Genomic DNA, 122714 nt, shown 5'->3' with positions numbered 1-122714 from the left:
TTTGTTTTATTTATTTATTTTTTTGAGGAAGATTAGCCCTGAGCTAACATCTGCTGCCAATCCTCCTCTTTTTGCTGAGGAAGACTGGCCCTGTGCTGACATCCGTGCCCATCTTCTTCCACTTTATATGTGGGACCCTCGCCACAGCATGGCCCGACAAGCAGTGTGTAGGTCCACACCCAGGATCCAAACCTGCGAACCCCAGGCCACCGAAGCGGAATGTGTGAACTTAACCACTGCGCCACCGGGCCGGCCCCCCATTCACCCATTTAAAGTGAACATTTCAATGGCTTTTGTTTTTCACAGAGTTGTGTGTCCATCCCCACACTTTCAGCACATTTCATTACCTCAAACAGAAACCCCGCACCCCTTAACCATCATTCCCCAAGTCCTTCCCTACTCTGTCCTCCCCTCCAAGCCCTTGGCAACCACTCGTCCACTTCCTGTCTCCGTGGATGTGCCTCCTCGGGACACTTCCTCTAAACGGAACCATACAGTACATGGCCTTCTGCATCTGGCTTCCTTCACTTGGCATCATGTTTTCAAGGCTCATCCTTGCAGCCGGTGTCAGTACTGCATTCCTTCTTGTTGGTGAATAGTATCGCATTGCATGGGGATACCACATTTTGTTTCTTTGGCTGATGGACACGGGGTGTTTCCACTTTTTGGCTCTTATGCATAACGCTGCTGTGAGTACTTGTGTACAAGTTTTCGTGTGGACCTATGTTTTCGGTTCTCTTGGGTATGTACCTAGGAGTTGAATTGTTGGGTCATATGTTAACTCTACGTTTAATCTTTTGAGGAACTGCTGGTCTGTTTTCCAAAGTGGCCTCGCCATTTCACATTCCCAACAGTAGTGTATGAGGGCCCCAATTTCTCCACAACCTTGCCAACACATTATTATGTGTCTTTTTTTTTTTTTTTTTGCTGAGGAAGATTTGCCCTGAGCTAACATCTGTTGCCAGTCCTCCTCTATTTTGTACGTGGGTCACTGCCACAGCATGGCCACTGATGAGCAGTGTAGCTCTGTGCCTGGAACTGAACCCAGGGCGCGAAAGCAGACGGTGCTGAACTTAACTACTAGGCCACAGGCTGGCCCCTTTTATCTGTCTTTTTGATTATTGCCATCCTAGTGGGTGTGAAATGATATCTGATTATTGTAGTTTTGATTTGTGTTTCCCTGATGGCCAATGATGTTAAACATCGTTTAAAGCTCCTATTGAAAAGAGCTTCCTTTTAAAGTAACTGCCTAGTGTTCCCTTGTGTGGCTGTACCTTGATGCATTGAACGAGTCCTCGCTGTGGACACCGGGTGGTTCCCCAGTCTTTGTCCATCACGAACTGTGCCTCTGTGTGTACCCGTTTGCTCGTGTGTGAACAGACCCGCAGGGTGAATACCTGGGAGTGAAACTGCAGGTGCGAAGGGAATGCACCTATGTTTTACAAGTTTGAATTTATGCCATTTGTGTATTTAAGAGTAAATATTGAGAATATATAATCAGATTTGTCTGAGGAACATTCTGGTTTTTCCTCCAGTGTTAATGGCTAGCAGGTCGGTCACATCAGAATTAGCAGCCACTTTATTTCCCTATTTTATTTTGGTTAAACTTTGCCTAATTCAAGACTGGCTTTTGCGTAGACTTGAGTATCAAGTTGAGGCAGGGGATCAGAAAAGGTAAACCTACTTTCATGGTTCCAAAGTTTTCCCCTAAAGCTGCCTTTTCGCCCCCTCATATTTGGGACAGTGCTTGCTCCTAAATGCCAGTATCACCTATCTTGGCGATCATTTGGCCCTCCTGATGGTCCACTGTGATTCAGAGCTGGAGCTCTGTGGCTGTGTGTTCTTGGGCAAGTTACTCAACCTCTCTGTGCTTCAGTTTCCTCTTCACTAAGATGGGAGTGACAGTAGCACCTACCTCAAAGGCTGGTTGTGGGAATTAAATGAGTCGATTCGTGAAAAGGGCTTCCAACAGCCCCTGGCACAGTGTTGTCATCTACTTTTATCTCTGAAATCGATGATTTTCAGGGAAGGTTTTTAGGAGCAGCCTTAGCACCAGCACTTAAAGAACCCTCTAATGACATTTTCGTTGGCTACAGAAAAGAGCTTTTTGGGTAACTTTGAGTGTAATTGCCAACTTTTAGAAGAGTAGCAGAATGGTTCCATGGATTCCTGTGGACTTTGCCCGGACTTACCAGTTGCTGCTCCATTTCTCTTACCGTCCCCTCTTCTCCCTCCCTCTCCACGAGTATGTTCACATCCAGACACACACACGTGTGGTTGTGAACCATCTGGGGGTGAAGGTGGAGAGCATCATGCCCCTTTACCTAGGAGTCCTTCCGTGTGTATTTCCTGGGAACATTCTCTTTCATAAGCATTAGTACAACTATAAAAATCAGGGAATTGCACATGGAATCAGTGCTCCTATCTAAACCCCCTTCCATATTCTGATTCCATCAGTTTCCCCAATAATGTTCCTTATTGCCATTTTTCCTCGGGCTCAGAATCCAGCTCCGGCTCCCGCGTGGCCTTTGGGTGTCGTGTCAGAGCCTCCTGCTAAGCAGTGAATGTTTAGATAACACCGCCAAGGTCCCCCACCGGCTCCAGAAGGCTGGACGCCTGCAAGTCAGCGTCCCAGCAGGGATGGCAGCTCGGGTGGCGCCATCTTGTGGCCACAGCGCCAGTGGCGTTTATAAATCACTGTCGGCCGTTGTGAAATGATTCCCTTCTTGACCGAAAAAAAAATTAGGTGATATTCATATTCTCCCAATCTTTCTTAGTAATGGGGGAAACCACGTTTTAAGGATTTCGCTGTTTCAAACCCACATGCTTTAACTTAGCATCAAATGAGACGTTGCTGGATCTCCAATGTGGACCCACGGAGGTGGTGTCCGGGGCTGCTGGTGCAAGTGTGCGCCTGGCCTGGGACATCTTTGGGAGGGGACCTGCGTGCCACACCTTCTGGCTGTGTGATATTTGGCCAGAGGCGCCCCCTCTCTGGGCCTGTGTTTACATCTGCAAAGCAGGCCTTACAGAGACGTGTACCCGCAGGCACATTTAACAAGGTTGTGGAGATAGTCCTTGGCAGTATGTCCGATACTTGGGAATTCTTCGGTAAGGGTTAAGATTATTATTATTTGTTCAACTTATTTGTGAGTAGACAAGTTCCGACCTGGAGTTAAAGTCAGCCCGTACAGAGCTTTCACCTTCCGAATCAAAACCCATTCAGTCAGCAAATGTTTATTGATCCCCAAGCCCCAGCTAGGCAAGGTCTTTACCCTCCAGGAAAGTTTATATTCTGGTTTGGGGGAAGACAGTTACAAAATTAACAACAAAAATAGCCATTAGTGTCAAGCGCTAAGTAGGGAATTCAAGGATGCTACAGAGATAGTGAGAGCATGGATCTCTTGGATTTGGGGTGGCCAGGGAAGGCCTCTCTAAACAGGTGAGATTTGAACTGAGTTCTGGAAGACAAAGAAGGGGCCAGTCAGGCAAAGATCAGGATCAGAGCAGTGAATAGTTCAGGCAAAAGGAACAGCAAGTGCAAAGGCCCTGAGGTAGGAACAAGCTTGTCTTTTTGAAGGGGCAGAAAGAGGTTAATGTGTCTAGAACATGGTGGTCAAGGGCAAGAGCAGCTTGAGATGAAGTTAGAAAGACAGGCAGGGGCTTAGGGGATGGGAAGCCCTCCATGTGTTTGGAGCAGATCGATAAGGTGTTCAATCTTACTGAGTGAAAAAAGCTTTATCTCAAGGTCTGCACAAACGTGCAATAGCCTAGAATGACCATGCAAACGTTTTGGGAATCTCTGATGTCTTACAACGCACATGGTGCATGGCGTCTTCCATTGCAATTTTTGAAACAGAAACACACTTTATAAAAAGGAAATTGGAACCAACATTTACAGAATGCCTGAGGCTTATCTGTACCTTTGCCAAACACTTAAAATTACTCCAAAAGGATCTTCCCAACACAGCAGCATCTAGGGTGGGGAGGCTTGGTAACTTCTGGCTGCAGAATCAAAGATATTATTTCAACATTTCTGTATACCGTGGGAAACTCTTTTAAATAAAAACTGTTTTCTTTAACTGTTCCAGCCTCCTTTGAGAATCTGATCAATGCTATGGACTTTCTCCCTCGAAAATGCTCTGCTGCAGATGACGAAAGGGGGAATTTGGATTCCACCTGCTTTCACCTCCTGACTGCCCATGTGGCAGGGAGGGACCACCCATGGCCACCTCCACCACTGCCACGGATAGACCCCAGCCCTCGTGGGGATGAGTGGAAACCTTCCCATCTGGGGATGCTAAGAGCTGGTCCACGCAGCTTGTCCAGTCACCACTGGGAGCCCCATCTCTGTGAGAAGAGTTGAAATGGACTCAGGGGCTGATTTCTGCTCCCTGGGGACAGAGGGGGCTTCGAGGAGATGCCCTCTCCATTCCTTAGGGCAGGATTCTTTCTTTTTTTTTTTGAGGAAGATTAGCCCTGAGCTAACATCTGCTGCCAATCCTCCTCTTTTTGCTGAGGAAGACTGGCTCTGAGCTAATATCCATGCCCCTCCTCCTCTACTTTATATGTGGGACGCCTACCACAGCATGGCTTGCCAAGCAGTGCAGTGTCTGCATCCGGGATCGGAACCGGTGAACCCTGCGCCTCTGAAGCAGAACGTGCAAAATTAGCCGCTGGGCCATGGGGCAGGCCCCAAGGCAGGATTCTTAAATCATGCTTTGTTGTGAATCAAGAGGACTTCGAGCCGACTTCAGCTGAGAAGCCACTGGCCCTTCTCCCCGGAAAAATTCACGCACAGCCCACATTTATAGTCATGGGCGGGGAGTTCACAGAACAGATTAGAGGGGAGAGAACAATTTTGGGTTTTAGGGAATTTTCTCCTCAATCACCCTTCATGTGGAAATTTAGAGACTGAGGCCCCCAAATGATAATTAAGTGGTTTGCCAAAGCAACACAGGGGACAGAAGTAGGGCCAATACTTTCCATTTTCCAGCATGATGTGAGTTCAAAGGACAGGCTCTTGTATCAGACTGGCTGGCTTCAAATCGTGCCTCCACCGCAACTTATCCTGGGACCTTGAGCAAGCCCCTTACTGTCGAACCTGACCTCTAAGATTGTGTTGACAGCAACAGGATACCGCTGGGGATGTCTTAAGAACAGAACCTGGCCAGTAACGTTGCTAAATAAATCCTATTGATATTTTGCAATGAGGAAAGGCAGGTGCAGAGAAGTGAAGGGATTTTGACAAGGACGCAGGGAAGGCATGACTGGAAATAGCTCTGTCCATTTCCGAAGCCGGTGAGTGCTGTTCACCCCCAGACTCGTGTTTTTCAACCTGCAAGGCATGACCCATTAGCGGGTCAGAAAATCAGTCTCTAACAGCTCAGGAAAAAAAAAATCAGAGTGCATCATACATAAGGGTAAATATTGTTTGGTGACACTTGGTTTCATTATACTGTGAGTCCGTATATGTGTGTAGTAGGTCTTAAAGTCCTTTGAAAGCCATTCCCTTCACCACTAGTGCCCCAAGGAGTTTATACACAAGCAAATGGGAGGTTTCGGTGAGATAATCCATTGTGTGCCCTAGGAGGGGCAGGGACTGAGACAGCCCGGGATGATTTAGAGGGAGGGGGATGGGCTGAGCTGTTCAGCATGGAGAGGAACAGAGAGGGTGGGCCGCAGTGACCTTGAATCTAGATTAGAGCACAAGGGATAATTCTTGAAATAAACATTCCCCAAGAGCCCACTCTGTGCCAGGACTTTTGCTGGCCAGTGTTGGGTACACAGTGATGACAGTCCTGATCTCTTGCCTTGTGGAGCTCCCTGTGCAGCGGAGGAGACTGACGTCTCACCGGACAGGAAGGGACTAAAATGGTCAGGGCTGTGGTGGGGGAGGCATGGGTCAGAGTTACCAACACTGGGATGGGGGAAGACCATGAATTAGGAATACACAGCAGCGAGTTCCAAGCTGGAAACCCCTTAGCTAAGGGCCAGTTCCAACATTAGGTTTACCTCTGAGAAAGCCAAGATCCACCCCTGAGCAGGACTTGCCTGACACACTCTCAGACTTAGGTGGACCCAGGATTCTGCAACTCCCAGGCAAGACTTCTAGAAGTATGCACTAACCAACGCATACCTGACACGCTGTGGGGCATCCTGGGCCCCAAATTCAGAAGGTGGCAAGCCCCATCCAACCTATGACAGAGAAGGGACCGGGCACCAGATGTCCAATAGCTGTCTGGTACACTAATAAATGGGCCAGGATCTGTGCAAAGCTCTTTCCTTGCAGAGTGATCTTAAGGCCTTTCTAAGCCCAAATTACCCCATAAAAAAGCTATACCCCATACTTAATTAATATATACGATGAGCAGGTAGGATTCATTTCTTGGAGTCATAGAGTGTCTGATCGATATAAACTGTCCCGTGAACATAAAGTAGTCCAACAGCCCAGTGAGGCAGCTAGAGTTGTTGCCATTTTGCAGATGTGGATACTGAGGCACAGGAAACAGTGGAGCCTTCCGCCCACAGTCACCAGCAAGAAAATGCAAAGCTGGGTTTGTGTGGTTCCAGAGCCCAAGCGCAACCAGCAGGGACATACTGAAAGGCCACCCCTCGAAGCCCCGCTCCTGGGCTCTTACGGAGCCTCCGAACCGGGAGGAAAGGCGAGCGGCGAGGAAAGCGAGATCAAAGCGTATGTAAATGAGGACCGCGGGCTGCCGGGAAACAACTACAGCGGCCGGCCTCCAGGGAAAGCCGGCGTCAGAGGCCCACTGCGCCTGCGCCCTCCTAGCCCTTCTCTCCGTCCCGCGCCTGCGCGAGACATAGCCCGAACCCACACAGGCCCAAGCTCGCCTAATGTACGCAGGCGCCCTGCTCTGAGTCCGCCTCCTCTCCATCCTTGCGCTTGCGCCCTAGCGCTCTCCGAGTCCATAGCTCGCTCTTCTACGTCAGTTCCTGTTTGTGGCGGGAGAAGGCGGTATTTCCGGCCAGAGGGTGGGAGGGGGCGGTAAGCGGGGGCCGGGGGGAGGGGGCGGGGGGGCCGCGCCTCGCGAGCCGTTGGGCCTGGCTCGGAGAAGGCGTTGCCGCTGCTGCCGCCGTTGCCGCCGCCAGGAAACACAGGGAGCGGGACCAAGCGCAGCGTGGCGATGGGCGGGAGGAGAGCCCCGCCGGAGAGGCTGGGCGGCCGCCGGTGACAGGTGAGTGCGCCAGCGCGTGTTTCCGAGCGCGCCCCCCCTGCGATGGTCGCGTCCGGACCCCCCGCGATGCCGCGCTGGGCCGTACCACCCGTGCCCGCCGGGCGGGGGCCGCGGTCCTCGAGCCCCCCCTTCCGGGACTGAGTGGGGGTGCCTGCGCGGGGGCGGTAGGACTAGCCCTGCGGGGGCGGGGGCGGGGGCGGCGGGCCGTACCACTGAGGCCGCGGCGGGGGGGGGGGGGGCTGCCAAAGTGCGGGGACTGAACCACTGAAGGGTGGGGGGCTGAATCGGTGGGGCGGGAGGGCAGAGTGTGGCTGGTGTGCGGGAGCTGAGCCATGGAGGGGGCGCGCCTTACCTAGTGTAGGGGGCCGTCTCTCTCCGGGGCTGCGGGAGCCTTTCCTAGAGTGTGTTTAGAAAAGTGGGGGCATCTGGGGGGGGCCTGTCCCAAGTGTGGCCGGGAGAGCGCCGTCTGGGTTATACCCCCGAGGGGTTGGGGGAGCCCTCCTTAGGATGGGGAGCAGCGCCGTATCAATGCAGAGGAGCCGGGCTGCGATGTGTGTACTGTCCTCGGGACGGCCCAGGTCCAAGTGGGTGCTGAGGGGAGTATTTTGGGAGGGCCGTAACGCCGAGTGAGGAGGGGCTGCCGCCGCCTGTGTTTTGGTGGGTGGGGCTTGGGGTTTACACTGGGCTGGAGGGGGAGGATCACCCTTTATTGGACTTTTTAATGACTTTGGGGGGGACCTGGCCGGTCCCCGGGAGTTCTGTCTACCCCAGACTCCTTTCACAGTCTTAAACCTTATTTGAAGGTGTGTGGGACGCCTCTGTGGACAATTCTTTCTTTCCAGGGCCGGGGGCAGGGGTGGGGAGTGGGTGGGTAGATGTCTTGGAAGCCACGGTCTGAAGTTTTCTGAGCTTTCTTCGGCTCCGTATTAGTGCGGAAGGGGGTATCCAGCTTGGATTTGAGGAGCTGTGCCCCTGGACCTGCTTGTTAAGACTTGGGAGGGAGGAATGTTTAGAGGGATACCTCTCCACCAGGGCAAGGTGGCCCGGGACCTCTTGATCCTTGGGATTCTGAGGACCCCCTTTTCTCATTTAGAGGCTTTATGGGCTCAGCGATTCCTGTGCTGGAGCAACTGGGTCCTTCCATGGGCTTCCTTTCAACTTTGTCCACTCTTCCCCTCTTAGAGAAGCATCAGGCATTCAGTCCTGGCCTCACCTCGGTTGGAGGTGGGTGCGAAGGGGCTGGGCACCAACAGACCACGGCAGGCACCTCCATCCTGGCCATGAGGCTGTTTGTGGCCCCCAGGTTAGCAGTCCAGCGGCCCATCATGTTTACGCTCCCACCAGGCGATAACAGTTGGCCTCACCATTAGGCAGCAGTGAGGCCGAGCGCTGTTTTCCCAGCTGTTCAGGCCAAGGGGACTGAGGCGGGGGTGCCCCTGGCCCAGCCCAACGGGGGAGGAAGGCTGCTCTGAAGGACTCGGGCAGTCACATCCCTGACGGATCTGGTTTCTTGTTGTGGTCTCTGGGTCGGGGCTTGGAGCAGCCAGTCCTAGACATGAGGCCACTGCCCCTGCTCCCCAGGCCAGTGTGTGACCTTGGCTTGCCCCGTAACCTTTGTCCTGGGTCTGGAGTTTCCGGAGGGCTGGCCACAGTCCCTCATTGACCCAGCTAACGTGGCTGGTGATGTGGTCAAAGGGGGCAGATAGTCGCTTCTGGTCCGCAGCATCGGTGTCCAAGCTTACTGCCTTCCGAGGGTTGTGGTTCCTGAAGAGGGAGGTCCCTGAGCCTCTGCGAGGCGGTGGTGACTGTAGAATTTTTCTTCAGTAGGGGTTTGTTCCTCTGGTCTCCTCCTGCCAGCTTTTAGAGGGTTTGCCTGCTGGGGTTAACAGCAGCAATAAAAACAATAATCATGAGATTAATGGCTGACGTGTGTTGAGTGTGTGCTGTGCCGCACACTATTCAGAATGGTTCACGTGGGTTAACTTGCTGAGTACTCACATCCTGGAGCCGTAGGTACTCTTGTCATGATGTCCGTTTTATAAGGGGAAACTGAGGCAGAGAGAAGGCAGATCATTTCCAGAGCTAGTGAATAGCTAGTGTTTATTGAACATGCACTGTATGTCAGGCACATGACAGGCCTTGTACACACCTGTCCTCATTTAAATCTCAAAACACACCTATGGGGTAGACATGGTTATGCCTGTTTTACAGAGGTAGGGAGAAGTGTGATACCCATTTTACAGATGAGAAAAGTGAGACACCTGCTGTGAAGTGAAGTGATTTGCCCGCCATCTGCCAGCTGGAGTGGTAGAGCTGGCATGTGAACCCCTGACCCGGCTTGGCCTCAGAGCCACCCTGTCGTCGACGAGTAGCTGGAACAGTGGTTTAGTTGCCCCCATGTGGATATGGTGTTTCCGTCCATTTTGCAGTCACCGGTTGGGGCTCAGAGGAGGCGTGGCCTTGCCCTAGGTGTGTCAGACCCTAGGGGGCCAAGCTGGGGTTTGAACCCAGGTTGGCTTGCCCCTGGTGTCGCACACTCTTTGCTCACCAGGTCTCAAGCTGCAGTGGGTCTCTGTCACCTCAAAGCCCCTGCCCTGCGCCCTGCCAGCTGCGCCCTCGGGCAGTTCCTTTCCCTCATCCCCTGAGCCCAGGGCTGCTGGGAACACCTCTACCGGCAGCCGATCCAGCGGTTCTGGGCTTGTTGTTGAAATCTCGCCCCTTCTCAGAGTTGGACCAGGGTATCCTTGAACGTGGGGCAACGTGTGTACCGGGAACCAGGAGAGAACAGTAAGAGACACATGCAGGGGGTGACACAGCTACCAGGGGACCCGAGTTAGAGGTCCCTGCACAAGGATGGTGTAGCGGGCACGCGTGCCAGTTCTGGTGCTGTGTGACCTTGGGCCACAGTGTTCACCTCTGTCCAGTGATCTCAGAATGGCACCCACCTGGGGCTGTCATGATGATTAAATGAGTTGATCCACAAGAAGCTCCTAGAACGGTGCCTGGCACTGAAAACGCTCAGTCGGCAGTCCAGAGAGCATCCATCCTCCCTCGCCCCCATCTAGGTCCTCTTGAGTGTAGGGTATCCAGCCCCTGACCTTGGCCGAACCGGGATCCAGGAGTCCGGTGTCCTGCCCTCTGACCTCTGTAGTGGTCAGTGTAGCTCTGCACTGAAGTGATTCAGAGCCCAGGTTCAAATCCAGCCCCACCACTCGCTGGCTGTGTGACCTTAAGCAGGTTCTTCAACCCTTCTGAGCCCTTTTCCTCATTGGTATCATGGGATAATTCCCACCTGATGAGTTGTAGAGACAGTTACAGGGGTTAGTTTGTAGAAAGCATTTATAGCTGCTGGCATAGCAGTAAGCCAGTGGTGAACGGTTCTTGTGCCCACCGTTGAAGAGTGCGGGGTCGGTGGGGGGCCCTAAGGCTGTCTTAGCAGTTGATGTCCTCATTATTTCTGCTAGGATTTTGAAGGCCCTTCCCAGGTTACAGAGCCTTGTCGGATAACACTGGGTGGAGGGCAGGGCCCAAATTAGCATCTCCATTTTCCAGACAAGGAAACAGAGGTTCTGGGGGGCTCGGAACGGGAGGGACATAGAACCAAATAACAACTGGCAGATGCAGCGCCCAGGACCCCTCCCTCTCCCATGCGGCTGCTGCCCGGAGCCCCTCCAAGGTCGCTGTTCCAGCTCCTTTCCAGATGTCAGGCTCTGCTAACCCCCTTCCTCTAGTGCAGGGCCCCCAGAGTGGCGGGAGGGGCCTTGACCTTGGTGGGGATCAGCGCTTTTGAAGGCTGGGGGCGGAAGGGTGGGCAAGAGCAGGGAGAGGAACCGAAGTGCCGGTGGGAGGCCGGTCGACTGCGCAGGGCCTCGGGGGCCTGGGTGAGACGTGTGGATTAGATCCGAAGGCGTTGTGGAGCTGGGGAAAGGTTTTCCTTTGTCCACCGCCATTTATTGAGCACCTACTGCATGCCTGGCGTGGCCTCAGTTGCTGGGGTACAGCGGTGCCCTTAACAAAGGCTCTACCCCCATGGAGCTGAGGGACCATCCCTAAAGTGGGTCTGTAAACAAGGGGCAGGTTACAGGGAGGCGAATTGAAATCAGGTGTGACTGGCCTTCTTCAGCCAGGCCCTCCGAGGGCCTCTGAGCTGGTCCCAGGTTGCGGAGGTGAGGCAGTCACGTGGGGCAGCGGGAGAAGGGCTCGCCTTGGGGCGTGGGGGGGACCTCAGTGCAGAAGTGGCAGGGAGGACAGAGCTGGGTGAGGTGCAGGGGCAGGCCGTGCGTGCGCTGGGGCCGGGTGAGTAGGGAGGGGAGGGGAGAGGAGGGGAGGGGGCCGAGATGTGGGCAGGCGGGGGCTCATCACGCAGCTTGGGGGGGATGCAGCTCGGGGGATGGGGGATGCCGTGAGTAGGCGTTTGGTGGGATATAGGGCCGTGGAAGGTGCCTCTTGCCCTAAGCGAGGTTCTCAGGCTGCTGCCTGGGGTGGAGGTAGGTTCCAGAGCCGGTCAGGGAGTTTCACATGCCTCCCACTTCCCCCTTGAGTAGAGTCACTGCCCTAGAAACAGCCAGGCCCGCTGGTCGCCTCCCTGCTCTGTGGTTTTCACACCGCATTCCCCAGGGCCCAGGGCTGTTCCCTTTAGGGACAGACGGTGGGGGGGGGGGGTTCAGTGGGCAGATTTTCTGCCCACCCGGCCCCACCCCAAACAGCTGGGCTAATATCAGATAACAACGCAGAACAACAGCCATACCTGATAAAAGCCAGACTTGCTGACTGTGCCCTTCTCTCCGCTCCTGGGCTGGAGGTCCTGCAACATTCTTGGGGCCGCTCTGGAACTTGGAAGACCAGGCCCTGTGGGTCTACCGTCTGGTGGAGACAGGCCCCCAGCCATCACATCTGTGATGGTGATCGGTGTAACAAAGGCAGAGTGAACGGGGGTAGAGGAAAGAGCATGGGGAGAGTTTTATATTTTAGCGGAGATGATCAGGGAGGCCCTCCTGGAGGAGGTGATGTGTAGATAGGGACTGGAGTGCCGTGAAGGGGTCACGGAGGACCTGAGTGAAGACCCTTCGGTCTCAGAAGGAATCGGCTTGGATTCCCACATCACAATGGTGATATCTGAGGCCTGGGGAGCCCCCAACTAGGAAGCGTTGGGGATGGGCTGTGAATTTGGGCATTGTGACTCCACAGTCCGCCCTGCAGGCGGAGGTGCTTGGTAAGCGCAGGTGAGGGCGGCTTCTGATTCCGCACCTGAGCCTGGCACCTCCCTCGTAGTGCACTGAGCAGGGGCTTGGCCATGGTTTTCCCCAGGCTCCTTCTGGGGTGTCTTCCTAGAAGGAGTGGAGCCCCCTCAGAGCAAACCTGCCGTTTCCAGAAATCCCCGGGGATGGGGGGATAGAAAGGAGTGTCTTGCGCAGTGGATCTCTAAGCCTCTGGGGGACGCAAGGCCACCCCTCCCTGGGCCTCTCCGCCTTCCCAGAGCTCTCAGTGAAAGGCTCTCCACCACCAGGCCCCTGGGCTGCACGGTGGGGTGGCTCCGTGGCAGGCTCCTCTGGACAGCCAGCCAAGCAGCGAGAGGCCCAGCTCAGGGAGACAGCCCTGGGAGCAGGACCAGCAGGGAAGGAGGGCGGGAGCGGGCGTGGGAGGGGCAGCAGGGTGCGAGCTCGGCCTGGCCCCCAAGGGGGCAGGACCCACCGCCAGCTCAGCACCCATGGCAGGCCTCGGCTGTGCTGGGTGTGTGGAGCAGGGCACAGCAGGCCAGGGCTGGCCAAGGGGAGACTACATGTCAGAGGTCCCTGCAGGAAGTTCCTCGAGCCCTGCCGTCCTGCCCAGGAAGCTCGTCTGCAGATGTTGTTTCTAAGGGTGAGGCCAGAAATCCAAGCCTTTCTTGGTTTGCCACCTCGTGGGCCCTTTCCGAATAGACTGGGGTGCTCCCTCTCCTTTGCTCCCCTTCCCAGCCTGGTTTCAAGGCCTTCAGGGTCTGGGGGTGGTTGCATAGTGGTCCGGGCTGGGGGCAGCAGACCTGGGTGTGAACTGTGCTCCTGGCTTCTCCTTGGTTGCTGTGTAACCCTGGGGGCCTCATTTCATCACTCTGAGATGCATTTTGCTCTGCTGAAAATGGTAACATCCCCGCCGTTTGGGACCGTTGAGAGGATTCAGGGAGCTAATGTCTTAGCGAGTGCTGGGCCTGGGCCTCCTGAGAAGGTGCTCGATGGATCTGAGCTGCTGCTGCTGGAGATTGTCAGGATGGGCACCTGAGAGCAGAGCAGGGGCTCTGGGTGCAGCCAGCCTGGGCTTGCTGGGTGGCAGAGTGGGTTTGCATTTGGAGCCTTGGGAGGGAGTGGAGGGCCCATTAGCTGAGGTCCCCCTGCAGAGGGCTCCAGATGGGAGTATCCATCACGCCCATCGCTGAGCCCCTGCTCGGCCAGAGGGCACTCCATGCGTGTGAGCTAGGACACACAGCAGCCTGTGAGGTGGGTGGTGGTATCACCCCCATTTTGTTGATGGGAAACTGAGGCACAGAAAGCCCATGACCACCAGAGCGGCCTCTCTGTGTCGGGCCCACCCCGAGGCCCTGCGTGCCTGTGCTCGGCACTCCTGACCGCAGCCCGGGAGCTGGGCACAGCCGCTCTGCCATTGCACAAGTGAGGACACGAAGGCCCAAGGAGGTCATGGGATTTGCTGAAAATCAGTGTTAGTAGGTGACAGGCATGAAATTTGAACCCAGCCCTCCGTGGGGTGGAGTCTGCCTTTGTAAGGCTGGCTCTTCCTCTGACCAGGGCCACGGCCCCGCTTACTGGGGTCTTGTGATTGCTCTGTTACTTTCTCATCTGCTGGACGGGGCTGGCACAGTGTCGGCTTCAGTCGCCCTGGAAGAGACTGGATTAGCTCCATTTGATGCCTGCCGGGGAGATGGGGTGCGGCCGCGTCTCTCCACCCCGATGCCCAGGGATCCCTGCCTGGGGCCTGACTCCTCGCTGGCCTATGGAGCCAGCCCTTGGCTGTTTGTGGGCATTTGTGTCTTCCAGTCTCTCACCAGATAATTTGTGGAGGACCTACTGTGTGCCGCGTGCCCTTCTGGACACCAGGGAGCAGCACCTGGTCTAGTGGAGGAGGGGGAGAAAGAAGCCTGTGCCCTGTGAGTGCCGGTGTGGCCGAGGAGGGGATCGGCCTGCAGCTGGACTTGGCGGGAGTGGGGCCTGGGGAGGGCACCCGAGGCGAGGCGTTAGTGCAGGGACGTGAAAGCCCCAAGGAATGGGCCTGGTGGGTACATCCAGGTCAGGCCCTCAGGTGGGAGGTACCTCCATGTGGTGGTGACACTCAGAGCAGGCCACTGTGGCTGGAGCTGGGGAGTAGGGGGGAATGAGGAGGGTGGCAGGGCCCAGGGCCCGCAGGCAGGTCTGGGGTGCCTAGGGCCGTGCTTCTCAAACTGGTGTCCAGAGACCTGGAGGTTGGGGGTGGTGAGGGTAGGTGTCGAGCCTGTGTTTGGGGTCATGTGTGTGAGTTGTCTACTTTTTGTAGCTGTGTGTTTCCATTTAGATGGTATTTTCAAAAACTTAATAGAGGCATGTCATGAATCCTCTGGATGATTCCTTTTAACCGACTAGCGACAGGATTAATGTAGCTGCCATTTCCAAGCTCTGACTTGGGGAGGCTCAGGCTGGCCCTTGACGTGGGAGTTCGCCTTTGTGTAATTGCTGCCTGTCTTCCAAAGATACTGGCCTCCTCCTCCCCAGCTGTGCTGGAAAGATGTCTCATTGGGTTCCCACGACCACCCTGGGTTGTCAAAAGAAAGCATGTTTTGGAATAACATATGCTCGATCAGGTTGATACTAAGATGTAATTTTATAGACGAGGATGCTGAGGTGCAGAGAAACGGCCCGCGCAGCCTGGATGTGCGGTCAGGATTGGGGTCGCCCAGGGCTCCAGCTGCAGGTGTGGACCCCCGAGCCCTGCTCCAGCTCTCTGGGCTGAGTGGCTAAGGGCTCAGAGCGCTGGGGTCATGTGGCAGCTTCTCCTCGAGCTGGGACGACCTGTGAGCATCTGTGGTGGCCCACCCCTCCTCCTGCCTTCAGGCTCCCGAGCTTCCTTAGCAGAGGTTCTCTGGAGCTGTACCCCCAGTATGCTAGCCATGTGTGGCTATTTAAATTCTGATTAATTAAAATTAAATGAAAGTACAAATTCAGCTCCATCGTTCGAGAAAGTTCTGTTGGCTGGATCAGCCATCTCCTGCACTCAGCCGCTGTGTGATCTTGGGCTCATGATTCATTCTCCGTGGGTCTCAGCGTCCTCTTCTGGAGAATGGGATAGTGATAGCATCTATGTCTAGAGTTGCTGTGAGGATTAATGTTAATCCAGGCGTGGCCCGTTGTCAGCACTCAATAAGTGTTAGCCATGGTCAGGACCCTGCCTCTGTGCTCCTAGGTGCCCTCAGGATGAGACGGGGCTTCATCCCATCAGGCCGTGCCACGGAGCTCCTGGCCAGGGAGACGGGCAGAGGATGATGGTGCGGAGGAAGGCCTGTGAGGGAGGAAGCCCTCAGCCAGACTGGAGGGCCCTCATCTGTGCGCACGTCCTGGTGTGTGCAGCCCAGGTCTGCAGGGCGTCAGGGATGCTGGGCTGGGGGAGGGGCTGTGGCTCTTGGGAGCAAGGGCACAGGGGGGTGGCAGAGGCTCAAGGTGGGACCGCATGATCGTCTCCTCCACTGTGTCCCACTGCCTGGCCTTAGGTACTCAGTGACTCCTTCCCATCCTCAGTTTCCCCATCCGTAAAGTGTGAGTTCTCGTGGTCCTCAAGTGAGCCAGATGGTGGGAGTGTATGCCGCATCCCCATCCCCCCACAAGCCGACAGTTCCCCGTCTTTCTCCGAGAAGTAGCCACAGCCCTTACAGGGACCTCCCAGGCCCTGCCCAGCCAGGGGGCCCGCTTCCTCCTCAGCCACGGGGCCTCGCTCCCCTCCGTCACCTCCTGACCATCCCACACCGGCCAGCCCTCGCTCTTCCTCAGCCTGGAGCCCTCTCCCCAGGTCTCTCCGTGGCCCCCTCATCTCTCAGGTTTCTGCCCAGCTTCCCCCATGTCGCTGAGCCCTCCTCTGACCCCCCTGTGTGAAAGCGAAAACCCTCGCCCCCTCCCACACGCTGAGTCCTCCGTATGCTGCTTTTCTCCATAACATTGTCGCCTTCTGATGTACTCTGTAATTTGCCGGCTTATTTAACTCAGTCATTTTAATGTCTGTCCATGCTCCCCCGCCCCGCCCCCTATAAAACCCCAGGGCAGGGAGTTCTGTTTTGGTCCCTGCTGCCTCCTTGGCGACCCAGCAGCGCTGACACAGCGTGGCGGCCATATTTGTGGAATGAATGAATGCAGGCTTTTTGTTTCACCTTTGCTTGGTGGAACTAGGAGCTGCGGTTCTGTTAGCCACCCCCACCCTGAATTAGTGAAGGCTCTGGGCCTGGCCTGTGCTGGGTGGGGCTGGGGACACAGCGAGGACCAGGCCAGACTTTGAGCAGCTCCCAGTCCTGTGGGGAGGCACTCTCACCCAGGTCATTGTGCAGGTGACTGAGCACAGTAGAGGGGGGTGTTGTGAGAGGACAGGAGGGCCGAGCTCTGAGGGTCTGTGACATGCTGTGGGGCAGGGGACAGTCAGGGCAGGCTTCCCCAAGGAAGGAAGGATTTAGCAGGTGAAGATAGGTGAGCAGGGAGCCAGGCAGGGGACTGGCATGTGCAAAGGCCCTGGGGTGAGAGAAAGGAGGAGTGTTGAGGGACTGAGAGAAGGGGCAAGTGTGTGTGGTGGGGTTGCTGGCCAATGAGGCTGGAGAACAGGCAGGGGTCACCTTAGGTGGACACTTGTAGCCTCCATGAGGCCTTGGCCGTGATCCCTGAGCCGAGGAGGGACAGTCAGAGCTGTGTTTGGACAGTCCCTCTGGCTGTGGCCAGGCAGGCACGGCCTTTGCCGTGATTTCTGTGGGGGCTGTAAGGCCCTGCGTGGCAAGGGAGGGGGAAGGTGTGGGGGGCGGCGGGGAAGAGAAGGAGGTCTGCTCTGGTACTTTGTCGCCTCCCAGGATCTTTGGCAGCCTGCCCACATCTTCAGCCTGCCTCCAGCCCTGCCTGCTCCCAGGAGACAGATGGGGTAGCCGGGGGGAGTGTGGCCTTTAAGAGAGGAAAAGTATCTTTAATGCCACTTTCCTACCAAGGACGCGGAATAAGTAAAAATCGACGTGTTACAGAAATGTAGCACGTAGGAAGTGAGGGTCCCCATGTCCCCACCGAGCAGAGGAAGTAACGCCACCTGACAGGTGTGGAGCAGCTGCTGTACTGGCTCTCTCCCAAGGGCTGTCTGTGGATTAACTCATTTGGTTCTCACGACAGCCTTGGAGGGACATTCTGTTTTCTCTCTAATACCTGGGTGAGGAGACCGAGGTGAGGAAGGGGGAAGTGGCTCGCCCAGCGCCACACAGCAGCTGGCTGGGCTGAGATTGGCATGCCTGTGCTTCCCTAGGCCGCCTTGACTCCTCAGCCATTATGCGGCCTCTCTGGGCCCTTTGGCACAATTCCTCCTATGCATGTGGCGCGTAGACAGGTGCCTCCTCACGCCCTCCGCCTAAGAAGCCATCCCCCGTGAGGTCCGTTGTTGCGTGTGGAATTGCTTTTCTGAAAAGGATGCTGTTGGTGAGACTTACACATGGGTTGTGAGCTGCCTGTCGATCTCGGTCGTGTCAGCCTGTGAAGAAATAAGCGTGTCAGAATTGGCCACGTGGTGCGTGCTGGTGTGCGTGTCAGAGAAGGGGTCGGCCCGGGTGTTCTGTTGTGCCGTGAGCACGGTGAAGGCCGGCAGGCAGTGTCGGCCCGCGGAGGCTGGATCTGGCACGGAGGATGGCTGTGGCGTGTCTGTCGGGTGGACGGACCCTCAGTCAGGGCGGGACGCTGTGCTGAGCGCATCCCACTGCACAGAGAGGGAAACTGAGACGGGGGGAGGCTGTAAAGTCGGGGAGCAGGGACCCGAATCCAGGTCTGCCTGCCTCTGGAGGCCGTGTGGGGCGGTGTGGTGGTGAGGCCAGGCTGCCTGGGGCCCCAGCCCAGCTCCGTACCTCCTGATCGGGTGACTGGGGCAAGCCATTTCACTTTGTGACTTAGTTTCTTCCTTACAGTGGAGAGGGTGAAGGCGCCTGTACAGAGCGCTTAGGTGTGCCTGGCGGGTGCTGGGGCCGCGTGGGTGTTCCCTCCTCTTAGTCCTGTCACCGAGTTAGCCAGGACTGCAATGCCAGACCCCTACTGTGGGCATGTGGGTTGCTCCCAGGGTTTCACTGTTCCAGCCATAATACCCTCAGAACGGCGGTTCTCAACCTGGGGGTGGCTTTGCCCCCAGGGGACATTTGGTAATGTCTGGGGACACTTTTGATACTCACCTTGGTGGGGAGGATGTGCTGTTGGCTTGAGCAGTAGCGACCAGGGATGCGGCTAAGCCTCCTCCCGTGTGCAGAGCAGCCTCCACGACGAGAATCACGCACCCCAGGTAGCTCGGGTCTGAGGATGAGGCCCAGCACTTGGAAGCTCCGCGCCCAGCAGAAGGTTTCCTGCAGGAGAGCGTCCTCCGAGGACACGCGTTTCCACTGTCCGTGTCGCTGAGGTGCCTCCCACGACGCCAGCCTGAGGGGGCTGGTGCCTTCCGCCCACCCCAGCGCCCTTTCTCCCACACTCCCACTGGCAGGTGCTGCCTGTGCAACAGCGGGGTCCTGTCGCTTTTGACTTTGTCTCCTGAGCATGTCCTGCTGTAGGAGCTGTAGGTAAGGTGCAGATTACAGGGCAGGTGACAGAGGCTCCGGGGGGGGGGGTCGCAGTGCCAGAAGCCCCCCCCCCCCCCCCCGCCACGTCTGCCTTTACCAGACTTATCCTGTCTGTGCTGTCTGGCACCAAAGCCAGGTCAGGGATGGGGGCGAGAGAGGAAGAACCTGAGCATTGGGAGGAAGGGATTTGACTGGGAGCCTGCCGTGGGCACAGGGCTTCACTCCGTACACACTTATGAAGTGCTCCCTGTGTACCCAGCACAGTGCAGTCCTCCGAGGACCTGCAATGCCCTGCCCTTAGCAGGCTGACACCATAGTGGGGAGAGATCGACAATAAACTGGTAAATAAGTAAGTGTGTAATAATGTCAGTGACAAGCGCTCTTGGAGAATGTAAGAAACATAAAGAGTGAGGGGAGGTAGAGTGGGTGCACCTTTGTCTACAGAGGTTAGGAAGGCTTCTCAGAGAAAGTGACATGTGAGCAGAGGCTGAAGGAAGTGGGGTGGGCCCTAAGGATATCTGGAGAAGAGCACTCCTGATTCAAGGGGCAGCATGTGCAAGGGCCCTGAGGTAGCTGTGTCCCAGTATGATAGAGGCACCACTGACGTAGAGTGTGTTTGGAGGAGTAAAGTGGGGACGGTTCAGATTTTGTAGGATCCTGGGGCTCCTTTAAGGACTTTGCCTTTTACTCCTGGTGAGGTGGGCACACGGGAGGGTTTGAGCAGAGGGGGAATGGGATCTGACTCAGGTGGTCACGGGGTCCCGACTGTAGGAGGGGTGAGGACAGAAGCACTGGAACTCCTCGAGGCCTCACAACCCTCTAAGTGGCAGGAACCACCGTGACCCAAATTTTACAGATGAGGAAACAGGTTTGGAAGGACCCTCCCCAGGCCCCAGTCCATTCCAGGGCTGCCCGCTAGGACGAGACAGTCATCTGAGGGCCTCTCTCTGCCTGGCCCTGCGTCGTCCTGTCAGTCTCTCGTGGATCTGATCCCAGCACTGGGAGATGGAGCCTCTGGGGGAGCCATGGTTCCAAAACCATTGAAAAACAAGACCCACGAGTCAGGCAGATAGAAATAAGATAGAAATAAGAAATAATTGTCTTAAACAATTTTTAAATAATGTATTAGAGTGTTTGAGAGGTCAGGATAGGGTAAGTCAAGTGACACTCGTGTACTCAGCAGCTATTTTAGGAAATAAACCTTGCGAGGGTAGTCAGAGCCCTGTTGGGGACCCCTCTCCAATCGCCTCCCCGCTTCCTGCTCAGAGCTGGCTGCTGAGGGCGGTCATTTTTGTTCCCGTCCTGTTCTCTTCCGTGCAGGGTCAGGCGCACCCCAGGGTCTGCCCCAGCTCCCTCCGTGCCGCCCGCTCCCTCCTGGGTGCACGTCCCTGCTTCAGCTCATCCCTGAACGGCGCGGCACGGCAGGGCACACGAGGGTCTCACTTGCCTGCGGCCACATGGCCAAGAGGCTGCAGAGCACTGCGGGGTTGAAGTTCGGATCCTCCAGACCGCAGAGTCGTCGTCCTCCTTCATTGGCGAGCTGGCCTTCTTGCGGGGAAAACCCAGGCAGGCCAGCCTTGGGGGTGGGATGGGGTGGGGAAAGGCCCGGAAGCCAGGAGGCTTGATGTTGGCTTCCCTCTGTCCTCAGGACTCCCAGACCTGTGTTGTTTTTCATTGTTGCTTCTTTGGTCATAAAATACAGAAAACTGTTCAGCGCATTTTATATGGTACAGGATAACGAGTCACTCTGAGACCAGGCCCTGTGTAATCGCGGTAGAACACCCTTGGTCCCCAAAACCCTCGCAGAAAGGTGGCCCTCAACACACGAGGCCCGGCGCCCGTCCTGAAGGGGCTGTGAGTGGCCTCTTTCTGGCTGTGCCACCGCGCCTCTGGCTCTGCCGCTCAGTGTGCTGTGCTCACACGTCCTCCCTGTCGTGTACGTCACTAGTTGGGTCCTTCCTATTGTGAGCAGTGCCCCACTGGAGGCATTCACCTGTTTGTTTATCCGCTGTCCTGTCGGTGGACACCTGGTCTGTTTCCAGTTTGGAGGTTACTGTGAGTGTTGCTACTGAACATTCTAGTACGTGTCTTTTGGTAAACAAATAGACACGTTTCTTTTGGGGGGCTGTGGAATTGCTGGGTCATGGGATAGGCATGTGTTGGGTGTTAATTCTTAACTGTCAAATAGTTTTCCATAGAGGGTGAACCATTTTATGCTCCCACCAGTGGCGAGTCCTTTACGTCCTTGTCGACATTTGGCCGTATCAGTTTTAAAAATTTCAGCCCAGTCCAGTGGCGCAGCGGTTAAGTTCTCATGTTCCGCTTCGGCGGCCCAGGGTTTGCCGGTTCGGATCCCGGGTGTGGACATGGCACCGCTTGTCAGGCCATGCTGTGGCAGGCATCCCACATATAAAGTAGAGGAAGATGGGCACGGATGTTAGCTCAGGGCCAGTCTTCCTCAGCAAAAAAGAGGAGGATTGGTGGCAGAGTTAGCTCAGGGCTACACTTCCTCCAAAAAAAAAAAAAAGAAAGAAAGAAAAAATTTCAGCCATCCTGGTGGGTGGTTTTAATTTGCATTTCCTCATAACTAATGAGAGTGCGTGTGTTTCTTGGTTGTGTAGCTGTCCTCTCCCATGAGGTACTCTTGCTCTTTTCACTTTGCCTGCCAAGTGGGTCACCTCTAGCCTTTAGCTGCAGCTCTGGCCCCGGCCCTCAGCACACCCAGCCCCGGACACCCTAGGAAGCAGCGAGTGGGGCTGGGGCCGTGCGGGTACTCCCCGCGTGGGGTGTGCTGCCTGTGGGCAGGCGGCCAGGGCAGGCCCCTGCATGCTGCCACCCGGGTTCCAGAGGCTGGTCTCTGTCCTCCCGCCTGGGCGTCCTCCGTCGGCAGCTCCCCGGGGAGCAGGCCATCCTCTTGGCTACAGTGCCTGTGTTTCATCACCTCGGGACTGCGTCACGGACACCCCGCTGAGGCGCCACCCTCAGTGGGAGGACGGGACAGGATCCCGGCAGGACATGAGGGATCCTCCACTTCCTCCCGCTGCCCTCGCACAAGCTTCTGCTGGCCTGTGAGTTGCTGAAATGAGCATGTAACCAGCAGCTCTGTGTACCGAGCAGTGGCCAGGGCCCCGCCACTCAGCTGGGAGACCCGAGGTAAATGGCGTCCCCTCTCTGAGCCTCTCCCCGCCGCGGGCATGGTCACAGCCCCTCCGTGGGGTGGTTGGGAGTGTTCTGGAGACTGCGCGGGGGCTCCGGCACCTTCTCCAGGCCCCTGGCTGGCGGTGGCTCTTGGACTCTGCATCCCTGACTGCTCTCGGCCGCACCTGGCTGCCTTCACTTCTCTCTTTCTGATCGTGGCAGCCACATGTTTGGGTGTCCACTGGGAGCCAGGCAGGAGGCCAAACATCTGCACACAGTGGGTGCTTTAGCGCTGCTGCTGAATCGCGGAGGCTTGGAGAGGTGAAGTTGCCAGGCTGGGCAGGAGAAGGGAGCGGGGAGCTGAGGTTGGACCCTGGCCCCGTCCTTTCCTTCCACATCCGCCCTTCCTTTGACCTCGCGTTCTCCATCCCAGCCGTTGGGGGACTATCCCGAGCTGAGCTCCGACCGACGGGGCAGGTGCGGCATCGGCCCCTGTGCTGAGGAGGAATTCCCAGCTCCCCCGCAGCCTCCAGGCCCTGGGGTTCTCCCGCCCACCTCTCCTGGCTCCCAGCCCTTCGCCACAGCGGCCCCTTGGCAGTCTCAGGCTCCTTCCTGCCTCAGAGGCTTACACTTGCTGTTCCCCTGCCTGCAGTTCTTTTCCCCCCATGTCGGCATGGCTCCCTCCCTGCTCCCGTCTGCCCACACCACGTGCTAACAGCTCCCGTGCTCCGTCCATTTCCCCAGCTTGCTTTTTCTCCCCAGCGCCTCTCCACCTCCTGATGTTGCTGTCTGGCCTTGTGACTGTCTGCCTCACCCACCGGGATGGGAGCTTCGTGAAGGCAGGGCCGTGTCTCACTGACACCCTGTCTCTGGGCCCCAGGCTAGTGTCTGGAGCTTAGGACACACTCAGAAAAGCCGGTGGCCTGAGTAGACTCTGGCAGTGTTTCCGTGGCTGTGTCTGGTCCTGGGACTCCGCTGGGGACACCTGGGGTCATTCATCGTATACTTAACAGACATCGGGTGCTGTGCTGGTCTCCTGAGGTGACACTTGGAGGTGTGGGGGGAATTGGCCAAGGACGTGCACAGAGCGTACCCTCTGAGCTCAGGAAGGCTTCCTGGAGGAGGCATTGGTTCAGCTGAGGCCTCAAGGAGGAGGGAGAGCTCCCAGAAGGTATAGAGATGGAGGCCAGAGGGAAGGGCCTGAGTGACAGAAGCCTGGCAGAGAGTAGGGGTGGGGAGGGGGGTGCTGGAGAGGTGGGTTGTGCCAGGTGCCATCATTGTCATGCCGTTAGCCTTTCTCGAGGGCTTTCCAGGTGCCTCTTGGCTCAGGCGGGGCCTTCTGTGTTCTGAGTGCACTGGGGAGCCACAGAAGGGATTTGAATGGGTCGGGCCAGGGCCAGGTGTAGATGGGGTGCAGGGGTTGAGAGCAGAGGCTGGGAGCCCAGGGAGAAGGCCGGTGAGGGGCATGGTTGGGGGGCAGGGGTAGGGGCTGTGGAAGCCTGCCAGGCTGAGCAGCGGCGGGAGGCAGCTGGAAGGGAGGTCGGCGGAGGCCGGGTTCGAAGGGCTTTGAGTCCCAAGCCGGGAAGCCTGGCTCTTTCCCGGGGCCCGAGGGCATCCACGGAAGGGTTTGGAGTAGGAGACAGACTGGGTTGGGTTTGAGAGTCCCTCTAGCTGCTGAAAGGGGGACACCTTGGAGGGGGGAGGCCAGGGAGGAGGCGGGATGGGACCCTTGTTGGGGAGGACAGTGCGGCACCTGAGCCAGGCCTAGGGAGGGTGGGAGGAGGAGGGTAGGGAGCCTGGTCGCCTTAGAGGTTGAAGCTCAGACTGGTGGGATACTTAGGAGGAGGTTTCTGGCGGTCCTGGGGTTCGGTCCGTGGGGTATGAGCCCCCTGGGGCGCCGGTCTTACCTGGTGGGGACGGAGCCCCTGTCACTGCTCCGGGCCCTGCCTTTGCAGCTCAGAGTGCAGGCCGTGGGTCCTCAGCCCGCCGGCTCCTTCCCCGTCCCTGTCCATCTTGTCTTTCCTCCGCCGCCTCCCACCCCCCTCCCTTCCCTGCTGGGGCCGGGCAGCCGGCCACTGTCACATGCCAGGCAGTAGTGTGTCCGGCCCACCAGCTCCCCTGGGGCACGAGAGAAAGCTGATGCCCACGCTGTCCCTCGAGCCAGCTGCCGCTTCTCTGGAGGCTGCCACGGCTCCTGACCTGCTGTCCACAAATAACCCCAGGCCAGGAAAGGCAGAAGGCGCCTCGGGCTCCGTGGCCCCTGTCCAGGCCCGCGGCTCCAGGTAGGCCCAGCTGGTGGCTGCCTCCCGCCCTTTTCCCCTCCGCCCCGGGAACCTGAGACGGAGCAGCGGCCTCGGCGTCCGTCAGTCTGTCGGCCGCTGGCCCTTGAGGACAGAAGCGGAGGTCTCGGGGAAGGGACCAGGGCCTCCCTTGAGCCCTGAGGACTGGCTCCTGGGCCCAGACAAGTGCATACGCAGTAGGTTGCTTTCTTGCTCAAGAACCGGAGCGCCCGAGACCTGTCCTTCCTCTGTCCCCTGGTGGGGACAAGGAGGGACTGAGGCTGAGGGAGTGACTTGGGGTGGCCTGACACAGGGGTGGGGGTGCTTGGTTTACTAAAGGTGGCAGGTTGGTGGCTCCCTGGTTTAGAAAGGAGAGCAAGAGAGTGTGTGTGTGTGTTTGGGGGGTGGCAGGCACATGCTGGTGGCTGTAAGCGCTCCTTCAGGTGCCCAGGGCTGTCTGATTCATCCCAGTTACCTCAGCGTTGGGGCATGGGAGTGACGCAGGGGGCGGAGCCTGTCAGGCGTGAGGTGGGTGGAGGGGCTGGGTGTCCCCAGCACAGGGCCTGGCCTGCACGTTGGCCAGGGAGCTCTGCTCTCTCCAGAGAGTAGGACTCTGAGGACAGGGGCTTGGGGCCTCCCCCCTCCAGATTAGGGTCCCTGGGGACTCAACCACATGTCCCCCTTCAGACTGGGCCCCCAGGGCAGGGCTCTGCCCCCGTCGCTGGCTCCACCCTGATCAGGACAAGCACAGCAGCCAGAGGCCTCGGAGCCTGGCTGGCCTGCGGGAGGGGCCGCCCGAGTCCCCCTGTTCTCTGATAAGCTCCTCTCTTGTTTTGCAGACTGCTCTGTCCACTGCACCTCCTGCATGTCCTGCTGCCCTGAGCTGTCCCGAGCTAGGTGACAGCGTGTCACGCTGCCACCATGAACGAGGTGTCTGTCATCAAAGAAGGCTGGCTCCACAAGCGCGGTAAGGGTGGTCCTGCCCGCTGGGTTGGGCGTCTCCCCCTCCCTGGTGGTCCCCCGGCAGCTGCTGCCACGGGAGGCAGAGGTGCAGGGTCCTTACCACCGCAGGAGCTGGCATCCCGAGCCCCGCCTACTTGCCCCAGGTCACTCGCTCCTTCCAGGCCCAGCTTGTGGGGTCCTTCACGCTGGTCTGGGCAGGGGAGTCGTGGATCTGCCTGGGGCTCAGGCTCCAGTCCTCCCTGGACACTGTGCATGAGCTCACGGGCCAGGCCTCGAGTTGTGCCTCTGCAGTAGTGATCTCATTCATAGCCCCACTTTATAGATGAAGAAACTGAGGCTCAGAGAGGGCAAGTCAGTTCACTGAAGTAACACAGCGAGGCGATATTTAGCATTCATTCATTCAGCAAATGCTCATTACGTGTGTGTGGGGTGCCAGGCCGTCACAGGCTCTGGGCACACCGTGGTGCCCTCATAGAGTTTATATTGCACTGGGAGGTGGGAACAAATAATAAACAAATAAGCAGACGCGATATCAGGTGGTGGTAAGTGCTGTTGTAAGAAGTAGGAACTCTGAGGGCGAAGAGACTGGAGAGAGATAGGGTGGTCGGGGAAGCTGCTTTGAGGAGGTGACAGCGAATAGAGGCCTGGAGGAGGTGAGGGAGTGAGCCCCACACACAGCTGAGTAAGGGCGACAGCAAGGACAAAGGTCAGAGTGTGCCTGGAACAGCGGCTAGTTGGCCAGAATGGCTGGAGCAGAGCGAGCGAGGGTGAGGGTGAGGAGGTAAGGTGGACAGTGATGTGGCATCCGGCTGCTGTGGCCCTGCAGACCGCGGAGGGGCCTGGGCCTTAGCTCTCCAGGCGACTGGAAGCCCAGGATGTCGTGAGCCAGGGTGTGACCTGATCCGGTTGTGCTGGTGGGCAGCTGGGCCCAGAGAGATGAAGTCACTCACAGGGCAGAGACGAAGAGACTAGGCCCTCAGACCCCAGGCCGCCTGTCCCCAGAGCCACGTGCTTAAGGACCTTGCTGCCATGAGGAGGAGGGGACCTTCCCCGAGGGAGGGAGGGAGGGTGCCGGGCCTGCGGTGGCCGCTCTCTGCGCTTTCATTAACTCAGCCCACATGGATACGGCAGCTCCTGTCCCAGGCACTTTCTGGGCACAGGGGACCCGGCCACAAACCAGACAGGCAAAATCCCACATTCGTGTTGAGTTGACACATGGTGGGCAGGTGGGAGGCGCCCGAGCAGGCGCGCGTGTCCGGGGTGCTCGTGCCGAGGAGAGGGACTGAGGGGGCTGGGGTGGGGGGCCGACTGAGAAGGGGCGTTTGAATAAGGTCTGAGGGTGGCATGGGGGTGAGCCTGGGAGAAGGGCGGTTGGGCCTGTTGAAGAGGGCCGGGAGGCTGATGGGCTGGCCCGCGGGGACTGCGAGAAGCGCCCCCTCCATCCTGCCCTGACCCAGCTGCAGACGGAGCAGTGACAAGGAACGGAGGGGACTCCCCAAGCCAGGCTCCCCCATCAGACTGAGCCGGGGAGACGCGTTTTCCACTCCCCATTCCAGACAGGGGTGACGTTCGGGGCACCGCGGCCTAGACCCCCACCCTGATCGGGCCCTGAGTCTGGGGCTGTCTGTGGAGCTTTCTGAACCTTGGCAGATGTCAAGGTTCTAACCCTGGCTCTGCCACTTCCTCTTGGTGTGACTGCGCAAGCTGTGTCACCTCTCTGAGCCCTGGTTTCACATCTGTAAAATGGGTTGGCAGCCCAGGCCTATGGCCTTGTCAGCTCCTTGAGGCCAGAGGTTTTATCTGCCTTGTTCACTGTGGTATCCCCAGTGCCTAGAAAAGTGCTTGGCACGCAGTAGGCGCTCAAGAACTGATTGTTGAATGAATGATTGGGATTGTTTGTGTGGGTGGTGGAAGTGTCTTAGGCCATGTCAGGATCTCGGGCTCCTGAGGTTCCCCAGGCCCGTGGCTCCCTGGGCTGGAGGGCAGGGGCTGGGAGGTGGCCGGAGGACTCTTGCGGGGCTGAGGGTCTGTCTGGTCCAGGGCTGCTGATAGCCTCAGATGGACCTCAGCCCCTCCTAGGCTTCAGTGTCTCCATTCATGTTGTGGGGGCAGGGCAGACGCCCTGCTGGGATGCCCTAGGTGCGACACACTTGCCTTGGGTTTGCAGCACAGATGCACGCACACACACGGTGCTCCTGGGCCTCCCGGTGCCCGTCACTCTGAGCAGCGGCCCGACAGAGACAGGCCAGGCCAGGTGGGCCCTGCTCACGGCTGCTGTTTTGGCACCTACTCCACCCCACCGCTGGTGGTTGAAGCAGCAGCAGCCCCAGCTCACTGTGTGCCAGGCACGGGGCTCTGCACTAGGCAAGCTTGATTTTGCCGCGCTTCCATAGCTGCCCTGTGGGGCGGGCAGCTTACAGACCAGAAACTGAGGCTTGGTGAGAAGACTGACTTGCCCCAGGTTTCAGCGACAAGGAGACAGCACTGGGGTTTGAACCTGGGCCCTCTGACTCCTGGACCAGTGCTCTGAAGGCCTGGCCCACAGGCTGTCTCTCACCCAGCAAGTTCTGCTCCAGGAATGGGTGAAGTGAGGAACACTGCTGGAGTCGCTCCTGCCACGTGCTGGTCACGTTTCTGACACAGCCTCAGCACGCCCTCTGCCAGCCCCGCCTGCCAGTTTAGAGGCCGACAGCATAGTGGGCAAGAGCGTGGACTCTGGACAGAGCGAACTCGGGTTCCAATCCTAGCCCTCCCAGTTAACAGCCGTGAGCCTTGGGCAAGTGACGGAGCCTCTCTGTGCCTCAGTTTCCTCATCTGTAAAATGAGATTGTTGTGAGGACGATTTTCCTTTCCTTCTATGTTTCTTTTTTTTCTTGGCTTCTTGGCGATGTATAAAACACCACAGGTAAGTGCCTGGGTTGTAAAGTCACCCCCAAACCAGTGTCCAGATCAAGAGCTGGAACAAGACAGTCCCCAGAAGCCCCCCACCCCCCCAAGCAGTAACCACTCCCCTAACTTCCAATAGCATAGGTGAGTTTTTCAAGTTTTATTTTGCTTTTTTCAATTGAGGTGAAATTTACATGACACAACACTAACCATTTTGAAGTGTTAATTCAGTGGCCTTCTGTACCTTCACGGTGTTGTAACCACTGCCTCTGTCTAGTTCCACAACGTTCTCTCCACCCTAAAAGAAAACCCTGTGTTGATTAAGTGGTCAGTCCCCATTCCTGCCGCCTCCCAGCCCCTGGCAGCCACCAGTTTGTTTTCTGTCTTTATGAGTTTACTTATTTTGGACCTTTCATATAAATAAATCCTGCGATGTGTGGCCTTTCTTGTCTGGCTTCTTTCACTTAGTGTAGTGTTTTGGGGGCTCATCTGTGTCATGGCGTGTATCAGTACTTGGTTCCTTTTTATGGCCAAACCACATTCCACTGTATGGATGCACCACATTTGGTTTTTCCACATGTCTGTTGCTGGACATATGAGTTTTTTCTGCCTTTTGGCTCTTGTGAGTAGTGCTGCCATGAACATTTGTGTACAAGAATTTGAGTACTTGTTTTCGGTTCTTTTGGGTATACACTTAGGAATGGAATCCCAGGTCATGTGTTTCATGTTTATAATCTGTATTTATATAGATTTTATAAATTGGGTCATATATTCTATATTTATGATCTGATACATGTATATATTTTTTTAAGATTGGCACCTGAGCTAACAACTGTTGTCAATCTTCTTTTTTTTTTCTTCTGCTTTTTCTCCCCAAATCCCCCCAGTACATAGTTGTATATTATTTAGTTGTGGGTCCCTCTGGTTGTGGCATGTGGGACGCCACCTCAACATGGCCTGATGAGTGGTGCCATGTCTGCACCCAAGATCTGAACCAGCGAAACCCTGGGCCGCCGAAGTGGAGCACATGAACTTAACCACTCGGCCATGGGGCCGACCCCCTGATCTAATACATTTTATATAATTAGATCATATATGTATTCTATATATATGTAAAATCCAGCCATATATTCCATATTGATAATCTATGATGTATTCTATATTTAACTTTTTGCGAAAATGCCAAACTTTCCCAAAGGGCTGCACCATTTTCCTTTGTCACCAGCACTGCACAAGGGTTTCAGTTTCTCCACATCCTCTCCAACCGTGTTCTTTTTCTTTTTTAAAATTACAGCCTTTCTACCTGAGCGTGAAGTGGTATCTCATGGTTTTGATTTGCGTTTCCCTAGTGACTGATGGCGTTGAGCATCTTTTCATGGGCTCGTTGGCCTTTGTATATCTTTGGAGAAATGTCTATTCAGGTCCTTCGCCCACTTTTTAATTGGGCTGTTTGTCTTTTTCTTATTGAGTTGTAAGAGTTCTTTATATATTCTGGATACTAGATGCTTATCAGATACATGCTTCGTAAATATATTTGCCTGTTCTATTGGTTATATTTTTATTTTCTTGATAATGTCCTTTGCACCAAAGTTTTAAATTTTAATGATGTCCACTCTATTTTTTTCTTTTGTTGCTTCTACTTTTGGTGTCATATCTAAGAATCCATCACCAAATCCATGGTCATGAAGATTTACCTCTATGTACTCTTCTGAGAGTTTTATAGTTTTAGCTCTTATATTTAAGTAGATCTCTTCTGAGTTAATTTTTGTGTATGGTGTGAGGTAGGGGGCTAACTCTGTTCTCTGGCATGAAGATACCCAGTTGTCCCAGCACCATTTGTTGAAGATACTAGTCTTTGCCCATTGAGTGGTCCTGGCACTCTTGGTGGAAATCAGTTGACCATTGGTGTGCGAGTTTACTTTTTGAGTCTCGGTTCTGTTCTGTTGGCTTGTGTGTCTATGCTCATACCACACTGTTTGATTACTGTAGCTTTTTGATAAAGTTTTGAAGTCGGGAAGTATAAGTCCTTTTACTTGGTTCTTCTTTTTCAATATGGTTTTGGCAGTTTGGGACCCCTTGCTGTATCAGTTTGAATTCCATGTAAGTTTGAGAATTGGCTTTTCCATTTCTGCAGAAAAGGCTGTTGGAATTTTGATATGAGATGCGTTGAATCTGTAGGTTGCTTTGGGTGTGTTGGCATCTTAAATATATCAAGTCTTCCATCCGTGAATACAGGATGTCTTTGTGTTAAGTCTTTACTTTCTTTAAGCAATGTTTTATAATTTTTAGACTAAAATCTTTTGTCTCCTTATGCTACTGTAAACAGAATTGTTTTCTTAATTTTTTTCATTGCTGGTGTACAGAAACAACTGATTTTTGTGTGTTGATCTTGCTGAGTTTGTTTATTAGCTCTAGTAATTATTTTGTGGATTCTTTGTGATTGTCTATAGGATCATGCTATCTGCAAATAAAAATAGTTATCCTTCTTTTTCAAGTTGAATGCCTTTTATCTCTTTTTATTTTTCTTTTCCTCTCCCTAGAACTTCCAGTGCAGTGTTGAAAGCAGTGGTGAAAGTGGGCGTCTTTGTCTTGTCCTGGTCTTGGGGGAGAACTTTCAGTCCTTCGTCGTCGAGTGTGATGTTAGTTGTGGGTTTTCATAGATGCCCCTTATCATGTGGAGGAAATTCCCTTCTCTTCCTAGATTGCTGAGTATTTTTATCGTGAAAGGGTGTTGGATTTTGTCAAATGCTATTTCTGCATTGATTGAGATGATCATGTGTTTTTTTCCCTTTGTTCTATTAATGTGGTGTATCACATTGATTTTTCGTTTATTGAACCACCCTTGCATTCCTGGGATAAAACCCGTTTCATCATGGTGTATGTTCCTTTTAATATGCTGTTGAATTGGAGGGTTTGCTGGTTTTTGAACTTTATATGCATGGAGTAATTTAATATCTACATTTGGAAGAATTTAATAAGTTAAAACCTACAAGATACTTAGGACAGTGCCTGGTGCAAAGTACCGCTGTAGTATTATCTAATCATCATCCTTACCATCTTCCTCTTCAATTAATGCATGTCCCCATAAGAGGAAACAGACTCAGAGAAGACAAGCCACTTCCTGGTGGCTGCCCTGCCATCCTGCCTCCCCTTGTGCTGTGTGGATTAAGGGCCTGGCACAGTCTGCACAATGGGCTGATGATAAAGAGCATTTATTGAGTGCCTGCAGTGTGCTGGGCCCTAAGCTGGATGCCTATGGTGACCATCTCTTTTTTTTTTTTAACAGCTTGAGATATAATTCACATACCACTCAACTCAACCATTTAAAGTGTACCATTCAGGGGTTTTTCGTGTATTCAGAGTTCTGCATCCATCACCACAGTCAATGTTAGAACATTTTCACTGCCCTAAAAAGCAACCCGCTCTCCCCATTGGCCATCACCCTCCCGTCTTCCCCTAGACAACCCACCCTCCCCAGCCTTAGGCAACCACTGATCCACTTTTTTTTATAGATTTACCTGGTCTGAACATTTTATATAAATGGAGCCATATGATTTGTGGTCTTTGTGGCAAGCTTCTTTCACTCAGCAGACGATACGGTTCACCCATGTTGTAGCACATGTCCATACTTCATTTCCTTTTACCACCGAATAATACTCCATTGTATGGATATGCCACGTTTTATTTATCCATTCATTAGTTGGTGGACTTTTGGGTTGTTTTCCCTTTTTACTGTTATGAATAATCTTGCTATAGACATTTACATACAGGTTTTCGTGTGGCTATCCCTAGCAGCCCTCTGAGGAGCGAGTCCTTGTAGTGTATGTGTGTGTGTGTATACACACGGGGTGCTTGGGTATTCGTGGTTAGAACAAATGGAAGGGGTCAAGGGGCACTCAGAGGGCGCAGCAACAGTTACCCCCTGCCTGGCACAGTGTTGTGACATTTGATCCACCCGCACGGCTGTCCTGGCGGATCCCGGCCCATGGGATTTGGCCTTACAGGGCCACAGGGCATGTGTGTTTGGAAGCCTGGGCCTCCCCTGGGACAAGGCCACGGCTGGCAGGGGTGACTTGCTGCTGGCCACACGCTGAGGCAGCTGCTGCCCTGGGGCACTGCCGCAGGCGCCTTCCTGCCAGGCGTGACCTCTGGGTCCCTGGGCCCAGCCCAGCCAGCCTGCGTCAGCAGGGCCGCCCTGAGGGTTTCTCTGGGAGAGGCCCTCTCCTGCCCGCCCTCCTGTCCACCCTCCCCCACCCCCCCACCAGGCTGCCCCTTGGGAAGGCGCCTGGCGCCCTGGGCTGCCTGCCCTGACCTCTCCCTGCCCCCGCCTTGGTTCAGGTGAATACATCAAGACCTGGAGGCCCCGGTACTTCCTGCTGAAGAGTGACGGCTCCTTCATTGGCTACAAGGAGCGGCCCGAGGCCCCCGACCAGACCCTGCCCCCCCTAAACAACTTCTCTGTCGCAGGTGCGTCTCCTGGCGGGCGGGCGGGTGGGCCAGAGTTTGGGTGTTCAGAGAATGGCTAGCAGGTCTTGAGAGCACATGGGGGTCCGCACAGTGGGGCTGTGGGTCTGACAGGGCCTCTTTGTCCTCAGATCTGTTTCCCACCTTTCCCTGTGCCACCTCTGTGTCAGCTGAGCCCAGGGGCTGTATGGTGGGCGATGTCGAGCGGGAAGAAGGGAGAAGCTAGGCACTTCCCCAGCCCTCTGCCCCAGGCAGCGCCCCCTCTGTGACTCTGGCTCCTGCTGGCCAGGCCCCGTGGCTCTGGCTGGTGTCAGGGGTCTCTGCTCTCTCGTACCAGCCTGCTCCCCTGTCCCTCTAACCTGGAGGCAGCCGTGGCCGCCTCTTCAACCGATGGCAGGGCTCACCTCATGTCCTCCGTCCCCTCTGTGTATCCGAAGTGGTGCCTTCCAGTTGGACTCTGGCCACTGAAAGTTTGGCAGGCCCAGAACCCTTGCCTGGCCGTGTAGAACCGTGGTCCTGCCCCCTGCTTCCTTCCTTCCCTGCTGACCTGATCGGTCACCATGTCCTCGTTGTCCCACTTCCTAAGAACATTTCAGACAAGGCCATCTTTACTGTCACTTCTTGGCCCAGACCACTGTCCTCTCCTGCCCAGCTCCCTGCTCCTCCTCTTTCCCAGTCTCACCCCTCGAGAGTGCCCCCACTCACTCTCTCTGGAGTCCAGCCTCAGTCCCCTCTCTGTCCTGCTGAAAGCCTTGTCTTGGTGGCTTTCCCCGTGTACTAGTGACCGTGACATGGCTGTTCCCAGCCTCGTTTGTCACCTGAACTGCCAGCCTGTCCGGAGCATCTTCCTGCACTTTTCTTCCTGGGTGTCTGTCCTCTGGGTCCCTCACGCCCACCGTGTCTCAAATGGGCCTCCGCTCCTCCCTTCTACTCCCTGTCTCCATCTCGAGAGGGCCCTGCTGCCCCTGGTCCTCATGTTGGGGACCTCTCCCCACCTCCCCTGTGGCCTGTCTAGCTGCCCTCTCCTCCTCTGCCCACGGCCCCAATCTGGTGCAGTCCCGGCCTCCTCCCTGGGCTCCCAGCCTCTGTTCTGTCCTGCCCTCTGCATGGCAGCCCGAGGGATCTGTCTAAATCTGTTCGTGTCCCTTCCCTGTTTAAAGCCTTCTGCAGCTCCCGGTTGCCCTCAGGACGAAGTCCAGGTTCCTCGCCCCCTGAGCCCTGGGGCTGGCCCCTGCCCGCCTCTCCACCCGTCTCCCCTCTCGCCTCCTCACGCCTGAAGCAGGACGTCCTGTGCCCTCCTGCACCTCTGGGCCTCTGTCCATGATGCCCCCTTCAGTCTGACTGCATTCCCTGTTCCTTCAGGTCTCAGTGCAGAGATGCCCCTGCCTCTGGGAAGCCCTGAGCCCCGGGCTGGCTTGGCAGCCTCCTAGGCTTCCTCGCATCACAGCCCTGACCACTGAGTCCTCATCGCTTAGTGGTCTGTCCCCCTTGCGCGCGCACACACACACACACACACACAGGACCTTGAGCCCTGTGGGGCAAGTCCAGGGCTGTTTTGGTCACTAAAGTGTCTCAGCATCATCTGGCATGGGGCTGGCGCTCAGGAGGTGGCTCGCGGGCTGCAGGCTGGCACGGTTGTCCCCTCACCGTCCTGGCTGTGTCTTCTCTCTGCCTGCAGAGTGCCAGCTGATGAAGACCGAGAGACCACGGCCCAACACCTTTGTCATACGCTGCCTGCAGTGGACCACGGTCATCGAGAGGACCTTCCACGTAGACTCTCCGGACGAGAGGCGAGTCTGGGCCTCCGTGCGGCTGCCCTTGGAGAGTGGCCAGGCCCAGTGAGGAGAGGGACGCAGATGGACAGACTCCTGGGGGCCCTACTTGGGAGTTTTCCATTTCAGCCCTTCTGTGGGGTGGGGGAGTGTCTCCCTAGCTGGAGCTGGGAAGCAGGGGTTCTCAGTCTGCAGACCCCCGCTGTGCCATCAGACTGCAGGCTGCCTTGGACGCACAGTGAGGGGGAGCTTGTTAACAGTACAGAGCTCTGGGCCCCTGATTGTCTGGAGATCTGTGCAAGGGCCCCGGAGCTACATTTTCAGTGAACGTCTCCATTGACTTTGAGGCAGGAGGTCCAGAGATGCAATTTTAAAAAGATCGATTTAATAATCAGATCACATAGATTCTCCTAGCGCAAAAATCAGACAGTATAAGGAGGCGTCTGGTGGAAGCTTCCCTCTCACTTCTGCTCCCCTCCCCCGCCACCTGCCCCCGAGGTCACCACTGTCTCCTGCGTCCGATAGAGCTGCTTCTGGGCGGACAGGCTGCTCAGGTGGAGACTTTTGCCTTACAGCCCTTGTTTTCTCCTTTTACACAAGAGGTAGCATTGTCCACGGGCTGTTCTGAACTTTTCTACTTCTCGTATCCTGGGGAATCTTTCTGCTTCAATATAGAGAGAGCTGCTGCTGCTTTTTTCTTTTCAACCAGCTGGACGTGTATGTCCCCATGTTTAGCAGTTCTTTATTAATGATGAGGGAGGGCGTTTCCCGCCTTTGGCTCGTTACGAGCCATGCCACAGTGGAGTACCTCGTGTATGTCTCCTTTGCCACATGTGCAGGTAAATGTGTAAGGTGAATTCTCAGATGTAGGATTGCTGGGTTACAGGGAATGTGTATTTGGAAATTTGAGAACTGTTTCTGTTGGGCCCTGAGAGTGTCCACATAGCCACGTGTTTTCAAACATTTGGATTTTTACCAGTCTGATCAGTGGGAAATGGTACCTTATTTTAGCTGGCATCTCATGGGTTCAGCTGGCGTTTTCTCTCCGTTGGTGAGTTTGAGTGTCTTTTCATATATTCAAGGGCTGTGCGAGTTTCCTTTTCCGAACAGTCTGTTCTTATCCTTTGCCTGTTTTTCTCTTGGATAGTCTGTTTCTTATATATTAGGGAGCTTAGTCCTTTGGGATGAGTGGCAAATGTCCTTTCCTCACTTTAGCCCTTTAGGTGTCTCTTTGAGAAATACTCCTCTCACTTGTCTGTGGGGTGAGGATTCAGCTGACCCTCTGGAGAACCCTAAAACAGTGGCAAGAGAATTTTCTGCCCTGGTAGAAATGTTCTATACCTGCAGTGCCCGGAAGGGTAGCCATTGGTCACATGTGCCTGTTGAGCATTTGAACTGTGGTTAGTTCAACTGAGGAATGGAGTTCTTTTATTTAATTTAAATTTAAATAGCCACCTATGGCTAGTGGCTCCCTTGTTAAAGGGTGGGTTTCTAGAGTGAACACAAAACAATATCACAAAACTTCTTACCACAATCTGTACTGTAATTATCGTTGCATACCTTTGCAAGGGTAAAAATATACTCGCCCCACCAAGGGGAACAGAATTACCCTCTCAGGCCAGCCGAGGTGTTAATTAAAGCCTGGGGACCAAACCGTGGACGGCCAGTAAAAGCACATTGAAACCAGTCAGTGCCCAGGACCCGGGTGTGTTGGGCTGAGTTTTGAAGAACGGGTAGGAGCTGGCCATGGAGATAGGAAGGAGAAAGTGACTCCAGGAAAAGGGACCAGCATCACAAAGGCCTGGAGGTGAGGCAGCGTGACATTCCAGGGCCCAGAGGATCAAGGGCCAGGGGCCTGGAAAGGGGAAGTGCAGACCTTGGAGCTGGCAGCTCAGCCAGGGCCTGGCCTCCAGATGGAGATCCCCACAGGGCTTGGCAGGCGGTGAATCAATTGGGGTTTGTCACAGGGTTGCTAGAAGATTCAGGGGGATGATAAACAGGAAGCCCTTGGTTCAGCAGTACCTGGCACGCAGTGTGCAAGCCTGGAAAAGGAGCCGTGGGGAGCCGGCAAAGCAGACGGTTAGTGAGCAACACGCCGCTCTGGTTTCCATTTTAGTAAGATTACCATGCCCTTCAGTCAGGGGCAGAATCCCTTTCCTGAGCCTGTGGGGGCTGGAGGGCCCCGCCTCCCTCCATTGCTTGCACCTGCCGCTGCCACTGCTGGGAGAGCTGCTGGGACTGCTCTCAGAGCAGACCCCGGGTTCCTGACCTCAGCCCCGGGGAGGTGTGAGCCAGAGCCCACCAAGAGGGAGGCAGCTCTGCCCACGGCTGTTGTCACTGCCCCGCCGCACGTAGGCCTGAGCTTGGGGAGAGCGGGGGAGCCGGGGGTGTAGTGGAGGGCCAGCAGGGCCACTCTGGGGACTGGCTGATGCTTAGCTGCTGTAGCGGCCCGCTGACTGGGCTTCCTGTTGCCTCTCTGCCTTCCCCAGTCAGCTCTCCCCGGGGCAGCTGGAGGGATGGCCCGCCCGCTGCCCACTTGTTGTTTCGGCCAAACGTTTAGTGTAATGAATGGATGTCCAGGTACCCCGTGCCTCGGTTCAGCAGCTCAGCCTCTGCCACGTCTGCCTCATCTGGCTGTGTTTTCTGCTGAGTCTTGAACTTCTCTTCATACTTGGTGACTCTTTCCTCCTCAGTGCTCCAGGCGTCTCCTCAGAATAAGGGCTTTCTCCCGTAGAATCATAGTGCCAGGATCACAGCGGAGATGATTATTTATGACCTATGTTAGTAACATCCTCTCCGTATCATGCCGTACTGGAATTTCCCCAGTTGTCCACAAAATGTTGTTTTGCAAACCAGAATTCAATGAAGGTACATGTTGTCACTTGGGCCCATTTTAATCTAGTTCAGCCCTTCGTCTTTCTCCCCCCACCACATTGACTTTGTTTTGACAAGCCAGGCTGGTTGTCCTGTAGAAGGTCCTACACTGGATGTGCCTCATTATTGCCTTTTGGGACCGTTTACTTGTTCCTCTGTGCCTGTATTTCCTGTGAACCGGAAATTAGGTCTGGAGCAGGCCTGGCAAACCAGGGCCTGCCTCTTGTTTTTGCAGATAAAGTTTTATTGGAATGTGACCATGCCTGTTCGCTTACAAATGGCCTGTGGCTGCTTTTGCCTCACTGTGACTGAGGTGAGGAGTTGTCACAGAGACCGCATGGCCTGCAAAGCCTGAAATAGTTGCAATTTAGCTCTTTATAGAAGTCTGCAGACCCCTGGGCTTGGCAGGTGTACTCAATAGTTCTTCACGTTGCTATGATCTTTTTAATGTAAATCTAATGTCGTAATTTCTCTGCTTCGAACTCTGAGTGGCCTCCAGTCCCTCTTGGAGTGAACTTCTGAGTCTGTGCCATATTCTACAAAGTCCTGCATGATCTGGCCTCCTCTCCAGAGTCATTGCCTACTGCCATTTCCCTCACTTTAGCCACACTCCTTGCTGGTCTCCTTGCTGTTCTGTAGACCTGCCAAGCACACTTCTGATCTCAGGACCTTTGCACTTGCTATTCCCTTTGCTTAGAACCTTCTTACCCCAGATATCATTGTGGTTCTCTCCTTAACTTCCTGAGGTCTCTGCCCAAGTGCTACCTTCTCAGAGTGTCCTGCCGTGCCCCTCTTGTCTCTGTTACCCTTACTGTGCTTTGTCTTCATAGCACCTATCTACTGCATGTGACATTTTCTGTTTATTTGTGCAGGGAACATAAATAGGTGCTCAGTAAATGTTTGTCGAATGAATAAAAGAATGATTAAAACATTCTCTGTTGAGCCAGACCCTGTTCTAAGGTTTTTATGTATGTTAACTCATTTGACCCTCACAACATTTCTAGGAGGTAGTGAAACGGCTCGTGGTGGTGAGACAGCATGGGGAGTTACAGTGTAAAAGAAAGAAGGTCTGAAGGGCCTAGGTTTTCCCCATCAGGCGGGGCTGGGCCTGGATCAGCCAGCAGACCCCGTGAGGGTGTCTGTGAACAGCGGGGGACCCCCGATACTCTCCAGCTGTAAACACCCCTCTGGGTTGGAGGACGGCCCTGGCTAGGGAGCAAGGCCCCATCTGCCCTCAGACCAGCAGTCAGCTGTTAGTCCTGAGGCCGCGAGGAGGACGGGCCTATGCGCTGAGGACAGCTCTGCCACCTCCGCTGCACCAGGCTTCCTGCCGGGGCCCGGGCTCCGGAATCGGCCTGGTTGCTGTGCCCTTGCTCAGTGGGGCAGAGTTCCCTGGCTGTCCGGAGGAAGAGGAGGGGGGACGTGTGAAGGCGTGCCCCCTGGATCGCGCTCGCCGGTGCCTGCGCTTCTCTGTCTCGTCTGCCACGGCATCTCTGGCCCAGAGCTCTGCCACGGTCTCCTCATGCTTCCTCTCGCTGCCCCGAGCCGTACGCCACAGCAGCTGCTGCCTTAGAACAGGAATCAGATCTTGTCGGCCCTCGCGTAAACCTTTAGCGACTTCCCGTGAGGTTAGGGATTAGGATGTAAGTCCCTAACTTAGTGGCCCAAGGAGCCCGGTGTGGTCTGGGCCTCGCCTCCTTCCTACCCTCATCTCCATTCCCCTCTGTCGGGTCCAGCCACTGGTACCTGCTGGGCCTTCCACAGGACGCTGGCTCCCTTCTGCTCAGGCCTTCGCCACGCTGTCCGCTCCGCCTGGATTCCTTTCCCTCCAGCCACTTTGCACGGCCACCTCCTTCCCTCCGCTTCGTGTGATTCTCAGCCATGTGCTGAGGGCCTGGTCTCTGTGCCGGTGATGGTCCACTTCCAGGGGCATCTTTCAGGTCCTGGCTTAACGAGCCGCTCGCTCAGAGAGGCCTTCCCTGAGCGCTGTCTGAGAAGGAGCTTCCCTCTGGTCCCTGCCTGGGACCCTCGCACCTTTGTCTCCTCTGTTAGCCCGGGAGCTCTCACGGAGCTCGTTCCCTGCTGCGCCCTCAGCGCAGGATGAGGCCTGGCGCTCACAGGGCCCCAGGAAGCACTGCCGGCTGGGGGAGTTCTCCCAGCAGCCCTCTGAGGCACTCCCTCTGTGCCAGGCGCTGCCCCGAGCGCTGTATCTCTAGTGTTTCGTTTCACCCTTACACGCCCCTCTAGTCCCGGCTCGATGTGTCAGCCAACTGAGGCAAAGCAGAGTCAGATGACCTGCCCCCTGTGGCCTCCCGGAGGGGCCGAGCTAGGACTCGCGCCAGGCCAGCTGGTGCTCTCTGTGCTCTCACCGCTGTGTGTGCCCAGGGCACGTGGGAGGAGGACAGAGGCTGGAGAAGCGAGGCTGCTCAGGGTCCCCTGGCCCGTTCCCGGCGGAGCTGGGCTCCAGGCCCTGCCCTGGGCTCCCGGCTCCTGGACCCGTGCTGTGCTCTGCCTGGTGCTGCCTCCCCCGCCCCGGAGCCCAGTGAGGGATGGGAAGGCTCCTGCAGGTTCCCCTGAGAGGAGAAGTGCTTTGCAGTGGTAGAGATGCCAGGGTCCCTGGGCCTTTGCTTGGTGGTTGTGCAGCTGGGCAGACGTCAGCCTCTGTGCCTCCGTCTCCTGGTTTGTAGAGGTCGGTGAAGAACAGCGCCTGCTTCACAGAGGTGTGGGGAGGACTCCAGGAGGCCGCTCCCGTCTGGCCCATGCGCTCCGCGAGCAGAGGGCCTTTGGGTTCCTCTTTAGTGGGGGGCCCTCTCGAAGGGGGTCCAGGTCAGAACTCCCAAGGGGCAGCACTCCTTCACTCTGCTCCTTGTCCCCGTGGCGTGGTGTCCCTTATTCCCTGAGCCTTCCTGTGAGAGCGCCCTGCTTGGCCCTCCTGGGCCTTGTAAGCTGTGGCTTTCACCAGAGAATGGCGGCGTGGGGCCAGGAGCGGGGCAGGCCTGGATGCTAGCCTCGGCTCTGCCACCTCCTGGCTGTGCAGCCTCCACAGGCGACGCCACCTCTGAGTGCCTCACTTTCCGCATCAGAAACACGCCCCCTACCCGTCTCCTGCTCTAGAGAAGAACAGACCAAGGTGGTGTCTGAGGAGCCGTTATTTTTCTCATCGTGTCTCTTGGGGGGAAGGAGGTGGGTTCCCCTGAGGGCTCTCCTTTGAGGGGTGGCAGGCATGGGAGCCCCGGCTCCAGGTGGGCACTCCCCTCTGCCCCAGACACCATGTCGCAAACGCTTGCGGAGTAGCCTGGACGGAGGCCCTTGCTTTGCCTCTGGGATTCCAGTGCTGCAGCCTTGCAACCTCGGTCCAGTTGGAACTGAATCAGGGGCTTGTCAGGCGTGGGAGAGCCCCAGTGACCCCCAGCCAACCCCCAGCATCCCTGTGGGTTCTGCAGCTCCCTGTGGGGCTGGGCACCTCGGCCAGGGTGATGGGACACGTCTGGGCCCCACCCAGTGTGTTTAGCACCTTCCTGGAGTTGCGCATCCTCTGTGCGCGAGGTCTGCGCACAGCAGCCCCCCAGCAGCTCAGCACATCCCCTGTCTACCGTGGAGCAGGCTGGCCACGAAGGGGAGCTTGCCCAGGTGCCAGAGTTGCCGTTTGAGACCAGCTGGCGTGGCCCCGGAGCCCATGGCCCTGATCGCCACTCTGCGGCCCCAAGAGCCCCTCCAGAGCAGCCCCTCGGAGCTGCCGTGGGTGCGCGTGGGGTGCACTCAGCATCCCTCATTCACGCAGCTACTGCTCATGGACTGTGGCCTCCGCCCTCCCAGGCAGAGAGGAGAGCACCCTGTGCATCTTAGTCTGCTGCTCGCTGTCTCACGTGACAGCCCCTCAGGAGCTCTCTAGGAGATAGGTTCCTATCTTTTCTTCTTTAATATATTCACCACGTCTTAGGAGATTGGCAATTTTTCTTCAATCCCTGGACTTACACCCAAAGTGAGCATTTTAAAGTTTCTAAGAGGTCAGTTAGGATCTGACAAGCATATCGTGCGATGTGCCTCCCCCCGTTTTTGGAAGAACAGGAATATTCATGTAGGAATAGGGATTTATACTGTGATTTCTTCCAAACAGGGCGCGGGTTAAGGCAAGTTGAGAAATGCCAGCCTGAGGGTTGGTCAGGGACGGAAGAGGCCACTGCTGCCCTGCCTGGGTGTGCACCAGGTCTCAGTGTGAGCCCTGCCTGGGTGTGCACCACGCCTCAGTGTGTGCTCTGCCTGGGTATGCACTGGGTCTCACTGTGTGCCCTGCCTGGGTGTGCACTGAGCCTCAGTGTGAGCCCTTCCTGGGTGTGTACTGGGTCTCAGTATATGCTCTGTCTGGATGTGCACCGGGTCTCAGTGCGAGCCCTGCCTGGGTGTGCACCAAGCCTCAGTGTATGCTCTGTCTGGGTGTGCACCAGGTCTCAGTGTGTGCCCTGCCTGGGTATGCACGGAACCTCATTGTGCACCCTGCCTGGGTGTGCCCCAGACCTGTATACTGTCTGGGTGTGCACTGAACCTCAGTGTGCGCCCTGCCTGGGTGTGCCCCAGGCCTATATACTGTCTGGGTATGCACCAAGCCTTGGTGTGCACCAGGCCCGGGAGCTGCCGTGCTCACTCACTCCCCAGATACCCCCCTGGTACCTGCCCAGGCGTATGAGCAGACGGCATCCCTGCCCTCGTGGGGTGGACGCACATGGCTTTTAGGCCCCAGACTTGCCTAGGCTTGGGGAGGGCCAGCGTGCCGCCACTCGATGTTCGTGCTCACGATACTCACCCGTCTGTCTAGGAAGCACAGTCTTGTGTGAGCGAGGCCACTTGGAGAGGCAGAGCTCCGGGTGAGAAGGGCACTCCTGGGCTTGGTTGCAGCAAGCTTCAGCCAGTGGGGAGCTAGGCAGGAACCGCCCTGCCCGTTGGGCCCGGAAGGTCCCAGGCCCTCCGCGATTCTAGTTGCCAGGCTTGGAGCAGTCACTGTGCTTTTCTGGAATTTTGTTTGCTAATTCATGCCTCAGTTTCCCCATCTGTAATGCAAGAGGAGGGGTGAGTGCTCTGTACATGTGTGTTATTAGAGGACAGTGTAATGGGACTCGTCTTCACTCCTGACTCCCAGTTCTCCCTGGAGGCAGCCAGAGCCCGTGTCAAGCGTGCGCTTCCAGAGGTGTTTGTGCTGACGTGAGCGCATGTCTGTGTGTAAATTCCTTTTGCTTCTGACTCCAACAGTGTGATACTCTGCGCCGTTCCGCCCCTTCCTTTTTCCACTTCAGATGTCTCAGGTCATTCCACGACCACATACAGACCTGCCTCGTTTGTTCTCTCTGCCTCGGAACGGCTCCTTGCACACATGCTTCAGATGTCTGTCCATCTCACGACCCCATCAGCTCAGTGCCGTTGCCAGGCTTCAGCGGGTCTAAGACAGCTCGGCCTGAGGTCACACCATTGTTTTATGTCATGTCGAGAGAGCAATACCCAGTTAAGTGAAGGCAGGCTGCCAACTGTGGGGTGCATGCGGACTCCAGCCATGTCAGCACATGGGAGAATGGGCTTGGTCTAGGACTGGTGGACTCCCAAATCAGTGCTCCTTGGTACATGAGGAAGTGGAGACTCAGAGGAGGGCACAACAGCAGGGTGGCCCAGGCTCAGCTTTGGGATCCCAGCCTTGTGTGACCTTGGGCAGGGGCCTCAGTACCCCCTGGGGCCAGGGGACGAGTCCAGAAGATGTGTGGCTGGCCACACTCACCGGCCTCGTTGCACTTGCTGTGATTTGGGAGGTGATTTGGGAGGTACTCTGAGTTTTCTCATTCCTAGTGGACGTTTTGTTTTTCCCACCGTTCGTGTGGCTGTTGTGTAGACGTAAGCCATGTCCATGGCGGGGTTCAACATATCTTGGGTTGAGCCACCTAAAATCGTGTAGTGGGTGAAAAATGGGGGAAAGGACAGTTAGTATCATTCAGCCTCGTATTTTTTTCTTTGTGGTCTCTGGTCATTTTTATTTCTTTCTTCTAGATACATTTTCCTTCTCTACAGATAGAACAGTTTGCAAGTATCAAAAGAAAATTCTTTCCCAGCAAGTTCCACGTCATGAGTGACACAATTAGTTTATTGTTCTTAAACTCGGCTCCCTTCGGCTGGGACCTGCTTCTCTGTCCCCCTGCCACCTTCTGTTCCACGTCTCTGCCCCCCAGGACCCTCTGTCCCTGACGCAGCCTCCAGGCAGACAGCCCCGGCCTTGTAAGAGCCTCAGCTTTTTGGCTAATGGGTGCTGCCATTTACTCTCGGTTTTCTCTTACGAACCACTGGTGGCTCGTACACTTGAGCTCGTCCTTAGTTCCAGAGGAACTCGGAGGAGCGCAGTCTCTCGCTCCTTCAAGGCTCAGGGTGGTGGTCCATTTCCAAGTGGCTTGAAGAGAGCTGGTCTCCCCTCTGATCATTAATCGTTGCCTGACTTCAACATGGTGCTTCAAGTGGCACTCAGGCCAGGCCACTCCTGGGACCGAGGTGGTCTCTGTCCTTATCCCAGTCTTGCTCACTCCCGCCCACTGCAGCCAGGGGTCTGTAAAGTCTCCGTCCGGTCCCGTCCACTCTCCCCAGCTGAGACGGAGGTCGCCAGAATGCCCAAAGGTGTTTGCTCAGTTGCCTGTTGGAGGGCGTGGGGCTCAGCCCTTCCCACCCCGAGGCCCAGGCTCCCCGGGGCTCACGGCTCCTGTGACGTGTCCCCACACAGGGAAGAGTGGATGCGGGCCATCCAGATGGTCGCCAACAGCCTGAAGCAGCGGGGCCCCGGGGAGGACCCCATGGACTACAAGTGTGGCTCCCCCAGCGACTCTTCGGCAGCCGAGGAGATGGAGGTGGCGGTTAGCAAGGCGCGGGCCAAGGTGGTAAGTGCTGGGGGCGGGCGGCCGAGGGTGGGGGCTGCCAGTCTGTGAGGAGCCTGCTTCCCCGGCGCTGGCCCTGCTCCCCTTGGTTTCCATACAGAGTGTGCAGGGGCCACCAGGACACTTTCTGACTGCCCTGGAGGGTGGACGATTGTGGTGTAGATGCCCCAGGGCTGCCCTGTGCCCAGGGGCTGAGGGCAGCGTCACCCTGAGAGGTCGTGAAGACCTGTCTCCCCACCTCAGAGTCCTCCCAGGGCCGCGTGCCTGGGAGCACCCAGTGGTGGGAGCGCCTTGGTCCGAAGGCCACTGCAGAGCAAGCAGTGGCTGCACATCCTCCCTTCCTGCTCACGCCTGAGCATCTTGGCAATAGGCTCTCCGAGTTTTCTTTCTTTGTTAAAATTTCCTCCCGTGGGCCGGGTGCCAGGCACTGACTGCCCTGCTCTCCCCATGCCCGGCAGACCATGAACGACTTCGACTATCTCAAACTCCTGGGCAAGGGCACCTTTGGCAAAGTCATCCTGGTGCGGGAGAAGGCCACTGGCCGCTACTACGCCATGAAGATCCTGCGGAAGGAGGTGATCATCGCCAAGGTGGGTGCTCCCAGGGCTGCTGTTGGCTGGCCTCTGTGGGGGCACAGTCTGGAGCCAGATTGCAGTGGGGAGCACGCATGGGGCCAGGACACTCACCGTGCCTTCTGCTGCTGAACTGTCCTTTCCCGCACCCAGACCCATCCCCTGGGCTCCGTCCCATAAGTCCCCAGTCAGAGAGGGGGAGCCTGAGGCCCAGGGAGAGAGGGCCTGCCTGCCCCTGTCCCCGAGCCTGCGGATGCATGTGCAGTGTCTGCCTGGGCCCCACCCAGCAGGGCTGTCAGGGCCTGAAAGGCGGTCCCTCGCGACGATAAAGGGCCTGTGGGGAAGCGCCAGGGTGGGGGCTTGGCTCGGGGTGTCTCATTTGGAGGCTGGGCCAGGAGTGGAATTCTATTCCTTCCTTCCTTACTTAAAGAGTTTAAAATGGAAAATTCCTAAAGTACACAAAATTTTCAAAAGACAAATATAACGGGCTCCCTTGTAGGCATCATCCAGCTTCAACAATTTGGCCAATCTTGTTTTTATTAACTGTGCCCTCCCTTCTTTTTGTTCTGGAATATTTTGAGGCATGCTGTAGACATCATATGCTCTCGCCCGTACATCCTTAGATGTGTATCTTTAGCAGATGATGATTTTAAAGACTATAATCGCAGTACTATGATCGTATCCAACAAAGGGAACAATTCCCGATGTCGTTGGTCCAAGGCAGGGTTTCTCAGCCTCAGCGCTGTTGACATTTTGGCCTGGGTCATTCTCTGTGGTGAGGCCACCCTGTGAACCATAGAGGGGTATCTGCGTCCCTGGCCTCCACCCACTGAAGCCGTTAGTACTCTCCCTGCTTCCCCCTGTTGTGACAATCAGAAATGTCTGTAGACGTTTTCACCAGACGTCCCTTGGGGACAGATGCACCCTGGGGGGTGCCGGAGTCTGGGTCCTGCAGGTGGGTCGGGATTTTTAACAGCTCTCCAGGTGACTGCTGTGAATTCAAATACCAGACTCGAGTCTGCGTTAGAGCTGCCAGGAGGGCCCGTGAAACTCGTGCTGCGCTGCCCCCGAGTTTCCGGTTCCGTGGGTCTGGGGAGGGGCCCCAGAATCTGCACTTCTCCACACTCCCAGGTGATGCCGAGGCTGCCAGTGTGGGGCCCACACACTGAGAGCCGCTGCTCCACAGCCTGAGTCCTGGTTAGATCCAGTTCCTTCTTTCGGCAGGAACATTTATAGGTGGCAATGGCCATGGCGTCACCTCAGGGGTCTCATGATGTCTGTTGGTTCCCCCTTGGGGGTGTTAAAACGGGCCTGTGGGGTCAGGAGGTGACAGCTTGCTCCCTCCGTCGTGAAGTCTCCAGGGACTTCTCACCTTGTGGTTTTGAGAGCAGCCACTGACGGTCCTTGTCAGGGTCCTTTGTGTCGTCAGGGCTTGCGAATGATGACGCCCCCCTGCTGTTCTCTGGATGTTGGCTAGGCGTGGAGTTGTGCCTCACCAGGACCTTGCTCCCCTGTCCCTCAGGTTGGGTGGGGGCAGGCATGGTGTTGCCCCCCAGCCCCTCACCTGGCCTCTGTCTGCAGGATGAAGTCGCCCACACGGTCACCGAGAGCCGAGTCCTCCAGAACACCAGGCACCCGTTCCTCACCGTGAGTGGCACTACCCTCAGGCCCAGCCGGGCCTGCCTGTGTGCCGTGGTGGGGGCTCCAGGCCGGCCCTTTGGACGGAGCTCAGGGAAAGAGCCCAGCCCTGCCACTACGAAGCAGAGACTTCTGGTGGGCCAGGCGGTGTTGGGCTCCCCAGATGGCCTGAGCCAAGAGCTTCTCCATAGGCGGTGCCTTCTTGTCAGCACTTCTGCTGACCGATGGGGTCACATTGCAAGATGGCCCCAGGAGAGCATGGCTGCTGCCTTTATGAGTTTGACCAGCCCGGCTGGTCAAAGTGGGAACATTATTTTGTTTTTGTTTTTGTTTTAAAATGTGATCCTAAAAGCAGATGTCTCGTTGTGCTGCCTGTCAGCACAGGCTGAGCAGACAGCTCTTTGGGCTGTAGTCTCCACCATGGCCAGCAGCCATCAGTTAAATGGACCATGTCAAGGGTGGCTTATGGGTCACTTCTTTAGCTCCGTTGCTGTCCAGCTGTCCTATTAAGCCACATTTGTCCAGATGAAATCTTACAAGGTACTTGGTGTAGAAGACAGGGAGCGGTGTCCTGAGCAGAGGGCTCACCCAAGGGTCCTCTGACATGTTCTCTGTAGGGCTCCTCAGAGCAGTCTGGAAACTACTGTTAGTTGGCAGATCGTTTCTCCATCCTGTCTTTGGGGTCAGCTCCCAAGCCACTGCCGACTCCCAGCCAGCACCCCTCATGTGTGTATAAGTTGCACACATTTGACTGTGAAATAGGAGGAGGAAGAGAGGTGTCAGACGGCCCTGGATGCTCAGGGCATAGTCTCTTCCCGGCCATGCCTTGGCTGGAGGCAGAGGACAGGATCGTTGAGCATGGGCCCCTTTCCCTGCCGCCCGAGCCTCGAGGCCACTCACACAGCCCACACGGTGGAGCCGGGATCCGAGCCCTGGCTGGCTGATTCCCACGGCCCGGGCCCAGCAGGGGGTGTGTGTGCAGGGTCCCACCTCCTACCCGGGCCGCCTGCCTTCCACAGGCCCTGAAGTATGCCTTCCAGACCCACGACCGCCTGTGCTTCGTGATGGAGTACGCCAACGGTGGTGAGGTGAGCTCCGCTGCCCCCACCCGGCTGTCTGGCCGGCTCCTTCTGAGTGTGGGGGAGGCGAGAGGAACTGTGGGTGAGACAGCAGGGGCGGAGGGAGACGTACTGGACGTCATCTTGGTCCATCTTCCCCCTGCCCCTTGACCAGGCATCATCATTTCAATTTTGCAGGTGGGGACACAGGCTCAGAGAGGTTAAGTGGCTTTCCCAAGTTTACACAGCTAGTGACTTGGCGGGCAGGATACAGACTGAGGTCCAGAGGGGTGAAGAGGGCTGTGGGGTGGTTGGCCGACAGCTCTGTAAAAGATGTTCTTAAAAGCTGCAGAGACAGTGTGTGTGGGCCAGTCCGCCGGTCCTTGGCTTTGCCTGAGTCCTCCTGGCGCAGAGGGCTCCGCTGCTCCTTGTCCCCGACACCCTTCCCTCTGCACGAGCTGTACTCACTGGCTCGTGATCCTTGGCTCCGTCTGTCCCATTTGGTCTCACAGCTTCTTGTCACTTGCTCATGACTGTGTCCTCTGCTTCCTTGCGGTCACTCCGTCACCTGTCCCCTCACACTGCCCCCTTCCTTTCTTCTTGGCGCCTGCTGTCTGTCCTTCGCTCTTCGTCCTCACTCGTTGTCTTGTACTCATGTGAGCTCTTATCTCCTCACTGTCCGTCACTTGTCCTTCTTGCTGTCTCTTGCTGGTTCACGGAGCGGGTGTCACCGTGTCACTGGGCCAGGTGCCGGGGGCCGGCGGGCAGTGTCCCTTCCTTCCCTCGTCTGGGCCGGGGTCTGACCTCCCCGCCCTCCCCCTCCGGCAGCTGTTCTTCCACTTGTCCCGGGAGCGCGTCTTCACGGAGGAGCGGGCCCGCTTCTATGGCGCGGAGATCGTCTCGGCCCTGGAGTACCTGCACTCTCGGGATGTGGTGTACCGCGACATCAAGGTGAGCCTGCACCCCCAGGGGTCCGCGCTGGCCCCCAGCGCACCCGGGCCCTCTGCCCTCCCTGCCTGGCCTCCCCTTCTCGGGAGGCTCTGTCTTGTCCGTGCGCCTGTGTCCAGCTCCCTCGGGGGACGCCCCTTCGCCCAGCCCCAGGGGTGCTTCTGCAGCTGGCAGCCTGGGCGGGCCTGCCACTGTCATGAGTGCTCACGCCTGGGCAGCCTCAGGGCGTAAGTTGGTGCAGGTGCTTTAGAAGACGGCCTGGCAGGGTCCACCAGCGGGGGGCGTGCATGTGCGCTGTGAGCTGGGTCCCTGTGTCCACCTCACAGCGTGGACGTGGGTGCTCCCAGCAGCGTTCTTCACACTAACCCCCTACTGGGAGCAGCCCCAGTACCTGCGCTGGGAGAGCAGAGAAAATGCAGCGCGGTGTGTTCACACGCCGGGACCTACGCAGCCCCGCGCACCGGCGAGGACGGAGTTACTGCTCTCGGTTGGGGGGTTGAGAACAAGGAAGGGGGCTGCGGGGTTCTGAGGGGCTGCTGATGCTCTTTCCTGACCTGGTAGAGGTTACCCGACGGCCCACTGAAGTGCCCCTTTGTGTTTAGTAAAAATGGGAGAAAGAAAGTGTTCCTCACATCTGAGGTTGGAAAGCGCAGCCTGCTGTCGGGGAAGCAGGGGCCAGGCCTGGCTTCCGACTCTCACCGCCCGGCTTTGTGCCGGCTTCCCTGGGGGGCAGCTGGGGGGCGCAGGTGTTGAGCCTCAGAGGGTGAGGGCTTAACCCGGTGCCGGGGGTGTGGCCCGCGGCCCAGCCTGGAGCCCCGGCATGACAGCTGCCACCCCCGGTCACGGCCCCTTTGGGGAAGGGTTGAGGGGTGTGTGGGGTTTCGAGGGGTGGCAGGAAGCCCTGGGAGGACGTGTCCCCGATACAGTGACTTTCCCTATAGCTGGAAAACCTCATGCTGGACAAAGATGGCCACATCAAGATCACTGACTTCGGCCTGTGCAAGGAGGGCATCAGTGATGGGGCCACCATGAAGACCTTCTGTGGGACCCCTGAATACCTGGCTCCCGAGGTGTCTGGGGCTGGAGGTCCAGGGACGTGTGAGGCCAAGGGCGGAGGGGCCCTCAGACCGCTGTGCTTCCCGCGCCCAGACCCTCTGAGGGCAGGGCTCCCACCTTTAGGCTGCCGTCCCCAGCCCCGGGCCCCTCGCAGCTCCTCGGCCCTGGGGTGCGGGCCTGGCCCTCATCGCCCCTCCCCGTCAGGTGCTGGAGGACAATGACTACGGCCGGGCTGTGGACTGGTGGGGGCTGGGCGTGGTGATGTACGAGATGATGTGCGGCCGCCTGCCCTTCTACAACCAGGACCACGAGCGCCTCTTCGAGCTCATCCTCATGGAGGAGATCCGCTTCCCGCGCACGCTCAGCCCCGAGGCCAAGTCCCTGCTTGCTGGGCTGCTTAAGAAGGACCCCAAGCAGAGGTGAGGGCTGGCGTCTGTCCTGCCCAGCCCAGTGCCACCTGCGCCAGTGTCCCTTCCGCCCAGAGGGGACAGCATCCACAGGTGCAGTCGCTCCTGGGTGCGTGGTGTGTGTTGTCCCCACACAGCCTCTGACAGTCCCCACAGCTGGCACTTAGCATTCCTCTGGGGCCAGGCCTATCCTTAGCCCTCTGCCTGCGTTGCCGTGTCTTATGGGGATGCTGAGGAACAGGGCGGCCCCGTGCCTGGCCTAGGGTCACCAAGTCTCATGCGGCAGAGCCAGGATGTGACGTGGCCGTCGCGCCCGCCCTCTCGGCTCTCCTCCTGGACTAGGGGACGAGGGGCCAGGTTGCAGTCTCCTGGCTCTGACCCCGGCCCCGTGAGCTCCCTCCCCAAGCCTCGTTTCCTCTTCTGTGGTCTGTGACCGGGTCAGAGTGGTTAAAGCTGTTCAGGGCCTGCACTGAAAGCTCGTCTCCCAGAGCCTGGCTGCCCGGGAGGTGGGTGCTCATGGCCGTCTCTGCCCAGGCTCGGCGGGGGGCCCAGCGATGCCAAGGAGGTCATGGAGCACAGGTTCTTCCTCAGCATCAACTGGCAGGACGTGGTACAGAAGAAGGTGAGCGCCTGCACCTGCCTGCTGCCCGCAGGTGACCTTGGCCGAGGCCTGCTGTCCTCAGGGTCCTGAACCTGGGCTCCTCTCCTCCGCAGCTCCTGCCACCCTTCAAACCTCAGGTCACATCCGAGGTCGACACGAGGTACTTCGACGACGAGTTCACTGCCCAGTCCATCACCATCACCCCCCCGGACCGCTGTGAGTGCCTGCGGCTCCTCCCCCGTGCGCTGCCTGGCTTGGGGGGGTCTGCTCTCGACCCCATTCTCCAGAAGGAAGCTCGCAGGCCCCCAGATCTGGGCAGCTGACCCTTCGGTCTGCTTGTGGGGCTTTTGCTCTTGGTCCACTGTGGGCCCCGTGGGGTTCCCAGGAGCCCTGACAGTGCGTCCCGGAGCTCAGGGGAGAGGCCTGGCAGGAGCTGCTGGGAGTTGTCAGGGCTGACGTGGCACGTTCTCGGTGGGCTTCCCATGTCACTTAGGGCTCTGGGACTGTATTGGTCCATTGAGTCTATGGCTGGTTGGGTTCTTACTCTCACCTGCCCAGGGCTGGGCTCTGCTGGGGACACAGCAGTGACCGAGACAGCCCTGGGCCCTGCCCTCAGGAGCTCCCAGTCTAGGTAGGGTGACAACCCAGAGGGGTCAGGGCAAGGGTGTAGGAATACAAGCCCAGAGGAAATGCCTGACTTGGCCTGTGAGTCAGGGAGGGCTTCCTGGAGGAGGAGGCAAGGCAATTGAGACACGTTCCTGGCAGAAAGAACGACACGTGGGATGCCCAGAAATGGGCACATCGTATGTTCAGGAACGATGGGAGCACTGCAGAGGTCCAAGGAGAGGGGAGGGAGAGGGCGTTGGGCCAAGCAGGAGGATCTGGGGGCTGCTGGGAGGAGCGAGGCCTTGTTTCCTGGGGAGCGGTGGAAGGGCTTTGTGCAGAGGAGAGACAGGGCTGCCTCAGGGCTTTAGAAAGTGCCCTGGCTGCGTGTGGAGGACTGTTGGGGGCGGGAGTGGCGGCCAGGGCAGGAGGCTGGGGCAGAGAGGTCCGGGCTAGACTGCGGGGTGGGGGTAAGAGGGGAGCAGAGGAGCCGGGGGTGCTCTGGAGGCTCGCTCAGCCTGGCTCTGCCTGGGGGTGGGGCTGACTCAGGGGCTCTGTCAGGGAGGACCTCACTGAGCCCTCTGTCCCTCTCCTGGACGGCCACCAGCTCAGGGCTTACGCTGGGGGCTGCCTGCTTCCTTCCAGGCGGGGTCCCCCATCCCCCGGCCCCAGGGAGTGCAGGCGGGCTGCCGGGCCCTCGCAGGCTGGTCTCCCCAATCTGCTCCACCGACCCCACAGATGACAGCCTGGGCTCCCTCGACCTGGACCAGCGGACCCACTTCCCCCAGTTCTCCTACTCGGCCAGCATCCGCGAGTGAGCGCCCGCTGCCGCCACAGGACGCACGCACGGCCGCCACCACCGCCGGGGGCTTCGTTCTTTTTTTTTTTTAACTTTTTATTTTGCCTTTTTTGTTTGCGTCCCCATCCCTCACCTCCTTACCCCCATTTCCAGTTTTTTCTTCAGCCCTCTGCCAAACTCCCCTTGCGGTCCCCGCGGCCCTGCCTCCAGGACCCTGTCCTGCGCTCACCTCTGCCAGACCGGGAGTCGCCGCCTGCCCCGGGACCAGCCGTGGGCGCTGAGAAGGGGCCGGTTTTGAGCAGCGTGAGCCCCAGCGGGGCCAGACAGGGGCCTGCATCCGCCGGGTGCCCAGTGACAGCACGCCGGTGCTGCCTTCCCTGCCCCGTCCTTAGGCTCTGAGTGGCCTGGCGAGGGGCAGTCCAGCCCCCTCCCCCACGGGGGCAGAAAAGCAATAATGTCCAGGGCCGGGCGGGGGGCCTTCGGAAGCTGTGGGGTCGGGGCTTAGGGCTCCCTCCTGTGGATGGGGCCCAGTCGACCCTGTGGGGGACCAGCGGGGCCCAGAGGTGGGCGCTGCCTCCTGGCCCTGCCTTCCCCCACCCCCCAAGCTGCTCTCCTGACCTGCGGGTGAGGCAGGAGGAACATTTAGGGGCTAGTCCCCGGCCCCCCGCCCCGTGCCTTACCAGGGCTTCCTTCCAGCCGGCCTTACCTCCCACTGGCCCCCGGGCCTGGCCCCATCCCTTCTGAGGGTGGGGCCTGGGTCACCCCCTTCTCTGCCTGGGGCGGAGGGGCGCCAGCCTCGGCTGTTACACATCTCACACCGAGACAGTATTGGGCCCCACGGACTTGGGTCGAGGAGCAGGTGGGGGCGGGGGTCTCTGGTACGTACCGGGGTGGGGGCCTCTGGGAACGGAGGCTCCAGGCCACCTCACCCCTCCCCCTCTCCAGGCCCCACGTTCTGCAGCCTTAAGGTGAACGTGTGTCAGTGCTGTGGGCACTCGTGTGCGTGCCCCGGACTGTGTGTGTCCGTGGGCATCCCTGTGCATCTGGGACACAGGTGCACACGGGTGTGTGTGTGCATGCGTGTTGGGTATGTGTGTGCGAGGGCAAGCGTGTCCCGGCCTCGAGTGTGGTGTGTGTGGGCTCAGGCCCCTGTCCCAGGCCCGAGCATCTCATCCCGTGGGGGAGGGGTGCTGGACTAGTGGGGGAGCCACGCCTGGGGTCCACTTGCTGCCCTGCCCCCCTCCCTTCCCCTCCCCTCCCCCCCAACATCTCCAGGTGTTTGGAATTTGGTTTTTCTGGTTTTGCTCTCCCCACCTCACCTTCTGTACTAGGTAACTCACAGAGAGACATCCTGGGGTGGGGTGGGGTTGGTTTGGGTGGGTGGGGGTCTTTTTTTCCTTTTTGTGTGTGTCTGTCATTGATCTGACAATTCTCTCTCCTCCCCCCTGGCCTTTCCCCGTTCCTCGTATTTGTACGGTACAAGCAATAAAGACACTCGTTTTAGACCGGGGCCCACCCCCCTGGGCCTTTCTTGCGCCCGGTGCTCCATTCACAGGGCCTGTCAGCCACAAGGGGGAGCATGCAGAGGGGATTGGGGAAGGCTCCCAGGCCTGGGGTGGGGCTACGGTGGGCAGACCGTTCCAGACCCTTGGAAGCTGCTTAGGCCAAGAGAAGTGGGTGGCTGTGAACAAGGAGGGTGTGCACTGTGTCGCTGAGCCCTGGGGTGAGCGTGAAAGGGAGCGACTTCATTTCTTGTGGCCCTTGAGCCCCGAGGGGGCATTGCCGGCACATCCCCGGCTCTTCACTTAGGCCAAACTGGGGAGCCTCGAGGCCTCCAGGTTCCCATCCAGAATCCTTGGTGTGTCTGTGGGGTTGGTGGTGGTCTCAGCGGGGGCGCCTCAGGTTTGGTTCGAGTCCTGCCAGCTCAGGGCATCCTCGGACCGCTGCCCCTTTATCCAGGGTTCCCACCCTTGCATCACTCCTCCCAGATCCGGGGCTGCCCGCCGAGCCCGGCATGGGCGGAGTCCACGGGAGACTTTGCCAGCAGCTGTTAGGGCTTCACACGCGTGGAGTCTCTGAGATCTGAAGGGCAGGAGGCAGGAAGGTCGGGTCCGCTTGATAGAAACCTGCATTAGCAACAGCCAAGACTCAAGGGATCTTTTGGTTTTTGTTTTTCCTAACTTCAGATGGACTTTATTTATTTAATTACGAAAATATGTCCCGGTGGGCATAAAGAAAGCCTTTTTTTTTTTTTTTTTTAAATTCCAATTCCTTTTTTTTTTTTTTTTTTTTTAAAGATTTTATTTTTTCCTTTTTCTCCCCAAAGCCCCCCGGTACATAGTTGTGTATTCTTCGTTGTGGGTTCCTCTAGTTGTGGCATGTGGGACGCTGCCTCAGCGTGGTCTGACGAGCAGTGCCATGTCCGCGCCCAGGATTCGAACCGACGAAACACTGGGCCGCCTGCAGCGGAGCGCGCGAACGTAACCACTCGGCCACGGGGCCAGCCCCTAAAGAAAGCCTTTTGCCCTTCCCTCTGTCGCAGCCCTCTGAGGTGACCAGTGCTAGGGTTTCTCTTCACGTCCCACTGTCACTTGGGTCTTCCTCAATCTGGGGGCGGCTGTCTCCCTTTCCATTGGGGGGGTGGCCCAGCGGCAGTCGGCTGCTTCCCTCAGTGGCACGGGCGTCCATGGATGGAGCGGTGCCTCCCGTTTCTGTGCGAGGACTTTTCCCAAAGGGGGTTTCAGGTGGAAGTCTTAATAAAATTTTACCAATGAGAAAAATGAAATTTTGAGTCAATCTGTGTTTTGTCACGTGCATGTAAAAAATTTCACAAGTCTTGGTGTGTGTAAAGAATAATGCAGGCAAAAGTATGAGGAGGAAGTCCAGTCCCCGGACCCCAGGGACCTCCGGCAGGAGGACCTGGGAGACAGCCCGTCCCCCTCCCCTTGCGCAGTTTTCTCCCCGTGAATCATGCCACACCCGCCTCACCCAGGCTCGCATGGTCGAAGGGTGTGCTGGGCCATCGGAGAAACGAGGTCCTCTTTCGGGCACTTCTCTGCATTCTGGGGACCCCTCGTGGGCATAGCCATCGTGCGTCCCAGCTGCTCCATGAGGCTCCTGGGGTGGGTGCGCCTCAGCTGAGCGAGCCGCCCCCTGGTGAGAATTTGCTTGTTTCCAGGTTTTTTTGTTCTGCCGACACGACTGTAATAAATCTTCACGGTCCATCTTGACCGCACCGGGCTTTTATTTTGTGGCCTACGTTCCCGGGTCGCTGTATTTTAATCTGTGTCTGATAGTTTTCCCCCGAAGTGAGGTGGTTCATGTATTTTTAACTTTAATTTTGAAGTACTTGTAGATTCTAGAAAACTTAGAAACTTCCAAAAATAGTACGAAAATCACTCCAGGAGTGGTGCAGGACATACACGAGATGATCCTGGAGCATCCTGTGGTGCCCGGATGCGAGGACCTGCTAACCAAACCTCCCCCTCGCCCATGGGCGTGCGAACCGCAGGAGCCACAGGAGCCGGGGGGGACGAGCTCCCGGCGACAGCGCTGAGAGCAGTTTGAGCAGCAGAGAACTAGTCTTGGTTACACCCGAAGTGTAGAATGAGTGAGGCCATACTGATGGAAGTGACAAACATACGGTGAGAAGACACCTGTGCAGAACTGCAGAGCTTTCCTGTGGATTTCCGCCCTCACGGAGGGGAGCAGACCCCCCACGCCTTAGGTGTGGGCTGCAAAGTGACTTCCTTCCGAAAGTGACTTCCGTGCAGTGTGGCCGGGGGGGAGGCAGCTTTCCCGTGGGGAAGCCCGGCACGCGCCGCTGAGCCGTGGTCAGGCCGCGCCGCGCCGCTGCGTCCTGTGGGCGGCAGGCGCCCTGCTAGGATGCGGTGAGAACCGGGCCCCACCTGTCTTCCTGCCTGAACGCGCACCCCGGTCCAATCCGGAGAAACACCGCTAGTTCTCAGAACTGGCCAGGGGGCTCCAAACAAGGCAAGCCCGAGAAACCGTCACCGCCGAGAAGGCTTGAGGAGACCCGCAGAGCGAGTGGAACGTGGGGTCCCGGCACAGAGACAGGCGTTAGGCAGGAAGTCGAGGGAGCTGAAAAAAGCAGGGACTTGAATAACGTATCCCTGTGGGTTCATTAAATTGTGACACATGTACCACTGTCGTGTGAGATGTTAGCAGGAGAAATGGGGTGGGGTATCAGTCTATGTGAATTTTTTATTTAAGAAAAATACAAGGAATTCTCATCCACGCTTCACGCAGGTTCCCCGGGACGTATTACATTTCCTTTAGTCCCTCCCTCTCTCGTCCATGTTGACATGTCACGTTGTCCTAGAATGAGAACATTCGCTCTCGTAACTGCAGTCCAAGCCTCGAGGTCAGGAGGTCAGCATTGACACAGCACTATTCCTCCAGACCCTCACAGACTTTGCTAATGGTCACATGAAAGCCCTTGTAGACGAAAGAAAGGAAAAACTCCTGCCTGGTGACCGGTCCAGGCGCGCAGGTTCGAAGCTCCCAGGGCACTTTATTTTGCAGAATGTCCCTCAGGGTTGGCTCCCTGATGTCTGCTCGTGGTTCTGTCGCAGCCATTGGCAGGAATGCCCAGCCACGGCGTGCCCCTCCCACTGCATCCTCTCCAGAGGCACAGGAGACCATCTGTCCCACTCCTGGGGCTGACTCTGACCCCTTGGTTAAGATGGCCTCTGTCAGGCTCCTCCACTGGAAGTCACTACTGTCCCTGTGTAGTGAGTGAGCAACTCGAGTGGAGATACCGAGAATGTAAATATCTGCGTTCTCCTCCAGCATTCAGGCAAAGGGAACAGCAAGCATAAAGGTCCTGAGGCAGGCAGCTGTCTGAGGTGTTCTGGGAACATAAAGAGGACAGCGTGTCTCGAGTAAGGGAGGAGAAGAGTGGAAGGAAATGAGGTTAGAGGGGTGACAATGGGCCAAAGGGACTTTGTGGCCAAGATAAGGGGTTTAGGGTTTATTTTAAGTATGACAGGAAGCCATTGGCAGCATCTCACACTCCTCTCTGCTCACTTTTTCAGCCTCGATGACCTCTGAACGCATGAGGAGAGCAAGCTCTTTCCTGCCTCAGGGCCTTTGCTCAGGCTGTTCCCACCCCTTGGAATATTCTCCCCTCTCTTTGTATTCCTGGCTCCTTCTCTTTCAGCTAAGGTCACCTCCTCAAAGAGACCCTTCCAGATCACTGTCTCCAAATTACAGCTGGCCTGTTTACTCATTCATTCAACAAATACTTATGGAGGGCCTACTATGTGCCAGGCCCTGTTCTAGGCACTGAGAATACAGCAATGGAAAAAAAACCCAGGCCAGCCCTGCCCTCCTGGGGCTCACATTCTAGTCAGGAGGGAGACAATAAATAGGAAGTGAGTCGGTGCTAAGGAGAGAATAAAGGCAGAGGATGGGGACAGGAAATGTTCAGGATCGCATTCTTCACGAAAGTAACATCTGAGTAAACCCCTTAAAGGGAATGAGGGATCTCGGAGGGAAAGGCATTTCAGGCAGAGGGACCAGCCAGTGCAAAGGCCCTGAGGTAGAAGCATGCCTGGTGGGGGTGGGGATGAGCCAGGAGGCCAGTGTGGTGAGAGAGGAATGAGTGAGGGGGCGACAGACAGGAAATGAGCTCATAGGGGTGTGTCTTGGCTGCGGTGGGGAGAGAGACTATAGGGCCTCGTGGACTTTCAACTGGAGGGAGATGGGAGCCCCGATGGACAGAGGCAGTGTGAGCTGATTTCTTAGGTGTGCACAGCCTCCCTTCTGGCTGCCTGTGGGGACTGCCGGGGACAGGGACAGGGACAGGGAGGGCAGTGGGCAGGCTGCTGCCCTAGTCCAGCCCTACCACCGGCCCCGGGCCTGATCACCACCTCAGCTCTGGGCCGTGGGCTTGGGAAAGGCAGCGAGCGCGCGTGCTCAGCCCCGGGTCCCCGCCGCGCGGAACGCAGCGGCCCGCCTGAAATCTCCGCTAGGGGACTTCCTGCTCCCCTGTCTTGAGCTTTTGCTGTATTGAGCCCTGCGCTGGACGCTGCAAGACACCATGTTAGAAGTTCTGAAACTTCCCCACTTTACAGCCAAGGAGAGTGAGGCTCAGAGGGGCTGCATCTGGCCACAGAGGAAGCAGCAGGACGAGGATCTGACTCCAGCTGCCCGACCTAGAGGGTCTGCAGGGGGCAGAGCCAGCCTTTGGGACCCGCGCCCCAGCCCGCGCACCTGCCCAGCAGAGGCGTGCTCTCGCGCACGCGCCTGGGCGCATTTAAGGCGCGCGCCGCGGGCGCCGCGCTCCGGCGGGAACTGGCGGACGCAGGGCCTGGCTCCCGCCGCCAGCCTGGAGGATGCTGGTGAGATGCGGCGCCGGGGGCCTGCTCCCCCTCGGGCCTCCCTCCGGGCACTGACCCCCCAGCCCCTCTCCCTTGCAGAGTCCAGCTGCCTCCCTCGACCCACAGCCTCCGAGCACGCCCCGCGCCGACGGCGTCCCCGCGGGCACGAGCGCCTACGCCGTGCGCCCCCCGGGGCCGTGCGCGCCGCCGGGGCTGGAGGAGGCGCTGAGCGCGCTGGGGCTGGAGGGAGAACGCGAGTACGCCGGGGACATCTTCGCCGAGGTCATGGTGAGCGGGGCGGCGGGGCGCCCCTGCACGGCAGCAGAGGGGTTCAGCTTAGACGAGGCCGAAGCCCACCCGCTCGCCCAACACCCACCCGACGGGCGTTTCTACCCCCTGCCCCCCCCTCCCCCGCCAGCCTCGCTCTCGGCTCTTCCCACAGACGCTCCAGCCCCCGCCCCAACTTCTCGTCTTGCTTTTGGTGGCACAGTCACCTGGGCGGTTTCCAGCGCCCGGAGCGCCCTTTCCCCGCCTCCCCAAGCCGTTTGCAGCCTTTGCAGTCCCTCCTTGGTATTTCATAGCCCCTCGTACTTGTCCCCCACATTTATTCGTTTAACAAATAGCGAGTTATTAGGTGTTTTCCAGCATGTTCTAGGCGCTGGGGACGCTGTGATGAACAGCATAGTCGGTCTGTCCTCATTGTGGGGAGACGAGCAGGTGTAAGTGAGCATTTCAGAAGAGCCACACAGAGCAAAACACAGGCCGGTGGTCCGCAGGCATCTGTCTGGGCTAGGCACCGTCGGGAGGAATACTGAAGGCAGGAACTGATTTAACAAACCTCTGGTGGGCGCCTCTCCCGGCCCGGGGCCTCTGTCCGGAACTGAGCTACAGCCCGGATCTGGGCAGACATCCCCGCCCTATCCAGGCAAACAGACAAAGCTCCAGAGGAAACACCGGCTATCTCCAGACTGAAAATATTATGAGAATAAAGCGATAAGATAGAGGGATGGGGTGCAAGGAGAAGTATAGAGAGAGTCAGGGAAATTTTAGCTGAGACTTGAATGACCGTGAAGGAGTCAGCAAGGCAAGGAGCTGGGGAAGGACTATTTCAGGTGGAAAGAACAGTATATGCGTGCAAAGGCCCTGAGGTAGGAATGAGCTTGGCATCGTCTAGGACCAAAAGAAGGCTGGTGTAGCCAGGGTGTGTGGATTGTGAGGGGACAGAGGGGCCAGGTGATGTTGGAGCAGAGGTAGGGCCTGAGAGAGTCAGAGAGGAATTAGGGTTTTCTCCTGAGGGTTCTGGAAACGATGGAAGGGTTTTAAGCTGGGGAATTCCTCGGTCAGATCTGTACTTTAGAAAGACCCTTCAGAGTGCTCTGAGGGGGATGGGTTGAGGGTTGGTGACCAGGTGTGGAATCTGGGGAGATGCTCAAGGAGGTCCAGTGGTCCTGCAGGCTCGAGAGGGGTCCAGAACAAAGTCCGGGTTCTAGATGCGCACAGGGAAGAGCAGAATCTTTGGACGAGATGTTGGAGGCCAGTTTGGGTGTGGCACTCGTGTGCCATCCGACGGGTGCGAGGAGGCTGCGGCACCCAGGCCTGGAGCCCAGGAGACGAGCCGAGGCACAGGTGTGGAGAGTGAGCCGTCCCTGCCCAACCCCAGGTGTGCCGCGCGCTGCCCAGGAGGGCCCTGCCGAGCACCGTGACCGCGGAGATGCGCGCGCTCGTGGTGGACTGGCTGGTCCAGGTGCACGTACGTAGCTGGGGAAGGGGCAGGGCCGGGCCCGCGGCACAGCTTAGGGCCCTGCTGCTCACCCGCGCCCCTTCCCAGGAGTACCTGGGCCTGGCAGGGGACACGCTCTACCTGGCCGTGCACCTGCTCGATTCCTACCTGCGCGCGGGCCGAGTGCGCCTACACCGCCTGCAGCTGCTGGGCGTGGCCTGCCTCTTCGTGGCGTGCAAGATGGAAGAGTGCGTGCTTCCCGAGGTACTTCCGGGGTGGGCCGAGGAGGGTGGAGCTCTGCCTGCTGGCCGCAGTCACGGATTAAACGCCTACTGTGTGCCAAGCACCGTGCCAAGCGAGCGCTTTAGGAACTCTTGGAATGCCAGCATATCTATGTGAGGCAGGGGACACATGAGTGTGTCCCTTTAACAGAGGAGGAGACTGAGGCCCAGAGAGAGGAAGACATTGGCCCCAGATCAGGCAGTTGGGACTCGGGTTCGGTCTTCGGTAGTTACAGTCCATCTTGAACAGTTACTGTTAACAAGCGTATACTCAGTGCCTTATCAGAACCGCCTGGTGAAGCAGGGAGAAGTGTCTCCGTTTACGGGTGAGGAAACTGAGTCTCAGCCTCCGTGAATGTCCCTGTCACACAGGGAGTAGATGGCAGGCTTTGAACCCGAAGCCAGGTCTTCCTGACTCCGAAGCCTGTGCGCTCCATGACTTCCAGACGACGCAGCAGTGGCCCCATTTTACAGACCAGGAAACTGAGGTCCAGAACGGGTACTGGACTGAGCGCAGGCGCTGCAGGGCAGGGAGGAGCGAGCCGGGCCCGAGACTCCCCCACCCTTCTCCCCCCACTCCGCAGCCCGCCTCCCTCTGCCTCCTGGGCGCCGGCTCCTTCTCGCGGGCGGAGCTTCTGCGCGCCGAGCGCCGCATCCTGAGCCGCCTGGATTTCCGGCTGCACCACCCGGGCCCGCTGCTGTGCCTCGGGCTGCTGTCCGCGCTGGCCCGGAGCGGCCCCCAGGTGCGCGGGGCGGGGCCCGGGGAGGGGGCGGGGCCTGCGCGGGCTGGGGGCGGGGCCTGACGTTCGTCCAGCTGCCCGGGCAGGTGACGCTCCTTGCCACCTACTTCCTGGAGCTGTCCCTGCTGGAGGCCGAGGCCGCGGGCTGGGAGCCCGCTCGGCGCGCAGCTGCGGCGCTGAGCCTGGCGCACCGCGTGCTGGACGGGGCGGGCTCCGGGCCCGAGCCGGCGCTTTACAGGTACGGCCGTGGCCGAGGGGCTCTGGGGCTCCAGCGACCTATCTTCCTGGACGCTGTCTTGACCGTCTCAGAGAATGAGAGACAATTATGGGGGAGGAGGGTGCACCTCGACTTGGCTTTTCTGGGTGTGAGAGAAGGATGTGTCTGTCTGGTCTGGAGGTGTCTGAGCATGGGGTGTTTGTCTGGATTTGGGGACCCTTCACCTTGCCCCAGGGTGGGAGAGAGGAGATCCCCGGGCCCGGAAGATGCTCTGCGTTGCGGGGTTGAGAAGGAGAGGTCTGTCGGCCTCGAGTCGCCCAGCTCCCCTTGTGGCCGCGAACGGGGCTCCTTTTCGCTGCTCGAGCCTCTTCCCCGTACCCATGGCACCGGGTGGCAGGGTGAATGTCTTTTCTCCCATCCCGTGTCCACGGGGCGGAGCTGGATGTCACCTCGTCCCCAGCCCCACTCCTTCCCTCCCCGCGGGTCCTGGCTCTCCCCAAGCCGCGCCCTGCGGGGAGAATCGGGGGTCGTCCCCTCCTCCGCGCCCCCCGGTCGCTCTCTAGATGATGGGCCTCGTGTCCGATCTCGAGAGAGCCCCCGAGCGGTCCTCGGGGACCCAAGTCAACGCGTCTTCTCAGCCTCCGAGGACAGGTCGTGTCCACCGCTGCCCCTGCCTCAGTTTCCCCGTCTCCCCGCCGCAGCCCCGCGGAGCTGGGCCCGCTCGAGCCGTGCATGGCCCGCGCCGCGCTCCGGGGTCCCGCGCCCGGCCGCGCCGCCATCTTCCTCAAGTACGCGCGGCCCCAGCGCCGGGGCACCAGCCTCGCCGCCGCCCGCCTGCTCCGCCGCCCGCAGCCCGGGCCTCCCTGAGCCCGGGGACCGCATCGAAGAAGACTCCGTGTGTGTCCGTCTCCCGTTTCAATAAAAGAGTTTTTATTCCCGGCGCTCTCTGTCCTCATTGGTCGAATTCAGGCCCTCCCCCCACTTCTGATTGGTTACTTCCTCGGCCCCTCATCCCTCTGATTGGATGTTCTCTAGTCCTTTAATGGTTGCTGGGAGACGCGATGCGGATTCCGGACTCGTCCGCGAGGGGGCGCTGGCGGACTTCCGCAAGTGCCGCTTAGAGGGATAAAACTGGGATTCCAAACGCAAACGGTCGCGGGAGACAGAGATGCTAAGAGGAAAATGGCAATGCAAGCTGAATGACCCTCGGTCTCAGGGTTGGGAACAAACTAGGAGGGATGGCGACCGTGGGAAACAGAATGCCTGCCCCAGTCGTGAGGCCTCGGTGTTGACAGATTTTCAGATTTTGTTTAAGTGAAGTCAAAAGTTTACAATTCCATAAATATCTCTGCTCTTATATGTTGGTAACTAATTCATTTTTTTTTTTGAGGAAGATTAGCCTTGAGCTAACCTCCGCGGCCAATCCTCCTCTTTTTGCTGAGGAGCTAACATCTGTGCTCATCTTCTATTTTATATGTGGGACGCCACAACGGCATGGCTTGATGAGTGATGCACTAGGTCCGCGCTCAGGATCCCAACCGGGGAACCCCGGGCCACCAAAGGGAGGGTGAGAACTTAACCGCTACTGCCACCGGGCTGGCCCCACTAATTCAATATTTTTTAATGGTTGCACAAACCCAACATATTAAATATACTGGCCTGTGAGGGTCATCAGTTGGTGATAGGGTCTTGGATAGCAAGAGTTCCATAAATGGGATCTGATCCACATAACCTCTAAAGTGCCACAGCGTCAGCGGCAGGGGAGGATATACGGTGGAGGCGGGGGAGGGTGGAAATACAGGCACGGGGCTTGGGACTGAGACCCAAGCTAGGGTCTTGGAGGATGGGTGGTCATACATACAGTTATTCACTCACTTATTCAACAGCTGTATATGGAGGCTGACTCAGAGCCGGGCACTTATGGTCACAAATCTCACCATGTCATGGATGATAAACACCCGTTGTCAATTTCGCATGACTGTCCCAGGCCCTGAGCGCCGTGCTTTACCTGCGTAACCGGATCCAGCCCCTGCCACTACTCTGAAGGAAGCTCACTTCTTATCCCAAGTTAAACGGCAGGAAGTCAAGGTGGAGGGAGATCAAGGAGCTTGACCAACGTGCCACCGCCACATAAGCAGCCAAGGAGGGCTGATTTGCCCTCAGTTTTCCTCCAGAAGCCTCTCACATGTTTCCTGCGCTGTACCCTCCTTTCTTACTGTACTGCTCACTCTGAGCTGTCTCCCCACTGGACTTGGGGCCCAGGAGGGCAGGGTCTGAGGCTGTCTCAGTCCCTGCTATGTCCCAGCATCACCCAGCCCAGAGCTGGGCACAGAAAAGATATCAGTGAATATTCGTTTGTTGCATAGATAAACAAATGAGTTTCAAAGTTGCTCTCATTGTCCCATGATGAGGATAGAGTTCCGGGTAGTTTAAGTGATTTGTCCAAGGCGTATAACTAGGGAGAAAATAAGCAGGGAATTAAATCTGGACAGCTTGACTCCTGTGTTCTTATCCAATATGCCAAATGCTGGTGGGCTGAAAACCGGCAGTCCACGAGGTTGTTATCTTCCTGCTCTTTCCCCCAGACTTGCCCTTTCCTTATAGAAAGCTTCGGGAGCTCTGTGCTTGGGAGAGGAGAGCAGGCAGGAGGGTGGGGAGGGTAAAGGGAGTGGGAAAAAGGGAGAGGCCGGCTGGAGAAATAGGACTGGGGCTGATTTGAAGGAGAGAGTGGGGAAGTCTTGAGGGGTTTCTCTAGACCCATAGGGGGCAGCCGGAGTCGGCTGCTGGAGGTGCGGGGGCGGAGAAAGGGTGGGGACCAGCCCCACGGGGGGCGATGCGGTAGCTGCAGCAGCGGCCGCAGGAGTTTCCCACAATGCAGCGCGGCGCGCTGTCCCCGGTGCTGATGCTCAGCGCTGCCCCGGAGCCTCCGCCGCGCCCGCCTCCCGCCCTCTCGCCGCCGGGCCCGGGCCCCTGCCATGGCTCAGCTCGGCCCGGTCCTGCCCCAGAGCCGTCGGGGGGCCTGGGCGCGGCGCTCGACAGCAGCCTGCGGGCCGCCGTGGCATTCAAGGCGGAGGGCCAGCGCTGCTACCGAGAGAAGAAGTTCCGGGAAGCCATCGGCAAGTATCATCGGGCGCTGCTGCAGCTGAAGGCGGCGCAGGGGGCCCGCCCTGGAGGCCTGCCCGCCCCCGCCCCCGGGCCCGCCACCAGCCCGGGGCCAGCCCGCCTCAGTGAGGAGCAGCGGCGCCTGGTGGAGAACACGGAGGTGGAATGTTATGACTCTCTCACGGGTACGGGGCCGTCGGGGGGCGCGTATGTGAGAGGGGTGGGGAGCTAGGGGCAATCACGAAGCCCTGGGGTGGCGGGCGCTGCAGGCTTGAAGGCGCCAGGGCTGGGGTCTGTAGGGGGAGTCCTCAGAACTAGATCAAGGAGAGGGGTTGGAAGTGTAGGGGACCACAGGGATGGAAGGAGCTGGGATGCGGGAATGGATGGGCTTTGGGGTGCCACCTGCGAACCTCAGGTGAGACAAACTTACCCTGGACGAGCCATTCGAGGCCCATCCCTCACCTGTGAGCCCGCCCCTAGCCCTCTCCCGTCTGGAAACCTCCCAGCTAATCACCCGGGAGCGCCTGTCTGTGTTTTTCGCGCCCTCTGGCGGCGGCGCAGATCGCTTCCATTCTGATTGGTCAGAGCTGGGCGGCCGGGTGGCCTGAGTAGTCCCTGAGGACGGCTCAGCCGTGGGAAAGGGTGGGGTTCCCCGCATCCCGAAAGCCAGGTGAGGTCTGGGCGCCGGCCGGCTCTGAGAGCCCGGGTCCCGGTGCCCCCGCAGCCTGCCTGCTGCAGTCGGAGCTGGTGAACTACGAGCGGGTGCGCGAGTACTGTCTCAAGGTGCTGGAGAAGCAGCAGGGCAACTTCAAGGCCACCTACCGCGCCGGCATCGCCTTCTATCACCTGGGCGACTACACGCGCGCGCTGCGCTACCTGCAGGAGGCCCGCAGCCGGGAGCCCACAGGTGAGGGGCGGGTGGAGCCCGGAAAGGGGCCTCGCTGCTTGGAGGGAGCGCTGGACCCCCGCCCCGTTCGCCTCTCCACCCACCTACTCCTTCCACATCTTCTCATGCTCTCGCCTCCCATTTAAATGTCCGCTCACCCATCATTCCTCTGACATTCACCCAACCAGTTCTCGTCTATTCAGCCCCTGACTCATCCTGATGCCCCCACTCCCCTAGCAGCCATTTCCCTATCTGCTCACCCACCCCATCTCCCTTACATGCCCCCCTCCCCGCCCCCCGCTCCCCAGTTCATCCACTCCCTCTCTCACCCATTCACACTCTCACCTACTTGGTCACCTGGTTCCTGGCGATCTAGGAAATTGGCCCAGGGTGGGGGGGTTAACAGAGCTGGAGGCTCGTTCCTTGCCCTGTGGGAGATGGCAGTCAGAGGGTGTGTGTGTGTGTGTGTGTCTGTAGGCAGAGCTTGTATTAGGAGCCAGAGACGAGGGAGCACAACAGGTGCACGACATGGGGTTGTGGGAGCAGAGGCAGGATCAGCTGTCCTGGTGAGTGGTGGGAGAAGCGGCTGCTTGCAGACAGCCCGGAGGCCGCGTGGCAGGGTGACCAGGGCCTCCAGTGAGCGGCATTCCTGGCAGAATGCAGAGCCTGTGTGGAAGGATGGAGGTGTGAAACGCCCCCGCTGGCTTGTTGTGGCTGGGGCTTTGGAGAAGGGTTCTGGCAATGCTGGCTGTGTGGGGAGGCACTGAAGGCTGGGGACAACGAGGTGTGAGCCAAGGTGGGGCAGCTGTCCCCCGCTGCCCCAGGACTTGAGGATAATGCCCTGCCCGCCTCCCCCGCAGACACCAATGTCCTGCGCTACATCCAGCTGACTCAGCTGAAGATGAACCGGTGTGGCCTCCAGCGGGAAGACAGTGGGGCCGGGGCCGGGGCTGGGACGCGGGACGTCATTGGCTGAGACCCACCTAGGGGGGCTGTCCCTACCTCTACCCTACCTCCACCCCTGCCACCTCACCGTGTAAACTCCCCCAACTCATGTGTTCACAGGTAAAGCATTTGTCACTGGTAACCAGAGCCTCTTTGTGTGGTGTTCTGGTGGGGACCGGGGAGGGGCTATGGGCTTATGCTTCACCCCGTGGACTTGAGAAAGCCAGCGTGGGCGGGGGGTGCACAGGGGCATGGCCCGGGGTGGCGGCAGGCCGGGAAAGACGCACAGCCAGGCGCGATAGGGGGCAGGGGCTACCTTTAATGCTGCATTTGTGCCAAATCCCCCGCGATGCCCTGTCCCTGAGTGTCCCGGCCCCCCTCCCCCCGCTGCAGGGCGGGTGCAGGGCCCCACCCCCTGGGGTACAAAGGAATAAATTAAGTGTCCCCCCTCCCCCCTTCCCCAATAAATAGAGCGGGTATCCTGCCCAGGGCCTCCCGCCTGGGCCTGGCGGGCCGCGGCGGGGCCTGGGGCGCTACATTCACGGCTGCCCCGGCGGGCGGTGGCCTCAGCGGGAGCCCTGGGCCTCGCACAGGGGCACGGTGCTGTCCTGGCTCTGCCCCTCCATGTCCATGTCAAGCAGCGTGGGCTGCACGCTGGGGGGCCCGGGGCTCTCCGGACTGTCCGGCCTGCTGGGAGGCGAGATGCTGAGTGTCCGGCCAAAGGAGACCAGTTTCCTGGGGTCCAGGCGGGGGCGGCTGGCGGCAGGCCGGGGTCTCGGGGCGAAGGTCAGGGTGGTGGGGCGGCCAGGGAACTCGGGGGGCCGGCGGCGGGTTGGGAACAGGGCCTGGGGGTCGGGCAGGCGAGGGAAGTCCAGGGGGTCTCTAGGGCCTGGTAAGAGAGGATCAGATGAGATGAGGGGGGCAGATGGGGGGGGCGTGCAGAGGGCAACATTTAAAAGCCAGGAGAGGACAGGGAAACTGGAATTTCTGACTTCTCTCGAAAAGCCTCCGGATCTTGCTGGGTCCACTTTCTGGCAGGGGTTGCACCTGCGCCTAGGCCCTGATCACTGCTGACTGCCACTCATCTGGGGGCGACCCTCCAGGGCCTGCTTCCCTTTGGACGCTCTAGACAAAGCCCCCATCCCTCCCTCTCCTCGGCTGGCTGGGTTCCTGCAGACCGACCGGCGGAGAGACCTTAGACATGACACCCTCTGAACGGGGACAGGAGCACGTCACCACCCGGCTGAGGATTAAGTAAAATAGCAACAGTGACTGTAAGAACACTTAGCACCGTGCCTGCCTCACGGGAAGTCCTTAACGCCTGTCTGTCCCACCATCTTTGTCACGTTCATCAACATATAGACAGCAGCCCCAGCACAGGGCTGTTCGCTATAGTTACCACTGTCGCCGTTAACATCACCTGCCTGGCCCCGTGGGCATTAGAGTCTGGCACCATCCCCCCCCCCCCACCCTGTGTCTCAGTCACCCAGGGACCCTCAGCAGGGAGGGCCATGGGGACACAGACCCCTCCTCCCCACGCTAAGCAGGAGGAGGCCGCCGCTGGGCTGGGCCATCGGACCCTGGCGGGGGCAGGGGGCAGGGCCGCTCTCCGCGCCCCGGGCGCGCGGCGCCTCACTCACCAGGGCCGGGGCCCGCGGGCTCGGGCGCCCCCCGCTGCCCCAGCGCCCCGTCCGACGGCGTCCGCCTGTGCCCGCGGCTCACGGCGCGCGCGGCCGTGACGTGGGTGGGCGTGAGCGACTGGCGGGGGTCCTTCTTGAAGCTCTCCAGCTCCAGGTCCACCAGGGGGTTGGGGCTGGGCGCGGGCGGGGAGGGCGGCGGGGAGGGCGCGGCCGGCGCGGCCTCGTCGCTGTCGGAGCGCAGCAGCGAGCGCGTGGAGTTGCAGTCGGACACGGACGACAGCGACACGAGGGTGGCCGAGGGCGCCAGGCCCGGGCCGGGGTCGTCGCGGCGGCCCGGGGAGCGGGCGGGTGGGCCGCGGCCGGCGCGGGCGAAGAAGAGCCCGTCGAGCCAGCGCCGCTGCTCCTCGCCGTCAGCGGCGCGCGCCTCGGCCAGGTCGGCGCCCAGGCCCACGGCGCCCAGCAGCGAGGCGCAGCCCAGCAGGGCCAGCTCGCAGCGCCGCCGGCCGCCGGGCGCGGGTCGCGCGGGGGGCGGCCCCGGGGAGCGCTCGGCCGGCAGCGGCGCCGTGAGGTAGGCCGGGGTGCTGTACGGGGAGGGGGGCACGCTGCCGCCGCCCGCCGCCTCCGCGAACTCCTCTGCAACCGGGAGAGGCCGCGCTCGACTCCGGCTGGCCCCGGGCCCCGGGGACCCTCCGACAGCGAGACCGCCGAGTCCCCCGTTGGCGCGGTTCTCGCATCTTCCTCCCCGCAAGGGCCCCTGCCCCTGGGAGTGACCCCGCACCCGGGGGCCTGGCTGTCCCCCTTTCCGGGAATGCCTGCTCCCCAGGGGCCCAGCGAAATCCCGCTCCCTCCCCCAACCTTGGGGAAGGGTCCCCCGTTTGTCTCGGGCTCTGCTCCCCTTCGGGCCAGCGGATGTCCCCTCCCCCTCTCCCTTAAAGGGGCCCTCACCGTCTTACCCATCTCATTGAGGCTGGCGAAGCCAGGGGCGATGGGGGTGTGTTTGGGGGATTTGCCCAGGTTGGGGGCGCTCGATGACCACTGTTTGCTCCCTTCCCCCAGGGCCTTCAGCCTGCAGGGGGCACCAGAGATGGGGGGTCGGCGGCCTTCGCTGCGCCACGGGCCTGGGGGCGGGCGCAGGGCGGCCCCGCCGGTACCTCTCCTCTCCTCCAGCCCGCTCCTTCTGCAGGGTGGAGCTGGGCCCCCACGTGCGGCCCTTCTTCTTGCCCCCAACCAGTTCTTCCTTCTTTGGGGGCCCGCTGCGGCCCCATGTCACACTGCCACCACTGCTGCTGCCACTGCTGCCGCCGCCACCACCATCCACGGGGGTCACTGAGCCGAGAGAAGCCACTCGGTTACTGGGTCTTGGCCCCACTGAGCTCCCAGCCTCCCACTCCCCACTCGGACCCTCCCTCCACCTGGAAGCCCCAGGGATCTTGGGTTCTAACTCCAGTCCTGAAGGACCCTTCCCTGCTATAAATCCTTCCATAGCTCCCCACCGCTGTCAGGACAATGGCCCAGCTCCTCACCCTGGCATTCAAGGCCCTTCATATGCATTCCCTGCCCACTTCCTCAGCCTCATCTCCCATCGCTCCCCACGGCCTCAGCTGTCACCCATCCCTTCAGGTTTACTGAGCAGCTGCGAGCGTTTCCATTTTAGCAGGTGAAGAAAGGACTCTACTGGGTGAGCCACCTGTGTGGGGTGTCAGAAGGGGAGCCGTGCTGTGGGAAACAGGGAGCAGGCGAGGGCTGTGGAGTTAGGGAAGGCTCTCCCATGGGAGAGCGAGAAATCTGGCAAAGACCCGAAGGAGGTGAGGGAGGGAGCTAAGTAGACACCAGGGAGAGGAGCTTCAGGTGGAGGGAACAGTGAATGCCAAGGCCCTGGACACGCCCGGAGTGCTCCCAGCCGGCCAGGAGGCTGGTGTGGAGGGAGGACGAGGAGAGAGACGGAGTCAGGATACGCAGGCAGAGGGCCTTAGGGGCCTGGTTGGGACCCATGTCTGCTGGTTCCCAGTGGGGCGCTTCACAACTCCACGCCTTTGCAAAGGTTGTTCCCTTCACCTGGAATTCTGTTCCCTTTCGGTCCTTTTCCTGGCCTGGTTGGTGGCTTGCCCTTCAAAGCTCCAGGTCTGCATAGTTTGTTCCCTGGAAGGTCAGGTGCCCTCTCTCCTGGTCCCACCACGCTTGAATGGACCCTGATACCAGTATTGATGACCTCTGTATGGTTGTTATTTACCTGAACCCTGACGGCTGGACCTCTGCCATGCGGCCCCCACTGTGGCCATCTCCCCATCCAAGGCGCCCCCCAACCCTGGCCAGCCGTCCTCATCTCACTTGTCTATGCTGTCCTAAGACCCTGCTCCTCACAGCTGCCAGAGGGCAAAGGTGAACCCGATCCGTCACTGCCTCGTCCCAGCCCTCCCCGGCTCCCGTCATGTGACAGTAGAATCCAGATTCCTTTTCCTGCCTCTCCAGAGTTCCTCGACCACAAACCTCCCGCTGCCTCCCATTCACTCTCCTCCAGCCAAGCCGGTGGTTTGGGGCTGATAAACATTCCCACCTCTGGGCCTTTGCCTTGGCTGTTCCTTCCGCCAGGGACACTCTTCCTTCAGATCTCCGCATGTCTCAAAGCCGCAAGCTCAGCTCCTCCCACGGGCCTTCCCGGTGTCCAGCAGCAACTGTTCTTCCTTCTTCCCCTCCCGGTTTTCCTGCCCAGTGCTTCTCCTGCTCACTGACTGGTCTCCCTGTTTCCTGTGGTTCCCCCCGCTTGGTGCAAGGTATGTGCTCAGAGAAGTTTGCTGACTGACTGACTGACTGACTGGTCAGGGCCTCGGGAGATACTCACGGCGAATGGCCCTCAGCCGGGGGATGATGCTGGGGCTCGCGGGGGGGCTGGCCCCGTCGGATCCTTTCCGCTTATCCAGGGTTGGAGAGGCCTGGACTGTGATCTTATGCTCGAAGCCTGCAAAAAGGAAGAGACTTTCCTGAGCAAACGGCTCCCTGGCTAACAGAGAGGAGTCCCCCGTAGAGAAGGAATGACAGAACGGGACCGCCACCATTTGGCCTTCCTTAACGTGGCGGTTCTCCAAGTGTGGTCCGCAGGCCGGCAGTGTCAACATCACGTGGAAACCCCTTGGAAATGCGTCCTCTTGGGCCCTCACTGGGTCAGCACCCCTGGGGTGGAGGGGCAGCGACGTACCTGTCACAGGCCCTCTGGGTTCCCCTGAAGCATGCTCGAGTTTGAGAGCAAGGTGCCTAGGGGGTCCCTAATTAACTAGGATGGACGAAGGCCCTAGGCCTGGGTGCCCAGGGAGGCGGCCACTAGCCATCTGTGGCAACTGAGCATTGAGACGTGGCTCGTGTCACCGAGGAACCGGGGAGTCCGACCTTTCTTTATTTCATTGTAACCAATCTAAGTTTGTATTTAAAAACAGAGACTCAGCTCGGTTATTGGAAACACCCAAGCACGTTTAGAACAACTTGGGTACGTGAATCTACGTTTTCAACTGTAAATCTTACAAAACCTAAATACAGGTCAAGTATTTTTGGTGGAATTTCAGTGCCAGGATGGAGATGCGCTGTGCAAATAAAATACACACTGGATTTCAAAGACGTAGTGTGAGCAAAGAAGGTAAAATGTCTCATTCACAATTTTTTTGGGTATTGATTAGGTGTGAAACCATAGCATTTTGGATACATTGGGCTAAATAAAATATATTATTAAAATTATTTTTTTTCCTTTTTTTTTTAACGTTGCTACTAGAATATTTAAAATTACACACGTGGCTTGCATTACTTTCCTGTTGGCCGGTGCTGTTCTGGGCACTGCTCTGTGGCTTGTAACATCCCAGAGAGAGAGGCACCCAGTATTCGTGCCTTCTGACACTCCCAGGAAGCAGCCTTTGGGAAAAGAAACTGAACTTGAAACTGATTAAGCCTTGCTGACCCATGTGAAACTTGTTTTTGCAGGTCCCAAATGACTGAAGATCATCAACTTCACACAGTTTACCCTAATCCCAATTTACAGGAAATTGAGGGGACCAAGGGACGTGTTAAGCGATCCCAGGGGGATGCCAGCAGCAACATCCAGGCCGTGGAGATGCAGTTTTTCCATCAATTATTGGCAAGGGGGAAAAGAGGCAGATTAGAAGATATTAAACACATAGTTGGGGGCCAAAACTGTAAAGAAAACTAAGGAAGGGGCTGCCCTAAAAGCCAAGACTGGGGCTGTCCCCAGGGGGTGGGGAGCACAGGGCCTTGTGTCTGGAGGGGCATGTGCAGGGCATCTGGGATGGCCAGAGGATCTCTCGGGGTTCAGGGGGTGATTATGCTGACTTGCTAAGCGGTACCCAGTTTTTTGGTCGTTTTCCATACGTCTGATCTATTTAGCCATAAAAAGTTTTAAAAAGTGAAAGGAAGAGAGAAACCCTGGGTGAGGGATGCTCCCGGCAGCCAGTTGGGGGATGCTCAAGGGCCGTGGGCGGTACCGGAGGGCAGGCTGATGTGGCTGCCGCCTTCCCGCAGCTTGAGCAGGCGGCTGCGCTTGAAGTTGCCCCTGCGTTTGCGGACCCGCGGCTTCTCCTGGCTCAGCTGGCACATGAGCAGGTGCAGCTCGCGCTCCACGATGTCCATCTCGCGCTCGGCCAGCTCCTGCTCCCGCCGCCGCAGCTGCTCCTCCTGGAAGCGCTGCTCCTGCGCCGCCCGCAGCAGCTCCTCCTCGCGGCTCCGCAGCTCCTGGAGGAGAGGCGGCGGCTTGCGGGAGGGGCTTCGCTTCTCCGCCCCTGGGGATGGACCCGGGGCTGCTGGCTCTGGTTGGGGCCTGCCCAGGGGCGTCCTGCTGTGGGGCCAAGTGGGGGTACACTCCAACTCACACTTCACCAGCCAAGCTGGGTGCCAGGGCAGGGGACGGGGTTAGCCCAAAGAAAGGGGTGCCTTTTCTTTTTTCCCCCTTTGATTTTAAATTTTTTAACCTCTTTAATTTGGAAAACTTCAAACATGCACAAAAGCAGAGAGAGAATAGTGCACCCCCTTGTGCCCATCATCCAACTTCAATAATGATCTATACTTTGCAAATCCTTTTTCCTGTACCCCGTCCTTCTCTCCTCCCTCTCCTTTTTGCTGTAGTATTTTAAAGCCGACCCCAGCCCTCCTGCAGCATCACTTGTAAGTACCACAGTGCAGGGTGCCTTTTTCTTATTAATCCCGTAACAGCAGGCTGGCTTCTCTTGATATGCAGAAAAGGCTCCCTTGGCCCTGCATGGACCCAAAGACCGGGGCGCAGGGGAAGGGACTCTGGCCCCCCAAGGCATCAGAACTCAGGGAGCTTGCTCCCTCCCTCCCCCCGCGCCCCCCTCACCTTCTCCTTGGTGCGGAGGTCATCGAACATGTGCTGGATCTCTAGCTTCCAGTCCTCCTGCAGCGAGTGGAAGGACTCCAGCGGCATCTGGAACAGGGCCGACTGCTCGATGGCCTCCAGCTGCTTCAAGATGCTGCCGAAATCTGGCCGCCCGTGGGGGTCTGGGTCCCAGCATTCTGGGGTGGGTGGGGGACAGCAGTGGGAGTGGCGATGTCAGGGGCCGTGCTCTGGGGCATCAGCCTGCTCGGTAGAAGGCAGGACACAAGGGACTGTGGACGAACAGCTCCCATGGAGCCGAGGGGAGGAATTCAAAGCCAAATTCCTGGCCATCTTTCACTCTGGGAGAGAAACCTGGGGACCAGCTCCCTGACTGGTGGTCTACTCGGGGATCTGGGAGGAATCCCCAGGCCGAGGAACCTAACAGGCCGCCCTCAAGAGCTGGGGGCCTGGCCAGAACAAGGGTCTGGGGGCCATGGAGCCAACTGCAGGGGAGGCTGTTCCTGGTCCGATGGCTCCAGCCCCTTCTCCCTCACTCCTGGGCCCACTGGTAGGGATGGGTGTGAAGGGGTGGGTTCTGGGCCCGAGGGCGCCTGCCACCCCAAGCTGAGCCTACCCTCTCCACGGGGCCCTGGCTCACCCTCCAGTAGGCGGGCAAAGGGCTCGGGGCAGGTGGAGGGGATGGGCAGCGTCAGCTTGTTCATAGCCACGCCATATGCCACGGCCAAGGCGTCGATTTCACGGTAGGGGACCTCCCCTGTCAGCAGCTCCCAGAGCAGCACCCCGAAGCTGCAGGTGGGGGAGAGGAAGGGGTGATGCCGCAGCCCACCCCAGTCCTCACCTGTGCCCCAGCCCTGCCTCCGGTCCCCTGCCTCAGCCAACAGCCAGCCCTGGCTGATGAGGCCACAAGGTCCTGATCTGACCTCCATCAGCCCAATCTCGATAGACGTGGCAGGGCTGCCTCTCTTCCCTCACTCCTGCCTGAACACCCGCAGTGGCCCCCTGTGCCCACTGGGCAAATGTGCCCTCCTCAGCCTGACCTCTGATGACCCCGGCAGCCTTGCCTCTGTGCACTCTCAGCCCCCCTGCCAACCCCAGCTTCATCCTGGAGCCACACTGGAGAGTTGAACAAGCCCTGTTCTTCCTTACTTCTGGCTTTTGCACATACTGTTCGCTTTGTTGAGAACACCCTTCCCTTTCTGTAACTGTCCTTTAAATCACAACTCAGGTGTCCCCTCTGCCAGGAAGGCTTCCTTGGTTCCACAGCCTCCAAAGCTGGGTTAGAGGCCCCTACTCCATGGTCCCCCAGAACCCTGGGCACTTACCTCTAAAAACAAGTTAACACTACTTAACATTTATAAAGCACTCACTCCAGGCCAGCACTGTGCGAGGCACTCTCAGTAACCCTCACAACAGCCCTGCAAGGCAGAAGGTATGGGTATGACCTCCATTTCATCTGACGAGCAGCTGCAGGCTCAGAGAGGTTAAGTTACCTGCCTAAGGTCACACAGCTAGTAAGTGGTGGAGCCACACTCGGACTCAGGTCTGCCTGATGCCCATGATAGTGTCCTTAATGGCTCCACAATGCCAGAGTGCACACCACTGTGCCACAATCACCTGCGTGTCCATCTTCTCCAGTGAGCTGTGCTCCCTCTGGAGCCCAATCCCCATTTTGTGCCGTGCCTCGCATGCGGGAGCGCCCTGTGCCCCCACATCCACACATGCACTCCTTCAACACACACTTATGAAATGTCTACTGTGGGCCAGACACTGTCTGGGCACTGGAACTAGAGACGCCCGCCTGCGCTCACACAGCCCAGCCTCCCCTTCTCGCTCAGGGGCAGCACCGCGGAATCGGAGCTGGGCACAGACCACGTGAAATAATGTCCCACCCTCCTTTGCAGCTAAGGCTGCCCAGAGGGCAATGGTCCTGGCCACTGGGATGTAGGGGTGTGTGTGTCCTGGCAACTAACTTCCAGAAGGCGTCCTTAGAGGGAAGGGGTGCTCCTTCCGTCTCTTCTCCTTCCTTCTGGTTGGAATGTGGACACGAAAGCTGGTGCTCAAGCAGCCATTTTGGACAATGAAGTGAACTTGGGAATGGAGGCCACACAAGGTGGAAGAAAATAATAGCGGTTTTCAACTGGAGATGGCATGACACCCTCCCCCTGCCCCACCATCCCTGGAAACCTGTGGGGTTGTTTTGATGGTCACAATAGTGCTACTGATGTTAGGTGGCTGGGAACCATGGATACTTAGTGTCCTGAAAAGTACAGGACCGTACCACACAAGGAAGAATTTCCCTGCCCAGTGTCCGTGACACCCCCGGGAAGGAACCCCGACATAGGACCCTGATTCCCTAACACTGGGGGCACCACACCAGCTCTGGGCTTTACACGAGAGCAAACACTTCAGTCTTATTTCTATTTTGGGTTTTCTGTTCTCACTGCTGAAATACGGCTCCGCTAAATGTTTGTGACCGTAAATGAACGTCTGGCGGGACGCCTGTCAGAACATCCCCCCCGGGGGCTGCACTGCTCTAGTTGGGGCTTCCCGGCTGATCGGTCTGCCCAATGGCCACGACTCTGCTGCTCGGTCCATCTGGAGCCTCAGCCGGGGACTGACCCGGGCTTGGCTCCCCCTCCCAAGGCCGCGGGTCCAAGTGTTTCTGCTGCCACCATCAAGTCTCGCTGGCGATGCCAACAGCCTCCTCGCTGCCCTCCCGCGCTCACTCCTGTCCTCTCTGACCCAGCACCCAGGGAGCCTCTGCATTGCGAAATCAGACCCCGCCATCCACAAACGCCTCCAAGGGCTCTCCCTGACACCGTCCAGCTCGCTCCTATGTCAGTTCCTGCCGCTCTCCTCCCGGCCTGCTCTGCCCCAGCCCCACGGGCCTTGTAGCTGTTTCTGGAACATGCCGAGCTGGCTCTCACCTCAGTACCTCCTGCGTGGGGAGCTTCGTCCCCCAGACTCTGCTGGCAGGCTCCTGGCAGCCACTGGGAGCTCAGAGTCACAATGGTGCAAGTGCCCCTGCTCAGAAAAGCCTTTCCCAGCGTCGTCCTCCAGCCCGCAGAGGGCTTTCCACCCACCTCCTGGCTCGTAACACTAGCTAATACTTTTTCTGCCGCATTGATAAAAATTATTTTACAATTTTCTTAACCTGAAAACAGCTTTTTTTCAGCTTCTTGTGTATTAGTTCATTTATTTACTATCTCTGAGGGGAGGAAACACGTCTGTTTTTATTCACTGCTGTACCCCAGCCCCCAGAGAAAAGGACAGATGCACGGATGGATGGACGGATGGATGGATGGACGAATGAATGAATGGTTGCCTCCAATGGCCTCAATTTCCTATTTGACACGTGGAGGCAGTGGGCTGGATGGCGTCTGAGGGGCCTTCAGTGCTGACATCCTATCTCTACACCTCTGAGATTATTACTGGAATCCAGGTCCTCCATGGCCGCCACTTCCGCTAGCAGAACAGACAGCTGCCTTGGGGCCTGGCTGATGGTCTGACCTCGCTGGCAGCCCCTGTGCCAGACCCCGATCCCGGCTGCAGTGGGAGACTGTCCCTCCGCCTCTGCCCTCGCCCCCCCCCGCCCCCATTTCTGGGAGGCCTCCCCGGCCCCACCGTCAGCACCTCCAGACGTCACTGCTTTTGGAGAAGAGGGAGAGACGGATGACCTCCGGAGCCATCCAGGCGTACGTCCCCGCAGCGCTCATTTTGGTGGTCTTGTGCCACTCGCGGGCGAGGCCGAAGTCCGTAATCTTGAGCACCGTGTCTGCGAGGTTGTGGTTCTCGATGGCCTCCAGGATAAGGACTGTGGGGGGGGAAGAAAGGCGGGTCACCCCAGACCTGCTGGGCTGCAGACCCGGGCGTGCTGGCCCCGGCCTTGGCCGGCATCTCCTACATGTTCTTTGTCCCTCCTCCAGCTGCCCGCTCTGCAGCAGCTCCTTTCCTGGCCTGGCATACCACGAGCCCTCCCAGGCCGTCTCACCCCTGCCCCAGGCTCCCAAGAGCGGGTAGGGGGCTTCACCTGGGTCCCCTCCCCTCCTGACACTCAGCTCTAGGGAGCTCAGAGAAAGGTCAACGGCCAAGGGCTTGGTTATCCATGGTCCAGGCCTTGAATTCCCAACCACCCCAGACGTGGGATTACAAACCAGGAGCAGAGGGGACGCATGTGGTGTCCCTGGTCTCTGTCACCCGCTGTGGTGTACTCCCTTCCAGGCCCCAATTCTACTCCTTTCCGCGTCACACTGTTTGCCACGGGACTTCATGGTTCTTTCCACTAAAGACGCAGAGCACATGTCCCCATCTTTTACTCTGGGCTGACCATAGGACTTGCTTTGGCCAACAGGACGAGGCAGAAGGGAGAGCGCCAGTTCCAAGCCGAGGCCTAAGAGGCCTCACGTGTCTGCCTGCCCTCTGTGCATCTGCCACCACCACGAGAGCACGCCCCGGCGAGCCCGCTGTGCAAGGAAGACAGCAGATCCTGGAGCAAAGCCCCCCAGCTGAGCCCAGCCAAATGAGTTTACCCTCCCGCTGGCCTGCACATGCATGAGCAGTAATAAATGACTGTCGTTTAGAGACCCCAAGTCTTGGGGCTGATTTGTTACACAGCAGTATCGTGACAAAATCTGATATATCACTCAAGCACAGTGAATTGTTCCAACTCACCTGCTGCCTGGGGTCATTGCTAACAACAAGAAGAATCAGGTTCATGTTTATCAGGAGCCCGTTACACGCCAGGCACTGTGTAAGCCCCTTCCATGAGTTAACTAGCAAGCAACCCATTTTATTGACTAGCAAACTGAGGCTCAGAGAGAGGAAGTCACTCGGCCACGATCACACAGCTAGAAAATGTTGGGGCAAAGAGCTGAAGCAGGTCTGTCACCAGAGCCCAATCTCTCAACTACTAGGATATTCCACCAGCTTCTGTCAAACAGGGGCCCCAAAGTGTCCAGCGGCCTGCCTGGGTTTGGATCCCAGCTCTGCCCCTTATTAGCTGCATAACCTTGTATTGTTTACTTTATCTTTCTTAACACCTTTAAGATTTCTCCTCTGTTAACTGGAGAGGAGAAGAGTGTTTACCTTATTAGGGTTGTAGTGAAGATTTATTGCCTGAGGCAACAGCAGGCAATTTAAAAACGTTAGCTATTGTTAGCATGGGATGTCGCCATCATTGATCCTGATTTGTCCACCTTCGTTGTGACCATTCTTGGCTACTTCTCCCGTCATAACAACAACGAGGTAATCCTACTACCATGCCCATGCGGCAGATGAAGAAACTAGGGTTAGAGAGATGGGTGCGTTGCCCAAGGTCACACGGTTGGTAAATCTTGTCCATTCTTTTTTTTTTTTAAGATCGGCACCTGAGCTAACATCTATTGCCAATCATTTTTTTTTCCTTCTTCTCCCCAAAGCCCCCCAGAAAATAGTTGTATATTATAGTTGTGGGTCCTTCTAGTTGTGGCATGTGGGACGCTGCCTCAGCGTGGCCTGATGAGAGGTTCTATGTCCCTGTCCAGGATCCGAACCGGCGAAACCCTGGGCCGCCAACGCAGAGCGCGCGAACTTAACCACTCGGCCACAGGGCCGGCCCCTTGTCCGTTCCTTGAAGCCTGACTCAAATGCCACCTCCTCATGGAAGGCTTGCATGACTCTCTAGCTTGTGACTCCACCTTCCAGAAGTCCTCCCTTTTTGGGTCCCCACCTCTCCTGTTTGTGGAGTGACCCTGTGACAGAGGGAAGACCCCATGGTCTTACACTTTATTTCTGCATCTCCCAAGCTGGGTCTAAATCAATTCCCTTTAAAAATATACATCTGTTCATGTCACCACCTGCTCCAAACCCTCCAATGGTTTCTACTCCATTGAATGAAACACCCCAAGTCCTCACCACAGCCCGCAAGGCCATCATGATCTGGCCCCCGTCTACCTTTCTGACCTCATCTCCTTCCTCCTCTGCCTCACTTCTGCTCTTCCAAGCCCTCTGGTCTCCTGACTGTGTCTCCGACAAGGCCCACTCATTCCTGCCCCAGGACCTTTGCTCTGCCGAGCGCTTTGTAAGGCTGGTCTTCTTTGCCCAGTTCTCTGCTCTAATGATGCCTTCCTTGACCATCTGAACCAAAGAGCTCCTCTGCCCCATCCTTAATCTGCTTTCTTTCCTTCAGAGTCTGGGATACTCTCTGAAATTTTATCCATCCAAATATCAATCGTCTATTTCTGTCCACTAGACTCTAACTTCTGTAACGGGGGAATCTTGCTTCGTCCACTCTGTAATCCCAGAGCCTAGGACAGTGCCTAGTACACTGAATTCTGCTTAAGAATTATTGGGTGAATTAACCAATGAATGAGTGACATCAGATGAGGAGCCCCTCGGGGAAGGATGAATGTGGAGGCCGTGTCCTCTGTCTCAGGCATGGAGCAGTCCCATTGCCTGGGCAGGAAGCCTTGGCCAAAAGAGCCCCAGGAACCCTTTGTCCAGGTGGCACCGGCTACAGAAAAACTTGGGGGTGTGGGGGTGTGTCCTTACACCCCACCTGCAGGCTGTGTCTCAGCAGGGTGAGGACGGACTGAGAAGGGGCCGCAGCCTTCAAGAGGAGCATGCCAGCAGTCCCGCCTCCATCCACCCGGCATTTCAGGGGCGTTCGAGCACGAGCATCCACGAAGGCAGGGACCGCCTGTGGCTGTCTTGCTCAATTCCCCAGCCCTGGCACAGGGCTTGGCCCAACTCTGGCACTTGGCAGCTCGCTGGTGGGTGCACAAATGCCAGGTCTGGAAGGTAAGGCATCCCTCTGTTTAGGGGCTTGCAGTCGGGGGGGCAGAGAAGGATACAGCAACAAACTTACAAAAATAGTGGGATGGCGTCAAACAAATTTCAAGATGTAGAACTGACAGCAATCAGAAACAGATGAGATGGAAAGGGAAAATGCTCCTATTTCACGCGAGGGCAGGGAACATGCTGGCCTCCTTCGCGGTGGAGCCCTCTTGCTCAGCACATGACCCGGCCCAGTAAATACCAAATGAAAGAAAGAATAAATAAGCGGCAATGAAAGGGAGCGAGATGCGGCAGAGGAAGGATGGGAGAGCCAAGAAGTTACAATTTCCCCCTGCTCTATCCTTTAAGGCCCAGGACAGGGTCTGGCACACAACAGGAGCTCCAGAAATATCTGGGGAATGACGGAAATCTCTCGTTTGTGAGTACCAGAAGGGCCGACACCATGGCTGTCTCGGTCCCTGTTGGGCTCCCACTTCACAGGTGTTCAATTAATATTTGCCGTCATCCTGAGAAGCTCCTTGATCTAGATGTGGGTCCTGGGGACCTTCCTGTCCACCTGGCCCCAGGCCCCACTCGACCAACCAATCATCTCTTGAGAACCTGTGACAGGCCGGCCAGCCTGCAAGCTTTTCCGTAAGCCACATCTCTTTTCCTCCTGCCTCATCTTGTCCACTTTGCCTTGGCCAGCTGGGAGGAGGCCTTGGATGACTCCAGGAAGTAGATCTCAACTGGGGGCAATTTTGCCCCCCAGGGGACCTTTGGCAATGTCTGGAGACATTTTTGGTTGCCATAACTGGTGGTGGCGGGCAGGGTATGCTAATGGCATCTAGTGGCTAGAGGCCAAGGATGCTGCTAAACCACCTACAATGCACAGGACAGTCCCCTACAATCATCCGGCCCCAAATGTCAACAGCGCCCAGGTTGAGAAACCCCGGCTCCGGGCTAGGGTCTTTCTGTCCCTGCCTGGTGGACTCTGGCATCATGGTTGGACAGTGAGCGCCATGAGGACAGGCTCTGCATCTGTCCTGTTCTCAGCAGGAGACGCAGGGCCCATCACAGTGTCACAGTGTTCATGGATAATTCTTTACGGAGCTACTGTGACTCTGCAGCCTGGAGGGCAAGTAGTCCTTCAACCTTTCTGAGCCTCCGTTTTTCCACCCGGCCCTGAAGACATACTGCTGCCCCTTCTCATCCCAGGCAGCGTCTTCAGGTGTCCCCTTTTCCCACCACCTAGGCTTGGCCTCACAAGGTTCTGCAGAAGCAAGTTTTTTGGGGGGAGCACACCACTTACTGTTGATGGACTTGAGGTCCCGGTGGATGATGGGCACAGGGGCATCATTGTGTAGGTAGTTCATGCCCCGGGCCACCTGCACGGCCCAGTTGACCAGCACGTGAGGGGGCACCCGGCGACCCGCCAGCACCCTGCTCAGCGCGCCCCCCCTGGCATACTCCATCACCAGGCAGAGGTGTGGGGGGCTGAGGCAGGCGCCTCTGAGGGCAATGATGTTGGGGTGCTGCAGGGCTCCGAAGAGCCGGGCCTCCTGGCGCACCTGCTCTGCTGTCACTGCCGGGTCCCGCTCAGGGTCCAGCCGGGCGGCCTTGACGGCCACCTCCTCGCCACGCCACAGGGCCCGATAGACCTTGCCGAAGCCCCCTACCCCGATGATCTCCTCGAGCTGCAGCTCGTGGAAGGGGATCTCCTGGGGCAGCTGCAGGCCCGCGGGCGCGGCGGGGGGGCCGGGGGTCACGTAGTTGCTGGGGAAGACGCCCACGCGGCCGCTGGGTAGCCGCCCGGTCCACCAGCCTTCGTCGCCGGACACGGCCCAGTCCTGGGAAAGCACCTGGACGCGGTCGCCCCTCCGCAGGGTCAGCTCCTCGTCGCCCGCCGCCTCGTAGTCGAACACAGCGGTCCAGACGGGCCCCGCGGGGGTCGCGCCCCACTCCTTGGCCGCCCCCCCCACCTCCTCCTCCATGGGGGAGGGGCCGGGGGCTGCGGGAGGCCGCTTCACACAGGCTGCCCGCGGGATGCAGAGGGCGGGCCCCGGCGGCCAGGATCGGGGGAAGTCCCTGCGGGTTCTGGGGGGCTCCTGGGGGCCATGGCTGGGGGGCCCTCCGCAGGAGCGAGAAAAAGCCTCCTTAAAAGGGCAGGGTCGTCCCCTCTGATTCAGCTGTCCAGGCGGGGCCGGGTGGGGGTAGGGCGACGGGTTCACCGATCGCCCCCAAATGTCAGGGCGCTAAGAGGGCCTGGACGCGCGGCTCCCGAATTCCTGCCGGGGCCCGCCGGTGGGGGACGAGGGCGAGGGAAGCAGGCAGCCCCCTTCCCCGCGCCTCTCACCCCGCGCAGCTCCACCGGCGGCCCCCGGCTCCGCATCCCGGGCCACGACCGCCGGGCGGGGCGGGGGTGGCGGGGTCCGGGGGGCGCCCGCCCCAGGACGGGGTGGCGCGCCCCTCGGCCTCCTCACGCGCGGGGCGGCCGGGCGACCCCCATCTTCAGCACCGGCCTCCCGGTCGGCCCCAGCCCCTACCCCCGCCCGCACCGCTTCCCGGGGCCGCCGGCGATGCCTGAGTGACGTGCTCGCCGCCGCCGCCGCGGTGCCGCCTGGGAGTTGTAGTCTCCGGCTGTGAGGCCTTGAGGCCGGTCCCCAGTCTCCCAGCCCCCAGAGCCCCGCTGCCAGCCTCGGGCCACAGTGGGACCCCGCAGGGCCGAAGGAGTCCTCCAGGGGTGATAAGACTGGCCTCGGACCCTCCCTGGGGTCCGGTGGGCAGGATCCTGGAGGAGGGTAGGAGGGGGCCAAGCGTCCCTCGCAGACCCTGTGGGGGCTGCGGCCCAAGGTGGGCTTGACCGTAAGGGACGCGTTTCACAAAGCGAGGAGTAGGAACTGCGTGAACGATGGTTACTGCCCCGAGCATCTAATGCGGCCGGACGAGGTCTCCGCGGCGGGCCGGTCTCTCGGGGTCCGGACCTGAGGTGCACGCCGGGAAATGTAGTCCGCTCTCGGACCAGCGCTGCGGGAGGCAGTTCCCAAACTGCGGGCTTCGGGGAGCCGGCTGGTGGCTCCAGCAAGCTAGGGGCTTGGGCTGATGGCGAGGCCTCTGCCGGGAGGACGGGGCTGGGAGGATGTGTTTCCTGTCCCTGGGGAAATCACAGCCTCGTCTGCTTTCCCCACCAGCCCATGGTACCCTCAAGAATCCGCCACCTCCCCCCATAATAGGAACTTCAATTTACTGTAGTTTAATGTACGTCGTGTGCTAAGCGCTTTGCACACATGGAATCATTGAATCCTCACAAAGCCCCCATTTTACAGATGACTGCACAGAGAAGTCAAGTCACTGTCCAAGGTCGAATTATAAATGCAAAGCAAGAATCAAGGACAGATTTTTTTTTTTAAAAGATTGGCACCTGAGCTAACATCTGTTGCCAGTCTTCTTTTCTTCTTCTCCTCCCCAAAGCCCCCCAGTACATAGTTGTATATTCTAGTTGTAGGTCCTTCTGGTTGTGCTATGTGGGACCCTGCCTCCGCGTGGCCTGAAGAGGGGTGTGCTAGGTCGGTGCCCAGGATCCGAACCTGGGAAACCCAGGCCCACTGAAGCAGAGCGCGGGAACTTAACTACTTGGCTACCGGGCCGGCCCCCCAAAAACACATTTTTAAATTAACAAAAACAACAACCCTGATTTTTTAAACCACTGCCTCCCCATTTAAAGAATGAGGAAACTGAGTCCTGTGGAGGTTTGGTGACTTGCTCAAGATCCGGAGGCTTGTAAGCAGCAAAATTCTGGGTCTTTTTGCTTGGCCTCTCCTGTGTGGTCTGGGAGTCTGCAAGGAGCAGAAAAGAGGGGAGCTGTGATGGGCTCGGGCGGCCCAAACTCCAGAGAACTGCCGCACAGGCTCCTGGGAAGTTGTTCCCCTCCGGGGGGAGGTGGGTGCCTGGTCTCCTGGCTGCCCCTCAGGGAAACTCAGGAGCTACGAAGACCGCTTGGCGGAATAGAGAGGCCCCGCCTCATCGTGAGGATGGGCGTTTATGCTATAACCTGATATATGCGTTCCTGAAAAAAAAACACGAGAGTTCTCTAAAACAGTGCGCTAACAATAACAAGCCTTTATGGGAAAAATAGAATTAGGGACAGATTGCTCTAAATGTGGGCAAAATCAGAGCGTTACAAAACCAATAACGATTCTAATAGAAATACTAACACTGTTAAATGTGCCCGGGCATTACGCTCAGCAAGTCTTCAGTGCCTTCTTTGTCGTCTTAAAGGCTGGGACTTGTGCTTCCTCCTTCAAGATGCCGGTCTGGAGCTAATAACTTTGAATGGAGACCGTTTTCATCAAAATTAAAAATCTGACCCAAGGGGCAGTCTTCTTCATTAACCTGTTCTTTTAATGTGGGAAAATGTCTTTGCAGTTTCCTCCTCTGCATTCACGGCTTTGCCTCATACCGTAACGCGGTAGCAAGTGTCGTGGTCTTTGAAGCCACGAAACCAGCCACTGGGGATCTAAAGGAAGACGCTTCTGTAGATCTTCAGCTTTTCCCCTTAAGATCTTCTTTTACTACTAAGGCTTTTTCTTTTAACTGTGAGAAAGCTTGCCCCTGATTGCTTCAAAACGTTAACTTCCTGGAGAAAATTGCGTGTTCACCAACATGCTTGTGTTATGCTGACACCATTGCTCTGTTTACTAATTGCTTATGGGTGATTTAAGCCAAAGGTGCCCATGGACAGTGGCAAAGGGGGTCTCCCAGCAGAAGCCTACACTTGGGTAAGGAAACGGAGCTGGTTTGATTCTAAACAAATGGGAGTGGGGAGTGGGGTGGAACTTGTCAATTCCATAAAAAAATCTTTTGAATTTTGATTGGGATTGTAGTGAGTAAGTTATTAATTTGGGGAAACTTTATGGCTTTGTAATACTGAGTCTTGCGTCCTTGGACATAGGTATAATTTCCTCCTGGGATGTCTTGTACCTGCTTTCTTTGGTTTGCTCACTGGAACTTTACTGTTTTTGCTTATTTATGGCTAGGATTTTGTTATTTTCTTCTAATCAGTTACTCCTGTTGTGATTGTAATGCTGGTCTTGGATCTAGCTACCTTGCTGAATTCACTCTTACTTGTTCTAGAATAGCATGGTAGCTAATTCTCCATACTTTTCCAGTTAGATGACCCTGTTGCTGGCAAAAAAATGACAGTTTAGTCTTTCCAATCTTTATAACTCATTTCTCACCCCCTCCCCCTTTGGCTAAGAGTCTTCCAATACAATGTTGAATGATAGCAGTGGTAATGGACAATCCTTGTCTTGTTCTAGACTTTTAAAGGAACGACCCTAAGCTTTCACCATTAAGTATGATGTTTTCAGTAGATTTCTAGTAGAAATCCCTTTATCAAATTCTATTCCTAATTTGCTAAGAGGTTTTTTAAAAACAAGTGTTGAATTTTCTCAAATGCGTTTTATGAGTTTATTGATGTGATCAGATGGCTTTTCTGCCTTACTCTGTGAATACTGAGCCATCCTCCTCCCTTTCACTATCGCTGGATTTGATTTAATAGTGTTCTCCTTGGGGTTGTTTTGCATTTGTTTTCATAAGTGGAATTGGCCTGTGGCTTTCTTTCTGGTGCTATCCTAGCCCAGTTTGGGCATTAGGGAAAGGCTAGCCCTATTCAATGATTTGGGGGGACCATCTTTTTCTGCTGTGTGGAATGGTTTGTGAAATATCAGAGTCATCTGTTCTTTGAACATTTGGTACAACTTGCCTCTAAGAGCATCCATGCTTGGTGTCTTTTTGGTAGGTCTTTGACTACAATTTCAGTTTCTTCTGTGGACATTCATTTATTCAGATGTATCACTTTCGCCTGGAATAAACTTTTGTAATTTATGGTTGCCTAGAACATATCTTTTTCTATCTAGGATTTCAGATCCGTTGTCATAACTTTATATATATTATTTCTTATGACTCCTTTGTATCTGAAGTTATGTTTCCTTTGGCTTTCCTATTTATTTGTTCCTTCTCTTATTTTTCTGGATCAAACTTGCCAAACATTTTATAGTTTTATTGTTTTTTTTTAAAAACCCAGCTTTTTGTTTTACTGATAATCTCTTCTACTTATTTTTATGGAGTGGGGGGTTATTTTATTTCATTGATTTCTGCTATAATTATTGATTCACTCTTTTTTTATATATTAGTACTTATTTTGTTATTCTGTATACTCCAGGTTTTGATATGTGGTGCTTCAATTGTCATTCAGCTCCCCCAAAAAATGCAATTTCAATTTCCTTTACCCGCAAATTATTTAGAATTTTTTTTTTGAGGAAGATTAGCCCTGAGCTAACATCCACCACCAATCCTCCTCTTTTTGCCGAGGAGGATTGGCTCTGAGCTAACATCCGTGCCCATCTTCCTCTATTTTATATGTGCAATGCCTGCTACAGCGTGGCTTGATAAACGGTGCATAGATTTGCACCTGGGATCCGAACAGGCGAACCCTGGGCTGCTGAAGTGGAGCCCACGAATTTAACCACTACACCACCAAGCCAGCTCCTAGAAATGTATTTTTGAATATCTAGGTACATGGACTTTTTCTTGATTTTTTTGGTAGTTGATTTCTAATTTTATTCAATGAACATATTCTGAATGATATAAATTCTTGAGAATTTGTTGATATTTTGTTTTTGACTTAGTATGTGGCTTTTTTCGTTTTGTTTTGGAAATGCTCTGTATGTGTTTTTATTTTTTATTTTTCTCTTAGACTATTTTAGATGTTTGATATTAGAAATGAGGTCAACTATCATAAAGTATTTCCCTTCATCACAAAAATTCCATATATTAAGGATTTACACAATCTAGGAAAAACAAAATCTAGAAACATTTTTTTGCCTGAGCAAGCAATCATCTAAAAAGGCTCTCCAAAGTCTTGACTAGAGGTGTCATACCTCGCAGTGAAATTCGTGGTTTCTTCAACACAGCGCTCACCTATTTCACGTAAATTCTGTCTCAGTGCGAACTGCATAATGAGGGATTGTATGAGAAACTTTTTCTAATGAAGGCTCTTTTTCAATCAGCATTTTTGCCACCATCCTGAAAATTTCACATTCTTGTCCATAAACCTGTTCAATCTCTTTGGTTTTTGATGCTGCTGCTTTAGAGCAACTGGCGAGCTGACTGTCTTCGAATAATTCTGTGCCGTCTGTTGCGTTTGACTCAGGTCCTTCTGGCTGGTCAATGAACAATGGCGCCGTGGGTCCCGCCTCGTACTCAGAAATTTCAGGTAAGTTACTTTCAATTGCCTTCCCTAGGTTTCCAGCAGCCCAGTTGTTTGCAGCCTCAGCAAGTTCCTTTTCAGTCAGCCTACTGAGTTTGTCTAACACCTTTGATGAAGGAACTGCCGAAGAACTGGAGGGTGAAGTGTCTCCTGATGTTTTCACAGACTGAACAGGTCTCTCTTCTGTGTTGAGACTGATGGAAAGAATACGTTTTGCTTCTGTCTGGAGAGTAGTTTTTACTACTGACGCTCGAGCCAGATCTGCTGTGTGGAGATTCCTTTTGGCCTGTTACAGGTGATTCTCTGAAAAAAAGGTGTGTCTCATTTATGAGGAGACCGATCTCTCAAGAATGGGAAGGGTAGAAACCTTTTCTTCTAAAACCGTCTCTCCTGTTCCTGTATTCAGGCTGTCAGCCTGCGGAATGATCCTCTCTTGTCCACCAACAGCCAGATTCATCTCCTCTGTGAGGTGGACCACTTCTTCAATCATGAGAAAAACTGCGGCCCTCGTCATATCCTCAGTGATCGACATGACTGTGCTGTCCATGGTAGCTTCCTTCACCAGGTCTGTCTGGTAGTGGCGGTTTCTTTGGCTCAATGTTAATTACTCTGTGGTAGCCATCACTGGGGTGACTTCGAGGAGGTACTCACCTGTTCTCTTCGAAGTCTTTCACAGTCTTACCTTCCCTCAGACCATATTTCATTTCTTCTGCGAGCCATGACTCTGGGCCACTGGGACATCCCGCAAATGCAGTCACCCGCTCATCACCACTCTCGCAGGCAGGCTGCATGTGTTTTTAAAGGATGTGCATTCTAGTTGTTGGTCTGATAGTAGAGGTCTGAATAAAAAAATTATTAATTATCTAATTCTTTTCTTTTTTTTTTGAGGAAGATTAGCCCTGAGCTAACATCTGCCACCAATCCTCCTCTTTTTGCTGAGGAAGACTGGCCCTGAGCTAACATCCGTGCCCATCTTCCTCTACTTTATATGTGGGACGCCTGCCACAGCATGGCTTGATAAGTGGTATGTAGGTCTGCACCCAAGATCTGAATTGGCAAACCCTGGGCCTCCGAAGCAGAGCACGTGAACTTAATTGCTGCACCAGTGGGCCGGCCCTTGTTAGATTTCTTTTATGTCCTTTAATAACATTAAATTTTTTTCTTCATAAATATCTTGTGGATTGATAGGTGAATTCCTGGATTACTTTCTAACTTTTGTTATTATTCTGAATGGAATCTTATTTTCAGTTAGAGTTTCTGGTTGTTTAATATTATGTAGAGGAATACTATTCATTTTTCCAATTTGATCTTTTACTGGGCCAGTTTGCTGAATCTGTTATTAGTATTAAAGGTTTGGAGTTTCTATATGGAATACCAAGTCACATCCAAAGGATGACAATTTTGTCATCCTCCCTCCCATTCCTTATGTACGTATTTATAATGACTTATTTCAATGGCCAGGACTCCCGGGAGTGGACAGTAGTGGTGATAGTGGCTAGCTGTGCCTTCTTCCTGATCTTAAAGAGAATGAGCTTAAGGTTCTATGTTAAGAGTGAAGTTTGTGGTCGATTTTTGGTAGATAGTCCTTATCAAATTATGGAAGTTCCTTTCTATTCCTAGTTATTTGTTTTTTGGGCTTTTTTTTTTTTTTTTTGAGGAAGATTAGCCCTGAGCTAACATCTGCTGCCAATCCTCCTCTTTTTGCTGAGGAAGACTGGCCCTGAGCTAACATCCGTGCCCATCTTCCTCTACTTTATATATGGGACGCCTGCCACAGCATGGCTTGCCAAGTGGTGCCATGTCCGCACCTGGGATCCGAACCGGTGAACCCCGGGCCGCCGAAGCAGAACGTGCGAACTGAACTGCTGTGCCACCGGGCCGGCCCCAAGATTTTAAAATGTGATGATTTATACAGTTCAAAATTTTATTATTAAAAAAATTTGTATCTGTAGTTATTTCTCCTTTTTCATTATGCATTCTGTTTTTCTTTGCATCTCTCTTTTTTTCTCTCCACCAGTCTTGCCTAAAGCATTTCTAACTTATTAGCCTTTCAAATAGCCAATTTTGGTTTTTGTTGATCTTCTCTGTTTTTTTCTCCTTTTCAATTTCTGCCTTAAAATATCTTTCCTCTCGTTGTTTGGATTTTCTCCCTTGTTTCAGATTTAAGTTTTTTTTTTTTTTAAAGATTTTATTTTTTCCTTTTTCTCCCCAAAGCCCCCTGGTACATAGTTGTATATTCTTCGTTGTGGGTCCTTCTAATTGTGGTATGTGGGATGCCGCCTCAGCGTGGTTTGATGAGCAGTGCCATGTCTGCGCCCAGGATTCGAACCAACGAAACACTGGGCCGCCTGCAGCAGAGCGTGCGAACCACTCGGCCACGGGGCTAGCCCCAAGATTTCAGTTCTTAAGCTGAAGCTTCCTTTGTTTTCAGTCTTTCTTTTTGGATAAAAATATCCCAAGCAATGAATTACCCTTGAACCTGTACGTCAGTAGTACTTTGATTGCCATTCAGGCGTAAGGGTTTATTTCTTTTAGGTTTTATTTTTTAACTCAAGAGTTATTTGTATTATATTATTTAAGTTTTTGGGCTTCTGTAGTTTGGGGCTTTTTTTAGAGCTGAAACAAAGAGAGCCCAGAACACAATAACTCCGAAAACATTTATTTCACAGAACATTCCAGAGTGGGTAGGCAGCCCCCCTCAAGATGTCACCAGGTCCCACCTTCCTTGTTGCCCTGCTTTGAGGGTCGTGCTGACTCACATGGTTGAAGCCATCCCGCTGCCACCACATCCGTGTTGCAGTCTGTGAGAAGACAGCCCTAGGAAGTACAGAACAATTCGCTTCCTTTTAATGACGTGACTCGGAAGTTGCCCACCTTGCTTCTGCTCGTATCCCACCGGCCAAAAATGAGTCACATGGCTACGGGAGGCAAAGCGTTTCTGCTTGGGGTTTGGCCAGAAAAACAGAAACTGAACTAGCTACGTTAACAGCCTGCAAGGCAAGGAGAGAGGCCTCAGAAGAAACCAGACCTGCTGACACCTTGGTCTTGGACGTCCAGCCACCAGAACCTGAGAAAGTGAATTTCTGTGGTTTAAGCAAGTCAGTCTGTGGCACTTTGTTCTGGCAGCCTTAGCAAACTAGTACTGTCTCTGGTGCTCTAGTTTCAGACACCATCTTAGCCTGGAGGAGGAGCTGTGATTGGACACGGGGCCTTTCCAGATCTGTTCCCGTCACACCCAGAGCACAGCCTGGTTTGGCAGAGACTCAACCAGCCCCGGGCCTAGGACGTCTCTCGCTCGTGCACCATTTTGTTTCTTTCTTCAGGGTGTCATTCAAGTCCTTCTGCTCAGGAATGAGTCTCACGACAGACAACGTGTTGGGGATGCTCCAGACTCGCCCAGATGCCTTCGTTTCGGGGCGCTGTGGGATGTGCTGAGAAGAAAGCCTGGAGGAGAGGTGAGAAACAGCAGGAGCTGGGGAGAGCTGGGAGGGACAGAAGCACTCTCTCAGGCGCCAAACCAGATTCCTTGCCTTAGGCGTGGGTGAGGAAGGCTTTTTGTGAGGTCTGGAAGCACAGAGGGAAATGCAGGAAGGGCATGCTGTTCCATGAGTTGAGGACTAATGATTCAGAGGCGGCACAAACGTCCCGGCCCACTTCTGCCCCTCTTCATTAAGTCAGGAGGCGAATTCAGTCACGGATAATCGTACCTGTTATCCTTTATTCTTTCCCTCTCCCAGCCTTCGTGTCTGACAAATTCACTCTTTCACTGAAAAATTAGTGAGCACGATCACCGTATGGGACGTGTAGCAGTCGAGGAGACAGTCCCTGCCTTCATGCAGCTGCAAGTCTGGGTGGGCAGGGGACGCACTGAGCAAGCGCCATTGGAGTATTGAGTGTTTTGGAAGGGGCAGTAGGGGGCGCTGTGGGAGCACACGCGCAGAAAGAACCAACTGGATCTGAAGGCCCCGGTGAGGACGTGGAGAGCGGAAGGATGAAGAGGAGTGGGCGGGAGAGAGTTCCAGGCAAAGAGAACCATGATGTAAAAGCCTGGTGAGCCTGGACTGTGGGGTGACGGGGACAGAAGCAGGGGCTGAGGCAGCAAGCAGAAGCCTGCTGGGAAGAGCTTTCTAGAAGAGGGTAAGGATTTTAGACTCTTCCCAAAGGACAGTGGGAAACTACAGAAGGATTTAAGCCGGCTGATGACTACCTGGTCACCCCGATGGTTGGGCGGATGATGAATTAACTGTCGAGCAGGACTTGGAAGGCCGCTGTCGTGGTAACTCAGGTGAGAGCTGAAGGTGACTTGGAAGAGGGTGGCGTCTGTGGGGACTGAGACAAATGAGATTTAGAACCTCTGGAACATTCTAAAGGATCTGATCTGGGGTGAGGGAGAGCGAAGGGCTAAGCATGACGCTCAGGTTTCTAGAGAAACTGTAAGGAGCTAGGAGAGGGTCCAGATGTCACGCTAGGAGGTCCGTTAAGGGGAAGCTGGATTTTAAAAAAAGAATTATTATTTTTTTAAAATAAAAAATAAGAGAAGGAATAATAATATCTGGAAACAGCATTGGGGTGCCATGGAATGGCAGGTTGTGTTATTGTACGTGATATTTTCTGTCTCTCCTGAAAGATACCCAATTGATAGCAAGCTTGGCCATAGGACTCGCTTTAGCCAATGAAACGTGAAGACGAGTGATGCGCATCTCTTCTGAGCCGAAGCTTCAAGAGCCGGCTCGTGGCCGCCACGTCTCTTCTCCCTTCGCCAGAGACCGGCAGTGTTTCGGAGGCTGCCCCATGAGCGAAGAGCCTGGGTCCATGAAAGAAGACGTGGAGCAGAGCCCAGCCTGCCCACGTCGGCCACGGGGCAAAGGTGAGTCTCTACCTTTGTTTGTGTGAATTACCGGGATTTGGGCTCCCTGTTTTCCTCAGCACGTCCACACTACCCCTGTCCTCCCCGAGACCTTGAGGTGTTTGGTGAGTGGAGGATGAAATGCCTCCAGTTAGGATGGTGGGGGTCACCTTTGAGGAAGGAGCTGGTTTCAGTTAAGGAGCGAGTTGGAGGGAGCATTCAGTGGGAGGCTTAGAGGGGTCCCAGGGGAAGAGTTTGGGAAGGATGGAGGGAGGCAGGAGTTGGGTGGAACGGAGGACAACACAGAGAATGATGGAGACGAGAGGACCTGAGATGACAAGAGGGGCTTGTATTTGGGGGGATGGCCAAAGAAAATCAAGACCGGAAACATGGTGAATTTGGTCATGACACCCCTTGGAGGGCAGGGGGCCCTCAGGTTCAGAACCCCATATTGATACAAAAAGCAGCATCCCAGGCGCACCCCCTCTCAGCTGACTCTCTGAATGGTCATCATCATTCTCATCCTGATCAGCTTATTTCTCAGTTGATGGCGTCCTTCTAATAGAATGTGACTTCCATGCTGCAAGAATCTGGGCTGAGTTGTTAGTCATTCTACCCTGAAGCCAAGCCCGGGGCCCGACTATCTGTGAGAAGAACGAATGAAGGAAACTTATGGATCCGTCCTGTTCATCATGATCTCTTCCATTAGCAGAGGGTGCCTCTCAGAAGTCTGTAAACCGAGGTTTGACTCTTGACTCATATTTTACCATCTTAGTGACTTTGGGCAAGTTACTCAATCTCTCTGACCTTGGTTTACTTAGCTTTAAAATGGGATAATAAGGGAGCTGGCCCTGTGGCCTCATGGTTAAGTTTGGCATGCCCTGCTTTGGTGGCCCTGGTTCACCTCCTGGGCATAGACCTACACCAATTGTTGGCAGCCATGCTGTGGTGGTGACCTACTTACAAAGTAGAGGAGGATTGGCATGGATCTTAGCTCAGGGCCAATCTTCCTCAGCAAAAAAAGTAAAAAATAAAAAAAGATAATAATAGTTATCTAACTCATGGGGCTGTTCTCAGAATTAAATGAGATGACTTACGTAAAGGACTCAGCATGTTAAACAGCTGTCTGGTTCTCTGGCACTTGTTTTGTCCCGGTTTTAATAATAACATCCATGCTGATGCCCAGCTGGACAAATATGCCACTCTTCTGCTCTAGAACTCGCCACAGTTTTTCCATTCTCCTTGCCCCCCAACCTTAGTAGAGGAGAAAAGGGACTTGTCCAAAGACCCACAGGGAAAATTGAGGACCCAACCCAGGGCTTTCCCCACATGCCTTAGAAGGAGATGGCTCTCTGAGCTAGTGAGGAGTATGACTCAAAGAAATATCCGGCAGGCAAGGGAGTGTATGAGTTTCCTGTAGCTGCTGTAACAAATTATTATAAACCTAGTGGCTTACAACAATGCCAATTTATTATCTTCTAGCTCAGAAGGTCAGAAATTCGAAATGGGTCCCACTGGGCCAAAATCAGGGTGTCACAGGGTTGCACTCCATCTGGAGGCTGAGAAGACCATCGACTTCTCTGCCTTTTCCAGCTTCTAGAGGCAGCTTGCGTTCCTTGGCTCATGGCCCCCTCTTCTGTCCTCAGAGCCAGCAATGGCCTCGCTCGAGCCTCTGCTTCCACCATCACATCTCCTTCTCTGACTCTCCTGCCTCCTCTTTGACTTGTAAGGACCTTTGCCATCACATTGGGCCCACCTGGATCCTCCGGGCTTGTCTCCCCATCTCAACATTCTTGATTTAATCACACCCACAAAGGCCCTTTTGCCATATAAGGTGACACTGACAGGGCCTGGGGATGAGGGCATGCACATCTATGGGGGCTATTATTCTGCCCATCGCAGAGGGCAAGTTGGAAATTGGCTGTCAGGCCTTAGACCCTCTCCGGTCTCCCCAGCTGTGTGCAATCTCATCTCTTTCTTTCCTTCCTTTTCCCATTAATTCCTGTCCTTGCAGCTCATTTTAAAATGGATGTCACCAGCTGGAGGCATTTGCTTCAAATCTCCTAATCTCCATGAATGGCGATCCAAGTTAAGTTCCCCTCTGGTGATGTCCACTGGAATGAGCTTGATCAGAGAGGGTCTCCAGGTGGAGCCTGGAGAACAGCCCAGTCCAGGAGAAATAAAATGTGAGCCATGAATGCAAGTCACATAGGTCATTTCAAAATGTCTAGGAGCCACATTAAAAAAAAAATAAAAGAAAATAGATGGAATTAATTTTAACAACGTATTTTATTTAATCCAACATATCAAAATATTATCATTTCAGCATGCATTCAGTACAAAAATTGTTAGTGAGATATTTTATATTAAGTCTTCGAAGTCTGCTGTGCATTTTATACTTCGGCACATCTCAGTCTGGACCAGCCACCTTTCAAGTGCTTAAGAGCAGAGCGTGCCGGTGGCTACCCTCTTGGACAGTGCAGGCCGAGAACATCAACTCTGCAAGGGTCCCAGGGCCCAGTAGGCCCTCAGATTTGTTGAATGCAGGAATTAATGGACTGCTCTGTGCTGGTTTAGGCTCTTTCTCAGAAGCCCTGAGAAAGAAGAAGTCTCTTGTCTCTAATTTGCATCCATCCCTCCCAGGCACGCTCGCCCTCCAGGCAACTTCCCTCTAATGATTCCCACTGGGTCCCCCGTTACCCAGGCAACCTGGGCAACTGCTCCGTATTGCTGTGCTCAGCGCTTAGTCCTGTCTGCAAAGTAAAGGACAGAAAGGGGCTCTCCATGGAGCCGATGCCCGGGAGGCCCCTGGGAGTGGGGAGGTGAAGAGGAATGCCCCCAAACATGTCCCCAGGGCCCTTTGTGGTCTAGTTCGGGTCCCTACTCACCTCCTGCCTTATCACCTTGTTATGGACTGAATGTTCCCCCCCACCCCCAGCTCCACAAATTCCTATGTTGAAGCTCTAACCTCCAGTGCGACTGAATTTGGAGCTGGGGCCTTTAAGGAGGTTATTAAGGATAAATGAGATCATAAGGGGTGGGGGGCGGACCTAATCCAACAGGACTGGGATCCTTATAAGAAGAGAAAGAGAGGCCGGCTGGTGGAGTAGTGGTTAAGTTCTCGTGCTCTGCTCTGGCAGCCCGGGGTTCACAGGTTTGGATCCTGGGTGCAGACATACACGCCGCTGCTCAAGCCATGCTGTGGTGGCGTCCCACATAGAAAGAGTAGAAGGACTTACAACGAGGGTATACAAGTATGTACTGGTGCTTTGGGGAGAAAAAAAAAAGAGGAAGATTGGCAACAAATGGGCATTCGGGGCCAATCTTCCTCAAAAAAAAAAAAAAAGAGAAAAAGAAGAGGAAGAGAGCCTAGGGATGTGCGCCCACGGAGAAAAGACAGTGAGAGGACACAGTGAGAAGGCGGCCGTCTGCAAGCCAAGGAGAGAGGCCTCAGGAGAAACCAAACTTGCCGGCACCCTGATCTTGGACTTCCAGCCTCTAGAACTGTGAGAAGATAAATTTCTGTTGTTTGAGCCCCCAGGCTGTGGCGTTCTGTTACAGCAGCTCCAGCAAACTGGTGCTTCTCTCTTTCCTCGCCCGTCCTCAGTCCTGCCCTTGGACCGCATTCCTGTCCCTCAGCAAGTTAAACATGAAGTTGCCACTTAACCCAGCAATTCCATTTCTAGGTGTACGCCCAAGGGGATCAAATACACGTGTTCATACAACAACTCGTCCACGAACACTCATAGTAGCATTATTCGTAACAGTCCCAAACTGGAAGCAACCCAAATGTCCATCAACTAATGTATGACAAACAAAATGTGGTCTGTTCCTACCATGGAATATTATTCTACCATCAAAAGGTGTGAAGTTCTGATACATGCTACAACATGGATGAACCTTGAAACTATGCTTAGTGAAAAAATGAGACATAAAAGGGCAAATATTGTATCATTCTATTTATGTGAGACGTCCAGAATAGGCAAATCCATAGAGACAGAAGGTAGATTAGTGGTTGCCAGGGGCTGGGGGCAGAGGGGGGTCCCAGAGTGATTGCTGATGGATATGGGGTTTCTCTTTGGGGTGATGAAAATCTTCTGGAACTGGATAGTGGTGATGGTCACACAACCTTGTGAATGTCCCCAAAACCACCGAATTGTATGCTTAAAATCGGTAAATTTTATGGCATGTGAATTATGTCTTCATTTAGAAATGACACGCCTGTCATATTGGATTTCTTTTAGTTCCTTGAATCTGTTCTATCGTGTCACCTCTGAATCTTTGCACGTGCAATCCATTTTACTCAGAAGAAAACGCTTCGTCACCGCCTCCTTTTTTCCCCTTAATGGTAAAATTCAGGCTCTATAGTAGTCCACGAAGAGAGCGCTTTGCAGGTGAGAGCCGTATTATCTATAATTTTCTTTGAGATACTTCCAGCTCATTCTGAGGAGCAGACCTGAGGTTGAGGACGGATGGGTAGGGTGGGGAGTGGGGTGGGGGCGGGGGTGGTTTTCATTCTAAACTATGTGAATATATTATTATTTTTTTATTTTAAAAGAGAAAAGGTTATTTCCAAGAGAGTTATTAAAACTCTAAAATCCAGGAAAAAAAAGATACTTGCACGCACAGTGACAGATATGTGGGTGTTTTGTTTGAATCTACACACCGCAGGCAGGTTAGTTATCGCTTGAAAGACCCTAATGAGAGAGCCACACAAGTTCGATGATCTTTCTCTCAGGCAACATGGAGGGGCTTTAAATTAGCGTAACGGACGTTGGAACTGCTTTTTCTTTGGTGAACTGAGTGCCAGTTGAGACGCAGATTGGGTAGACGGACTGTGCACGTTCAAGTCTCAGGAGCCAAGGAGCTTCTGCTTGTTGCAGTGGCACCACAGCCCTAGAGTTTGGGGGCCCTGTGGCCCCCAGGGGTGGGGGTTGTTGCCACCTGGTCCTGATGGGATTAGCTGAGCTGTGGCTAGTACGTCATCGCATCTGTTTCCAGTGGACCTTTGGTACACGGTGCCTGCTGGATGCCTAGCCTGACAGAATCTGGGCCTCCCTGATTTTACCCAGCAGGTTGTATGGCCATTCAATTGTCAGGCTGCTGATCAGGGCTATATTTGCGGCAGAATTTGGACCAAGCCTTGTTCAGATGTAGCACGCTACCTGGCGGTGAGGTCGTGGGGTAGAGACCTAGAGCTCTCAGTTACTGGAGGTGACTGCCATCTCTAATAACTATAAACGGCCAGACTGGCTGTGATGGTTGAATTGTGTCCCCTTCAACCCCAAATTCAAATAGTGAAGTCCTAAGCCTCAGTACCTCAGACTGTGGCCTTATTTGAAAGACAGGTCTTTAGAGAGGAGTCAAGTTAGAATGAGGTCGTTAGGGTGGGTCCCTGTCTGGTATGACTGGTGTCCTCATATGAAGAGGCATTTGGACACAGGCTGGCTAGAGGGAAGAGGATGTGAGGAAGCACGGGGGAAGATGGCCATCTATAGGCCGAGGAGAGAGGCCTGGCACAGGTGCTTCCCTCGCAGGCCTCAGAAGGAACCAACCTTGGCAACACCTTGATCTTGGACGTCTGGCCTCCAGAACTGTGAGACAATACATTTCTGTCGTTAAGCCTCTCTGGCTGTGGTATATCGTTATGGCAAAGCCCTAGCAAACTGATACACCGGCTTAAGTGCATTTGTAGCAAGGAGACGTCTGTCAGCTCTAGTCACCAGGCTGGTGGCCCTCCTGTCACCCAGGAAGCGCTCCTCCACCTTAACCTCAGTCCTCCCCAGGGAGGTGCCGGAGGAGGTCTGACAGCAGCCTTCACCTTTTATAACCAAGCGAGCTGGCCTCACAAGGCACTGTGGTCTCCATTACGGCTAGGTTCCTGAGAGTTCCAGGCTTCCCCGACATGAGCAAGCTGGGCCACAGGGAGATGCTGCTTTGCTGCTGAGGTAGGACCCTGCATTCATGCAGTCCTGCAGCTGCATGCGTGGGGAGCAGAGCTGCAACCAGTAGGGCCTGGGCTGTCGACCAGAGAGCACCCAGAGGGCGGCTCTGCCTTGCTGCTCCTTTGAGTGGCCCTGGCCACTAAGGAGCTCAAGGCCAGCGCTGGGCCCCACTTGATTAGCCCTTTCGCAAGGCCTGGGAGAGTTCCTCTGGTTTTTCAAATGACTTCACAGCAAGAGTTGGAGAGATGGAGGATGCTGTGACTGAGGGGCTCTTAGCTCTCCTGGCACAAGCCAGTTGTCCTTCTTTTGGAGAAGAACATTTGTTTCTGGGAAATACACAAGAAGTTAACAGAGCTAGCTGGTCAGCTGGGTGCATTTTGGGGAGACAGAGTGATACCGAACCTCTTAATCTCAAGTTCGTGTGCCCAATGCATAATAAGCCCATCACTGAGACATTGGTGCCTGAAGATGGAGAACGGTTTATTCAAATGGGCCAAAATGAGAAGGTGGGAGCATAGGTTCTCTCAAATCTGCCAGAACAGGAGAAGAAAGCAGGGGGTTTTATAGAACTAAGGGGCTTGGCAAGAGGAGTTTTGGAGAAACAAAGGGGAAGTCTGTGTATCTTTCACTCCAGATAAGCCCTTGGGCCACCTGATTTCTGGGCCTCAGGGGCAGCTGGGGGCTGGTTATCTGGTGATCCTTGAAGGCGTTATTCTTCTTCTGTAAAACAAGATCATCAATCCTTGTGACCCTTGAGTCACCCCTCAGGTTAGACAAGAAAACAACAAATTAACAAGATTAACTTCTTTTCCTCTGTGTCTGTGTTGGGAACAAGGTGGAAGGATAATCGTGTTCTTATTCAACATTTACAGTGACCCTCAGCTGCCTGGGTTCAATAGAATTTTATAAACCGTCTCTAATTTTCAAACCAACTATTGCTTTTCATTTATGGGATTCATCTAAAAATGTTTCAAGCCTTGAAAAGGATTCAAGTATAAATATCTTTAACAGGAAAGAAAAACTAACAAGTTTCATTAGCACTGGAAGTGTTCTTATCTGTTTTCTCCTTGAGTGTCAGAGTTTGAGAGCAGAAAATACTGTGGAATTCAGAAATATATTTGCTTTGAGATTTTCTTTGGCCTTTGAATCCAGCTAACACTTTAATGATTGAAAGCTAACTTCCATTCTTAAAGAGAAAGCAGATATTCCAATCTTACATTTTCCTCTCAAAAAGGGGTTTATATGCTTTATCATCCAGATATGGGAGTAGTATCTTCAAAGCATAGAAACTTGAGAATATAATTTGCTTTAGGAAACCCAAAGATTTATAGATTTCTGGAATATAAAGTTCAGGAAAGAAGATGAGACTGGGCTGTAAGAAGATAACCTTGAAGAGCCTTTTATGCTGCATTAAAAGTTGAATTTCACCCCAGTTGGCAAGTAGGCAGTGAAAAGGAAAAACTCTGTTTCTCCCTTCACTCGCCACTCTACCCCCAACACTTTACTTTTGGTCACCAAATGTGTGGAAGTTTTTCCCACACCAAGAAATTCTCCAGTTCTCTGGGGACACCAATTGGATGTCTTACAATTCACTTCAGTTCTGAGACTATCTACCTGGAGTGGCAGGAGCCCACAGGTGAAGGGCTCAGTCCCGCAGAGTGCCCTCACTCTCAGATGCCACCCACAAGTAATGGGTCCCCAGGTTACCCAAAACTTCTGTCCAACTTGGCTACAAGTTGGGGGTTCCCATGACCTCCATCTTGGGTTTGATAATTTGCCAGAGCAGCTCACGGAACTCAGGAAAACAGATTACTTACTAGATTACTGGTTTATTCTAAAAGGATATAACTCAGGAATAGCCAGATGGAAGAGATGCACAGGGCAAGGTGTCAGGGGAGGGACTCAGTGGGCGCACCACCCTCCCAGCACCTCCGTATGTCCACCAACCTGAAGCTCTCTGAACCCCTCGGTTTTTTATAGAGGCTTCATTCCATAGGCACCATTGATTAAGTCATTGGCCATTGGTGGTTAACTCAACCTCAGGCCTCTCTCTCCTCCCCAAACGTCGGGGGGGTGGGGCGGGGCTGAAAGTTCCAATCCAGGAACCCCTTGGTTGGTTTGCTGGCAGCCAGTCCCCATCCTCAGGGGCTTTCAAAAGTCGCTGAGTTAACATAAACTCAAGTGTGGTTGAAAGGGGCTTGGTATGAATAATAAAAGACACACCTTTCACTTTTATTACTCATCATTTAGGAAATCCAAGGGTTTTAGGAGCTCTCTGGAAAGGGGGCAAAGACCAAATATGTATTTCTGATTATAAATCACAGTTGTCAACACAAAATAACCAATAACTATTCTACAGATGAGAGAGATGAGGTGACCTTTACTTGAGCCCGGTTTGAGGACTATAATCTGGAAACCAGTGTCCACAAAGGAAGAAAGCAGCCAGAAGAAGCATGGTTTTCAGAACAGATTCATACATTTTTTAGAACAAAGAACATACATTAAACACGGCCAGGATACATATTCATCAAAGTTTCGAAGAGGTTTTCAGTTGTAAATTAGTAGGTCAACTTGAACCATTTATCTTCAAGAGTACTAGGAGGGGAAGTATACATTCTTGTCTTAGAACGTGCATCCTTTTACTTTGAGATAACGTCTAACGCATTCTTTACTTTAAAGGTTGAAGCAGATGTACAGTGTATGTTCGATAGGCCCTAAGTCAGGTTTCCTTAGTTCAAGCGGAATCCATTTTGAACCAGAATAGCTACCCCATGTGCCTCAGTATGAAACCAGCTCAACACAAGGTTGACGTAAGGGACGCCATATTGTAGAAAAGAGACCACGTTGTAACTTTGAATGACCTCTGACTAACTGACCCAGCTGGGTTGCACCCTCCAGGAGATCCACCTGCTCTGTAGGTTTTATGACCCCTGCCAGTGCATATACCTCCCAGCTGCAATAAGACAATAACTTCGTTCTTTTGAGTTCCTTAGGAACGTGATGACCCCCAAACAGAGAGTCTATGCTCACAGCCATCATCAAGGACAATGGAGAGATCTGGTGTGGCAGCTCCCAGTCTTAACTCCAGAGGGTCAACATTCCTAACCCCCTCCCCTGTGACCCACCGGCCTACATAACTGCTTCCAGATTCTGTGCCTCCTTAAGATGGTTCTTTTGGACATTAGTCAGCCATCTTCCCTCTTGCTAGCAAGCTGGAATAAGATGCCCTTTCTCTGCCACCATCTTGCCTCTTGACGATTGGCTTTTATCTCACGGTGAGCAGATCGTGCCCTTTGTGCGGTAACAAATATCTGAAAATCTCTTGTCACAATATCCCAGGCAGCTATTGAAAAATTTTTGGCCAGAGTCTGAAATGATGAGTTTGACCTATTTATAAAGTTTCTCTTGATGGCAGTCCCGAGCATGGATTGCAGAAGCCCGGGAAGATCACTAGGGGTCAGTGTCAATTACTAAGTTTCTGTCTCTGAGCCCCCAGCCCACCCTCCTAGGCGCTGCTTTGTGCTGCTGAGCTGACAAGCCACGTTTCTGCTGTGCCAGATGGCTCAGTGTTAGACCCTGGCAATTGGGTTTGCTAGGAGACGGCAGAAGTAGGGTGACCAACTCGTCCCGGTTTGCCCAGGACGTCCCCAGTTTTAGCACTGAAAGTTCTCCCTCCTGTGAACACCCCCCCCCCACCCGCCCCGACCGGATGGCTGGTCGCCTTATGTGGAAGGGACTTGCCTGCTGTTCTCGTGAGCACCACCCCAGCAACACTTCTTCACTGTGGTGGCGGCGGCAGCAGCAGCAGCAGCTGAACCCAGCTTGTAGTTCTAACACTCACAGACCCAGTTTCATCAGAAACATCAGCGCCAGCCGGCTGGTGCCCCTTCCTCAGCATCTCTGTTCCTCCAGCTCCAGGAGTGATGGCTGATGAGGATCAAGGCTGCCCCAGGGAGAGAAGCCCAAGGCGTCCTGGGCTACGCACCCATCTATATCATCCTCCGGAAGCACAGGACATTTTGACCTAATTGACCTGATTCATATCCAAAGTTATAGGACCACCCGATAGCCAGACCCCACCTGCACTGATACCATTTTAACAACTTTTTTACATGATCTTTCCTTTGTCCTGTAAAGAAATAATTCCCATATCTACGCCTTATAAATTTAGCCCTACCCTTAACACATTGCAGCCCTTCCCCACCCATGGGTCCTGTCCCCATGCCTGCAGCCGTTCACCGCCCATGGGTCCTGTCCCCATGCCTGCAGCCCTTCACCACCCGTGGGTCCTGTCCCCATGCCTGCAGCCCTTCACCGCCCATGGGTCCTGTCCCCATGCCTGCAGCCCTTCACCGCCCATGGGTCCTGTCCCCATGCTACTCTCTGAATAAAGGACCACTATGACCAGACCTTGAGAGCCCAAAAATCTTTCTTTCGACTCCTCGGCTCACTGAACCCACATCAGTAGCTGCTTCCTACAGTTGCTACTTCCATAGAGCTGTGGTTTTCAGAGTGTGGTCCCCAGACCAGCAGCGTCAGCTGGGAACTTGTTAGAAGTGGAGCATTCCACGCCCCATCCCAGACCAGTCGGACTCTTGTGTCAGGCTCAGCAGCCTGTGTTTTAACAAGTGTTCCAGGGAATTCTGCGATGTTTAAGAACCGCTGCCTTAGAGTCTCACTTTACCCTTTCATCATCTAGATAACTGTGTACCAAGTTGGCAATTCCGTATGTCCTATAATTCCACTATTATGTTCCATGTGTTGAATTCTCTCTGTTAAAGTTACTGGCGTGGTTCCTCTCTCCTCCCTGGACCCCGACGGACCCAGAGCCCACTGCAGTTATATACGGTAGAGATGAGGACTGTCCAAGCAGAGCAGTGGGAGTGGGGTGGAGAAGAGCTGACAGACAGAAGCTATTTGAAAGGTCTTGATTACTGTTTGGGAGGACGGAGGGAGCCAGGACAGCTCCCAGGTCCCGCCTGGTGGATTGTGGCGCCCGTTCACAAAATGCAGGCTCTCTAGGAGGAGGGGTGGCAGGCTGGTGGTGGAGGTGATCGATTTGCTTTTGCATTTGGTGAGGTTCCCACTGAGACACTGAGGGGCAGACATCCCGTAAGCCATTGGCTACCGGGTCTTGAGCTGAGGAGAGGGGTCTGCATAGAGATGCGGCTTTGGGCACGATCAGCATCTAGGTGGCAGCGGAAGCCACGGGCCTGGATGCGTCTACCCAAGGAGACAAGCAGCACGAGAAGAAGACTCAGAAGGGACAGGTGGTGTGGTGGGAGGAGAGCTGGGAGGGTGAGAAGTTACAGAAAGTGAGGGACAAGGGAGGACCAAGAAGGTGGGTCAAGTGGAGCAGAGAAGCCAAGGAGGTGTATTAATCTGGTCTTTTTTTTTTTCTGGATTCTGATGCTTTGACACCTGGAGCCTTGCTGACGCTGCATGGACTGCCCCTGCCAGGACCCGCCAGTTCCAAAGACAGTAAGTGATTCACCCATGAGCACAGTCAAACACAAACCAACCCATCCAGAGCGGACGCCCCATGGCCTCTCCCTCAGTCTCCTGCTCCAGGCCGCTCTCCACCTGCCCCAAACCCCCCGGCGCCGGGTCCCAGATGACCAGGGGAGACCCTACGCCTCTTGATTGCACAAAAATAGCAGACCATGCACCAGTTTACTCCTTGCTTTTTTCACTTGGCTATATCTTGGCGGTCACTGCACACACGCATGTGTACAGACACACACATCTTGTGTATATATAATCCTCGTATATCTTAGTCTTTTTACAGCAGTGTAGTATTCTATTTTTGTGGATATAGCATAGTTGGTTTAGTTCGTCCTTATTTATGGCCACCTCAGTAGTTTCCAGTTTTTTGGTATCACAAATAGTCTCAGTGAAGAGCCTCGTTCATAGGGCATTTCATTTTTCCGTCAACGTGTCTTTGCAATGGAATCCTAGAAGTGGGATTGCTGGCTCAAGGGCTAAATTTGCTAGATGGCACCAGATTGTGGAGGTGTTGCCTTTCCACATTCCGCCCAGAAGGTGTGACAGACCTGTTTCCCCAGGGTGTTGTCACCCACTGGGATTTTTTTCTCATCTGATAGATGAGAAAAAGGGTCTCAGTGTAGTTTTAACTTGCGGTTTTTAAAAAACGATGAGTGAGGTTGAGCATATTTTTGTATCTGTGGGGGACATTTGCATTTCTTTTTATGTAAACTCTCTATTTATATATCTGGCCCACTTTCAAGAGGTTTCTTGGTGTTTTTCCCTCACTTTTTAGACATCCTTTACATTTTAGCAATACTGACCCTTTGTCTGTGACGTAAGTTGCAAACATTGTTCTCATTTTGTTATCCGGAGTTTTCGGTTTGCATATGGTGGGTTTAAGTTTGGGATCTGCAAAAGGTTTTCATTTTTGTCTGGTCATTTAGCAAAATTCTCTTTTATTGCTCCTCACTTTTGAGTTATAGTTTGGAAAATTCACCCCACACCCGGCTCATCACCAGGGTTGTCTTTATTTGTGAGGTTGTATTTTTTCACCTAGATCTTTGACACACTTGGAATTTATCTGGTTTCCAGCGTGGGGAATGGAGTCAAGCTTTTCTTTTTGGTTATTTAGTTGTTCCAGCACAACTAAATTAAAAACTTCCCTGAAACCCCTTCTTAAATTAAAAACCATTAGACGATCACGTCAATTTCCGTAGGCAATTGTTTCTATTTCTGGGTTTCTCGATCCTTGCCTTGATCTGTATGCTTGGTCGTGCACCAATAACACGTCGTTTTATTTTGTTTTTAATATCAGATAAAGCTACTTCTTTGTTTTCTCCTCCTCTTCCTTTTTCCCTTTCCCCCCGATCTTTGCCTGTCTTACTTCCCAATGAACCTTATAATCAAATTGTCTAGCTCTAGAAAAAAAAACCCCGATGACATTTTTGTTAGGATTGCAATACATTTATAAACTAACTCAGGAACAATTGACCTCTTTATAATGTTGGCGGTGTCATCGTTTCCATCCTTGGAATCCAGGCGCCATCTGGTGGCCACTGTTCATAACAGCAATATTTTCTCCAAAAAGGTGGCTAAAAACAGTACACGTTTATCTTCACACACACTTTCTGTGGGTCAGGTTTTCTTCTCTGGACGGTTCTGGCTGGAAACCCGGGCACTGAAGACGTCGGCCAGGTCTGCAATCAGAAGGCTTGACTGGGGCTGGAGGATCCCATTCCAAGTTGGGTTCTTCACACGCCTGGAAGACAGTGCTGGCTGCTGGCAGGAGGTCTCAGTTCCTCCCCATGTGGCTGTCTCCATAGTGTCCTCACCACATGCATCTGGCTTCCGCCAGAGCACGTGGACTCAGAGCAAGGTAGATGCTGCAATGCTAGATAATTTCAGGCTTAGAGAAAAGTCACAGATAGTACAGAGACGTCCCATGGGTCTCACCCTGCTCGCCCTCACGTGAAAGCCACAGTACAATGATCAAACCCAGGAAATCAACATGGGTACCATATTAATAACTAAACCACCAACCTGATTTGAATTTTAGCTGCTTTTCTACTGATATCCTTTTTCTGTTCCGGGATCGAATCCCGGACCCCACACCGCGTTTAGCTGTCGTGTCTCCTTAGCCCCCTAGAGTCTGTGTCAGTTCCTCTGCACGTCCTCGTCTTTCGTGACCTTGACACTTCTGAAGAGTACTGATCGGCTGTTCGATAGAATGTCCCTCCGTTTGGGTTTGTCTGATGTTTTTCATGGTTGAAATGAAATTCTGCATTTTTGCCAAGAATCCCACACGAATGATGTCGCGTCCTTCCTGGTGCATTGTATCAGGCGATTTGTCATGTCCACGTGCCTTGTTGCTGGCAATGTTGACCTTGATCACCTGGTTCTAGCACTGTCTGCTGCACTTCTCCCCTGTGAGGTTACTGACTTCCCCTTTGTAGTTAATAAACGTTTTAGGGGAGACACTTTGAGACCGTACAAGTCTTGTTTCTCCTCAGGCTTTAGCCATCCATTTGATGGATGTGAGTGCGTTCTTAGGAGACAAGCAAATATTACAGGAAACACAAAAGTTCCCCTTGACCTGGGGGGGTGGATCTTTGACAATTTTTGTCCACCCGGGAGCCAAACATTTCTTCTCTTTTGTGAGACTCCTTAGCTCTGTGGGTCTGGTGGGGGAGGCAAATTGGCCCCTCCCGTCTAAGAGACTGTATTCATCTCCCGTTGCCGCTGTAACAAATTGCCACAAACCCAGGGGCTTAAAACAACCTGAATTTGTTATTTTATGGTTCTGGAGGCCAGAAATGGCTCTCCCTGGGCTAAAATCAAGGTTGGCCAGGCTCATTCCTTCTGGGAGCTCTAGTGGAGAGTGTATTTCCTTGCCCTTCCAGCCTTCTAGATGTTGCCCGCGTTCCTTGGCTCGTGGCTCCTGCCTCCACCTTCAAAGCCAGCCGCATAGCATCTTCTTGCTCTCTGACCTCTGCTTCCATCCTTCCCTCTTCTCTCTCAAACTCTGATCCTCCTGCCTCCCTCTTATAAGGACCCTTGTGATGACGCTGGGCCAGCAGAATGATCCAGAATAATCTCCCCGTCTCAAGATCCTTAACTTCACCACATCTGCAATGTCCCTGTTGCCAGGTAAGGAAGCATATTCCCAGGTCCTGGCAATTAGCGCAGGGCCGTCTTTGGGGGTGTCACTCAGCTGACCCCGGAGGCTGACTGTGGACTTCTTGGGAAAAATTGCATATTCTTGCACTTCTTTCAGACGCTCCAGGGCACCGTACAGTGTGGTTGAAAGCGTGACCTGGCTGAAGTCAAACCCCGGCTCTGACATTTACCAGGTGTGCAAAGTATTGAGCAAAGCATTTCTCTGTCCCTCAGTTTCTTCATCCGTATAGCAGGTTAATAAGAGTACCCGTCCCCTAGGCTTGCTGTGAAGACGAAATGAAGTGATATGTGTAAAATGCTAAGCACACGCCTAGCATGCAGTACTTGCTCAGCAAAATGAGTGAGGTCTAAGTGTTGTTTCCAGGAAGGTCTGGACTAATCATGGAGATAAGTTCAAGCATCTGCTTAATAAACTGAGAGCCCACTTGATCCTGATTCTACGTTTCTGGCACAGAGTCTGAGAGAATAGCAACAAATATAACAGAACTCTCTTCCTGTTTGAAAGTCAGCTGTGCCATCTCGAGTGCGTTACTTCATGTCTCTGAGGTTTCAGAGTCTTCAGCTGTGAAATAGGCTAACCCAGCAGTTACCCCCGGAATTGTGGCAAAGATGAAGTGCCACCAAGCATGTAAAGGAGGCACTAGACAGCGGGAGCAGGAATGACCATCGCTCTTGTTAAGAACAAGCGAAAAGTGAGCGCAAGGAGAGAGCAAGAGAAGAACTCAACGTGCTTGGGGACAAGGTGCCACACCTTGTCATTCCGCATCCAGAGTAGACAGTCCTTCTGCCAGGGAGCCCCTTCTTTTTTTTCTGTGTCTGGCTCTTTTTCTCTGTCAAGACTCGGAACTGGTGGCCTCTCCTCCAGGCAGCCTTCCCTGATAACTTTCCAGTAGGCAGAAAGGCTGAGGGGATGCTGAGGGTCCCCTTGGAGCACTCATCTCCATGGAACAGGAACTGAGAATGGTCTAAGAACTGATAACCACAGAGGGGCGGGGACGGGGGCCCTAACCCCACGGTTCCCAAAAGACACGTGTCCTGGGGACCTTAATCCTGGTTCCCCCAGGATCTGGAGCGGTGGTTCTCAACGTGTGGGCTGGGGACCCTCTCAGTACTATTTCTATAATAATATTAGGACTTCTCTGCACCTTTCACTGTCATTCTTCCATGAGCACTCAGTGATGATGTCCTTGCTCTGCCGGCTAATGGAATGTGTGCGTAGGTATTCTTGTGTGTATGTGTTTTAATAAAAGCTTTATTAAGATATAATTCACATTTGCCCGTTTAAAGTGTGCTATCCAATGATTGTTAGCATATCCACAGAGTTGTGTAACTATTACCACAATCAGTTTTTGAAAATTTTTATCACCCCAAAAAGAAATCCCACGCTCATTGACAATTATTCCCTGTTCCGCACCCAATAGCCCCATGGCAGCAACTAATCTACTTTCTTCTCTGTAGATTTGCTTATTCTGGACGTTTCATATAACATGGAATTATTCAATATGTGGTCTTTTGTGACTGACTTCTTTCACTTAGCAGAATGTTTTCAAGGTTCATCCACATCATAGCATGTATCCATACTCCATTCTTTTTTGTTGCCAAGTAATATTCCATTGCCTGGACATACCACATTGTATTTATCCATTCATTGGTTGAGGGACTTTTGGGTTGTTTCCACTTTTTGGCTATTACAAAGAATGCTGCTTATGAACATTTGTGTACAAGCTTTTGTGTGGTTGTAGGTTTTTGCTTCTCTTGAGTATATACCTATGAATGGAATTGCTGGGTCACATGGTAACTCTATAATCAACTTTTTGAGGAACTACCTGACTGTTTTCCAAAGTGGCTGCACCATTTTACATTGCTGCTAGCTGTGTATGAGGGTTGCCGTTTCCCACATCCTCGCCAATAATTATTATCTATCTTTTATTTTTATTTATTTATTTTTTTGAGGAAGACTGGCCCTGAGCTAACATCTGTGCCCATCTTCCTCTTCTTTATGTGTGGGACACCTACCACAACATGGCTTGATAAGCGGTGTGTAGGTCTGTGCCCGGGATCTGAACCAGTGAACCCTGGGAGGCTGAAGTGGAGTGCCTGAACTCAACCGGTATGCCACCAGGCTGTCCCCAACTATCGTTTTGATTATAGCCATCTTAGTGGGTGTGAAGTGGTATCTCGCCGTGGTTTTGATTTGCATTTCCCTGATGGCTAATGATGTTGAGTATTCTTGTGTTTTAAACATTTCTCGGTTTGAATTTCTGATACAGTAAATATTGACAGATAGAACTCACATATGGAAAAGCTCATTGGGGTCCTCAATAATTTTTAAGAGTGTAAACACAGTCTAATACCAAAACGTTGGAGCACCACAGGACCGGGTTTGGGGCAGAATTTACACATCATTTAGTTCCTGACTGTGGCGTATGTCAGCTATTGCCTCGGTAACTCGGGTTAACAGTCTACCCACAAACTCGGCGGCTTCAGCAGACATTTAGCCTCATGATCGCCGGGCTGAGGTCCCCCCTGCGGTGTGACTGATCTGGAGTGGGCTCCACTGGGTGGCTCTACGTCAGGCCCCGTGTTGGCTGGACTTGGTTCCAGGCTGTGGATTGGTTTGAGGTTTGTTCCGTATGCGTTCACGCTGGGGCCCAGGTGGAAGAGGAGGTGCTTTTACGCGGACACGCTTTTCTCAAGAGCATCGCTGGGGTGAGAGTCAAGCCAGCTGCTTTGTGCACCGTGGCGTCTGCTAACATTCCATTGGCCAAAGCCAGTCATGAGGCCACGCCCACCAGCAAATGGGCGGAGACAGTAAACCCCGCCCACTACAGAAGTGGGAGGGGCCAATGCTTGATGAACATAATCCAAACCCCGGAGGGAGGGGCTCCGTGCTCCAGTGTATGTGAGGGGGCTGGTTCCGTTTTCCACAGTGCGGAGCTGACTGTATCCCTCGCGGTGTGTCGCCCCCCGGGCCACCTCCTTGCGCCTGGCCCCTGTCCCTGTGAACCACATTCCTAGAGCGGGCTGGCTGAACCCCGAAGATGACCTGCTGCCACACTTGTACGTTGGGAACCTGCGGGCCCACGCTCTGATTTTAAAAACGTCACTTACTTGCCACATACCTAAATTGGCGGTTTTCACATAAAATGCACATTTCTGGCTTGTCATGAAAAAATCCTAATACGTGATAACACTGGGCCCACATTCCCCCTCGGTGACCCTTGATTGGGCTGCTTAGCGATCCCCAGCCTGACCTTTCAGTTCATCCCAGGTCCCATCCCTCCTCCTTGCCCTTCACCTGTCTTTCTTCGCTCATTTGCCTTTTCTCTCTGTCTTCTGTAGGCGTATAATTTTTTTTTATTTTTAAAAAATTGTTGTAAAATACTCATTAATTAAAAATTGACCCATGACCTACTTAACCATTGTAAAGCATACAGCTCAGTGGCGTTAAGCAGATTGACAGTGTTGTGTAACCACCACCACTATCCGGTTCTGGAACTTGTTCTTCAGTCCAAATGGAAGGCTGGTACCCATGAAAGAGTCTCCCCGACCTTCTCTCCTCCCAGCCCCTGGCTGCACCCACCTGCCTTCTGTCCCTGTGGATTACGAATACGAGTTTTTAATCACCGCTCTAGAGAAACTCAAACTCGGTTGAAAATCAACATGTATATGTAGCATGGTTTCATTTGGGTTAAAATGTATTTGTATTTCTTTCTATCTGTAACACTTATAGATATTGTCTGTAGGTGGATAGAAAAAAAAGTCTGAAAAAATATGCCGCAAATTCTGCGCAGTAATTACCTGTAGGAGTTGGGTTCAGAAAACTTTCATTTCTTGCTTTCTGTAACTAACAAATAAAGGGGTGGGAGCGGGTAACTTCCACTTTATTCTTGTGTATTTCTTTCCCCCTTCTGTGTAAAAAGGAAAGAAATAGGAAAACATCTGGGACTGTTTTAGGCTATAAATAGTCGAGCCTGCCCTACATATGGCCTGTTTTGTAAGTGGAATAACCAAATAAATCCCGTATGGGTTACACCATTTGATTTGGGTTATTCTTGTTCTTTGCATCCTAATTGGTTTTCTTTATAAGAACCCTGACAGGCAGGTGCTGTGATCATTTTCTACAAGAGGGGACTGGTGTTGAGAGATGGAAAGTCACTGTCTAGGGACACCAACTAGCAGATGCACAGGATGCTTTTCTGACCCCGAATTGTTTGCAGCTGGGAAAGGTCTGGAAACAAAAGAATGGCAGGGCCTCCTGGATACACACCTCCCTCCCCTTGGGCTCCAACTTTGAGAGAGGGAATAGCCCGAGCGTGAGGTCTCCCGCGAGGAGGGCTCACACTCAGGAATGCTGATTTCCAGCCTGAGGCTCTGGGTCAGGTGGTCTGGGGTAGAATCCTCCAGGTGGGCAGGCGGTCCCTCTCTTTTGCCCAGACCGGGCTCTATGCAGTCACGTTCTTCTGCCATCATGTTGGGGCCGGATTGTGGCACCCAGCTCAGCCTCAGGCTCTTTGCAGGGACCTGGGTGGCAGGGAAGGGATGCCCAGTCTGGATCTGGACCCTTCCCAATGACTTGTGTCTAGAGGCCACCTCTATCCTGTTTAACGGAGGAGGAAGCCGTCATGGAGAAGGGCATGGACTTTGCTCAAGGTAATTTTTTTGGAGCCTGTTTGGGACCTACGTCTCCCGCTTTCCAGTCCTTGACTTTTTACACTCAATTGGCTTTAAAGACAGAGGGCGGCTAGCTGCCTGTTCTTTCTCTCCCCTCTTGAAGGGCTGTGGGTGAAGCACGGGAGGAAGGAGCAGAGAGAGAGGAGCAGTAATAATAGCAGCACTTATGTAGTGCTGAATGAATGCCGGGCGCTGCTTTGTGTTACCTCCTGTATATTAACTAGTTGAACCCTAATGAGGTCATAGTTATTATCATCTCATCCCCACTTCAGAGATGAGAAAACCGAGGCACAGCAGGACTATGTAATTGAACCAGTGCTACAGAACGAGTAAGTGGTTGGGCCAGGATGTGAGCCCGAGGTGTCTGATTTCAAATTCCATGAGTCGAATGCAGTTCTCAGGAGATGCGGGTAATCTGGCAGTACGTTTGCCCTGAGCTCACGGAGTCCTGCTTCTTGTCTCCCCCATTACACCAGAGATCTGAAACTGCTGCTTCACTGCCCCACGGCTTGTAGCAATGCTACTTGTAGCAAAGCTTGTAGCTGCTACTGTGGCTCATTGAACTCCCCGTGTGTGGTAAGTGCTTTATGCACAGTCTTTCTCCTTTTTATAAACACCTGAAAAGAAGGCATTTATCCCCACTTTGAGCTGATTGAGGATCAAAGATGTAATTTGCCCAGATCAGACATTTAGTTAGAGAAGGGGCTGCTTGTCTGTAGCTAGATGGACTCTGGGTGCAAATGAGGTTTCAAATCAGGGAGAGAGTAGCTAAACTGAAGCTGATTGCTAACATCGAGTGCTGCCAAGTGTGTGTCAGGGAGACATGCTCATAAACGATATCGTGGGAGTGTAAATTGGTTCACTTTTTGGAGAGAAATATGATGATCATTAAATACGGTGTAAAAACACACATACCTGAGGCTGGCCGGGTGACATAGTGGTTAAGTTCACGTGCTCCACTTTGGTGGCCCAGGGTTCGCGGGTTTGGATCCTGGGTGCAGACCTGTGCACTGCTCAAGCCACGCTGTGACTCACACACAAAATAGAGGAAGATGGGCACAGATGTTAGCTCAGTGACACTCTTCCTCAAGCAAAAAGATGAGGCTTGGCAGCAGATGTTAGCTCAGGGTGAATCTTCCTCACCAAAAAAGCCCCAAAAAAACAAAATGAAACACAACATACCGTATGACTTAGCCATTCTGTGTATATAAATCAATCCCACAAGATAATTTGAATATATAAAGAAATAAGCCCAAGATTGTTCACTGCTCTTCGTTTTGTGTTAGCAAAAGCACTGGAAACAGCTTGAGTGCCTCTCAGGACAGGACTAGCTAGGTAACTGTACCTCCAAAAAAAGAGAATACTATGCAGCTGTTAAAAAGAACAGGCTGGAAGGAGAGAGAGTGGGCGGAGCAAAATGGCAGGGTGAGCTGACCCGGGATTCTCTCCCCTCCAAAATACAACAAAAGATTGGAAGAACTGAATTTCAGAGAATAAACATAATGCCAGCTCGTTAGAGACCTACAATACCAAGAAGGCGGAGATCATAACCTTGCTTACACCCTCGGAGGCGCTGGAACGGTAGGAGAGAACATCGCTCCCTCCCCTAGAGTCTGCGATCGCTGCGGCGCGGGTCGGGAAGGAGCGGGGGAGGGGCCGTGCGACCAGGGGATCATCCAGGACTCCTGCCTCTGGTTCAGTGGAGACCCGCTGATGGGGGGGAAAGCTTCCGTCCGCGGGGACCCTATAAATCAAGGGCCTTGGGAGACCAGAGAACAGAACTGATCTGAACCCAGACCGGCGCGTGTGAGTAACAGCCCCTCCCCCCCAGCAAAGCCAGTGGGCGCAGCCATCTTGCCCCAAGGCGGAGAGCTAACATGCCGCTCTCGACCCCCATCTAGTGGCGACAGGCTGTAACTGCAACTGAATTCTACCACCATGCGAAAAAACCGCTCCTCTACCATCCAGCAATTTATAAAAGCCCCAGACCAGAAGGAAAACAATAAAAACACAGAATTAAGTCCTGAGGACTTGGAATTAGGTAAACTAAGTGATAATGAATTCAGAGCAGCTATAATCAAAAAACTCAATGAGGTAGAGAGAAAGATAGAGAAACAAGCCGAGTTCTGGAGTTACTTCACAAAAGAGATTGAAATCATACAGAAGATTCAAACAGAATTACTCGAGATGAAAAACACAATGGACCAGATAAAACAGAATACGGATTCCCTGAATGCCCGTGTAGACAACATAGAGGAGCAAATCAGCATAATCGAGGACAGACAGGCTGAATGGCGCCAGACAGAGGAAGAAAGAGAACTAAGAATTTAAAAAAATGAGGAAAATCTCCGAGAGATAATGGATTCAATGAGGAGTAAGAACATAAGGATCATAGGAATTCCCGAGAATATGGAAAAGGAAAATGGAGCAGAAAGTGTGCTTAACGAAATTATTGAAGAGAACTTCCCAAATCTAGGGATCAACGGAGAAATGTGTGTAGAGGAGGGTTTTAGATCTCCTAGATTTGTCAATGTAAAAAGACCCACCTCAAGGCACATAATAGTAAAGTTGGCAAATAGGAATGATAAGGAAAGAATACTCAGGGAAGTAAGAAAAAAAAAAAGAGAATAACCTATAAAGGAGCCCCTATCAGACTGTCAGTGGATTTCTCTACAGAAACCCTACAAGCTAGGAGAGAATGGAGTGATATATTCAAAGCTTTAAAGGATAAAAACCTTCAGCCAAGAATACTCTATCCAGCAAGAATTTCCTTCAGATATGAGGGAGAAATTAAATCTTTTCCAGACAAGCAAAAGTTAAGGGAATTTGTAACTAAAAGCCCTCCATTACAAGAAATCCTCAAGAAGGCTCTCATACCTGAAAAAAGAAAAAAGGGAGAAAGGGGACACAATCCACAGACTAGGGAGACCGATGGATAGAACCAGAACAGGATAGCAAATATTCAACTATAACATTAGGGTAAAGGTAAGGAAACTACCAAAACTAGGACAATCTTAGCACTCTAACTACAAATTAATAAGACGAGTTGGAATAAAAAATGAAAATAATTATTTAGGAGGGTGCTGGGAGCCGTGGCTACATCATTTGATCGGCTGTTTGACAGGGTCCAGCCGATTAACACTGAGGGGTGCAGGGTCGCCCCTTGGTGAAGAATAACCGGCCAGCCCCTCACATAGTTCTGAAACCTGTGCTGCTTCTAATTGCCCTTCATTCCTTTTCCTTTCTTAACCTCCAGTTTTCACTCCTTTGGGTGGCTGCTTGGGAGGCACTACCTCCTGGGAAAAAATTAGATATAGTAAGAGAATGTGACCACCTGCAGGTAACTTTCAAGATATTTTTCAGTTAATTATTGGAGGAGCACACAGTCCCATTTGAGAAAAGCAGAAAGGAATCCTGCCCAGATAAGATGTCGAATTAGGTTTATGGCCTCCATCTGGTTAATGTTTCCTTCTCCCTCCAGTTCTTTGTCTAAATACATATGCATCGTCCTTCTAAGTTTGCTGGTTAATTGGATGATCAAGAATTATCTATATATTATTCTTGACCTTCTGCTTTCTGTTAAAATGTTACAGAGGTTTTCTCCTAAAAGCAATAAATAATAAACAATTGATGAGTAGAAGGGCCGAGGGGTGCAGGGATGCCCCTCGGTGAAGAATGGCCGGCCGACACCCCTGATATTTTCTGAATTATATGCATGCTTTCTAGCAAGGTTATGTCCATACTTATTTCTGTTTTTTATTCTTGAAGATATATAGTTTAGCTTAGTTTTTCAGCCCTTTACTTTACTAACAAAATGATACTTTCTCCAGCAGTGTGCTTAAGGGACTGTTAGCTCTACAATCTAAAAGACAAAGGAATGCTTCCACCCCCTAAAGGGCGCGAAAATGTAAAGATGTTTAACTGCCCACTGAGAATGCAGATAGCCCTGGGGATAAGACACCCTAGAGTCGCCTTTTGTTCCCATTAACCATCTACACTAATGGCATAAATGATTGAGGGAGGCAGGGATGGCTCCACCAGGATGTAACCAGACGGACTGCTGTCCTGTCCGGAGGCCTGGACCTTCTCTCTTTGATTTAACTTTACCATGAATTACAACAGACGCCTAGGTACCTATCTCCTTTAGCTTAGAGACAACAAACACTAGTTAATTGCGGAGAAGACTACCATTAACCTTATGCTCTATAGAACAGAATGCTAATAAATATTCTTGTGCTCGTTTTTTACTTCCTTATCTCTCTGAGAATATTTGTAGAACTATTTCTGTACTAATCCTGAAAAATATATAAATGACACTTGTGCACAGTAAAGTCGGACTTGCTAACACCAACCCAAGTCTCACGTCCCCTTTATTTTCCCATCATTGCGCCGACGCCGTCCATCCCTCAGGAACCTGGACTCCGCCGGGGCGGGACCCCGGCAGAGGGGAAGAGCAAAGGGTCTAAATCAGTATTGGTCGAGTAAGTAAGAGACCACCACAGAATAGACTATATTATACACGAGATTCTAAATACAAACTTCAAGGTAGACACTAAAATAAAGTACAGAACGGAGTCACAAATCATAGATAAGGAAAAATCTAAGAAACCCAGCATAAGAAATTGCAGTATTAAATGGGTAGTCTAAAGCACACAGGAAAAGAAACACAGGAAAGCAAGATAACGAGCGACAGATTGACAGCATTAAGTCCACATGCATCAATAATCACTCTCAATGTGAACGGATTGAACTCTCCAATAAAAAGACACAGAGTGGCAAAATGGATTAAAGAACAAGATCCAACAATTTGTTGCCTCCAGGAAACACACCTCAGCCCCAAGGACAAACACAGACTCAGGGTGAAGGGGTGGAGGACAATACTTCAAGCAAATAGCAAGGAAAAAAAGGCAGGTGTTGCAATTCTCATATCAGACCAAGTGGATTTCAAAATAAGACAGGTAAAGAGAGACACAGAGGGACAATATATAATGATCAAAGGGACACTTCATCAAGAAGAAATAACGCTTATAAATATCTATGCACCCAACACAGGAGCACCAAGATTCATAAAACAACTATTAACAGACCTAAAGGAAGATGTTAAAAACGACACAATAATAGTAGGGGACCTCAACACCCCACTCACATCAATGGACAGATCATCCACACAGAAAATCAACAAGGAAATAGTGGAGCTGAATGAAAAACTAAAACAATTGGACTTAGTAGACATATATAGATCACTCCACCCTGAAGGAGCTGAATACACATTCTTCTCAAGTGCACATGGAACATTCTCTAGGATAGACCATATTTTGGGAAACAAGGCAAGCCTCTACAAATTTAAAAAAATTGAAATAATAACAAGCATCTTCTCAGATCATAGTGCTATAAGGCTAGAAATTAATTACAAGAAAAAAGCTGAGAAAGGCACAAAGATGTGGAGACTAAACAACACACTACTGAACAAGCAATGGATCATTGAAGAAATTAAAGAAGAAATAAAAAAATACCTGGAAACAAATGAAAATGATAGCATGCCATACCAACTCATATGGGATACAGCAAAAGCTGTATTAAGAGGAAAGTTCATCGCAATACAGGCCTATCTTAACAAACAAGAAAAATCCCAAATAAGCAACCTTAAAGCACACCTAACTGAACTAGAGAAAAAAGAACAAATGAAGCCCAAAGTCAGCAGAAGGAGAGAAATAATAAAAATCAGAGCAGAAATAAATACTATTGAAACGAAAAAGGCAGTAGAAAGGATCAATGAGACAAAGAGCTGATTTTTTGAGAAGATAAATAAAATTGAAAAACCACTAGCCAGACTTACAAAGAAAAAAGGGAGAAAGCTCAAATAAACAAAATCAGAAATGAGCGAGGAGAAATAACAACAGACTCTGCAAAAATACAACAGATTATAAGAGAATACTACAAAAAACTATATGCCAACAGAATGGATAACCTAGAGGAAATGGATAAATTCTTGGACTCCTACAATCTCCCAAAGCTCACTCAAGAAGAGGCAGACAATTTGAACAGACCAATCACAAGGAAAGAGATTGAAACAGCAATCGAAAACATGCCAAAGAATAAAACCCCAGGACCAGATGGCTTTCCTGGGGAATTCTACCAAACTTTCAGAGAGGATTTAATACCTATCTTTTTCAAGCTGTTCCAAAAAATTAGGGAAGATGGAACACTTCCTAACACATTCTATGAGGCCAACATCACGCTGATACCAAAACCTGACAAGGACACCACGAAAAAAGAGAACTACAGGCCAATATCACTGATGAACATAGATGCAAAAATTCTAAACAAAATTTTGGCAACCAGAATTCAGCAATTCATCAAAAGAATCATACATCAGGATCAGGTGGGATTCATACCAGGGACACAGGGATGGTTCAACATCCGCAAATCAATCAACGTGATACACCACATCAACAAACTGAGGAATAAAAACCACATGATCATCTCAATAGATGCAGAGAAGGCATTTGACAAGATCCAACAGCCATTTATGATAAAAACTCTGAACAAAATGGGCATAGAAGGAAACTACCTCAACATAATAAAGGCCATATACGACAAACCCATAGCCAACATCATACTCAATGGGCAAAAACTGAACCCCATCCCCCTGAAAACAGGAACAAGACAAGGATGCCCTCTATCACCACTCTTATTTAACATAGTACTGGAGGTCCTGGCCAGAGCAATCAGGCCAGAAAAAGGAATAAAAGGAATCCAAATAGGGAGGGAAGAAGTGAAACTCTCGCTGTTTGCAGACGACATGATCTTATATATAGAAAACCCCAAAGAATCCATTGGAAAACTGTTAGAAGTAATCAACAACTACAGCAAAGTTGCAGGGTATAAAATCAATTTGCATAAATCAGTAGCATTTCTATACTCCAGTAATGAACCAACAGAAAAAGAACTCAAGAATACAATACCATTCACAATCGCAACAAAAAGAATAAAATACCTTGGGGTAAATTTAACTAAGGAAGTGAAGGACCTATATAATGAAAATTACAAGGCCTTTCTGAGAGAATTGGATGACGACATAAGGAGATGGAAAGACATTCCATGTACATGGATTGGAAGAATAAACATAGTTAAAATGTCCGTTCTACCTAAAGCAATCTACAGATTCAATGCTATCCCAATCAGAATCCCAATGACATTCTTTACAGAATTAGAACAAAGAATCCTAAAATTCATATGGGGCAACAAAAGACCCCGAATTTCTAAAGCAATCCTGAGAAAAAAGAACAAAAACGGGAGGCATCACAATCCCTGACTTCAAAACATACTACAAAGCTACAGTAATCAAAACAGCGTGGTACTGGTACAAAAACAGGTGCACAGATCAATGGAACAAAATTGAAAGCCCAGAAATAAAACCACACATCTATGGACAGCTTATCTTTGACAAAGGAGCTGAGGGCATACAATGGAGAAAAGAAAGTCTTTTCAACAAATGGTGCTGGGAAAACTGGAAAGCCACATGTAAAAGAATGAAAATTGACCATTCTTTTTCACCATTCACCAAAATAAACTCAAAATGGATTAAAGACCTAAAGGTGAGACCTGAAACCATAAGGCTTCTGGAAGAAAACGTAGGCAGTACACTCTTTGACATCAGTATTAAAAGGATCTTTTCGGACACCATGCCTTCTCAGAGAAGGGAAACAATAGAAAGAATAAACAAATGGGACTTCATCAGATTAAAGAGCTTCTTCAAGGCAAATGAAAACAGGATTGAAACAAAAAAACAACCCACTAACTGGGAAAAAATATTTGCAAGTCATATATCTGACAAAGGCTTAATATCCTTAATATATAAAGAACTCTCACAACTCAATCACAAAACATCAAACAACCCAATCAAAAAATGGGCTGGAGACATGAACAGACATTTCTCCAAAGAAGATATACTGATGGCCAATAGGCACATAAAAAGATGCTCATCATCGCTGATCATCAGGGAAATGCAAATCAAAACTACACTAAGATATCACCTTACACCCGTTAGAATGACAAAAATATCTAAAACTAATAGCAACAAATGTTGGAGAGCTTGAAGAGAAAAAGGAACCCTCATACACTCCTGGTGGGAATGCAAATGGTGCAGCCACTATGGAAAACAGTATGGAGATTCCTCAAAAAACTAAAAATAGAACTACCATACGATCCAGCCATCCCACTACTGGGTATTTATCCAAAGAGCCTGAAGTCAGCAATCCCAAAAGTCCTGTGCACCCCAATGTTTATTGCAGCACTGTTTACAATAGCCAAGACATGGAAGCAACCTAAGTGCCCAGCAACAGACGAATGGATAAAGAAGATGTGGTACATATATACAATGGAATACTACTCAGCTGCAAAACAGAACAAAATCATTCCATTTGCAATAACATGGATGGACCTTGAGGGAATTATGTTAAGTGAAATAAGCCAGCTAGAGAAAGGTAATCTGTGTATGACTCCACTCATATGAGGAATTTAAAACTATGGCCCAAGAACAGTTTAGTGGATACCAGGGGAAAGGTGGGGTGGGGGGTGGCACAAAGGGTGAAGTGGTGCACCTACAACACGAGTGACAAACATTAATGTACAACTGAAATTTCACAAGATTGTAACCTATCAATAACTCAATAAAAAAAAAAAAAAGAACAAGCTAGAGTTGAACTTGCTGGTCTGGAAAGAAGCCCACAATGTATTGTGAGACCAAAAAATCAACATTTAGATAAATTTTCTTAGCATGACCCTATATTTGAGAAAAATTAATGTGTGCCTGTGGTTTTCTCTCTCTGTATACATCTACAGAAGTTGCTTATGGAAACAAAGTCTGGAGAAATCAGCACCAAAGAGCTGGCAGGTGTTTTTCTCAGAGTTGGGATGGGCAAACTTTCCTTTCTTTTTTATATAAATCCCATCAAGTGATGGAATGGCGGCGATTTATGCTTCCTTGTTTGTGTTTCTGTTTTTGATATGAAGTTTGAGATTCACATTCCGCAGATCGCAAACTGGGGGCCAGTGTGGAATCCAGCCTGCAGATATATTTAGTGGGGCCCACACTGTAATTTTTTTATGATTGAATAATAGCTGATAATAGTTATCAGTATTTTACACAGGGGGATAAGCAAGCGATCTGGCAACACTGGGCCTGCACTCATGGCACGGTGACCTGGAGCTGAGGGGTGGGCAGGCCCCCTCCAGGGAGTCAGAAATGGCAGCACAGCCATTGTCTTCTCCATCCCAAGGCTCAGCATCAGTTGTTATTTATCATTATACCTGCATCCTAATTATTTTTCTTTAAAAAAATTGGCATATAATTTACTTGCCATAAAATTCACCATTTTAGTGTGCAACTCAGTGGTTTTTAGAATGGTCACAAAACTGGGCAACCATCACCACTATATGACTCCAGAACATTACACCACCCCTAAAAGAGACCCCAGATCCATTAGCGGTCGCTTCCCGTTGCCTCCTCTCCCAGCCGCTGTACCACTCATCCACTTTCTGTCTCTATTGATTTTCCTCTTCTGGACATTTCATATGAATGGAATCATTTATGCCTTGCTTCTTTCATTTGGCGTAATTTGTTCAAGGTTCATCCACGTCGTAGCATGTATCAGTACTTCATTATTTTTCATGGCTGAATAATATTCCATTTGTGTGGCTGTAGGACATTTTGTTTATCCACTATTTGAGTTGCTTCCACCCTTTGACTATTGTGAATAATATAAATGCTGATATGAACATTTATGTGAAATTTTTGTATGAACACATGTTTTCAATTCTCTTGGTTATATACCTAGGAGTTGAATTGCTGGGTCATATGGTAACTCTATGTTTAACTTTTTCAATAACTGCCAAACTTTCCAAAGTGATTGCACCATTTGACATTCCAAGCAACAAGGTCTGATGGTTCCAGTCTCTCTACATCCTTGTCAACACTTGTTCTTTTGTGTCTTTTGATCATAGCCATCCTAGTGGGTGTGAAGTGGTGTCTCACTGTGGTTTTGATTTGCATTTCCCCGATAGCTGATGATATTGAGCACCTTTACGTGTGTTTATTGTCCATTTCTGAGTTGGAGAAACGTCTGATCAAATCCCTTGCTGGTTTTCAAATTGTGCTATCCTTTTGTTGTTAATCTGTGAACGTTCTTTGCATATTCTGAATGCTAGACCCTGATGAGATAGGTGCTTTGCAAATATTTTCTCCCGTTCTGTGGATTGTCTTTTCACTTTCCTCATCATGTCCTTTGAAACACAAAAATTTTGAACTTTAATGAAGTCCCATTAATCTATTTCTCTTTGGTTGCTTATCTGACAGAACTTTTGCCTAATCCGAACTCATGAAGATTGTGCTTATGTTTTCTATTCAGTTTAACAGTTTGGCTCTTAGATTTAGGTGTCTAATCCATTTTGAGTTAATATTTATATGGTGTGAGGTAGGGGGTCCACCTTCAGGCTGTTGCATACGGATATCCAGTTGTCCCAGCACTGTTTGTTGAAAAGATTATTCTTTCCCCATTGAATTGTCTTGGCACCCTTCTCAAAAATAAATTGATCATAGATATATGGCTTTACTTCTTAATTCTATTCCGTTTATCTATGTCTATTCTCAGGCCAGCATCACACAGTCTGAATTACTATGGCTTTGTAGTAAAATGAATTGGAAGTGTGAGTTCTCCAATGTTGTTCCTTTTCAAGATTGTTTCAGCTGCTCTGGATCCCTTGCATTTCCATATGAATTTTTGGATCAGCTTGTCAATTTCTGCAAAAAAAGGCAGCTGAGATTTTGATAGGGATTGCATTGATAAATTTGGGTGGTGTTGCCAGATTAACAACATTAAGAGTTCTGATCTGTGAACATGAGATTCTGTTTAATTCCCTCTAATGAAGTTTTATAGTTTTTAGCTTAGAAGTCTTGAACTTCTTTTGTTAAATTTGTTCTTATGTATTCCTATCTTTTTGATACTACTGTAAGTGGAATTGTTTTCTTAATTTCCTTTTTGTATTGTTCATTGCAAGTGTATAGAAATAAACTGGTTTTTATATATTGACCTCGTATCCTACAATTTTGCTGAACTCATTTATTGGTTCTAACAGATTTTGGTGTATTTCTTAGGATTTTCTATATAGAAGATCATATTACCTGCAAATAGAGATAGTTTTACTTCTTTCTTTTCAATCTAGATGCCTTTTATTTCTTTTTATTGCCTAATTTCCCTGGCTAGAACCTCCAACAAAATGTTGGATAGAAGTGGTGAGGGACAATATCATTACTTTGGTCCCAGTCCTGATCTTCGTGAGAGAGCTTTTAGTCTTTACCATTAAATATGATATTACTGTGGGTTTGGGCAGGATTTTGTCAAACA

General features: G+C 53.8%; 5 protein-coding genes, 3 long non-coding RNA genes and 1 pseudogene across 15 annotated transcripts; 5 read left to right on the top strand and 4 right to left on the bottom strand.

Annotated features, from left to right (window-relative positions):
- The first annotated feature begins 7015 nt into the window (after positions 1-7015).
- Positions 7016-52870, top strand: AKT2 (AKT serine/threonine kinase 2). 4 transcript variants are annotated; one of them, XM_044759048.2, is made up of 14 exons: positions 7016-7199; positions 25235-25362; positions 32583-32711; positions 34387-34498; positions 44100-44253; positions 44709-44840; positions 46404-46469; positions 47480-47548; positions 48347-48469; positions 49408-49536; positions 49727-49941; positions 50464-50551; positions 50644-50746; positions 51872-52870. In XM_044759048.2, the coding sequence occupies exons 2-14, from the start codon at positions 25317-25319 to the stop codon at positions 51949-51951; spliced, it is 1446 nt and encodes a 481-aa protein (XP_044614983.1). In that variant the 5' UTR covers positions 7016-7199; positions 25235-25316; the 3' UTR covers positions 51952-52870. The 4 variants fall into 4 exon arrangements, with proteins under 4 accessions (XP_044614983.1, XP_014715740.1, XP_014715741.1 ...); XM_014860254.3 differs by lacking the exon at positions 7016-7199 and adding an exon at positions 21575-22131; XM_014860255.3 differs by lacking the exon at positions 7016-7199 and adding an exon at positions 24196-24398.
- On the bottom strand, positions 16402-19080 carry LOC139042131 (uncharacterized). Its single transcript, XM_070498251.1, has 3 exons — positions 18601-19080; positions 17875-17915; positions 16402-17344 (listed from the first exon to the last, which is right to left on the bottom strand). The coding sequence occupies exons 1-3, from the start codon at positions 18955-18957 to the stop codon at positions 16609-16611; spliced, it is 1134 nt and encodes a 377-aa protein (XP_070354352.1). The 5' UTR covers positions 18958-19080; the 3' UTR covers positions 16402-16608.
- A 1267-nt stretch (positions 52871-54137) lies between the features above and the next one.
- LOC139042132 (uncharacterized) lies at positions 54138-54582 on the bottom strand. Its single transcript, XR_011498369.1, has 2 exons — positions 54451-54582; positions 54138-54172 (listed from the first exon to the last, which is right to left on the bottom strand). It is a non-coding gene; the product is annotated as an uncharacterized lncRNA (long non-coding RNA).
- Positions 54583-57865: 3283 nt separating this feature from the next.
- CCNP (cyclin P) lies at positions 57866-63262 on the top strand. 5 transcript variants are annotated; one of them, XM_070499071.1, is made up of 7 exons: positions 58164-58297; positions 58376-58564; positions 59937-60026; positions 60105-60260; positions 60862-61020; positions 61104-61255; positions 61936-62176. In XM_070499071.1, the coding sequence occupies exons 1-7, from the start codon at positions 58292-58294 to the stop codon at positions 62099-62101; spliced, it is 918 nt and encodes a 305-aa protein (XP_070355172.1). In that variant the 5' UTR covers positions 58164-58291; the 3' UTR covers positions 62102-62176. The 5 variants fall into 5 exon arrangements, with proteins under 5 accessions (XP_070355171.1, XP_070355172.1, XP_044615989.1 ...); XM_044760054.2 differs by having other exon boundaries at positions 61092-61255; positions 61936-62175; XM_044760053.2 differs by lacking the exon at positions 61104-61255 and having other exon boundaries at positions 61936-63262.
- Positions 63263-64048: 786 nt separating this feature from the next.
- TTC9B (tetratricopeptide repeat domain 9B) lies at positions 64049-66309 on the top strand. The gene is made up of 3 exons (XM_014860219.3): positions 64049-64521; positions 65061-65243; positions 66083-66309. The coding sequence occupies exons 1-3, from the start codon at positions 64107-64109 to the stop codon at positions 66196-66198; spliced, it is 714 nt and encodes a 237-aa protein (XP_014715705.1). The 5' UTR covers positions 64049-64106; the 3' UTR covers positions 66199-66309.
- Positions 66310-66467: 158 nt separating this feature from the next.
- MAP3K10 (mitogen-activated protein kinase kinase kinase 10) lies at positions 66468-82310 on the bottom strand. The gene is made up of 10 exons (XM_044759306.2): positions 81223-82310; positions 76791-76971; positions 73795-73943; positions 73158-73333; positions 72289-72535; positions 70647-70763; positions 68959-69133; positions 68761-68873; positions 67808-68440; positions 66468-67056 (listed from the first exon to the last, which is right to left on the bottom strand). Exons 1-10 carry the CDS (start codon positions 81902-81904, stop codon positions 66734-66736), a joined length of 2796 nt encoding a protein of 931 aa, XP_044615241.2. The 5' UTR covers positions 81905-82310; the 3' UTR covers positions 66468-66733.
- A 4501-nt stretch (positions 82311-86811) lies between these two features.
- On the bottom strand, positions 86812-87900 carry LOC106843270 (periphilin-1-like; annotated as a pseudogene).
- Positions 87901-89854: 1954 nt separating this feature from the next.
- On the top strand, positions 89855-96451 carry LOC123281271 (uncharacterized). Its single transcript, XR_011498421.1, has 4 exons — positions 89855-90635; positions 91344-91465; positions 91808-92047; positions 92571-96451. It is a non-coding gene; the product is annotated as an uncharacterized lncRNA (long non-coding RNA).
- A 118-nt stretch (positions 96452-96569) lies between these two features.
- On the top strand, positions 96570-110620 carry LOC123281171 (uncharacterized). The gene is made up of 3 exons (XR_006520462.2): positions 96570-103452; positions 106508-106605; positions 106733-110620. It is a non-coding gene; the product is annotated as an uncharacterized lncRNA (long non-coding RNA).
- Positions 110621-122714: the final 12094 nt, after the last annotated feature.

Source organism: Equus asinus, chromosome 26 (genome assembly GCF_041296235.1).
Source record: "Equus asinus isolate D_3611 breed Donkey chromosome 26, EquAss-T2T_v2, whole genome shotgun sequence".
Lineage (NCBI taxonomy): Eukaryota > Metazoa > Chordata > Mammalia > Perissodactyla > Equidae > Equus > Equus asinus.
This window is presented reverse-complemented; position numbering and strand designations above follow the sequence as displayed.

Bases quoted from the DNA above. Each gene is read 5' to 3' on its own strand.
- TTC9B (XM_014860219.3), top strand. From the start codon at position 64,107: ATGCAGCGCGGCGCGCTGTCCCCGGTGCTGATGCTCAGCGCTGCCCCG. The intron at 64,522-65,060 runs GTACGGGGCCGT...GTGCCCCCGCAG, and splicing joins ATGTTATGACTCTCTCACGG to CCTGCCTGCTGCAGTCGGAG. The intron at 65,244-66,082 runs GTGAGGGGCGGG...CCTCCCCCGCAG, and splicing joins CCGCAGCCGGGAGCCCACAG to ACACCAATGTCCTGCGCTAC.
- LOC139042131 (XM_070498251.1), bottom strand. From the start codon at position 18,957: ATGCTCAGGAGACAAAGTCAAAAGCGACAGGACCCCGCTGTTGCACAG. The intron at 17,916-18,600 runs GTGAGTATCAAA...ATTTCTTCACAG, and splicing joins AGCACATCCTCCCCACCAAG to GCTGACACGACCGAGATCGA. The intron at 17,345-17,874 runs GTAAGTCTCACC...CCTCTCTTAAAG, and splicing joins AGGCAGCTCACAACCCATGT to GCCACACTCCCCCCGGCTAC.
- MAP3K10 (XM_044759306.2), bottom strand. From the start codon at position 81,904: ATGGAGGAGGAGGTGGGGGGGGCGGCCAAGGAGTGGGGCGCGACCCCC. The intron at 76,972-81,222 runs GTAAGTGGTGTG...CCCCCCCCACAG, and splicing joins GGACCTCAAGTCCATCAACA to TCCTTATCCTGGAGGCCATC. The intron at 73,944-76,790 runs GTGCTGACGGTG...CCCCACCTGCAG, and splicing joins AAAAGCAGTGACGTCTGGAG to CTTCGGGGTGCTGCTCTGGG.
- CCNP (XM_044760051.2), top strand. The intron at 60,027-60,104 runs GTACGTAGCTGG...GCCCCTTCCCAG, and splicing joins ACTGGCTGGTCCAGGTGCAC to GAGTACCTGGGCCTGGCAGG. The intron at 60,261-60,861 runs GTACTTCCGGGG...CCCACTCCGCAG, and splicing joins AAGAGTGCGTGCTTCCCGAG to CCCGCCTCCCTCTGCCTCCT.
- AKT2 (XM_044759048.2), top strand. From the start codon at position 25,317: ATGAACGAGGTGTCTGTCATCAAAGAAGGCTGGCTCCACAAGCGCG. The intron at 44,254-44,708 runs GTAAGTGCTGGG...CATGCCCGGCAG, and splicing joins GCAAGGCGCGGGCCAAGGTG to ACCATGAACGACTTCGACTA. The intron at 48,470-49,407 runs GTGAGCCTGCAC...CTTTCCCTATAG, and splicing joins TGGTGTACCGCGACATCAAG to CTGGAAAACCTCATGCTGGA.